Source organism: Mytilus californianus, unplaced genomic scaffold (genome assembly GCF_021869535.1).
Source record: "Mytilus californianus isolate M0D057914Y unplaced genomic scaffold, xbMytCali1.0.p SCAF_8, whole genome shotgun sequence".
Lineage (NCBI taxonomy): Eukaryota > Metazoa > Mollusca > Bivalvia > Mytilida > Mytilidae > Mytilus > Mytilus californianus.
Genome location: NW_026262734.1, coordinates 92,666,989 through 92,811,167, shown reverse-complemented (window position 1 = coordinate 92,811,167; position 144,179 = coordinate 92,666,989). Strand labels below are relative to the sequence as shown.

Sequence of the window (144,179 nt, the reverse complement as noted above, 5' to 3'; positions counted from 1 at the left end):
GGAAGAACAAAAAAATTTTGAAAGCAAATTTACAGATCTATATAACCTTGTTGGGCTGATGTTTAGATGAATTACATATATATATTTGCGGCATATTTACGGATCTAACATTGTTGGGCTGATGTTTAGACGAATTATACAAACTATATACATGTTTGCGAAAGCAAATTTACAGATTTAACATTGTTGGGCTGATGTATAGACGAATTACATTGTTGGGCAGATGTTTAGACGAATTATATATAGATATATATATATATATATATTGCGGTTTTTATCCAACGCAATCATAGGTTTGAACGTTGTTTTCAATTAAGACTTGTTTATATTTATTTCGTTTGGGCTTGTATTATATATTCCCTCCGGTTTATATAATCCGTTCATCCTATTTTGACTCTTTTAAATTCAAGAGTCTATCCTAAATTGAGGTAAATTAAATGGCCTTCCAAATACTTTTCGATCCCTAACATCACTGAAGAGACATTAATTGTCGAAATCCGTATATGGTGTAAAAAATTTAGCACCTCATGTTGTGGTTTACCATCTTTGCCGCAAGTTTATTGTTTTCTACTTGGTATTAAGTTAATATAGAGATCCATTTTGTTACACCTTGTGATCAATTCATTTGACAATCGCCAATGGCAGTCAGCAGGGTTTAAGAACATCAGTTGTTCGACCTGCTAGTCAAGTGCGTTTTGTTAAAATATATTTTTCACTCTTTTGGAAAATGTTGTTTGTGCTGTATTTAGACCCTTCTACAACGAAATTTGTAACATGCTAACGTATAAAAATTGCGATTTTTATCCAACGCAATCATAGGTTTGAACGTTGTTTTCAATTTAGACTTGTTTATATATATATATATATACTAAAACACACCCGCGAAATCGCGCGCATTTAGAGCTTGGTTAAAAGTATGTAAACTGTTGTTGGGATAATTTTTGTAAAACATTTTATGTCTGGAGAATTTAAGAAAAGGTATAAAAATTCATAGGTACTTGGAGACAGGACAATTTTTAAAGCCCTCTCCCTGTTTTCCAAAGTCCGTTATTTTTTTGTTTTCTGTTAAATTCCATTATTTTTTACCGTGATTCGTCAAAATATCCTTATCGTGATTCGTCAGATGTCTCAAATAATTATCGTTACCGTTATTTTTGGAAAAAAAAAAATAGCGTGATTCGTCAAATTCAGCTGATTTTTTTATCGTCTAAAAGAAAGTGTACATTTTATCGTCATGCACTAAACATTACCGTTAACGTCATTTGGCCAGAAATTTTACCGTTATACGTCATGAAGGTACCCCCATTACTACCTTCTTAAAACGGAACACAAATTACTTAACATGTATAAAATTCCACGCCCCAGCAGACGAACACTTCATTTTGATTTTGCACGTCTGTTTGGTAAAACAAAAATAATTTAGACCATGACATAATCAACAATAATGAAATGGCCATACTGATATAAACAATTTAGTTGAATCGTAAATAAGTAGTAAAGAAATGAAAACGAAATAATATTGTTCCCTCCGTTTATGAATCAAAATGATAAATATAAGTTATTAACATCATGTAGTTGCTGTGTGAAAGTGGTTGATATAGCCTACACGTATACGTTAGAAAGATAAGGATTTACGTTCGAATCTCATCTAGACCAATATTTTTTTCATCGTTTCGTTAATTTTTACATTTGTCGTTTTAAATCATATTATCATTTATCAATAATTTAATTTTGGATGTAACGCGTCTTCTGATTGGCTGACGTTGTTTTGTTTATCAGCTCATAGACATAATCTTGTCATGTGACCGTGACGTCATCAACGTTTTTTCATGGTTTACTACGGTTTGAAATGGAATTTAGAATTAAATTATAAGAAATGACTGTAATATTTTTTCTGTCTATTCGAAATAACATAAAAAATGTGGTGCACACTTTAAAATAACCCGCTACGCGGGTTATTCAGTGTGCACCACATTTTTGATGTTATTTCTTCATAGACAGAAAAAATATTAGAGTCATTCCTTAAATTATTTTATAGACACCTTAAACAACAACAAAAAAAAAAAAAAGATAAATAAAAGTATATACCCGAACTTTGTTAATTGTTAATTTTCTCAAGCTACATGTACTATAGTATCATTATCGACAGATGTGTTTTACCCATGAAGAAATGGTATATGTGCTTAAGAGGAAAGTTCCGTCTGTTGACTTTCATGATAGATATAAAAAAGAAACAAAATCAACATGCACCAATATATATAAAGACGTGATTTTTTTTATAATTTTTGACATAAATGGGTTCTGCAGACAGTGAACCTAAATTATTACATGATAATTTCCTTGTAGAATAACAAATGAGTGAGTATCTTTATAGTTTTATGCAATCGATTATTTGATACTGAGTGCAGAAGATTCATAGTTCAATTAAAAACATTGCGAAACCAGATTCAAAATTAGATATTTATGCACAGCATCCAGAAGTAAAAGTACAAAATATGGATTACATTATGTTATAGTCTGAAAATGTATGAAATATTTGCCACTGGATGTCAATACATTCATTTAATATTCATATAACCAAACACATAAATGAATTTGACAACTTAGAATGTTATTTCTAAAATCTTATTAAAATTTCATGTGATACACTGGCTTGCATAATCTACGATATTAAGAAGAGTGGAAGACAGAGTTTCATCTAAAAAGAAATTTGTTATATTTGATCTAAATTTTGTGTTATGTGAACAACAAACAACAAGCATAAAACCTCAACATGACTGTTACTTAAAAAAGCAATTTATGTTGAACAGTCATTATAATGCCGGGCTTGTCTTATGTCGAAAATGTTCTGGTATTCTCTGTAGTTGGTTTGCTGTCTTATTCTTTCGCCTCCCCATTCAATATGGCTATTCTGCACAACACATTGTAAAATATATTCCGCTTATATTCATAAACGGTTATTTCTATTCTCTTCTTTACAATAATAATTATTAAATTTAATCATGTTATTTCACCAATATTCTTTTAGCACAGGCTAATGTTAGATTTTGCAATACAGTTACACATATATATTTCACAAAAACAGATTGCAATGAAATTGTTTAGGAGTTGAATAGATTTTGCAATTGAATGTACCAAATATTAATTGTATCCTCTTATGTTTTTTTTTCAGAATGGACAACATAAGAAAGGGACGAAAAGATTTTAAATGTATATTGTGTGAAAAAGAACAAAACCCGGAAAAAGAAGGTCTTTGTGTGGAGAATTTTCTCACCATGCCACCATCCGCACCTAAAAGAGCAAAATTAAGTTCTCCTTCATCAATATCGCTTCCTATTTCTTCAACAATTAAAGGTCATGCACAATGTTGTCTTTGCAAAGCTTAGTCCAAAACTTATGGTTGTTCCCCAAGAAGCACGATTTAACACATTTTTGGAAAAGAATATAATTATTCCTGCCGGATCACGGTGCTGTCCTCGTCATTTATGTACTGAAGGTTTTATAAAAGAAGCTAACGAAGACATAACAAGTGTGTATACTGTTTCTGACTTCAATCGCAGCGGACTACTTGAATAGATCGATACAATTAGAGAACATGCATTAAAAAATAAAAACGCTCGAATTGACTTTGATAAGTAATCTTCTTTAAATGACACAGATTTTCGAAACTTGACTGGCTTAACAATAACTGATTTTGAAGACTTATGTTCTCACATGCCAAACTCAGCTATAAGAGATACCCAAGTACGAAGCATGAGAACATGCATTGGTATGTTTTTGACCAAACTTCGTTCGGGGATGTCTAATAAGATATTAGCAACTTTGTTTAATATAAGCAAAGATTCTATCAGGAAAGCTATATCATCCGCAAGAGATGCAGTTAAACAGCACTTTACACCAAAATATTTAGGTTTTGATCATGTATCCCGAGAAAGTGTTATACAAAACCACACTCGTCCACTGGCACAAATATTATTTGGCGATATCACAAACACAACTGCCATACTCGTAATTGATGGTCCTTATATTTACATACAAAAGAGTGGATAATTTAAATTTCAACGTAGTACATATAGCATGCACAAATACCGCAACCTGATTAAGCCAATGATGTTTGTAACTGCTACTGGATACATTGTAAGTGTGATTGGACCCTACCTTTGTGACAACAAAAACAATGATGCCAAAATTTTGAACTCAATTTTTTTTAAATAACTTGGTGAAAATTAAGGAATGGTTTGAAACAAATGATGTTGTTGTGGTTGATCGGGGATTTCGGGACAGTATCGACCTCTTAGAAGAATTTGGTATTCAAATTAAAATGCCAAGCTTTCTCAAACGTAACGAAAAGCAACTTTCGGTTGAAGATGGTAACACAACACGTCAAGTAACAAAGGTCCGCTTGGTTGTTGAGTCCGTTAATGTTAGAATCAAGCAGTGTCGATTGCTTGACAAAGTATGACCCGATTCCCTTATACCGCATGCTTGTGAATATACACGTTTTGTCAGTGCCATATGTAATAAGTATAGACCACCACTTAATGCTGGTAATGAAACTGAAGACCTTCTCTTAGGTACAAAAATGCTTCACATGTCAAAAAAGAAAAATGAGCTCATGGAACGGGTATCGAATGAAAACTTGCATTCCAGAAGTGGTAGGTGGCAAAAAATAGACGGCAACGATTCAGTTGAAGATTTTCCGAAGCTATCGGAGGAGGACATCAGGGACATAACGCTCGGTGAATACCAGCTTAAACTAGATAAGAGTTATACTGAGGAACATTTAGAAAATGGCGAATACTATGAAGTCATGCAACAGGGACATCAACTCATTAGGGTTAGAATGGCAAGTAGGCATACAAGCAGCAAATCGCATAATCTATGGATTACATACGATGACTGCTGCGTAAAGGCTTGGCACTGTACTTGCAAGGCCGGAGCTCGAATTGTTGGCACTTGTAGACATATTTCCTCAGTGACATGGTTCACAGTTTTCCTCTGCATCAAAGTTGCAAAGGAAATCAAGCAAAGCAATGGAGGGACTATGTCCATGATGCTAATCAGCCGGAATTCATTGATGATAGTGACTGTGAACCCAAGGAGTAAACATTAAACATTTGTATTCTATACTGAACAATTACTTGGCCATATAAGGCATATAGTATTATGTCAATTTTGTTTTGTATGTCATTGTTGGAAATAAAACTGACGTACGTCAATATAAGGGTGCCATTATGTGGAATATTAGCAACAACTGTCAATTTTATAGAAAAAAAACAGCAGTTAATGTGTTTTTGCCTGATATATACATGTACTTCTTTTAACATTTCTTATGCAAAAAAAAAAAAAAAAAAACAAATGTCAAATATGATGGCTTAACTGAGATTTTTTCTAAAAATTTTAATGGTGATACTTCATTATATTTAATATTCAATCATGCTTAATTTCAGTACGGAAAATCTTAAATACCAATTGAAATGATTTTAATTCAAGTTTCATGAGTATCTGCAGATGGCGAATATAGAAGGGAAGACATTTATTGCAATAGTTAAATTGGTAAATTCGAACACTGAATTGTTACACCAAACTGGCATAATTATTAATGATAACATAATACCTGAATGTGTGATAACTATTGTTTAAAAAATCATGATCATAGTCTTGTAAGACATGTTTCTTAATAAAGAGTTTTGTCGATCTGATGTACTATCTCCTGATGTAGCACTTGTAACCTTGGCAACATTTAAAAAAGGAAGGTTGAAGTAAAATAAATGGGGTGGGGGTGGGGTGGGGGGATGCACATTATATTTTTTAATTTGATATGAAGAACATGTGAAAAGTTTATAAAGATAAACGTGCTAAGAATATTTCAGTTTTAAGAAGGTTGAGAAATTGTTGAAATGTATAGTTTATGAAATTACGAACTGTATTCATATATTATCTCTATACAGGTACTGTACGATTGAAATGTTATACCTTCTTTGTGTTTTTATCAACAAACTACATAAAAGTACACACAATACTCATTTTGGTAATTCAAGGTAAAAGAATACACAAACAATTCTTGTTGATTCTCTCTTGTGAAAAAAATTCTGTAATTTAGTCATACATAGAACAAATGTTAACTTTGTTGTTACCATAGCAACTATATTACTGATATTAAATAGTTAAACTTAATATCAATTTTGTTCTCCATTGTATTAATACAATGTTACACTAGTATTAATGTATTCACGTTGATTATTTAAGGTTAAATCTATTGTAAAAAGTACACAATACATAAAAAAATGGTAAAATATGTAAAAAGCTGATATTTTAGCTTAGTCGGCATACCATTTTTATGACGTCATAACAAGAAAACGGCAAAAGATAACTGTCATAACAAGAAAACGGCAAAAGATAACTATTAAATCCTTGGTGTTTTATAAGCTCCATATCATAGATATCAATTGAAAGAAATATCAATAGATTTAGAAGTGGGGCTAATTTTGCCCCCTAGAGCCCCTTCTCCGTTAGGTCCTTGTAAAAGTAAGAGGTAATTTGAAATGGTACGTGTTAAAATCGTCTTGAGGTGGCAAATAAAAAAAGACCATTTGTTTAAAGATGAAAAAATGATACAGAATCTGGACATTAAAATGCCCCCTAAAAAATTCCTATATTCTAAATTTGGGTCAAGGTCACAATAAGGTCATGGTGATATTAAACAGGCCGATTTTAGGTTATATACGTCCATGTCAAACATTATAAGCAAATGTCGAAAGATGTTAAAGTCATTGGCCTGGCATAGTTTACGAGAACAACCAGAAGAAGAAATAATACTGAATGCATAATAACAATATAACTATTTTTTTATTCAAATGCGCGGGGTTAATAAATGTATGTAATTTATTTTTAAGGGTTTGCCTTTAAAAGCTGCTGTCATGATCAGTGTTAAAAGTGTTATGTTGACTGTAAAAAGTGAGTCCATTTATCATATAGAACTTTAAGAATATTTCTTCAGATACCAGGGGCGGATCGAGGATTTTGGAAAAACATAAAATAAGTGTAAAATGCATTTTATAGTTAAAGTGTAGGGGTTGGACATTTTGGTGCCGTATTCTCTCCATTAATTGTCTATTATAAAATGATTGGATGGATCCAAAGCTATGTACTAATTGATATATTTGATATGGGATTTGTCACTTAAAAAAAATGGACATGGAAAATTCTCGTTTGTTGTATGGTTAGTTAGAATAACCTCACGTATTTCTTGTTGTAAAAGGCAAATTGGATATTTAATTTTTTTATTATTTTAATAACACTTGGATTTTCTTTGATCTATATATAAACTACTTAGGATAAGTCATATTTAAACTATTTGATCAATTATATGAATGATGCAATGTTATTTAATTTTGTATGACAATAATACCGTTACGTGCGACATTGTTTATGATTAATTGATTGATAAGGTAAGTAAACTCTGTCAAATATTCAATTTATGTAAACAAACAATTACATTGAATACTAAATAGTATCATGTTTAGGTTACAGCCTCTGGGGAATTATACGATGTCATATTTTACGTTTGCTGTCCATTGAGAAACAATAGAAAATATCAAAATATTTGAATTGAATGCATATATTATTAAAGAAATGTGGTTTGAGATTGCCAATGAGTAATGAGACAAATATCTACCCGAGACAAAAAGATAAGGATACAAATATCTACTCGTTATAAGGTCACTGAACGACCTTCAATCAATGTTGAATGAAATCGACTCCGCATAGTAAAATATAAAAGATTACGTATACGAGCATCAATTCAAAGCAACATACACGGTGAAGTATTTATTAAAATCTACAACAAATTGAATACATGAATAAATCTAATCTCAGAGGCGAATTAAGAGGGGGGCACAGGGGAACAGACCTTCTCATAATGACGCATAATTCAATATCTATTTTAGTAACTGGTTTTTCCCATTATGATAATAGATATTGTTTATTTAAAGCTCTCTGTATTTTTACTCAGAATGAACTATTTTGATAAGTTAAACAGAATTCTATACAAACACTTATTAAAATGGTAATATAGGTTTTTAAATAGCGATTTCAAGATGCGTCAAAAAATAAATAAAATAATAGAAAACTTTACCGATGAAATTCGCGTTTGTTTCATTCTGAACCATGTAAAGTAAAACTCGATAAATAAAAACAAAATGAGGGGGAAAACAGAACACAATTCGACGAACCCTCTTCTAATTCATATGATAGATATAACTAAATATATTGATCGCCTTTTCTAAATGTTCTCCGTATGACTACATGCAGCTACATGACTGTGTATAAAAGATAAAACATTCCATGGTCTTAAATGAAATATAGTACAAACTGGCAGGTACTTTAAGGGACCCAACCTATAAAGTGCTATAATACTAAATCAACCTGTACCTATTTACCTATTTAAACTAACACTTACTCTTATCCATTCCTTTACCCCTACCCTATCTCAACACGCTCAAACCTTACCCTGACATAATGCAAACCCTAACCTAACCATGCCCTACACTATACCTTTTCTTTAAGACTGCAGGGTCCCTTTAAATAAATACATTTTGAATATCAAAATGATCAAATGTCTTCAAAATAAGAAAGATAATGTTTCATAGTTTGCAAGCATAGAGTAAAAGAATTTTAACATCTTTAATTGCCTCTCGTCGTTTTGTCCCCGCGGAGGAATAGATAACTGGGCGTCTTCCGTCCGTCCGGTCTTGTTTGTGCTCTCACGTGTACAACTTTTTGAAGACTTTTTTAAAACCATTTTATAGGTTTATATTAGAAATGTCATCGACGAGTTCAAAAATCAGTACCGATCAATAACTTTTGAAAGAGTTATGCTCCTTTGAAACGTCAATGATATGGAAAATTGAACCGTTAGCTCTCTCATTTGTTCAACTCTTGCCAGATTTTTATAAAACTTATATCATAGGTTTATATAAGCAATATGTTGGACTAGTCTGAAAATCAGTGCCGATGAATTTTAAAAAAAATTGATGCCCTATGGAAACATTAATTATACGGAACATTGCATTGCTAGCGATCTCTTATATAAATGATCTTTACTACTTTTCGTTACCTTTGGACATTGCGACAGGTGCCGCATTCGTATAAGCCATAGATCTGGAAACTTATAAATCTACCACAGATTTAGTTACTAGAAATATTTTAGGATTTGAAAAACAATTGTCATAAATTTGATTTATAAAAAAAGTGCTATAGATTTGGCATGGCACAACGTCATATTTACCATAGATTAGGCATGGCACAACGTCATATTTACCATAGATTAGGAATTTGCCATTGATCTGGAACTCGCCATGGACGTGAGTCCTACATATATTTAATTGTTCCCCATGCAAAAGAATGATTTGAGTCGAATGAACAGACTCTCAGTACTGGTTTGCCATGTATATATATTTATTATCCAATTTATTAACCTTCAAAGTAAATAATAGCTGGAGTGTTCAGTCAATTTAAATCGAAACAATGCAACAGCCAACAGAATGCACATTTTTGCGGACCGTTATGGACAAACACAGTCGTAATGAAATCAAACAATTATTTATATTATCCAATATAACTACATTTCAGACAACATAAACATCCGACTGTACAGTATGTTTTTCCTCAGTGTAGAAGGCTGTACGGTGGCCCATTATGATACATGCTTGCATTTGTGGTATTTGCGATTTAATTATCTGGTACCGATGAATATTCATTCAAGACAATCATTCGAGTAGATTGGTCCCAGCTGAATACGATAAGTAATCTTGAACATTATTTAATTTCAAAATGACTGGTTTTCATCTTTAACGGCCCCTTTATATTGCATTGTTTGGCTGTAGAAATGCGTTCTTTCGATTTTATTTTTTATCTTAACTTATATGTAACTGTTTCGATTATAGTTGAGACTTGTAATTTGAGTAATACGCTGATTAGTTAGTTAATACATGTCAATAAAATTTAAGTTAACAGTTATATGACTTCTATTATAAATTGAAGAAGACCATATACAATGAGAATATTGATTTCAGTTTTAAAATATCAGAGACGGTTTGTATCTAGACGATGCTTTCAATGATATTGAATTGATTGTTAATCACAGAGGTTTGTTTTGATGAACCATTAGTGTTTGAGCTTTTTAATTTGCCATTTGATAAGGGACTTTCCATTTTGAATTTTCCTCGGAGTTCAGAATTTTTCTGATTTAACTTTTTATTATATTATCCTTATATTTTAGCACCAAAGCATGAAAAGTTAATAATATAACTAGACAGACTTTTCATTCCTGTTGACGCAATCATCAGAGTATACTACAATCAAAGAGGTTACCCTTACTTAGAATCAGAATCAAATAAATGGGTACGTAGGAATGTTAACTATTTCTAAAACTATTTATCAAACTGATTGCCATAGTTTGATAAAGTATCACAACTTATTTATAAACGTTTGAAATAGTTATTGTCCTAGAAACTTGTGTTTACTCAATTTGTCTTGCACTGATCAAGTGATAGAAAAGAAAATGACAAAATAATGTTTCTACTAGAATTCTTACTTTTGGCATTATTTTGATTACTAAGTGTACATGTTCATGTGAAATGTTGTACTAGAAAAGTACTGCTCCTGGGAGCATCAACTCTAGTTTAAAAACCTTCCTTTAAAAGTCGACTGTTTCAGAAACATTCGGAATGAAAACAAATAACAGCAAAAAAATACACAGACTTAATTTGTCTACGGTAAAGGGACATCGGTGGCTAGTGTCCTAAGTAGTCGACCAACTGTATCAATAGCCTGTCACTACTTAGGTTGTCAGTTCGAATCCTGCAAGTTACAGGAGCCATCGACTTTATTCTTAATAGACGTTTTATATTTATATTGTAGTTTTATATTACCGACTTTTGACTCTGGATTATATAATTTTTCAACAGGTTACATAATCTGTGTTTGGACATCATGGTACTTAGTCAAGTAAGAGCAACCAAAAGAAGTATAATTAAACATAAAATCAAACATAGAAAACAAGAAAAGAAAAAATTTCCCCTAAAAAATGTACCGCTTGAAAGCTTGATGTTTCTACTTTACGTTGATATTGCTTGACCGGGGGGTACAGGGATGTTCAACAAACAGAAGGTAACATGTCGGAGTTAAAAGTCGCGAATATGAAAATAATCTATTGACTAAGATTATTAGTTTCCATACCGAAGGTCGATGGTTTCTTTGGGAAATACGCCCATTCCCAAGAACCAATAATGACTGACCGCCACAAAATAGAACAATAGTGTTGAAAATGGCGTTAAACACAAATCAATCAATCTGTGGAACAAATGATCAATGTTGAAAATAGGACAGATTACCGACCGAGTAGACTACAAATCTGTGGAAATCATTTTTATAGCAAATGAAAAAATTAATCCGTTAGTTTAATTTGTATGTGTTATCGACCAAAATTACCATTTAAGGAAATTTTAAATTTATGAAATTTTCACATATGGAAAGTCTACAATTGGACCCATTTTTTTACCGTTTCTTTATTTTAATTTGATTCCTGATATTGAGTTTAAACTAACAAAAACAATTGACAAATATAAATTAATTATAACTGGTGTTCTCATTTTCAATTTCATCATGGTTAGTATTAACTCGGTATATATATATAAAGAGTAAATAATTCGTCAAGCTTTTTAATTATTGAAGATGACCAGGTTCGTATCAATAACTTAAAAAGTCTGCACAATTATAATATGTACAAAATTACTACTTGCATTACATACAAATGCAGATTAGGGACCGTGCAATATTTATCAGGCAGGTGGGACTGGTGCAAAACATAGTAGGACAAACACATTTTTCATCCACTTCAGGCATAAGGTCACCACTTTTCCCCCTTTTGTGACCATAAAACATGAAGATTAATTTTATTCACTATTAACTATTGTTAACAATAAAAAAAAAATATTAACTATAAATATCCAATTTGTATACAACTTTCAAAATACCTAATTAATTCAATATAAAGGGAGTAATTTAAATTAAGGGACGATAACTCTTAGACTAGTAAACATATTATCATATGCTAAATTTTCAATTATTGTCTTAATAACATAGCATGTTTATATTTCAAATATACAATGTCACTTTATCTTTTCTACTTTTCAAGAAAGAAATAATTATGGTCATTTTGAAGCAAAGGCAGACATGTTTATGACTTTGATGCAGCTTTTTTAGCTTCTTATTAAATCATAGAATTTGACAGAAAAAAACCAAACTACCAAATAACCTGTCATTCTGTAAGATCAATATAAATTTTGAGATAATTGTTGAGTTTTATGAAAATCCAAGTTGATTTTAAAACGTTATATCATTTTTTAAAAGATGACTATCTGGATTTATAGTAGGGTGCCCAGTCAACAAATTTGATCGATTTGGGTTAACGGAATAACACACGGCTATATTTTATATCAGTGGAAAGAGGAGAACAAGCCTCGTCGAAATATTGATGTCGTCGTTGTCTATAGTGGTCACGATTTTCTTAAATTTGGGTTAAAGGTCAAATCTAAAATTTCAAGGAATACGAAGAGTCACGTTTAGACAGCTGGCCACCCATAGATATTTGCGTTTATAGCAAAATAAATTCAAATAATTCAAAGGATTATAACTATAGTTTCTATATTTAGGACTAATTGGATAATTTTATTGCCAAATATGGTTCGAGATTGACATCTGTACTTATATGGTGCACATTTACAATTTTCATTCAGCTGTTAAATAACAGTGACCTTGACCTTTTAAAAGTTCCAAAATCGAAATTTTTACATAGGATTCGATACAAGTGATCTTTAGAGATGTTTTTTAGATATTAACATTTAGAAGTTGCCCTCCTAAAATATTATTTTGTCCGTCTTTTGATAGAATGTGTTCATCATGATTTTCTGGTAAATATCCAATTTTCTTTTGGTGAACGTAGAAGCACATCAAATAGTACTTAGTTCCAAAACTGATGAATATTAACACATAATTTATTGCATGAATTAGCAGGTCTGAGTATATATTTGTTTTACAGAAATAAAAAAAAACTGCAAACGGTGAAAAAGGGGGAGGGTTTATGTTACAAGTTATGAAAACAAAATGAGAATTAGAAACAGCAGGCTAATCACTCCATCTTACACACTTATATCAAGTGTAATTTACATGACTTATCGAACATAAATTGGCCTACAATTGACATGACGTTAAAGATTATCTATAAAATGAAAGTTTTGAACAGCATCGATGTATTTCACAAACACTTGTAAACAACATCAATCTGATTAAAATATAGATCTCTGATTTCGTTTTCTTCATTTGAGCTTATATACAAGAGCACGCGAATTTTAATAAGAGCGAAACAACATAGAAAAATTGCCGAAGCTAGTAGTAGCTATTACGTCTCATTGTCTACTGTTAAGTTGAAAGCCCACCGACTAGGTTTAGGTAAGCAAGCTAAATTCAGTTGTTTTTTTTTTTAAATCGCATTCGACGTAAGTAGCAGAATGCAATGCGAAGCATACATAATACAATCTGATGGTGGTGGCGGCAACACCGTAAGCTATTTGTGTAGCTTTATATTGCAGAGGGCAGAGGAACTGGATGATTCATACTTTGTATATAGATTCATTGTGTTACGATGTTTCCGTCATATAATCATTATCCTTGACCTCATATTCATGGTTAAGTGACTGCTAAAAAACTGTATAGCTTTTTTCGTCATGTGAATATCTCAATTATCATGAGTTCTAGGATAACTATATTTGGTTACTAATATATGGTATCCTTGCAAGGCCTACATGACCGTCAGACATAATTCATATGACCTCTACCTAATTTCAAGGATCAGTGAATAAGGTTAAGTTTCAGTGGTCAAGTCCGTATAGTCTCAGATAGTAGTGGGTTAAATATATTTGGTGTATGGAATGTTAACAAAGTGTACATGATTGTGTTGCAGAGTTCATCTGACCTTGCCTCATTTACATGTAATACTTGTTGTATAATATAAAAATTAGGAGATGTTGAAGCAAGCAATTATAGGCAACCGTACGGTCCTCGACAATGTTAAAAACGCATACCGTATGGTCGGCTATAAAAAGGTCAATTATGAAAAAAATGAAAGAATTCATTTGAAAAAAAACCAACGGCCTGATTTATAACAAAAGCTAGTTTTTACGGTAATGATGTTTATGATCATACTTTTCTCAGACCATTGATGATGTCCTTTCATTAGTTTTCAGTAAGGGAACACCCATTTGATTTCGACTCGAAAACAGGGAGGGAATGAGGATTTTGAAAATGAATTACTTGGCCTGGTATGAACTGAAATAATTGACTTTGCACAAGACAGGATGAGAATGAACACTCTTCAACATGAAATGCAGAATAGTTGAGGATATGAATGTTTACAAAAGTAAAAATAAATTTTCGCGCCGCCAGCCCATCCCTTTCTTCAGAATATAAAATGTTCTACCCTAGCGGCGAGTACTATTATATCGGTACTTTCTGTTTTTTGTCTTCATGTTAGTTTGTTTTTGTGCTTCATGCCGATTTGATAAGTCAAGCCATTTCAAACTGTTTTTCAACAGATTTTTCTTATGCTGTGTTGTTATACTATTGTCCAAGTCATGGGAGGGATGAAGGATCACAAACATGTTAACCCCTCCAAATTCTGTATATGTCTGTCCAAAATCAGGAGCCTGCAATGAAGTGGTTGTCGTTTGTTGCTGTCTGTTGTATGTTTTTTTTGTTTTTTGTTGCACGAACGGTGGTATATTTTTGTTGTCGTTCCCATCGAAAGGGATTGAGGTCGAAAACATCATGTAAGACTTTTGATGTGCCATATTCCGGGTGTGAAACAAAACCAACCGATTTGATTCTTATACTACAATTTTAACAAAATATTTATTCAATAAAAAGTTTAAAGTTTTGAAAAACAGACACAAAACAGATTTCTCCGAACCAAGTGATAATCTACAAAGTTAGCTGGCTATTCAAAACAAATAAATCAACCACCCAACAAGCAAAAAAGACAAATGTTTTGAGTGACCTCTGTCCTTGTTGTTGACCTAGTAGTGTAAGCAACAAAATGATTAATGGCACGAGATAATCCGTGTTTAATTAATACAAAAATGCTGACTTAATTTGTGTTTTTAATTGCTAATTTCTTCAAAACGATTTTTATTTCACGCATGCAATTTGGCACACATATGCACTGCTGTGTTTTATTGATTAAATCAGAGTAAAAAATATTGTGATGATACATGTAATAATTTTGCTTTCAATGAAAATAGGGTAAATTTCGGGTAAAATTTTACTTTTACTAAAATGCTGAAATACTTATATCAAAATCACTTAAATACTTTCTGATTTCATTATATGATATATTTAATATATAAACTATATTATAGGTACTGTTTTAGCTACCAACAAAGAACGCAATAATTTTATTTTTCATGTTAAAGATTCCCCGTACAATACGGTATCGGGTGGTACCCTGTAAAATACGAAATTTAGAAAATCGTGACCACGGGAACTTACGACGACAATCATGATTGTAAAATATAATAAATTTCCTATAATGTGCAAAAAAATCAGCCGTGTGTTATCCGTTAACTTAAACTCGTTAACTAGAGGACTTTCTGGACATTTGGCACCCTACTATTAGCCTCAACTGAAAATTAAAGCCTTCTTTACCTATTAATTAAATCCATAATTTTGACAGCAATACATCAAAGCTACCAAATAACCTGGTATTCTGTAAGATCATTATCTAAATTAGATGGCTGTAGAGTTTTATGTAAATCCAAGTTGATTTGAAAAAGTTATAAGAAATTTTAAAGGTGACTATCGGAATTTAGCATACACTGAAAATGTTAGCTTATTTTTACTTAATAATTAAATCCATAAAAATGACAGCAATACACAAAACTGTCAAACAACCTCGCATTCTGTAAGATCAATATATAAATAAGATAGCTGTAGAGTTATATGAACATCCAAGTTGATTTGGAAATTTATAGAAATTTTTAAAAGTGACTATCTGAAATTAGTCGGAACTGAAAATTCGAGCTTTTTTTATCTTTTAAAAATCTTAAAATTGACAGAAATGAACCAAGCTACCAATTTGTTGATACCATATTCAGATCATACCAAGATTACTAAGTCCTAAATCAGACTGTTGAGATTACATTGAGTCATATCAAATCTGTGCTCGACCAGTCAAAATATGGTCTTTTCAGACTTTGAACAGTTTGTAGTGTAATAGGACATATACTTTTTTTCTGCATTCAAGTCATAGGACATTTAGTTTTTACAGACCAAATCAGTATCATATAGAACATTTACTTTTTTTTGTCATAATCAGAGTTTGCACCGGTCCCACCTGCCTAATAAATATTGCACAGTCCCTTAAGGGAATGTACCAACGATATATAGTTATTGTGAATATTATAGGATTAAACGCCTTTTTAAAGGAATTTATTGGAGTATAAACTCGACCAATTCAATCACAAACAAATAAAAGTCCGAAGGACTTTTATGATATGTTTGTGAGTGACCAACAAATTCCTTTTAAAAGGCGTTTAATCCTTATAATTCTTTAAAATCGGAGATAAGGAATTTATTTTTCCACACTCGTAACCTCTAGCACATGTCAATTGTATATTAGTGTCATTGAATAGTCCTGGCGGATGAAAATATTTGTTGGTGAACACAAAAAAATGTATTCCTTGAAATTTGCTATCTGATTAAATATAAACTACAAAAACTGTTATTATCCTTCATACGAATGTTTTATGTTTATTATTTAATTTAACGATTAACGCGAAGTGAAAATAACGTCAATCCAGATTGTTTTATTATCACCGCCATCTTGTTTACATTGGTTACGAGAAGAAGTTCGGTCAACGTCGTCTTTCGAAAAATAAACAACGTCAAGAACAACTACCGGAATTCCTCTCGACCAATCATATTAACGTATTTCCTAATATGCAAATCATATAAGAATTATATATAAATATACATAATTGTAGCATGTCCAACATCCGTGTGATAGTAGGTTTATATTAATAGTGTACTACACATCACTCTTACGTATCAAAAAGAAAACAAACACCAACAAAAACAAAAAGAAAACAAACACCAACAAAAACTGTGAACTTTGTTCGCAATTGATTTCGTTTTAAAATTTAGAATTTCTGAATACATTAGTTCTGCTATATGTACCAGCTTCTTATGTTACTTTTTGACTAAATTACGGTGAGAATACAGGTTGTCAAAAATCCAATGTATTTCTTTCTTTTGCAGTTTTTCCATTATAAAATTTTGAAAAACATTCAAGTGTATATTTTTTATGAGAATGGTAATGTATATGGTTATAGTGCTAGAATACTTGTAAACAGTAGGCTACACTATTATAATTTTGAATCCATGTATAATAACGCCAAAATATAACGTTGGATGTCATAAATGTATAGATACAGTGAGTTATTCTATAATTATGGAGTGTGTATTTTTAGTTATAAGTTGAAGTGCCACTAACATCATTAACTAACACATTACCTCTCATTTCCTATTTAAAGAACCATTTAGAACAGCATCAAATAATATTCTAATTAACGAGTTAATATTTCTGTAGTAATTAGTGATATTTTTATTAGAGATTTGTTTAATGTTGTTTGTTAATATAAAAATGAATAAGAGATTGCTTTTAAATAAACGACATTTCGCACTTTTCGCATGTATATGTGTGTCGTGTCATAACAGAAATCAGAGTGATATATTTATTGTACCCGTTGACTTTTTTAGTCCAGACGGTTTTATATTTCTTATGAAGATATTGCTTTTTTTTTCAGATATCAAAAACTATTCGCACTTCCCAGTCCCAAAAGAAATATTGTTACTCTTAAGGTAAGGACTTTTTGTGAATTTTAACAAATATGACCTGATATTTACTTCATTTCCGTTTCGACACAAGATTATAAGTCCATAAGAAAATTGAGTTTTGTACTACAATTTGATTACCTGGCATAACATTAACGTTGCCAATTGTACTGCAACAGACATACTTACATGCCAATCACTAACGTCTCCTCAGAGATGTTCGAGATCAAAATATGCAGAAATTCTTACAAAGATTGGTTAATGGTCAATGAACTTTGAATGTGTTTCCCCCAATATCAGTGTGATTCAATGCAATTTCATACATACACAAAATGTGTGTGGGGGATTGGCTTGGTTATGGTGATAGGTGTTAAAGCAAATGACGTGAGAAACCCCGTTCGATAACTCACAACTGCTACCGATAGCTATCACAGCTGCTACCGATATCGATCACAACTGAGAAGTTATTGTGAATTTTGGGGATGATGCGTTGTTCCATTCAGCCTTATGGGTCATGTGATAATTGTAACTATTTAAAAACATTATATACTACTGTTCATCCTGCTGTGCCTCGTGTACACCTTTATTCATTCTGAAACTCAAGCATGACGTATTTACTAAGTGGATGCTTGCACCATTTAAATTTTCTGTTGTTGAATAAGATCAGAGATAATAGGCTTGCTTGTAAAAAAATGACATAAAATGTTATTTAGGATCAAAACAACGTCGAAACAGATAATAATGTATGTCTGAAGTGATGCGTCTTTTTTTAATAAAGAGAGATTATATATTAGGTAAATAATCTTAATTACGTTATGTCATTTATTTTGGCCCAATATGCTATTGTATTAAAACCATCATTTGGCGTCCATCATGCATTAATTTTCAATAAGTTCTCTCCTCGGAAACGTCTGGTCTAATTGGGAATATCTGTTATGATTAAAGTAACCAAGTTGTTGATTTTTACAGGATGAAACTGAAAGATATTTAAATTTGTAGTTCAGAGTGTATACGTTATTGTCGCAATATCATATCTACAATGTACCCTTACATGCATCACTTTCGTCTAGTTGATTTAGAAATGCTTTTTGTATGAACATTTGAAAACCTAATCCCCTCTCCTTTTAAACTGTCTTGGTTCTATGACTTCGTAACCATATTCATGCTAGATACTTTTATGCAATATCATAATTATACTGTATATATGTAACAATAAGTAAAAATGATGCTATATAATTTTAATGAATGCACAGGGTTATGCTGTTAATATCTCCCATACGACATACAGAAGAATCACAGTACTTCTATAGTTCAGGTTAGTTTTCAGCTTACTAAAATAAGAATATCGTTTCAGCTTATATATATATTACATTATGACATCAACATTATTATATGGATGCAAAATGGCAAAAGTTATATACAAAGGTATCGAAATTTTAGGAAAATTCAGCGCAACTTGTATTATGTACTTGTGCATCGTTTAGACTGCAAGCATATGCATATGATCTCTCTCTCCCTACAGACACTGAATTAAACACTGAGTTAACTTTCGTTTACCTCGTTTTAAACCACGATGATCAGATGTTTAAACGTATTGTTGATATCTCCACATCTCGGCAAAATACCAAATCCAGCTCTTTTGACGTTCCATTTGGGCAAGGGATAGCTGTTCATATTACCTAAATCCTGAGATCAACCTTTTCTATTATGCACTTAATATTTCTTTGTCTTCAATCATAATGTTAATGAACCTCAATAAAACATTAGAAAGATCAGGCTTGATAATGAATTATAGAGGAATTTATTCCTATTTGGATCATTTATATAACACCGGTACTCATTCAATCGACAAGATAAAGACAAAGCGTGTTCAATCACAGAACAAATAATACTTTTGTATCCTTTTGCATTTGCACACTACGTCTTGACATGCTTAGTATTTATAATTGTCAAACATATTCAAATTACAAAAATGCATTTCCATTTGCTATTTCTTACTTCCAACTGGTCGTTTTTCAAGTTAAAATTTAAACTTTCTTACGTCTAAAGTAATCTCTTTCAATTTTTGGAGATGGAAGACATCAATGTTGACTTGGAAATGAAAATAAGATTAAAGGTTTACCTTTTCAGAATTCAACCTACACATATAATGTATACTTGCACCTCAATATACTACTAAAATGATTCACAACATTTGTGTTCTAGTGTAGGGCTTATTTTCATCAAAGATAAATTTTCAGTTAAGCTTATATCAGTCATGATAACCTAATATACATTTATTGTGTAAATTGAATTTTCAGTTCAATGGAAAGTTGTTAATAGGCCAGTTGTGTTTGGAGGAGACCTGATTTTAAAATGTAGAATGCCAATATCTACGTTCTCCTGTGTTTCAACAAGCAGGTGGACGCGAGGTCATGATAATGCATTGATTGCATTTAACAATGCCACATACAACAAAAAGTACACGAGTGAAAGAAACAATATTTGTTCAGATTATTACCTCTATATACACGATGTTAATGAATCAGATATGACAGACAGTTATACATGCTGGCATGGATACGTTAATTTTACAAAAATGCTGACTTTGGAGTCGGATACATTTGAAAGTGAGTATTTAAAGCAGAGATTAAAACTTATAAAACAAAATACATTAAGAACAATTATTCATATACATTTCTTCTAGTTGACGATAGTCAAATGATAGTATGGCAGTAATAGTCGTTATATTCTGTTTGACAAAAACAACTTTTATAATTTTTATGTAATGTATAAGAATATTATAAAAAAAATCTTTTTCTAATTAAATCATTATTCAATTTGGCATGAAATAAGAGTCATACTTTGTTACTTTTACACATAAAAATACTTTATAACTGTGTAACGATCTGTAAGTATAGTCTTAAATCAAATAAAAAAGTGATTGCATGTAACTCCCTTTAAGAGCGTTGAATAACCTACGTGCAACATGTTATGTGTAGTACAGTAGACAACAAACTTTCAATCAAAAATGGGGTATTCTGGGTAGCTTAAACTACTAAATGTTAAACCTTGTCTATCGGAGATACAACACTGATCTTATTTGTATTAAGCAGCGTACATGTACAAGCCATGTGCAATGATATCCGGACAATACAAAAACCTTAGCGCCTTGTAATTTTCGGACACTGAATAAGTTTACAAATAATGTTACTTTCCTTCCCCTCACCACCCCAAGTAAACCCAAAGTAAACAACTTGAAACTTTTTTCAAACTCAAATGCTTGGAAAGTAATATAAATACACTTGGTGGTACTAATCACTGAATAAGTAAACAGAACAACAGAAGGTGTTTAAAATTTGAATTATTCTATAAATTAGTAATTTTGCAGATGAAGACGGAGATGTTTCAGTTTGTCGTAACCATAACCCCGGCCTCTTTTCCTCAAATTTGACATTCCGATTTCAGTTTATCACCAGGTTTTTGCTGACTTGAGCAACATGATGAGTTCACAAGTATTGGTTACACTTCAGGAGCACCTAAAATAACTTTTTTGTTATTCGTGTTGCTCAGTCTTTAGTTATGTTCTGAGTAGCGTGTTTTTTTTTGCAAAGGTATGATCAATATTAATGTGAGAACATTTGGAAACAGACTCGTTTTTTCACTCGTTGGATCAATACATAATCGGTATACTTATACCTTTATTTAAAAAGTAGCTACGGTTTTTATCCAAAAAATGTGCAAGCTGTTGCAAATATCTGTAAGAATTGCCGCGTCTGCTTACCTTAGGTTAAGTGCACAATCGCACTAATGCTCTTGGATGGCTCTTTGCTGGCTGTTAGCGTCTGCTTTACGTGTCCATTATTCCAAAGAGGGGGATTCTGGGTACTTCCGGTAGATCGTCTTAAGATGGTGTGACTAAATACCTACCGGGGTACTACACTCCCCCCAATTTCATCAATTAAGACCCCCCATATAACAATGGGTCCCCTTGGGTATGAATACACAACTAGATGTCCCCAGGCCCTTCCATAATAAAACAACGTTACAGGATACATAACAATAGGAAACATTAAAAAACCTATTTACATTTATGTACACCCCTATCAGTTCATTTGTGTAGCCAGAACCATTACATTGGCCTGGAGGGGCTAAACCTGTCCGAGGTCCCCAAGCTAAGAGTAGCCAGGGATGATCTGTCAGGCTTCACCCACATTCCTCCAAATGGGAATGGTCAAAATGGCCAAACAAGAAACAGCTTATCTTTTCCATCTTATGAGGTTATATATCTCCCCCACATTATCCCCTTTTAAAAACTAGATCCCTAATCTCCTTCGAAGAGGATCAACCTGCACTGCTGGCATGTCCCCTGCTTGGTTGATCCCCTAGTTACCCTCCCTACAATTGGAAGTCATACTCAAACTGGACGGGCTGGGTTGGAAGTATCCCCACAATGCCCTCCTTTTGAATGACTCCTTTTCCTTCCCTTTGTGGATTGTCTAAAATCCCACACACACACCATTGTTTTTTAACAGTGGATGCACTGTGAGCAACTGCTGATTGTGTTCTAAGAAAGCAATGCCAGGGTCCCATTGCTGTGACTGTTCTCCATTCATCTGAGCTTCTTCTGCCTCGGCCTGCTCCACTCTTTCTGCCCAGTTTCCAACCTCCCTCAACATCTCTGCTGTCCCTTCGGGCATCAAACCAAGGGCACCCTCTCCAATTTTCATCTTTGAACACTCATCTTCTTTCAAAGCTTCAAACGTGCTAAAAGGGGCCTCCCATGCAAGACCAGACATTGTTGAGACCAAGAGGTTCGGGGCACCCCCTCTCTCTGACAAAGGATTGGGTCCTTGATGTTGTACAACCCCTGCCTTGAACACAGTTGTACCCCTGGCCCTTCTTGACCATGAACTGGGCTCAGAGAACGGTCTCCTAATTTTTGAGACTCACGTTCACATGACTGTATAGTTTCGGGTAACTCTGCAGGTAGTTGGTTTAAAGGAGACTCCCGTTTGGAACATGCATTCCAGGGCTGGTGTTATTTATTGGGCCCCCTCTTCAGTCCCCGGAATTTGTTTTCAATATGTAACTCCCCTAATGGTATCTTTGAACTCATATCCATCCCCTCTGGCATGTGACCTGCTGTTTGAAATGGATTGAGAATGAAGGACTCACCAACAGAAACTTCCTCTTGTAATAGCCTTTGCCCTTGACCTATGCCCCAGTGCTGACTTATCTCTTCCAGTAGGGTGTCTGTATGGGGTTGAGTGATGTCCTCAGAACAACCTTGATTGACTGCATTAACCCTGGAAGTAAGGGGCTATCAAACATGAGGCCCTGTACTGGTTTTTTTTGTGAGTTAATCTTCTGTTTAAAGGATAGCCCTCCTGGGAGGTCCAATTGGTCCCCCTGGGTAGCACTTATTTGACTTATTGTACCTGTCCTAATCCTATTTGCATAGGTGGGGTGCTGGTTTATTTTGAGGTCCTTAATACTTCTGTGTATGGGGGCCAGACTCAGACCTCTGGAGTCGACATTTTGGAGTTTAACGGACCCTTGGTGTCCTCAAAAGTAAGTTTCTTGCCCCCTGGTTTAGAACTTACTCGCAAGAAATTAGGGCATTCCGTTTTAAAATGGCCTACCTCAATGCAGTGGAAACAGCCTCCCCCTGGGGACCTTTGGAAAGGACTCCCAGATGCTTGGCGGGCATTGTTTCTGACAGCAAAGGTTAACCTCTGAATCTCTGATAATAAATTCTCCAGACTTCCCTGTACCTCCCCTTTCAAAGTGCTAAACTGGGTTTGCAACTCCCTTACATCCCTCGGGATGGAAAGCCCAATGACTTCCGACTTGGTAGTGGAACAGACCAGGTAATTGTTAAGCCCCCTTCCTCGGGTGTCCGGGCTGACACTTTTTACCTCCTTCCTGGAAGACCGGCCATAGATAGCTTGGTGATTATGCTGATTCCACCGTGTTTTATCCACCGCGTCCTCAATGCTTTGGGCTTAACATTGGAGGCCAACATTCCTGCCTCCTTGTCTGCGGCCCCCTGACATAACCTCATGACTGCCTGTTGATACATATGGTCCTCGGGCAGGTGGCAAAATGCTTTGGTGGCAAGGGACAAGACTCTGTCGGCCCAGTCCTCCAGGGTTTCGTCCCTACCTTGCGGGGCAACGTTAAACTGAACCTGGGCTGTTTCAGGCAACTCATAAAACCCAAAACGTTTGGCCAATTTATGAACCAGGTCTTCATAGGTCAGGTCATGCCTTCTTTCTACCAGTAAGGCATAAAACTCGCATGGTTTTCCGTCCAAGGACCAACACAACTGGTCCTTGCACTGACTGGGGGGACCACCCGCTTACCTGAGCCAGTCGGGAAAATTTGGCATAAAAGGCCTGCCAATTTGTTTTTCCATCATACCTTCTTTGTATGATTGGAGGTCTACCCCCTGGGGGACCCATTGGTGGGTCTTGGACTCTCTGGGTGTATGCCCCCACAACTCCCTTCTGCCGCCCAAAAGCATCTCGTTGTGAGCTTGTGTGTTTCCCTGTTACCCGTCTTGTTGCCCCTTGGTACCCGCTGCTACTGACATGCCTTGATGCTGGGATTTCACTTTCCCCATTAAAGTCCCGAAACCTTGGTGTCTCCTTTTCGGTATACCTGTTGGCTAGGCCCCCCCGTTTCCTTGTATGTATCCCCAGGGTTACTGTCCCAAGGTGTTTCGCCCTCGTACCTATAATCTCGGGGTTGACTATACAGGGGACTTTGCCTATCCCCCTGTCTATTTTCTTCAGTGGGGTTAGCCCCCCTGTCCTGATATCCCCCACTTTCTTCCCCGAAACTTCGGTGAATTTCCCCACATTCCTGAAAGTCCTGGCTCCTCCCGAAAGGCTGGAAAGATGACCGAACTGACATCTCCATCCTTGGTGTTATTTGCACTGGGGTCCTTAGCTCCGGACTAGACAAAGCCTCTCCAACATAACCAATTGCTTCCCCTGGGGTAACATACGCTGGTTCCCCGGGACCCCTAGCCCTAGTCTGTATTAAGCTCTTCATTCGCTGCACTTTTTCTCTGGGCCTCCTTTCCTCTTTTGCCCTAGGATCTCCCTTTCCACAAATCCCCCTATTATCAGACAAATAACTAAAATGCATGACCTCCTGGGAAGCTGGTGTCAACCTTAAATTCTGTATCCGACTCAGGTCCTCAATGTTAAGGACCCCTAGATCATCCCTTAATTCCCATATTTTGCCTGCAATTTTAGGGCCCACCCCAGGAATGGATAACAACTCGTCAAAGGTGGCCGAATTAATGTCCACCCTTGCCATGTGATTTTTGAGACTCACGTTCACATGACTGTATAGTTTCGGGTAACTCTGCAGGTAGTTGGTTTAAAGGAGACATCGATTTCAAATGTTTTCGAGTGTGATGTTGTGCAAGTAATTTTCAAGGATGCCAGATTTTTACACTGGTGCCTTGGAACTGTTCAATTTTACCTACCAGGTGTTGACAGTATATAATACACGGAAACTTTTCGATTGCAATTTCCCCTAGAGAACCCCTCATACAATGTGGGATCCCCAAACACAGCAGCGTCGCCACTGTAACAATCCGGGGATCCCACCGAGGATACCGAGAGTTCCCTGAAAGTTGAAAGTGACGAGAACAAGTTACTACAAAATAAATCCAACTTACTCTTTCTCCCCTTCTACAATAATAAAGTAACAGCACAAAAAAAAATGAAAGATATATTCTGCTGATGAACTGTCAGGAGCACCAAGAGGGGCAATATTGCTAATATTAAAGTAATATCGGCTGCTAAATTCCAAACCCAGGAATTTATCAATCAATCACATGGGGTTCACATCTTTCCCTACAAGGGTCCCGCGAACGGCTAAGTGGAATACCTCGATATAATAACTACTTCGTGACTGAAACACAGTCACAAAGTACAAACCCAACCCTTTTGTCCCCACAAAACTCGTTAATTGCTACCTCAGAACAACTGAGAGTAGCAAACACTGGAAATTAGTGACCTGTCAGGGTTCACCAATGCCAAATGTCGACTGCTGTTCTGGCCCCTTCCCTTATTAATTTGGTAAAAAAAAAACGACCTTCCCGCTTAAAAATTCGACCAAACACTGCTCGCAGCGCCAATGAAAGAATTGCCGCGTCTGCTTACCTTAGGTTAAGTGCATAATCGCACTGATGCTCTTGGATGGCTCTTTGCTGGCTGTTAGCGTCTGCTTTATGTGTCCATTATTCCAAAGAGGGGGATTCTGGGTACTTCCGGTAGATCGTCTTAAGATGGTGTGACTAAATACCTACCGGGGTACTACACTTCCATGCTTTTATGGCCTAAGTATAAAAACGTTGTAAAAAAAATCCTGAGCACTATGTAGAATTAGCTATCAATGTTTTTTGCGTATGTCAACAGTTTTGTGTTCGTTAGTTGTTTCAAATATGTATAAAAAATGTTTTAACTTTAATTTACGCATGATGATACAGTGTGCAATTTCATAATAAAAGTTTTTTGTAAAAAATCAAATAACATATTGTAGAGCACCCTGATTATATGGATTTGCAATGGACATATGGAGTACAAGACAAAACACTAGAAGCAAACTTTACAATGATAAACGTTTTCCCTGCACCAAAATGCCAGTTTTACTTAGAGGTAGGTGTAATATAAGTCAAAATCTTTAAACACATAAATAAGACGTCAAGAAGCAAGTAGAAAAAAAAAGAAATATTACATTACAAATTGCATTGGGTCACCCAAAGCAATATTTCTGATTTGATCACATGCATTTCAATGAATCTTTTTGACGACTTGATAACATATCTTGACGTTTCGTCCCCAAGGGTATCACCAGCCCAGTAGTCAGCACTTCGGTGTTGACATGCATATCAATTACATGGTCATTTTTATAAATTTACTGTTTGCAAAAGTATGAATTATTCGAAATACTAAGGATTTTTTTATCCCAGGCATAGATAACCTTAGCCGTATTTTGCACATTTTTTTTTGGAATTTTGGGTCGTCAATGCTCTTCAACTTTTTTTTTGTTTGGCTTTCTAACTATTTTGATCTGAGCGTCACTGATGAGTCTTATGTAGACGAAACGCGTGTTTGGCGTATTAAATTATAAGCCTGGTACCTTTGATAACTATTGATCTTTTCCTCGATAATGACACAAATGGAAGAGATCAAACTAAAATCTATGAAAATCGTGATGATATTAATTTTACGATTGTCAAGTTTCCATTTTCAAGCTGTAAAAGATAGGCATGAGATAGCAAAGGTGCATTCAGATTCTTAAGTCGATCGACAATGAACTAATTTAAAAGAGTTGCTAGATAATCCCACTGAAAAAACAACATGGAAACTAAGGCTAAACATAGAACATGAGAGAAGAATGCAAGTAACGATCAATATTTTGAAAACTGCTATCAAGCTACAAAAATATTCTGAATGTCAATATCTATATATAATTGTCTATTTTGACCACAATTATCAATTGACTCCTAACATGAGTTTTAACCAGTACATGATATGTTTATGTCAACGCAACTGAAATCGCTTCATCGGTTATTGTTTGTTCCTTTGATGAATCGTCTTAGTCGATTATGAGATTAAGACATCGGTAATCAACTGTATTTTATTCCGTATGTTTAACATTTATTTCTGTTTCAAAAAGCATAACAGATAAACAAATCAAGATCTAACAAATGGGTCAAATAGCCTAAATTGTCTGAAGATTTCTAATATAAGCTACTGCGCTTTAAGGATGTATTCTTCTGACGTTTCAGTCTCGTTGAAATCTCGTTCTGGAATTATTTCCGAAACATGTGATACAAATTGAAAATATCAATGAATTTAACAAATGTTATAATCAAACTTAACTCTGTGAAAAAATTGTGTATTTACATTATGTAGTTTTTGTGTAATTAATTTTTCAAATTCTATTACCAATCAAGTTAGTCTCTTCAGCCCAAATTTTGAGAAAATGGGTGAGGGGTACAAGAAATGATTTTACCAGAAACGTGCACATCCCATATCACTTTTTTCTTTTCAAATTTCTTAGATATGTATTTTTTCACAATCATTATAACAAAGAAGTTGAAATAATGTGCATTTTGTTCTTAAGACAGAGAAAAATCCCAAATTTACAAAATTGACAGCATAGTAAATTTGACAAGAAAAAGCTTCAAAATATGATAAAACTTTCTTATATAAACACATACCTATAGTTTTTTTAGTTAAATTTATTCAGATTGGTCCACTTCATCTTTATTGAAAGTATGAAAATTGTGGAACTGTGATTTTTTTTCACAATAATAGCCCACAAATGGGTAAAAGTTGATGAAAAATGGGAAAATCATCAAAATTGGGCACTTTCAAGGGGCCGTAGCAAAAAAAGAAGTGCACCACCATATGATTTTTTCTTCACCAAATATTTTTTACAGTCAGATAAACCCAAAAATCAGGTTAAGAAATAAAGTTTAATTCAAGAAATCATTGGCTCTTCAGAGGTGTACATCCTTAAATTTAATTTCATTTTTCGAAAGATTTTTTTTAAATTTCGGTTTTTAATTCCTCTTGTATCTTGTATTTGATCTGACGTAAAAAGAATATAAGCCTAGTATCTTTTTATGAACTACTAATAATTTGCTTTTTTATCAGTCCTTCTGTTATTTTTACCTTACAATGACAAATCTTAGAAAAGTAAAAAGACGTAGTGTGATTGCCAATGAGACAACTCTCGATTAAAGACCACATGTCATAGAATTTAACAACTATCGGACACCGTAGGGCCTTCAGCAATGAGCAAACCCTTAATGTATAGTCAGCTATAAAAGGCTCCGAAATAAAAATTATTCAAACAATTCAAACGAGAAAGCTAACTGACTGATTAATGTACAAGCTAATAAAGGAAAACCGAATATTGTATACAGATATAAACAACAACCATAGAATTACGTCAGCATTATTTTGAAAATTCTGTATGCTCTGCTTGATGATAACACGATACTTCCTGTTTATCTCAGTTCAGCTAAAATACTGGTACACCAGGCTAAAAAAACATTTTATTATTTTGTCACATGTTTGGTCCGTATTTTACACAATGCATGGTCCCCATCATTGCTACGCTATAATTAAGATATATTGACATTAACAATTGGTGCAGTATGTCTTATGGTGAATACATCCTATTGTACGGGAAATTAAACTGGTATCAGATGTAGGAAATACTTCGACTTTATGCATATGAATATGAATACATCTGTTAACCATTCATCTTTTGCTGTCGTATTTCAATGTCCCAAAATCAACCAAAAATCGTATACATGTACATGCATAGGTGCACTTGTATAAGGTCAGTCTAATTAAAATCTGCTGTACACGATTGCTGAATCATTTTTGATCAAATGAGAACAAATTTGTTCGACAAACAATACTTCTATACGTGTGAAAACGTGTGTATAGAATATATTATCCTAGCAGTAGCCTACCAAGTTACGTTGTATGTATTTTCATTTCTTTTCAGAATAACTTGATTTTGTTCAATTCCGTAATGCATTAATACCTGCATAGCTTAATATAAAAACATTTAATACTGATATAACAAGGGGGATCAATAAAGAATCCTCTTGTTCCTTTTCACACTTGTCTGTACATTTAATTTATATTTATATAGGAAGCTGATGTTTTCCCAGAAAATAAGCAGACAAAAGGTGTATTCTACACTACAGAATGGAAAATAGTTCACACTGTTTACGCAAGACGTTGCAATTTTGTTATGACTCTAGATTGTTACGTAGGTAACAAGAAAATATACCTTAGGAAGAAAATTCAGAAATGCAAAAGTTAGTTTTTTTTTTTATTAAAAACAAAAAATGGTGAAAAAAGAAAAAAAAACTTACTCATAACATGCAATTATGGTATTTTCAATGTTGACAAAAGACTTTATTTAGTAAATACGATGTGTTAAAATAAAGCAAGTAAATCCAGAAAAACACCCCGGTCGCACAAACTAATGAAGTATTATTTTCATTGTATACCAAATTTGCTGCGTACCATTGTCCCTTCCGGATTTCTATTCACATTCATATGATCAGTATTAGTAAATAACTACAATGAATGAACATGTAAAGAAATTTATTAAATTTTACTTGCAAGAAAATAGATAGATTAAGTAATACGGAGAGAACAAACTATATGCATACAATTTTATTGGTTTTGTCGTTGGGATGCTTTTGCGTAGATTTGTATCAAAAAGCTGGTTTCATAAATATTCATATACTGTTACATTATCAGATATGCTTCAAAGGACGATACTGTTCCCAATAAAAAACACGAACTAAAATATACTAAACTAATTGTTTTAGATTGAGCCTCCTTTTATATTTAAATAAAAAGCTATTAAAGCCTCCAACAATGACAAATGCAAAACAATTCATCAATGAAAACTAACGGCCTGATTTGTTCACAAAGGAATAAACGAAAAACAAATATGATATACCGCAACATACGACAACCACTGAAGTACAAGCTTCTGATTTAATTGTGACAGGAACATACAGCATGTGGAAAAGTTGTACATTATTGCTGGCGCCAAGCCCCTTCCCTATCCTGATACGGTGGCGTAACAGTACAGCATAATAACAAACCATGGATATTAGTTGAAAAGGCTTCAAATCATCGGATCTAAACGAAGCACACAACAAATTACAATAACACACGAGACACAAAGTACCGATCGTAGAGTACTCGCAACTACTGAATATTTTTCTTGCTTTTAATAAAAACATTTTATCTGTTTTAGACGAATATTACCAACTTATTTTTCCTGGTTTGTTTGATGCTGTATTTATAATAGCGGTGTATGGAGCTATGTTTTACTTTTGCATATTTAGTAAGTTCTTGTTATTCCAATTTATAACTATCTTAAACAGACTTACTTTGCTTTCGAAATAAAAACAATTTAACACAACCAAGCAAGAAGTTTGACTAGCCGTAAAGCATTGTACCTTAACCAGTGAAAGAAGGTCAATCATCCTGATTCATGGATTGCATGTACCATAGTTCGACCGCCCGTCCATGAACACGTCGTACAATACGTAAATATGTGTTACCGAATCTCATGAAATTTGAACATAACCTTAGATTGAAGAAAGAAAGCTCCCTATCAATTTTGATAAGTTTAATTACGTGTCATTCAAGAGCTACAGGGCGTTAAGCCTTGTATGGAAGGCAATTTTTTGCATATCACTCACGTATTCCAGTATTCTATAATTGATATCATCAAAATGTAATTGATGGGATTGACAAAAAGAACCATGAATCATGAATCCTATTATGCGCTCTTTGTGCAGTTGTTTATTTCTAATAATGAGATATTTGTCTATTTGTGAACACTCTACGGAATATATATGAACAGAAAGAAGATGACGAAGAAGTTTTAAAAAGATTTCAGTGATGTGTATTGGGTCCACATTTATGCCATTTTAGCTTATTAAACATGTTAAACGTACTTTAATTGTGATGATCACGTGTAACAAAATTGCACGAAATGCTTGTTTAAGTTATTGAAATGCTTTTCATAATCTTCATCTACATTTTATATTTTGATTTGAACTAGAGCAATTGTTTTTTCTTAAAGTTGTTTTGATGTTTTACCCTTTCCATGTATTTCCACTGAAAATTCTCAATTAGGTTTACATGTTAAAATTATACTTAGTAAAGACAAATTATTCAACGATAGTATGTTGAATTTTCAAGATTAAAATTGAAAAAGTTACTCTTTGGGTATTTTCTTTTACAAAATGTTTTACGATGTACATGTATTCCTTGCAGACAATGATAAATCATGGACCCTCCGTAAATAGGACGATACATGATACATGTATGTCCCAAGTGACCGTATGTATCTGAAATAAAATTAAAACCGATGAAACAATTTCAATGATTTTAGTTTATATGTAAATAATAACGCCCATATTTCAAAAACTTGTAACTTTTATATGTACTGATTTATCTTATAGCCGGGGGATCCCCCACTTTTGGGGTAAAATATTAGACTATAGAAAAGCTTTTTTTATTTGGTTTTTCACTTTCAAAATGTTGCCCCCTCCCCATTAGTCAGTTTTCTCCTACGTCATTGCAAGTAAAATTAGTTGATGTGTAAAGGATTTGCTTATATTGATATAGTAATCATCTCACAAAAGATCAAGCCTTTTTTACATTAACAAAGAAAATATTCCACTGAATCATATACTTGTCCTATTTTGACTAAAATACATGTTAAACAGAACTACGGTCAATTCAGAAGAAAATTTAATGAAATACACCCCGACTATCTTTGACGATTGTTTTTCCCTTACACAATCTCTAAGTTTACATCAGTACGTGATCATTTCCGTTGGGTTTTAAACAAATAATACAGGAAGGTTGTATGATGTGTATAATTTTTTGAAGATATATGTGTATTTGTGATTCGGGTGTTACAGATGAATAATTAATTACAAGCCTTTGACGCGTGTTTTCGTCAACTGGCATGCTACAAACATTACTTTTAAAGTAGTTCTTTAAATTGAGAAAGTGTTATATAACAAAGGTATCATCAGTTATCAACGATCGACTGTCACATATATCTAAGATTTTATCTATTTCAGAAAACAAGTAAACAGAAGAGAACAGACTGCAGCTGCAGACACTTTCGTAACGCAATATATCTATTGTTATATTTGGAATTACTGACATTTATTTTTAACGAACTGAAAATAATTCTCAAACTTCAGAAATGAAATAACAACAACAACCTGGATATAAACTTTAATTAGAAAATTAACAATTATTTGGATAATTGATGTTTATATAAAGGATAATTTAAGTTTTAGTCATAAGATAGGGTTCACCCTTTTTGATTCTGAAACACATTTGTGTGTTGGTGATTTAGAAATTTTTGAAGATCACATTTGGTTACATTTGAAAATATCTAAAACAGATAATTTCAGACAGGGTGTTACTATACCCTTATACAAAAGTGGTCATATTATTTGTCCTTGCATTGCTGTTAAAAACTATTTGTCTTTTCGGAAAAATATGCCAAGTATAACATCTTATGCTCTGTTTGTCTCTGATGATGACAATCCTTTAAGTAGACACTTTTTCATCAAACATGTCAAAATTATTTTAGACAATTTAGGTCTTCAAAGCAAAAATTATAATGGTCATTCGTTCAGAATTGGAGCAGCCACAACCGCACAAAAATTAAGATTAGAAGACCACTTGATTAAAACATTAGGCAGGTGGTCATCAGATTGTTATACTAGGTATATTCATACCAGCCCATGAGTAATTAAACAAGCTCGAAATCAGCTAGTTTCATCAGTTTCTTCGTCATAACTATTGTACTGGCGATAAAAGGAGAAATCAACTTGGGGCTACAGCTGCTATGAATCTGTATTTGGACTTTTCGATAAAATTGTATACTTTTATCATCAATTTTTATCTTATTCCCCAAGTTTTTTGTATATTAATTTTCATTTATATGTTAAAAGGGGAACAACTCTTAATGTTTATTATGTGTATGCAGCTGTTAGTCCCCAGTTTTTCCAATGTAATATATATATTTTTTTTATATTAAATATTAGTTTTTAATAAATAGTTTTATTAGCATTGGATCTTTATTTAGTCTGAGGATACAATTAGTCCACATTGAAAAACAACACATATATACTTGGTCTCTTATCACAATACTGGATAATCAAAGGAGATGCAAGGTATACATCAGTGAGATAGTTTTGTCTTGGAAACATACGACATTATTAAGGTCAAATACTGTCTTCAACAATAAAGTTATTTCGCTCTTACGTTTATGTTGGAAGGATAATCATTGTCACCTGTCAACATCAAGGATGAATATAAATTAACAGTTATTTGGATAATGTATGTTTATATAAAGGATTATTTAAGTTTTAGTCATAAGATAGGGTTCACCCTTATGTACCTCTTTATCATGTTAGCCTCATTTTCAACTTAGTTTGGGATATACGTCATTTATTTTGCTGCTTCCAGATCAATAGCAGTGCACTTTTTGTCAGATATTTTCATTACGTTATTGATTGGATTTTCACACTTTTAAATTACCGACACCATCCCCACCTCTCTCCTTTTGTTGCCAGTGCCTCTGGGGATTATATAGTTATTCATTATTAATTTGTTGTATATACATGAACTTATAGCTGTAATTTGATGATTCTTAATTTATACATTGTATTCACTTTTTACTTTTAATTTAGATATTTGTTTCATTTGAATCATGATCTTCTAAATGTACTTTGATATTTTGTACTACTCATGCTGACATATGAGTTTCTTTTACATCTTCTCATGATAACGTAAGAACTCTTTTATTCTCTACTCATGCTAACGTATGAGTTTCTTTATACTCCTCATGCTGACGTATGATGTCTTATTTTCTACTCATCCTGACGTATGGGTTTCTTATATACTTCTCATACTGACGTATGAGTTTCTTTATATCTTGTCATGCTGACGTATGAGCTTTTTATTCTCTACTCATAATGACGTATGAGTTTCTTTATACCTCCTTATGCTGACGTATGAGGTCTTCTTTTCTACTCATACTAACGTATGTGTTTCTTTATATCTTCTCATGCTGACGTATGAGCACTTTTATTCTCTACTCATACTTACGTATGAGTTTTTTATACCTCCTCATGCTGACGTATGAGATCTTTTCTCTACTCATTGTGACGTATGGGTTTCTTTCATATCTTCTCATGCAGACGTATGAGCTCCTTATTCTCGACTCATGCTGACGTATGAGTTCTTTTATATCTTTTCGTGCTGACGTATGACATTTTTACTCTCTACTCATGCTGACGTGTGGGTGTTTAATTTTTATTTCTGATGCTACATGTACATAAGAGCTCTGAATATTTTCTCATGTTTAAGTTTGAGCTCTTTTACTCTGTACTCACGCTGACGTATGATTTTATGTTTATTTTATTTTCATACTGATGTATGAACTTGTTAAAATTTTACTCTTGCTTGAATTTTCGATAAAATGGTATACTTTTTATCATCAAATTTTATCTTATCCCCCAAGTTTTCTGTATATTAATGTTCATTTATATGTTAAAAGGGGAGTAACTCTTAATGTTTATTATGTGTATGCAGCTGTTAGGCCCCAGTTTTTCCAATGTACTATATATTTTTTTTATATTAAATATTAGTTTTTAATAAATAATTTTATTAGCATTGAATCTTTATTTGGTCTGAGGACACAATTAGTCCACATTGAAAAACAACACATAGATACTTGGTCTCTTATCACAATACATGCTTGTATCATGATTTGCATGATTTTTGTGGTAAGCTGCTCAACTAATTTAGGTCTTTGAAGATAAATGTAGCATGAGTGCACATAAAGTCATTCGTTTGTTTTATTCTAGTGTGTATCAACGAACTTATTTTGTTACCCGAGGATATTATTCTTGAAACTTTTGATTTTCAAACTGTTTTTTTTTCTATTTCATTCGAGATTCTTCCATATGATCAGATGTGATCAATACAATGGCATTGTTTTAATTTCTTTAGTAAAAACTCCTGTGTACATCTGTATATTTTTGTATATATTTTGTTGCCCGAAAAAGAAATTTGAAAAGTGCATTGTAAATAAAATAGTTCTATCTAAAACAGGTTTGTCATTTTCGGACATCGAGATGAATTCGAGACCATTAACATGAACATGCTCAATTTCTTCTTGTATTCATATTTCGTTTCAAAATAAGGTCAGTAAATAAAAAATTTCCCTTTGATAATTCGTTGGATGTTCAAATTATTGTGAATGAATATTAATTGTTTATTAACACCTAAAATTTCATTTTACATAAATAGGATAAACTCTCATACTTTAAACGAGGAAAATATTAATTTTGTATTCAGCACTCGGAAAACGTTTATCAAAGCAGGAAGAACTTAAAAACAATCAAATTAAACGAAAAGAGTTTCGTTATTGTCAACTAATTTTATATAAACCTCAATTGTAATACTGATTTATCTATAGTGAAGGACTTTAACATTCAAATGGGGATGTGCGTTTAATTAGAACATAATGATACAAAAAAAAAATGAGCGGAAGAGAATATAATATTTTGATATGCACGTTCTATTTATATTCAAAACAATTATTAAACAAAGAAAAACACATTTTCACCGACAGGGTATACACATGCTCATAATTGTTCATGTAATTTTCACCGACAGGATTAATATTGCTACACCTGCTTGGAATTGTACATGCTGTAGAAATGAAAGCATCTAATTCAATGTTAAAACAGACGGCTTGCTATCTTTTACTTATATTTATCATAGGTAAGTGGCTTTGTCGACAATAGCAAAAGGTAACTTTTGTATTTCAATATTTTAAATTACTTTTACCAAAGACATATGTCTTCAATTTTTAGTTACTTTTCTCTGCCAATTAAAAAGATTATAGTAAGCTATATATGTGGCATCCGTCGTGGTGCTCATATAAGAACAAACCCGGTGATAAGTCTTATTCGGTAGGTCACATTGATGGCGTCCGTGAAATGTTCGAACGGATGATTTCGATCACACTCCTTGGAACTCTTTGATTAAAAGCTTCCTTGTAAGCAGCAATCCCCTATCAAGTATATCATGATAGGTAATGCAAACTCTGGAATATCGAATCAATTGGGAGATATATATTCCATATGCAGGCCCTGCTAAAATGTTGCTACATAGACATATAAAGTTCACAATAGGGAAGCTGAAATCATCTCTTCTTTCGTAACATTTTGTTCGATCCTCTTTGTCAATTTCTAAATGTAAGTCAAAATATGAGTCGGACTTAACTGTTGTTTAGTGAAAATGCATCATCTCTATAACGGAATGTGGAGCTAAAGGATAATGCTAGGATAATGCTAGCGTCTTTTCATTCTCCCAATGAAGCCCCTGTATGATGGCTGCTCATATGAATATAGGAAAAAAACACAGTTTGTTCCCATAGGAAAGCAAATTGTTTGTAGAAAATCACATTCTCCAAACGACTGTAACTGTGAGATATAATATACTCAAACTATCTTCGGAAGAAGTGTTTGGTATTTACCAATGAAACAGCAACCAAACAACACAAAAACTAAACGATATATAGATCCTAAATTTGTCCAAAGGATTCCCATCACCTTCAATGATATTTGTTAAGTATTATTCTTCTATCGAATATAAATAAAAATCAGCAAAACAATTAAAACATAACTTAAAGTTCAATATTGTGATGATAATCAGTATTTTGAACGAAACACAATGTGTTACTCCTTTCATCAACAAACACAACTCAAAATATAGATGACAAAAAACTGAGGGAGATAGATGATATGTATGGAGGAACATTGGTTACAATAAGTCTGTTTTTTTTAGGGTGTCAGAATGAAAGATGTTTCCCTTACATTATCTTATTCTATATTCTGTAATGACTTTAGTATTACTTTAATCCAGGAAAACATGGATATAAATCTGAGATACTAGTGCAGAAATATTCAGATCTAATATTAAGTTGTGAATCTAACTTGTCCAATCCAGTGGTATGGTTTGGTCCTCCAGATCTTACTATATATTCCGATGGATTATTCATCAACAAAAAGATTTCGAAGTTCCCAAGACTTTCATTAGTAGATAGCAATTTTTCAAGGAATGTAAAGCTTGTTGTTAAAAACTTTACTGAAACAGACCAAGGAATATATCAGTGTCATTCAATGAGGAACACAAGAATTGTTGATGTTAAATTTGTTGTCAGAATGAAAAGTAAGTGAATTATTCAAACAGTATAAATGGATAGATTTAGATTGGTCAAAAATTGTTCATGTATAGTAAAAATATATTTCATGTATTTCAAAATCAATACTAAAAGGTAAGATATACAAAATGGGAAGAGGTGTTATGTTTGAAAAATGAGACACCTATCTACCAGTGACCATAGAATGTGAATGCAAACAACTATATATCACCGTATATATATATGGCATTCAACAATGAGCAAAATCTTAACCGCATAATAAACTTTTTAAGGCCCAGGCATGCCAAAAAAGAAAGAAGATGAAAACAACACGTTATAAATTTCATGCGTCCAAAGCGCTTTCCTGGGTTTACCTTCATCAGCCTAAATATTTGAAAGTCCATATAAGAACAGAAACAGTCGAAGAGCTATATCATCAAAAACGACCTAAAATACAACCAAATCAATCTAAGGTCAACTTTGCCTTTGGGAGTTTAAACCCTAGTTTCTTTATAATTTTAAGATTTATAAACGGACAATTTTAGAACGGTTTGTTATAAATCATGTCAGTACCGAAATACTGACTACTGAGCTGATGATACCCTCGGGGACTGGTATCAACCCAGTGCTGTAAAAAATGAAAACAATATGTTATAATTCTCATGCATTCGAAGCGCTTTTCAAGATTTATCTTCATCAGGAACGCTCAAAGCTGAATAATTGAAAGCCTAGATAAGAACCGAAACAGTCGAAGAGCTATATGACCAAAAACGGACCTGAAAAACAGCCAAATCCATCCAACGTTAACTGTGCCCGAGGGAGTTGAAACCCTAGTTTCTTTATAATTTAAAAACTTATTAACGGACACTTTTAGAAAGGTTTGATATAAATCATGCCAGTACCGAATTATACTTACTACTGAGCTGACAACATGTGCCAAAATTCAGAAATTAAAACACAAAAAACAAACTCCTTGATTTATGCTTAAGCAATAATAAAATGCACATTGAAGACAACAGCCAACGACAAACACTAAATGACATGGTAAGGCAAGTTCAATATCTAAATATTTACCAAGGAGACATACCAATTTGTAGGTTTTGTACTATAACATAAGTTTTTAAGTTAAAAACATATATTAAAAAGAAAGATAAACGGTATGATAGGGCACTTTTCCAATAATGTATCGTTCAAAAAACAGAAAGAAAGAGGGTAAACAAGCATTTTTATTTTATCTTGTTTTTAATTTTTAGATATGAGCATATTTGAGTATATATGAGATATTACCGAAAAAAGTGTGTTACGACATATCATATGATTTTGATTTAATTAAAACTGTCTGTTTGAGTCATATATTGGCTAATATTTTACTTTTGCCAAATGTTATAAGTGGAATGTCCACTTTGTGTTAAATAATCAATTAAAACATGTTTGTGAAGTCGAATTGACACCAACACTAACATTTCTTAACTCATGTGTCCGGATATTATCTTTCTTATCCAAAATATTCATCAATAAACTTTTTTAGTGAATCGAAGAATTGCACTATTTTAGTAATTTCAGGGGCCAGTTTTGACTATAATCACTCCTTCTCATTTGATTAATATTTGATTGAATTAACTGTTGTTTGGTGTACTAAATGATATGCTCATCTATCTGCTGGACGAAATGGCAAATGTGTTGCAAACTATTTTTTTGAAGACCTTATAGAACCACGAGTTTTTATTCTTACAGTCAATAATGTTTGTTGTTATGATACATTTTGAAAAATATCACTTCCTTTCTGAAATAAGTTTTTTTTGCAAGACTTGCAATCTGACTAAGGTACTGATCCTGTGTCCAAGCTTTGCTTACAAGGATATCAAAAAGTTCCCTTCTACCTTTTGTTTTAAAAACTTTCGGGATCCTCTGGTTTTGTCGGATTAGTACACACCTTAACAAATTTGATTGGTGAAATTTCATTGGCTGATGTAATTATTACTAGAACAGAAAGTAAAACGGAGTGTTGTCAGATCCTTGTAAGCAAAGATTGGACACAGGATCTGTAATTTAATCGGATTGCAAGACTAGTTTTATTGATATTAACAAAACTTCTTGGTATTCCTAAACGGAAGATTTTATACACACAGAAGAAGTATACTTAACAACAAAATTATTTTCATTTACCTGTGTATAATTTGACGCAGGTTTTTTTCAAAAGTGGTGATTTTCTAAATATTGTTTAACATTTCACAGTGGTATCATACTTTAACTTTGTTTAAACCTGTCAATTACTTTTGACTTTGATTATTTATCCCTTATAATTTTATTAACTATGTATTTGCATTCAGGTATCACAGATCAAATTTATTCGTTCATTGTGTGTTAATTTGCGTTTTTTGATTGAGTTAAGCCTTCCAATTGATATTTTATAGTATGTCTTTCTATGTTGTGATGTTATACTATTGTTTCAGAAAAGGGAGAAGGTTTGGTACCATTAAAACGTTTAATCCCGCTGCAAATGTTTGCACCTGTCATAAGTCAGGAATCTGATGTACAGTAGTTGTCGTCTGTTTATGTGGTTCATACGAGTTTCTCGTTATATAGATTAGACCGCCGGTTTTCCCGTTTGAATGGTTTTACACAAGTAATGTTTTGGGGCCCTTTATAGCTTGCTGTTCGGTGTGAGCCAAGGCTCCGTGTTAAAGGCCGTACCTTGACCTATAATGGTTTACTTTTATAAATTGTTACTTAGATGGAGAGTTGTCTCATTGGCACTCATACCACATCTTCCTATATCTATGTGGATTGCAAAAAAAAATTGAAAGCAAGTAGTATACCTTTAAACTAGAGGTCCCACATAGCCTGATTCGCTCACTTTGATCTTTGTGCATCTAATACAGCAGCCACATTCAAACATTGTATACGAGAATATAAACCATGATTAAAATTTCTTTTTTAAGTTTATGGTCTATTTTCAGCCATTGCGGTTATATTGCAAATGATTGGCCGCCTGATTAATAAGAAACATGTTTGAACAACATTCCCAAAGGATAATTGTGGCCTATTTTGGTTTAATTGAGTTTTATGAGTTTCAGACGACTGACGATGACAGGCGAATGGCGCCATGTAATGGTAAAGCTCACATTTGCCCTTTGGGCTAGGTGAGCTAAACAGATATTAAAAACATTCAGATGAGAGAATATATATATATATATATATATATATATATAGTTACATGTAAAACCATAATTTCTACGACTTTTTGATCATATATGTTGATCTAGAATTAACGGCTAAAGTCTGACAATTCCGAAAATTTGGCACGAATGAATTTCTTTTTACATGACATGTACTATTTTTTTTTTCACAGACAAGTGACTTACACTTCCAAATGTAAAATAACGGGTTAAGAACCCGAAAAAAAATGTCAAAGACAACTAAAAAAGGATAAATTTCACAATAAAAGACTCAAATCCTTTCGAGATTCGAAGAGAGATTTTCTATCACACCATTTGAGATTTTCGATGTATATATATTGATATATTTCAAGTTTTATGTTTATCTATTTTCAAAGTATTAATCGAGATAATCACGATAAATTAAACAAGACAGTATGTTCGAACTTCAACAATGAAATCATCTTTGTCCAATCAAATAACAGATCGGCTACAAAACCCAAGCTGGTACCATGGTTTAGTAAAATTAAGGGTCAACAGTTTCCAAATCGATACTATACCGATTGCTTCGAAAACAACATGCATCTCACATATTCATTTTAATGAATGGTGGGTGCCTAACATATTTAATAAGAAGTTCAGATAATAGCATAATAGATTTTGAACATATATGGAAAACGGTTATGACAACTGATATCAAACATCCTACTTATAGGTAATAGAATGATTCCCATACCTTCGGATATGATTCAATTGAAGGTATGGCAAAATAATACAGCTTTTTTGCAGTTTACCTTATAATATTTCGAAAATATTTATTTTAGAACCACCAAGTAATATTACAATTCTTACGGAAACTGATCGCCGTATATATTGCTTAGAAAACCAACCTATCATTCTAAGTTGTGTTGTCAACTCAGGGATTCCAAAAGAAACTATGTTCTGGTCACACAGAGAAGAATTGCTAGTGTCAGGAGGACCAAAATTTTTAAACTACACTTTAATTGCAACAAAATTAATTCATAACGAGATTTTTAAATGTAGTGCACAAAATGAAGTTACTTCATTTCCATTGCAACGCTCAGTGCAATTATTTGTTCATTGTAAGTATGTAAAGAATTCTCTAATTAAGCTTTGGAAAAACTTATTCAAACTTTAATGATTATTCTTTTCTAGAGTTTTTTGTTCCTATAGTTCCTTTGATCTTACATACAGTGTATTACTTATGTTTTGTTTGGTGTAAATTTTCGCGGATTTTGTGGGTAAATATTAACTACAGATTTGATTTTTTCATAACATAGGAATTTCCTGTACATCACGAAAACAAATGTAAATCCAAGTACCTTTTTTTTTACAATCCACGGACATTGCATTATTAGAAACGAATATAAATGAATCCACAGTATATTTACAATCCATTCGTTATGTTGGCTTCTTTATTGACATTTGAAATTTCAATGAACGTAATCTATCTTTACTGGGTAAACAATAAGCAAGATATTTCGCTTCATAGAATTACCTAATACATGTTATCAACTCTTTCATATAAATGAATATTCGATTTTGATGTATGTCCGTTACAATAGAAACCTAATCACAAACGGGAAAAGATATACTTATATAATATCTACAAGAACAGTCTTCAAGTAAGAACGATTCACTATGATAAATGACTACATATGAATAATCGTAAATAACAAAAATACCGATATATATTTATTCTAACTAGAGTATAACGATGGGTGTTACAAATTAAACAGGATCTGCCGACCCTTCTAATGCACCTGAGATCGCCTCTAGCTTTTTGTGTGGCTTGCATTTCTATTTTATTTTTTTTCTAAGCATTTTTTTTAAGCTTGTTTGCCTTTTTGTTTTTATTCGATTGTTGACAAGACGTTGTTTTTTTCTCTCAATTTTTGAGTTTTGAATGTCCCTTTAAAATCTTTCGCCTCTTTTTCTAAATAAAGATTATTTGTGAATCAATTTTCTCCTTTTCTCCTCGTGTTGTACCGCAATCAATGTTCATATATATTCTTTTTTTTTCCGTAAAGAAATATAAAGATTTATTATCCATATAGACACTTAATAATACATGAATTAAACGTGATTATTTTTTGATCAAAATATTATATATTTACACTAATGGTCCATTTTAGTTTTTCCAAAAGTAAAAATTGTAGCAAAACCATAATCAACAGTAGCGGAAGGTATGTTTTTGCATCTGCTTTGCAAATTCAATTCAAACCATCCAGAGACAACGATAAGCTTAGAGCAAATTCTAGCTAACGAACAAAGAACCGTTTATGTGGCTCATTTTTCTTTTGTGAAGACAAATGTAACAAGACATGATGCGGGGTTTTATACTTGTGAAGTAACAAATCATGTTGGAACTGCAACAGACACAGTTCGAGTGATTGTAAAAATGCAAGTTTTATACTATTTGTTTTTAAGAATACTAGCATGCTTTATTTCAATTTGATTTAATTTATATCTATATGTTAAAACACTCAGGAAAAATATTGTATCTGTTAACATTAAAGGTTTTTGGGTAGTAATATCAACTAAAAGATCTCACATAGATTATTAATAACAGCACATATGACATTAACTGGAAATACAACTATTGTTGCGCTTTTGATTGATAGATTCAACTTCACAGTATAAAAAAATCAAGATGATCTAAAATTTAAAAACAAATATTGGTTGGCCTTTTGGAATTTATAATTAATGTTTTCAAACATTACAATTAACGTCTAGATGGATTGCATAAAGCGACGCATTATACGACTAAAATCCCTTTTTTGTACTTTCAAAGTCAAGTTAATACTTATCTTTACAGACAAGCCAATAGTGAAAAAATGGTTTCCAGAACCTTTCAAATATTTCACAGAAACAGAAATCCCAGTCGAAATAAGAATTGACGTGGAAAGTTTTGAAACACCGACTGTTTCGTGGATATCGCTGAACAAAAATGGAAAACAAGGAATGTGGGAAGTGAAAACTGGCAAACATTAAATGCATATACTTTATCATTCACAGTTATGCCAACAAAAGCTGAGCATTTTGGAAATTATCTTGGTAGAATTCGAAATAGTGGAGGTAAAGAAGATATCGCCATACAGATGTTAGAAGATGGTTAGTTTTTTTTTGTATTTTGCCACTCCCCAAAACAGTTCAGCCAACAAAAGCTGAGCATTTTGGAAATTATCTTGCTAGAATTCGAAATAGTGGAGGTAAAGAAGATATCGCCATACAGATATTAGAAGATGGTTAGTTTTTTTTGTATTTTGCCCCTCCCCAAAATACGACGAAAAAAAATAGATTAGGCAAATACTACACAAAAAACTAAGGTTGATCAACACGTTTTATTTTTATGGCAACACGTGTTCAATTATTAAAGTTTAAATGCTTAGTATTTTTTTTTATAACACATAATCTAGTTATCAGATGACTTTGATTTTAATCTAATATAATACACATAAATGCAAATTCATATTTATATGGTATGCTCTTCAATTCTTTATTTACGTGAATTTTTTTTAGTGTCGACGTAGAGGGTTATCATATGATTTTCGTTTATATTAAACAAACTGTGGGTTTATTCAATTGGTACCAGAACAAGTCGTATCAATAAATCTGTCATAATACCAGGATTAAAATTGTGTTTGCCAAAACCACGCTTCGTCTACAATAGTCATCAGTGATACTCGAATAAAACATGTAAAAAATGCTAAATAAAGTACGAAGCTGTAAAAGATTGAGGACCCAAAATTCCAAATGGTTTGTACCATATACATCTAAGGTTAAAAAAATGGTGCCTGCTACCTGCAACTTTCGTTGTAGGCGACTAAAAAAACACAACATTGCCTTGATTCTACAATTCGCTCACCTGTATAAATACTATTAGATGACGTTCAGTATTCAAAGAGAGATAACTCTCAAACAGAAAATCTGACAATTTAGTATTTAGATTTTAACGAGTTTAACAATTTCCAATTATAATTTTGGCTCTAAAAGTGTACAAAATATATGCAAAAGAATGTGAAAATCATCAAATTTATGTATATAAAGGGAAATAACTCTGAAACATAAAATCTGACACTTTAGCCATTGCAGATATTTTTGTAGATCTTTATGAGCTGAACATTTTTTCAATTTTAATTTTGAGTCTAGTAATTATGGTCCCAAAATATTCCCAAGATAATTAGCCTACTGAACCCATCAATTCCACCCAGTATAATGAATCTTCATCTTACTAATTTATGGTTACTGTCTGTGTGCCATAAGTGGTTCGGTGAAATCACGTTGTATACACTCCTGTGCAGTCGACCGGTCTTTCTCTCTTGGGTACCAGCATAGTCTATTCTATGAATGGCATCTCTTAACATCTTTGTACTTTAATTCCTTTTCCTTTTTATATTGTCAACGACAATGCCGGAAAGTATATTGTCAAGGTTGTGATCATCAATGTCAGAAAACAATCTCTGTTTTGTAGTCCAAAATAAGCCATCCGTCGATAGATTGTTCTCTCTGAGAGTTGTAAGAGATTTCCAATGTCCGATATCTTGAAGTCACAATCCAACAACGATTCCAGTACATTTTTGTTGACATGGTATTTTGGGTGACTATCCAAACCATCAGTTTTCACAGGTTTCATGTTTCCATACTTGATGCATTCTATTCTCAGCGTCATCATATGCGCTTGAATGGTAACTCCTAGACATTCCAGTTCATGTTTTGAAAGCATGCTGACAATATTTGGTGTGATTTTTTCTTTCTCAAACATTTCCCGCACATGGAGCAAGCCAACCTTCCTAAGAATTTTTAACATTTCTGATTCACTCATTTTCTTTTCTTTTCTCTTAATTTCCCATGATTCCCTTCTAATAGATAATCATAATAAAAGAAATGCTCATAAAGAAAAAAACCTCATCATAATAGAGAAAAACCTCATCATAATAGAGAAAAACCTTATCATAATAAAGAAAACCCTCATCATAATAAAGAAAAACCTCATCATAATAGAGAAAAACCTCATCATAATAGAGAAAAACCTCATCATAATAAAGAAAAACCTCATCATAATAGAGAAAAAGCTCATCATAATAGAGAAAAAGCTCATCATAATAGAGAAAAAGCTCATCATAATAGAGAAAAAGCTCATCTAAATAGAGAAAAAGCTCATCATAATAGAGAAAAAGCTCATCTAAATAGAGAAAAAGCTCATCATAATAGAGAAAAAGCTCATCTAAATAGAGAAAAAGCTCATCATAATAGAGAAAAAGCTCATCTAAATAGAGAAAAAGCTCATCATAATAGAGAAAAAGCTCATCTAAATAGAGAAAAAGCTCATCATAATAGAGAAAAACCTTATCATAATAATGAAAAACCTCATCATAAAAGAGAAAAACCTCATCATAATAAGGAAAAACCTCATCATGATAAAGACAACCTCATCATGATAAAGAAGGAAGTACCATAAGGCAGTTACGGCGTTCCATATTTATTGCTTATTCTAAATTTTTAATTCGGAACATTATGTTTATGTATTTGTTAGTTTTGATTGTAAAGTTAGATTGTTGTTCTTATAGATCGTACTGATCCTCAGGATTTTAAACTACGGAAAATGAAAACCGTTTGAGTCTGTCTGTTATTGTTTTTCTTACTTATCTATTTCTTTGAGAGATTTTCTTGAGAATAATGTTATTAATAGATATAAGAAGATGTGGTATGAGTGCCAATGAGACAACTCTCCATCCAAGTCAAAATTTATAAAAGTAAACCATTATAGGTCACAGTACGGTCGTCAACGCGGAGCATTGGCTCACATTGAACAGTAAGCTATAAAGGGCCCTAAAAGTTACTAGTGTAAAACCATTCAAACGGGAAAACCAACGGTCTAATCTATATAAAAAACGAAAAACGAGAAACACTTGATGAACCACATCAACAAACGACCACTACTGAATATCAGATTCCTGACTTGGGACAGGTGCAAACAAATGCAGCGGGTTTAAACGTAATGTTTACAAAACTAGACGTTAATTTATTTTAGACCATGTTGTCAAAGTACATCCGATTACTCTATCATGTAACGCGTCAACATCAGCTGAGATATCATGCTGTATTGCAACGACAAATCATCTATTGTGGAATTGTTCTTGGGATCATTACCCATATAATACTTTTATTCGACGGATGATGGACAACACAACGAATAACAAAAGTAAACTTGAAATTTCATTTTGTGATTACCAAGATACTGGAGTATATGTTTGCAAATGATATGAGAAGGTTAAATGCATCTGCAACTTTAAATGTGAACAGTAAGTACTAAACTTGATTTGCTCATTGTTGTAAGAGGTATATGAAAAATCTTTTAAAAATATATAATCAAAACGATTTCTTTTAGACATTTTACCTTTTGAAAGTCGGTTTATACATTTTGCCCTGGTAAGAACTGTTTATTCATTTTTCAAACAATTAGGTTCATAAGAGTTATGACTAACAACTACAAAACATGGTACAAGAAAACTACATAAACGCAAACTGAATGTATCATAATTTTGTAAACTCGCATTATAGCCTGAACACCACTTTATATTGTCTTGTTCTAGTAAATGAGACCAAAATTATTGTTTCGGTTTGATTTCTTTTTTAGTTAATAATTTATAAATCATATACATTTGGAGCATGATCTGCTTACCCTTCCGGAGCACATGAGATCACCTCCAGGTTTTGGTGAGGTTCGTGTTGCTTAGTCTTAAGTTTTCTATGTTGTGTCTTTTTGTCTTTTTATTTTTGGCCATGGCGTTGTCAGTTTGTGTTCGATCTGTGAGTTTGACTGTCCCTCTGGTATCTTTCGTTCCTCTTTTAAGATAGTATTTTCATCTCAAACGATACATGTGTTTGGTTATATTGTCATCACCTACGCTTTAAATAATAACTAAGGTAGCCGAATAAAACAAAACTCATCAAAGATACCAGCCTTATAATTTTGTACGCTAGATGCTCGTTTTCGTCTACAAAAGAACAAGATTCACCAGTGACGCTCTAATCACAAAGGTTAAAAGGTCAAATAAATTACAAAGATGAAAAGCATTGAGAATTTTGAAAGTCTTACAGATACAGATAAGGTAATGTATATCAAGGTCGAAAATCGTTCATATTTCAAACAGTGCAAAGTTATATTAAACATCTTTAAGAAAAATTCAATAACAAAGATATACATATCTTGAGATGAAATTAATAACGTGTTGTTATAATTTTTTACAGCACTGGGCCGATACCTTTGCTGGTGGACTATCAGCCCCGAGGGTATCATCAGCTCAGTAGTCAGTACTTTGGTGCTGACATGATCTATAAGCAAACTTTCTAAAATTGTCCTTTTATAAATTTTGAAATTACAAAGAAAGTTAGGTTTCAACTTCCAAGAGCAAAGTTGACCTTAGATGAATTTGGCTTTTTTTGGGGGGTACTTTTTGGTCATATTGCTTTGCCACTGTGTCGGTTCTTATACATCCTCGGCTTTCAAAAATTCGGCTTTGAGCATTCCTGACAAAAGTAAATACAGAAAAATGCTTCGGACGCATGAAATTAATAAAGTGTTGTTTTTATTATTTTATCATATACAAAACAAGAAGTGTGTTGTTTTCAAATTAAGCTTAGAAAGATGTATCTTTTCAACATTTTGATCATTACCAAAATAATGAATGTAGTTACGTAATTTGAAATCATTCTCTGTTCATTTGCTAAACAATCTTTTTGTAACAGCTTATCAAATCATGATAATCCTTTAAAGTGTTTAAAGAGATAACGTTCAGTTAATAAATGTATATACTGCTTATAAACGGAAAACAATCAATATCAGCACTTCTGTATTGACATGCATCATCACTGATATCGTCATAATTATAAAGTAACTGTTTTCAAAACTTTGAATTTTCAAAATACTAAGGCTTTTCTTCATCAAGAATATATTACAATGTACCTTAGCTGTATTTGGCAAAACTTTTGGGAATTGTTGGTCCTCAATGCTCTTCAACTACATACTTTAATTCCTAGTTGTAGATGATATATTTATGGAATCCAATCAGAAAAGTTTGAATTGTTAATGGACAGAACATTATCAATATATCTGAATGTGAAATTAAATGATCTGGCTTCTTTGATCTTGATTGACAAGAGTCTGAAGGAACTCCGACTCATATGAAAATAAGAAGAGGTCGGCATAGTTCATTTCCATAGGAATGCCGACAATTTGTTGAAAAGACTACATCAAAATTCAACACATATGCTGTAAATAAAAAAAAACTCCAGCATACCAATTACTTGTTCCTCTGTGTCGCATGTTTACCTTTTAGTTCACTATGAACAAAATATGCCGTATGGTATCCCAAAGCAATACATTTATCGCGTATGCTACCATTTTTATGTTTAAAAGCATTGTGGATTCTTTCTTTTAGAAGATTGTGATAATGAATAATATATTTATTTAAGAAAGCATCACCATTTAAGTTGAGATCGCATATAATTATTAAAACATTTGCAAATTTGAATAATAATAGAATCGTTGCTTGGAAAAAGGTACCGTTAGTTGTTATTTAACAGATCGTTTATGTTAAGTTAGTATTCAAAAGAATGAAGGACGACCCAGTTTTGTTATCGTTGCTTGAAAGTCCGAAATAGCATACCATTGACATCATTTGCTATTCTAGTATTATTAATCATTTCAATAGTAATCGTTCTTGTAGATTATGTTGGCATTCCAAGTCAACAATCAATATCTAATTTGCCATCTCACCCTGTTTATATACTGTTGATTCAGAAATTATTAATTCGAATAATGCGTGTAGGTGATTTTTACAATAATAAGACCTCGCACTCTGATATATAATACATATATCTGTAGCAGCTTTCTTTGAAATCGTAAAAAATGATCTTGCATTTTTGTCCATTCTTCACATATTGCAAACATAAATGCATGCAATAATTCCTGATAATATAGCAGTTTCGTTTATCATTTATATTATTTCAGTAGACAAAATAAACTTGTGAGACATATTGATTCAATACTACCATGATTGATTATTAAATTTTCGGCATTGAATTTGTTTTTAAATCTTAAAATATATTTCTTTCGAGGTTCGTCAACAACTTTTTTTTTTAATATGAGCATATACCTATTTAATTTGGTTATACATTTTGTATCTATTTCAACAAAATGATTTCAAAAATGAAGTAATATGAGATTCAAGGAGCAGCTTTATCTTGTCAATCAAAATTTCAGAATTCAATATTAATTTGAATATAATCAAAATGTAATAACTACCCGTTATATGTCATTTATTTGTCATTTCCATGTTTTCGAACACACACACACATCCTCACACACACACACACTTACCAATTGAAAGCAGTTTTTGATTTGGGACAATACAATACAATATAATTGGTTACAGAGGAATACAGGTGTCCAGCCACACTTTGGTATATACAAATAGTCGTGGCACCAGTGATCGTAGATACGTGTTTAGCATTCATTGTTAAGATTGGAATGTAGATAAAAAAAGAGAGACTCCAGACTCGCATTTTGAATATAAAGGTAGGACTCGGAGATGCGATTGGTACGGTGAAGTGCGATGGTCATGCTGCAGATATGCGATGGTCCATATTAATCGAGATGCTAGCTTAAAATCTACAAATATTAAATTATTAGGCCTAAATGAAGAGGATATGTTTAATAGTTAGTATATTAATTTGCATTCGTTATTGTCTATGAATGTCCATAGTTACAGTTGCATACCAAATGAGAGATCATCCCCTCTTTGAGTTTCAGCATGTGAACATAATTATATGTTACCATTTAATCTTTACTTGGTTCCTATTGTGAGTTCCTCGTTTACTGTAATAGCTAAATACGCATAGTCTGTCTGCCGACTCGTATGTATTTAGAGAATGCCATGCTCCCCTGTATGTAGAAAAAAAATACCGAACTCCAAGGAAAATTTAAAACGGAAAGTCTCTTATCAAATGTCAATATCAAAAGGTCAAACACATCGAACGATTGAAAAACAACTGTCGTATTCCTGACTTGGAACAGGCATTTCATTATGTCAAAATGGTAGATTAAACCTGGTTTTAATATTTTGAAGATTTCGAAAAAAAAAGCTACAGAAGATTAACTTTCCAATCTCTAACAATCACACCCAATTTCTTGTAGTATTAAAACATTATAAGCCCCTGTTAAATTTAAACCTTAACAACCAAACCTAAAAAACAAATTGACTTCTACATCATCATGATAAGAATTGAAAATATAGTGTATGCATCACACTTCAGGTTTACAAACATCGCACATCGGCATAGCAGAGTCCTACATATATAAACCAGAAGTGTCACTTTCAGGAAACCTTTTGGAAACCCAAATTAATTACGAAATAACAGAGCAACGAAAAGGGTAAGAAGATGTTAAACCGATCAGAATAACATCATTTCAATATTATTTTTACTGCAACATTTTTAGAAAACAACACATAAAAAAGCAAGATTTATCTTCCTTTTGCTAGAAATATATACCATATTTACATGACAAATCTGAACATATGACATGTGGGCTGGAGAAATTCTGAAAAACAGCTTCTTAGGTTTAATTTGATACTTTGTATGCTTACAATATGCTTTATTCTGATAAATTATCAATCATCATGTAAAAACTATCCAGGATACTATTTTATCTTAAAACGTAAAATAAAATTTCAATGATGCAGCATTGAAAGCAAATATCCAAATCGCTGTACTGAATAAGGCCTTAATACTTGGGGGTAGAAAAATTACAATGACCAAAAGTTCAATATTTCATTATCAGTATATAAGCAAAGCTTACCACTGCTCTTTTAATTTAAAGTTGCATGTAAAAAATCGTTAGTACATACGATATCAATTAAGTTTTCAAATGTTTGTGTTCACTGCCAACTGCGTAATGAATTGGATTGGTAGGTCGAAAAAAATGTTTCAATTTTTTTTTATTTCATCTTCCTACAAGGAAATTTCCTAATCGGCTTCGATATAACATTGAACTACATTTCCTTTTAGCAGGGATTTGCCAGAGTTGCTACTGTGATTCAGATATAGTTAACTTGGTTTTACACATCACTTGCGATTTTTGTTTTTATGCTAGCGGTTGACTAAACAAAACATCGCAACTACATTCATTTTACAGTCATATGATTTCGTGCTATTCCCTCAGTTTTTCTTCGTGAAGTATAGTTATCTATCCTGTATATATTTACGAGATTTTAACATCGGTAAACGACTTTCACCTTAATAAAAATAACAAAGGTGGAAAAATAGTTTACCTAAATTTCAATGAAAAAAAAAGGGTCGTCTCCAAAACATCATAGAAGGTCAGGGTACCATAAACACACATATTTGTTTTGGCTTATACAACTGCATAACAAATATATATATAGACTAAAGGCCTTTTTCTTATCGATACTGAATTTATCAAGGCGAATATCAGGTCAGCCCGAAAATTTTATCGGTATTTTTTTCGAAAATTAATTGGTAATTAAAATTTAATCAAAATCATAGTTATAAAAAAAAGATTAAACGAAAACCTGTTAAAATAAGTAAATAACTTTCAAGACTATTATATGGCGCATTTGTATTAGTAGTGTGTCACTCATTCATTTGGCGCGTGACGTCATTCAAGTTTAAACTGTAATGCTGACAAGATGGCAGAAGCGCTGTTGGAGAATTTTGTATCTAGAAAACCAAGATTTTATCCAATAAATGGAAATGTCATGCAACGCAAGACGAATTAAAAGGAAGAAGAGTAAGTTAACATAACATTGTGTATTCAGTAAATATCACATTTAAAGCACACAAATGTTAAATATTTACACTGAGCTGACCTACTTTCACACTGGAATGTACACATGTGACATGTAGATAAATATAATTTTTTGAAGAATTTGAAAAATTGGATTAAAAATCCAACGAGAGACAGACAACCCCTTGCCGATTGAATTAATACTTACGTTATCAAGTAAGTTTTTTAAATGTTTGTGTTCACTGCCAACTGCGTAATGCATTGGATTGGTAGGTCGAAAAAAATGTTTTAATTTTTGTTTATTTCATCTTCCTACAAGGAAATTTCCTAATCGGCTTCGATATAACATTGACCTACATTTCCTTTTAGCAGGGATTTGCCAGAGTTGCTAATGTGATTCAGATATAGTTAACTTGGTTTTACACATCACTTGCGATTTTTGTTTTTATGCTAGCGGTTGACTAAACAAAACATCGCAACTACATTCATTTTACAGTCATTTGATTTCGTGCTATTCCCTCAGTTTTTCTTCGTGAAGTATAGTTATCTATTCTGTATATATTTACGAGATTTTAACATCGGTAAACGACTTTCGCCTTAATAAAAATAACAAAGGTGGAAAAATAGTTTGCCTAAATTTCAATGAAAAAAAAAGGGTCGTCTCCAAAAAATCATAGAAGGTCAGGGTACCATAAACACACATATTTGTTTTGGCTTATACAACTGCATAACAAATATATATAGACTAAAGGCCTTTTTGTTATCGATACTGACTTTATCAAGGCGAATATCAGGTCAGCCCGAAAATGTTATCGGTAATTTTTTCGAAAATTAATTGGTAATTAAAATTTAATCAAAATCATAGTTATAAAAAAAAGATTAAACGAAGACCTGTTAAAATAAGTAAATAACTTTCAGGACTATTCTATGGCGCATTTGTATTAGTAGTGTGTCACTCATTCATTTGGCTCGTGACGTCATTCAAGTTTAAACTGTAATGCTGACAAGATGGCAGAAGCGCTGTCGGAGAATTTTGTATCTAGAAAACCAAGATTTTATTCATTAAATGGAAATGTCATGCAACGCAAGACGAATTAAAAGGAAGAAGAGTAAGTTAACATAACATTGTTTAGTCAGTAAATATCACATTTAAAGCACACAAATGTTAAATATTCACACTGAGCTGACCTACTTTTACACTGGAATGTACACATGTGACATGTAGATAAATATAATTTTTTGAAGAATTTGAAAAATTGGATTAAAAATCCAACGAGAGACAGACAACCCCTTGCCGATTGAATTAATACTTTCAATTATTCCCTTCCCTTTTTATTGTTTGTTTGTATAGTTAAAATTAGCATATTCAATCATGACTGTGGTGCTATAAATTCCATTGAAAATCCAATAGGGATATGTTTATTTTTATTTTTTCTATTTTTTTTTATCAAAAATGATTTTTTTTGTTATAACCCCCGGAAAATATAATTTATAAAATAGCAGCCACTACACCACACCTTTAAATAGATGTAAATAATATTTAAAAAAACAACAGTTATTTAACTTTGAGTTTTGAAATCGGTATTTTCATTTTAAGCAATTATATTCGTAACAGAGATATGGGTCTCATAATACAATTCGATAATCATCACTGTGAGATTCGATAACGAATTTTTTCTTGCGTTTAATAGGTTTGGAATAGGAAGAGTCCTTTTCTTTTTCAGCATACGGGTTATGTCCAAAATACAAGTTAAAAGTTCAGCCTTGAATAACAGTGCCAGCAGGAAAAAGTTGGGTATATAAAAATAAGGAGATGTGGTATGATTGCCAATGGGACAACTATCCATCAAAGTTCAAATGAAGTGGATGTAAAGCAATTATGGTAACCGTACGGCCTTCAACAATGAGAAAAACCCATACCGTGTGGTCGGCTATAAAAGGCCCCGACATGAAAAATATGTAACAATTCAACTGAGAAAACTAATTGGGTGAAATAATAATATAGTTCATTTGGTTAGTATTTTTCATATTTGAGGTAGCCCGTTGAAAATTTTTGTCCTTTGAGCTGTCCAAAGTATCAGCAACATTTTGTCCAGTTTGTTGTACATTTGTAGTAGTTTGATTTTCAATTGGAATAAACACAGCGGTTTTATGTCAATTGGTTGCAGTACATGGATTATTACGACTCAAGATTTTTTCCTTTGTGTTTTTAAACTGTTCTTTGCATAATTATTAAACCTTTGCACAGAATAATGACCAGTATGTTGTTCATCCAAAAGTCTTGTAATTGCAGTTTTTCTGCCAGAGTTATTTGTCAGTTTCTTATTTTTTCCACATTTGATGTTTTGCTTCATAAGATTTGTTAGGGAATATTCACCCAAGGGTTGATTCTTGTACCAATATTTTGCATTTTCGTATCTGTTGACTCCTAAATAGAAAGGCGAATCAGGTTGGAAGGTTTCTGCTGGTGTATTGCTACGATACTGAAAAAGAGACAAAGATTTATAAATGAACATGCATTAATGCATGAACATAGTTGTACCCTATCTTAATTACTTGAAGATTTCAGAAAAATTTCATGTATATTTGGTATATAATTAATATAATAAATAGTATTACTGGCATATTTCAGATTTTTGGTACGTGTCATAATTGTTATAATAACATTTTTAGATTAACTGTAATGAATAACACAGATCTGTCAATAATGGAAATACAACAATGAATAGCAGTGTCAAATTCAATCATTGTGTTTGTTTTCTAAATATCTTGTGGGTACATAAAGTATTATACAATTAATATTAGTATTCATAAGTTTGCGGTGAATTTATACAATTGTCAATTCTTCCCGGTTACTGTTTACGTGCTGCATTATTTTTGATTGTAGTACTTCTCAGTTACTGGATAGATTGCAATTTTTCATCGGAGCGTTTATGTTGGTAGTTAATGCCTCATTTCTATTGTTTTGTTTCAAATAATAGCATGTGGCGACTGGTCTTTTTCGTGTGATTTGTTTTTGATAGATTGTTGTCTAATAGATATTCATATTTCTTTCTCAATTTTATTCATATTATTTTGCTTAAGTTTAAAAAATTTATATTTTGGTGGGTAGTTGTCTCATTCGCAATCAAATAAAATATCTTTTTTATATTGATATTTTATAACAGATGACATATGACTTTGTTCTTGTACAAATACCCTGGCAAATAAAATTTATACCGAAAGATAATGATCATGACCTTTACATATGTTGCTTTATGAAATTTCCTCTCATCTTGAAGATTGCTGCATGATTTAAGAGCATATGCTTTAGTATTTTTCGTCCTTGACCCGTCTCTGGTTTTTGATAGTCTCTCATTATATGATAAATACTGAATTTCGTTTCTGTCAGTTTCAAGTTTGATATCTCCCCACTTTAGTTGTCTATGTACATGCGACCCACGGAGTCCAAAATGAATGGTGTGCATGTACCAAATACCGTATAGCGGGTTATTTTCGCGGGGTGTTTATTTTGGCTTATTTTGGCGGATAAACGAAAATCGCGGAAAAAAATATCGCGAAAATTTTTGCATACGTTGGGTACTTTCTAATAGCTAAAGCGTTTTGTGAACGATCTTTTTTTCCCGGTCGGCAAGTCAATAGCGGTATATGTTAGTTTTAACAATATAAATGCCAAAGGGCAGTGTACATACATGTTTTTTATAAAATTACTGTCAGGTGTGTATACCCTTATTAATAAGTGTCAATTGGAATAAGAGTGTTAGGTACTCTCATCAGATAATAACCCTTATTAATAAGTGTCAAACTATACAAGAGTTGTTAACACTCATGATAACTTGTAACCTAATTGATAAGTACATCAAATGTCCGGTGGTCAATTTTGTAACTTATCAACCGTAAAATTTACAAGACGTTTGAATACCTGTAACAAATATCTAAGTCATCGGTATTCTATTGATTAACTGTATCAGAATATAATCAATAAATAAGACGTCATTTAGGTAAAAACAAATCATTTTACCATAACAATAGACACTTGTTTGACAAGTTTTAAAACATTTTAACTGCAACAATTTCAGTATCCGCCAAAATATTTAATTGGGATTTGAGATTCCACCAAAATAAAACCCGCCAAAATTGTTCGTATACTCTGTTGCCCCTAAATCGCGAAATTTTACACCCGCGAAAATAACCCGCTATACGGTAGTACTTAACAAGCAATATGTTGTTAAATTTTTCATTATGTTCAGCTAGTTGGTTTAAATTTTCTACTGATATAGTGCTCAACACACTTTCAAAATCACAATTTGGTATGGTTGAAATTTGGGTGTCAAAGCTCTCATCAAGGAATTCAAAATCTGGTATTTGTGGTATTTTTTGTTTTTCTTATGTTTGTAGCTGGGTTTCAATTTCACCCCTATCAACCTCATTTTCTGTATTTTAATTTGTTTTATCTGATGAGGGGGATTAAATTGGTTTGAAGGTGTAGTAATTAATCGATGGTGGTGTCATATTGAACATCAAATTGTGGGATTTCATAGTCATCTTCCAAGTATAATGGGTCTAAATACTCATTAAGGAGGGCAGAGTAGGGATCAATGTTTATTAAAGCAGACGATTTTTGTTGGTCGTGACAGAAAAAAACTATTCAGATTTGTTGTTAATTATTTGGGTTTTTGTGTATGATTTTAAATAAAACGTCTTTTTCCAAGTATGAACCATTTTATTTAAATAATTGGAGTCTTTTAATTAGAAATACCACGTTGGACCAAGAGGTAAGCAACTGTTATTCATTGTATGTTGTATTGCTTATTGTTGAAGGCCGTATTATTTATTCCTGTGTTTTATATAACCTTATGTCTGCAATGTAGATCAGTTGGAACAGTGGGGCCTTGAGAAGCTTACAAACATTTCCAATTGAACTTTAAACAGTAAATTGTTGTCAGTCAAATTTGAACTCTTAGCACTGATTAATTGATGGTTGCCCTAAAACACAATTTTGTGAAAATATTTCCAGAAAATTTGTTCTCTTTTTTTGTTTGGCAATGTCAAAGGACGACAATTAAGTTCAGCAATAATTAGTCAATAAAATAAGTTTTTATCTGTGACATTCTTACATCTCCGGTTAATGGTACCATTATACACACTCAAGATTCGAAATATGTACTGAATTTGTATCTGTTTCCTTGGCTTGTGTGTAAGAATTATAAAAGGAAAGGATGACGTTGGAAGAATTTAACAATTGTTACCACTTTCAAACTGTTTTCCATTTTGAGTGACGAGTCATTACAGACCAAAACACTTCAACACTAAATGTTGCAAATAAAATATTGTCAACGATATTGATATCGAACAAGCGATATATTTCGTTGCTGATACTGATAAAAAATAGATTAAGTAGCAAGGGTTCAAAACTAAACCATAAGTCGAAGAAAACAGATAATATTATAACCACAAAACTGACGAAAACAAAACCAATCACAACCGTCTTTCAAAAGAGAGGAGAAAGATCACAAAGTGATACTTGAATTAAAGTCGAAAACAAACTGACACTGCCATGGAAAAAAAAGGTAAAACGTCCAAAGACAAACTAAAGTACACAGAGCACATCAAAGAAAACTAAAGACTTTCCAACTAGAACCACACTATAAAAGACTTCACAGTAAACTTAAAATTAAAAAATGCAACCCCTTCATGAATAGGGGATTACCTCATGTGCTTTGGAAATGTAAATTACTTATATACAGAATTGATCATCATCATATTTAACGAGTTTTAGTTTTTGTTAAATGTATTGTGAAAATAACCTCGGGTGAATAGATGTCTCATTCGCAATTATACTACATCATTTTATTTTTCATCCTGTTCTTCTGTGATAACGTGTTTGTGTATTTTCGAACATTATTGAGGCTGTTGAAAATTTGATTAACGACACTACATGACTACCTAAAGAAAAGGGCATAACACTACAACCAAGGGACAATCTCAAAGGTTCCATTTTAACGCACTACAGTTCAATTCGAAATTATTTTGAAAATATAGAATTGACGGCATATTGCTGAATAGAAATACCTCAAAGTAATTGTTCATACAGATTTATTTCAACATAGTCGTATTCTAATTTTATACGTTTGCCAAGAATGTTGTCTTTTTGTCCCATATAGTACCTCTCATATTTATCGAGTTGGATGTACATATACTATTCGAACTTTTGCGTTTAACATCTATTTGAAATAGACGCAAGTTCTAAATTAAATTTTTGAATATAGGTTTATTCTTTAGATTATGCTCCTATTTTCTGTCGAGGAAGTAAAATTGTTGCCATGAAATTGACACGAGTTAAACATTTCTTAACATTTACAGTTGCCGTTTGAGTCTTTATGAATTTTGATCACCTGATATAATTATAAAGTATCAACTATATGTCATACCAATAAACCTGCTTTGATGCATATCTTAATTGCACCAAGGGTAAGATACATATTTAGCTCTGCTAATAAAATTATCCTCGGTCGTTACATGTTTTTTATTTTGCTGTAAATGCATTATTCATTTTAGGTTAACGTTTTGTTTTTGTTTGAGCCAATCAGATCACGTTGATACTTGATATTCCACCTAAGAATTAAACAGTCGGTTCCTGAGTACAGACGAGGTAAGTTATAATTTTAAATGTCTTAGGTGTAGAAAATATGTTGTATGCAATTTTACACAAAAATAAGAATGTAAAACGTGTTAAAAGATCAAGTATATGTTACCTATACTAATTCTCTGTTCATGAACTTATAAATTAAGAATCCTAAGGCAAAGTTGACCTAAAGTGGCTAAGGGTTTTTTTTAAGGTCCCTCTTAGTGATATTGATGGACTTGGCTTGGGATGTTTTGGGATTGAGCGTTCTCGATAAAAGTTCATCTCATAAATTATTTCAAATGCACGAAAATTACCAACTATAAATAAAGTGTTTAACTTGTGCAATCATCATACTTTACACTTTTTATGACCGAAATTTTTTTTTATGTAGTTTTCGTTTGCTTGTTAAATGTGATTTGTGCAATTAATCAGCTTTAACAATTGGTGTCGTTCAGGAGATTATTTGGAGTATATTCATACATAAACGTTACAAAGACGTATTCAGAATAATTTTATTATATAATAAGTGCACGTTATTTAAGGCAAAGGCTTATACGTTTTGCTGTTAATTTTGTTATAGCTAATTAAGGTGTAATAACCGTAGCTTACAATTTTTTACACGGTTCTAAAACATATGAATGAGCTTAAATCAACAAAAAAGCAATAGCATATATGAACCTCTGCCACTTAAACATGTAAAATACCTCACAAATTCTATATACAATTTTTTCTAAATGACTTAACATCTACTGATGTGGAAAGTCATTGACAAAGGTACATATTGTATGAATCTTTGCAAAACAAGTTTTACGGTCACCAACACAAATTGGTAATTGATACGATTTGTATGTGTTTCAATTCGTACGAGAAATATGATCGAGGTCATAAAAATCTATAGATAGTCGTCAGATCTGTAAATATGTGTAATGTTAGGACATAGATATATTTGTTTCTTGTGGTTTCATTTATCATTTCCGATGACCATTAATATAGTGGCATTATATTTGTCATAACATTATTCGGTATAGCATTACTGGTTTATTTGTGTATACAATACAATTGTTTTTAAAAAAGTCGAAGATATACATTAACTTGATCTGTAAAACGACATCTGACTGATCACTACTCAGTAAGTTAAGATTCATTGCTCATTCCCTAGTAATTGAGAGGTAGCTGTTTTGTTATATTAAAATAAATCAACGCTTTTGCATGTCAAGCAACAAGGAAAAATAGAGATGAATGCCATTTCAAACTGTAGTCATGCTATGACCATTAATTCAATGTAAATGTTGTTGTGCAATAACTTCAACTCACCTAACATTAACGTTAGGAGTATTGTAATTTTGATAAAATTATTGATTTCTTTTTGGGCAAAAACTAAATGCATTTATGAAACGAACGTATTCCTTCATTCGAAAAAGATTGATATAAGGCTCACACGGTGTAAATCTTAAAGTAACTATATTTAGTTTTAATTTTCTCTTATATAACAACGATCAAAGTTATTCAGAAAAATTACGGCAAATTTCAAAATCCATAACGAAGTAGTATGTAAATTTTGTAAAAGGTTAAGATTTGTCATGCTTAATTTATTGTAATAAGACCTATCACGTGAACGGAATGTTTGTTATCTTTGTACCTTTTTATCTACCATTCATTTTGCGAATCATAAGGGGGAACGGGTTTGTAATATATAACCGTTTGCAAATCTATGAATTGATAACGAGCCCCTTATCTATATATCAAAAAAAATAAAACACATTAAAGTACCACTCAACAGATCCAAATGAACAAATAAAATATAAAAAAAATAGTAAATGCACAATGTAGGTCTGACACACTGTAAACACTTTTGGTTCATCAGGATTGTGATTTTTAAAACTGCCTTGAACGAGTGTAGTCGGAGAACTACAATTTTGAAGCTGAAGCAAAAGTCACCGCGATCTTATAATTTTCTCATAACAACCGCCATTTTTAAGTTTTCAAACATTATCTTTACACATAAACATGACAAGTTTCAATTCTGTAAAATGTCATATAGATCGGATCATTTTATTTTTATTTTCATTTGTTTCTTGATTGAAGACTGTCCCGATTAAGTGACGGTCATGAATGTCACATACATTAAGCAAAATTGCACAAACAAGTTTTGGTTGTTTTTGTCGCATCATACTACAATAAGTATCCCTATGTGTATTACAGTCTGCGTTTGAGTGATCAACTGGAAAATATTTGCATAGACTTCATGTAAAACTCGCCTTTAATGTTGACAGATGGCGTTTATACGGTAAACAATTTTGTACGTACATGTGTGTGTGCATTCAATATTCACAACTTATACTTTGAAGAGAAGATTCTGAAATCGAATTGACTGAAAAAAAATTCACAAATCAGTTTCACAATAGTCGAAAACGTTACATTTAATTGAACAGTATAATGTTATATGTTCATGTAAGTGTTTAAACGGTCAAGTTTTTATTTTAGCAACTGATTTCTGATCAGTAATTTAAAAAAATAATACACAATTCTAAAGCAATACAACATTTAACAATACAATTTTTGCATGTTTAAATAAGTTTTTCAAGTTCGATCACAAACTTTCACACAGTGAGAGAGAGAGAGAGAGAGAGAGAGAGAGAGAGAGAGAGAGAGAGAGAGAGAGAGAGAGAGAGAGAGAGAATAGTTTATTTGAATATCTTGGGGTACAGTTTCGTCTAATGGAAAATGAAAATATTTTTTATTGAATATAATTACACAACTATGTTGTTATATTCCTCGTTTTAATATATGAAAATAATCAAATTTTACACTAGAAATTGTGAAAAACTCTCTAAATAATCTTTGATGTTCTATATATTTTTGAGAGTACTACGAGGAGGTATGCCCCTGACACTACAAATGTGGTTCATTCTCCATTAAAATTATTTTCAAACATTTTGCAATTTAAGTGAAAAAGTCCGAGTTATACATGTGTTCTAAATACTATTTGACCAACCGAAATGACAATTTTATATGCATGTTTGTGCATAATTGAATATGGTTTTAAGACTTACAAAACGAATGCTTGCTAAATATTTTTCAATAAATGTTTTGTTTTGCAAAAGTAATGCCACAGAAATGGTGTAAAATGAGGAGTCGTTTTGCAGTTTAACTACAATGTTGCATAACTAAAAAATAAGATCTTCAAGTATTAGGTTCTTGTGTTATTTTTAAAAGAAAGACCATTAACTTAGCAATCATTAGAGTATTAAAAACTACTGATTTAAACGGTAGATGTCAGCCTGATTGTTTACTCGTTTAAAGTTGTATGCGTTACTGCTAAAGGATCATAACAAAAAGGTATCAAAAGTCATCAAAATATTGTTAAATCGTTCTAACTCCAATAAAAGATGTGATTTATGTAATGAAACTCTCAAATAACTCGTCCGTAATATATTAATTTCATTTCTAATTCCTACATAAACACTAGATTGATTTTGTAAAAGTAAGTTTAACCTATATGGAAGCCATGATGAATGCCTAATAAGATTTGATGTACAAATAAATTGTTTTTAACACGTATTAGGTGACATTCGAACACATTGCCGCAACATTTGAATACTTCTCAATTGACAAACGTAAGAATGAGGTTAAGGCAAAAAAAAGCCAATTGTTGTTTTTGAATACCTTATAAAGTTTGTAAATAGTTATAGATTTAAAGATTTTGATTGTTAGATACACCATCATATTGATGTTTAATCTACAATCATAGCTTTTAATATTCGGATTGTGGATGCGAAACATGATATTCAATTACACTTGGTGGTTTCATGGTGAACATTTAAATAGATAAACCAGTAACTCTTTTTTTTTTAAATTTATAACTACAGCGCGTTGGTTATTCTGTTCGCAAAGGATCTCCTTAATGCATGGTATCTATCTATAATACAATATTATTTTGTAAAAAAAAACACATTTTACCATGGTACACCAATTTTAATTGATTTGGAATACTCAATTTCAAATATGGCTCTCATCTTATACGTAAATAAATATCACCATAATGCATCACAAGATTATAAGTGGGATGTTAAAAGCAATATAATGATATTGTATTGTTCGAAAATTGGCAGATCCGTTATAATGTGACATTCTCGTTTGGTTGTGACCTGTTATCTATTTCATGCATGAATAAACGATATATCTTGTATCACACTGCACGAAGTGTGATACGAAAAAAGTGGTATGAAAACTGCGTTAATTTGATTGGCTTATTCAGCATCATAAGACTTCATTACGACATTTCCATTACCAATTCGTCAGGTCATTGGTGACTTTCAAGGGTTAAGACGACATTTCGTCCATGGCAACGGACATATATGATTTCTTCAATGATATACAAAATACTCATTCAATACTTTCAACCTGAAAATCTTCTTTTTGTCACATTTCATTACATTCTAATGCGTACAAAAAGTTTTGAAATGTCTGATGTTAAAGTTTGACTCCAAAAAAAGGCATATGGCGTCATACTGGTATGTGCAAAGACTAGATCAACATTTCGCGGAATTTTTCATTTAACACAATGAAAATGTTGAAAAAATGAGAAAATGAAATTAACAATTCGTGAAAGTTGGATATCGCTCGATATCAACTCTCTTTATTTAATTTGAATAGTAATAATAAACTCGCCGATGGATCGTTTATCATTACTTTAAAATTAAATAACTCGAGTTAATATCAAGCTATATCATTAACTTACATTTGGCGTCTGACGTCTCACTCGCTATGCAACCTTTAATTAACTACTAGCTTCTGTCGATAGGATATAGTTCAAATAGTAAAATCGTAATAAGATTGAATAATTTAACTTTCTGTGAAGATCTTGTATCTCGATCTCATAGATGAAGGAATAGTTGTTGCATTGAATTTTACATTACCACTTTCAGTGGACTAAATGTGCATTTGCAAATTAAAGATTCTTCAGTGATGATAGAGGTTAAGGTATTTGAGATTTGAAAATCTCATTCAAGCGTCAAAGCGGTGATGAACCAAAAGTGATCAAATATTAAGCCAAACCAGGACACGTTGTTAGAGCTTTAAAGAGATACATTACGTAATTTAAAATGATTTTTCACAATTTTACAACTGCAAATTTTGGAATGTGTGTTATTGTAAAGATACATATCTTTAACCTTAATGGTTTAAAAGGGTCTTATATAATTATAATTATTATTTTTCTTCATATACCGAAAATGTATGAATTGAACAACAATGCAAAATCCAATTCTCTGCTATGTATCCTAACATATTTTTTTTTTCAAATGAATGTATAAAATAAGTTTGTATTTTATTGATATAGATTGGATTAAATATTAGTTTTTATTATAAAGTTCACCGAGAAATCGATAGCTTACAAATAATTTGGCTCACAACTCAAATTGTTATGAAAGGGAAACAACTTAATTCAATCTACATGCATCGGTTCGAATTTTTCGAATTGTTTAAATGACTGAAATAATAGATTCTGTTTTAGTATTTATTAATGAATTTTAATCACTTCAACTTTGTCATTTTCATTTTGAAATCCAAACTTGGAATGGAATGGAACATCTCTGAAACCTAAATAACTCTTAATATATATTGCATTTGTAAAACATGTTTGCAAAGTGTCTCTTAAAACTAACAAAGAGAAAAATGTAAAAAACAATCCAATCTTTTAAAACATATTTCCTGATGTTTGAGGTTATAAACATGTATTTACAAATTCAAGAATGCAACATTTAAAGAACCGACAAAGCGTTGCTCATTGATATATATATATGTATATATAACAATTTATTTTACCTACTACCGTATTAATTTTTTAGTTATTGTTTTTAGTCATTTTACGTCTTCACTTTAAAAGAAACAAATGATACCGTGTTGACAAAAATTCTAATCCAGAGTATAATAACATACAAATTATTAAATATAGACGTCCCTCCTTGACTATCAAGATACTTTGATGCATGGTGTTTACCAATTTGTCCATGACATAAACATATTTATATTATCATACATATAACTAAGGTATAACACTTTTAAATACCCACTTTCAAATATGCCTCTTTCCAAAAATCATCTCATATTTATATAAATATTACTTAAGTGCCTCAAAAGGTTTTAAGAGGGAAACGAACAATGTTCAAAACGATAAAATGCTATTATATTGTTTGACAATTTGCAGATCCATTACAATTTGACATTAACTACTAGCTGCTTTAATTCAGATGTATTTCAAATACTAGTAATAACAGAGAAATAAGATTAAATAATTCAACTTTCTTTGAAGACCTCTTTGTCAATTACAAAGATAAAACATCCATTGTTTACAGAGGAAAGAGTTGCAATGAAAATAAAGGTACAAGTTTAAGTTGAATAAATGTTCATTTTGGCAATAAAAGTGTTCCTAATGATGCTCGAGGTCAAAGTATTGGAGATTTGCAAACCTCATCCAAATGTCGAAGAGAAGATGAAACCAAACGTAACCAAAGGGAAAGCAAAAAATCGGACACATAATCAGAACTATGCATGAGGGAGATGCATTCATTGATTTAATGTGATTTTACACAATTTTAAAATTTGTGTTGTTTTAAAGATACCAAACTTCAAATTTATTGCTTTGAAAAGGTCTCATATTTTCAATGTACATTTGTCACCAAATACCAAAAATCTATAACTGATCAATACTGCAAAATCCAATACCCGGTTATTTAGCTTTTCATTATTATTTTAATTACATGTTTCAAGTCATAGTAAGGAATCACACAATATTGTATTTTAGTTATATAGACTGGAGTAACATGATTAAGTTTATATACTAAAAATATAGACAACGATAGCTGCGAAAAAATTGGCTTAAAACTCAAACTGTTATCACAGTAAAACAACTCAATGTTTTTCAATATGTGAGTTTTAATATATCCGTCATATCTTCTGCCTCTCTTTTAAGAACTTTGGTTCCGGGGGAGTTTAAATTATTATAAATTTATTTGAAGTGTTATAAGTATATGTGAGATAATGATAATCCCTTTTTTCATGATTAAGTACGAGCGTTAGCGAGTAATAGATTCTGTTTTAGTATTTATTAATGAATTTTAATCACTTCAACTTTGTCATTTTCATTTTGAAATCCAAACTTGGAATGGAATGGAACATCTCTGAAACCTAAATAACTCTTAATATATATTGCATTTGTAAAACATGTTTGCAAAGTGTCTCTTAAAACTAACAAAGAGAAAAATGTAAAAAACAATCCAATCTTTTAAAACATATTTCCTGATGTTTGAGGTTATAAACATGTATTTACAAATTCAAGAATGCAACATTTAAAGAACCGACAAAGCGTTGCTCATTGATATATATATATATGTATATATAACAATTTATTTTACCTACTACCGTATTAATTTTTTAGTTATTGTTTTTAGTCATTTTACGTCTTCACTTTAAAAGAAACAAATGATACCGTGTTGACAAAAATTCTAATCCAGAGTATAATAACATACAAATTATTAAATATAGACGTCCCTCCTTGACTATCAAGATACTTTAAACGGTTTGTTATGATCACGATATGAATTTTCTACAAACAGGGTCTCTTTGTAGGCCAACACTATTTGTACGTTTGTGCTTTTAATTCTGTTGTATATTTTAATCACAAAGATTTTTTCGATTTTTTTTTTGCGATCTGACAAAAGTTCTACTTCAGTCTTTTTGTTCAATTAAAAAAAAAATACATATATGATCCTGAGACAAGAAATATATAGATGTGTACTTAATCTTAACATCACACAAACAAGAAGTTTATAAAGTTTATAAAGTGCAACAAGTAACGGAACTTGTTTCGGATAAGTAGACACGTAAATTAAATTCAAATTTAGCAGATACAGACCAACCGATAATTCAATTTATAAATATGATATTTGTTAATAGATCAACAGTAAAATATTATTTACGAATGAACACAGTTGAACGTTTTCTATATTTTCTTTACTGTGACTTTAAAAACGGAAGGCAATTTCTTCACGTTTATTTTTTAGGGATAACAATCCTTAGTGTTAGTTTAAAACATAAAACACGTTTTCGTCATCATTAGTACATGTAATACTTGTGTTTTTTTTTATTTGTACAGGCACCAGCAAATTTTTAAGAGCTCACAAAAATTGACATGTCCTAAACATCTTTTGGCAGAATCTGATTTATGGATTAGTGATTTGATAAGCGATTTGTCGCCGATTCCAATTCCAATAATATAATTCACGCTAAAATGTTTTGAGAACCGAACCATAAATAACGATAACTTAAATGTGTGTGTATGTGTATATAGTAATTTCTTGGATGCTTTGTTTCTTTTGGAAACCGGTGTTCATTAGATTTTCATTGGGAAAAGCGTTTATTGGTTGAATATGTACACAGTGGTCATTACAAGTTTGATTAAGAACATGATTCGCTCTTATATTACATTTGAAAGGAATACAACCCCCCCCCCCACCCCCCCCCCCCCCCCCCCCCATCCAAAATATCTCCTTGATGCATGGTGTTTACCAATTTGTCCATGACATAAACATATTTATATTATCATACATATAACTAAGGTATAACACTTTTAAATACCCACTTTCAAATATGCCTCTTTCCAAAAATCATCTCATATTTATATAAATATTACTTAAGTGCCTCAAAAGGTTTTAAGAGGGAAACGAACAATGTTCAAAACGATAAAATGCTATTATATTGTTTGACAATTTGCAGATCCATTACAATTTGACATTAACTACTAGCTGCTTTAATTCAGATGTATTTCAAATACTAGTAATAACAGAGAAATAAGATTAAATAATTCAACTTTCTTTGAAGACCTCTTTGTCAATTACAAAGATAAAACATCCATTGTTTACAGAGGAAAGAGTTGCAATGAAAATAAAGGTACAAGTTTAAGTTGAATAAATGTTCATTTTGGCAATAAAAGTGTTCCTAATGATGCTCGAGGTCAAAGTATTGGAGATTTGCAAACCTCATCCAAATGTCGAAGAGAAGATGAAACCAAACGTAACCAAAGGGAAAGCAAAAAATCGGACACATAATCAGAACTATGCATGAGGGAGATGCATTCATTGATTTAATGTGATTTTACACAATTTTAAAATTTGTGTTGTTTTAAAGATACCAAACTTCAAATTTATTGCTTTGAAAAGGTCTCACATTTTCAATGTACATTTGTCACCAAATACCAAAAATCTATAACTGATCAATACTGCAAAATCCAATACCCGGTTATTTAGCTTTTCATTATTATTTTAATTACATGTTTCAAGTCATAGTAAGGAATCACACAATATTGTATTTTAGTTATATAGACTGGAGTAACATGATTAAGTTTATATACTAAAAATATAGACAACGATAGCTGCGAAAAAATTGGCTTAAAACTCAAACTGTTATCACAGTAAAACAACTCAATGTTTTTCAATATGTGAGTTTTAATATATCCGTCATATCTTCTGCCTCTCTTTTAAGAACTTTGGTTCCGGGGGAGTTTAAATTATTATAAATTTATTTGAAGTGTTATAAGTATATGTGAGATAATGATAATCCCTTTTTTCATGATTAAGTACGAGCGTTAGCGAGTAAGGGATTATAATTCTCTTACAAACTTAGAACATTGTAAAGTGCTCAAGGCTCAATCTCTTGATTGGTTGTATTCAAGAATTAGTTTCATTGTCAGTGTAAATTAAATGTTTATAGTTGATGCATGACTTCATTTTTCAGCATTTCATTTACGGATTAGTTTTAGTGATGTAAGGATTTTCTAATATTTTGGAAATAATCATGTAATATTTTAGTGAGAAATTATCGTTTTTTATTTACAGTTTAAATCAATAAATACATTTGCCTGATCTATGGTCGGGTTGTTGTCTCTTTGACACATTCCCCATTTCCATTCTCAATTTTATTTGAGTTACAACTAATTTTATTTCACAGCCAATATTTTGGTCCGGCTTTTTAAATCAAATACTATTGCATTATGTGATGAAATGGTCTAATACAATGGCTTTAAAAGTTTTAAATACATTCAAAACTTAAATCCTTTTGTTTTTTTATTCATTTCTATTTTATCGGGGTATTAGAAATAACTATTATTCCCAACCGCTGGTTCAGTAATCCAAGTTTTTGAAAGCTAAAGATTAAGGTTATTTTTTTATTTTGAAACTTATTTTTTTGCATTGCTTTGATATCGTTTATTTTTTAGTACATTGTATTTGAAGTTAATTATATCTGTATAATAACATTAAAGGTACAAATTTTACTTCACCAGTAAACTTCAACTTATTTTGATTTTTTTGTTTGTTTCACAATTCAATATTTAGTCAGTTAATCACTGTGATAAATCCTCTTAATTTGATAAATGTGCTTCAGGGTGGTTGTAACTCATTTATAGGAACTCTTTGTTTTGAACATGTAACCAGACCCAAATAATAGAATAATCCTTTACTAAGAACATGATTTACTTCCATTTTTCACAATTAAGAGACTTAAATACTACAATTTCATTGGTCAAGAGCACTTTGCTATATTCTAAATTGCAAAAACATGTCAAAACTTGGTAACCATATTCATTGACGTGATCTTATCACTGAACTTTGTAACGGTTCGGCGTGATATGATCTTTTTAATTATATATAATCCAATAACACGTCTGATTAGTATTTTGAGACCTACAAATACTGAAAGGAACATAAAAACCTTGTAATAAATACCTAATTACATGACAATCTTAACAATATCAATTGTTCTATTACCAATGTTAATGTCTGGTTAATTGATTGAACAACCGTCCTTAAACGATAAACTCTTACACTTTTGATTATTTTTTTTTTTTTTGCATTTGAACATTTATCGACTGACGAGGTGCTGAAAAGGAGATAATTTATAGTGTGACTGCGTTGACATTTCTTTCCGCTGAAAACTAGCAAACATGAATGATATTTCTAAGAAGTATTACCTTTATTATTGCCATACTTAACGGAATGTTTAATTTATCATGTTTAAAATAAGTATATCAATATTTGTAAATTACTCTATATATAATAATTATTGAAAAACATGTTTATGGATCAGATTCTTTAGGAAAAGGTGGTATCGGACAACAGAGGGTCTTAATATAGAATAGGTGAATCGCTTGTATTCCACACTTACAATTACACACAGCACTGCTACTTGTAGTGAAAAATGCAAACAATAATTTGTCTTTTCCTTACAAATAATTATAACACTGATCACGATTTTATTGTCAAAAAATTATTGAACTGATTATCAACAATTTCTGTACTCCATTTTGTAATTATCAGTTGTTTCAGATATTCTAATGTGTGTTTGAGTGTGTTAAGTAAAATTCTTTCACTGTAGTTAATCTAAGATTTTAGTTCCTTTTACAAAAAGGATATTCATTCCACTTATGTTTTCATATCATTGTTGAAGTGAAAATAAAGATGAGTATAATTTCAAAATCACATTTTGCAGAGATTTTACTTTCTTTAGGGTTTTTCGTGAAGATAACCTTATTTCACCAATTGTATCTTTAGGGATACTATAATTTATATGCATATACTAAGAATATATAGTTTTTGCGTTTACCATCATAACAGTTTAATGTTAGACATGTATTAATTGAGTTCCATTATTTTCACCGTCTCTGGAACCTTTATGTATTCATTTAATTATTCTTTTTAACTTAACCTATTACTTTCTCAATTATTAAGTTATCCTTGCCATCATTCTGTGTCTCCACTTAAACATCGTACCGTGCTGATAACAATCACAATCTCTAGTTGATTAATATTCATATAATGAAATATAGTTATCCCTCTATCAACAGCAAGAGACTTAAAGACTATGTTATGATCCCGGTAGAAATTTTTGCAAAAACAGGGTCATATGGTAGGGCAACAATATCAAAATGCATGCAAATTCATGTCTTACATTTCCAATTTTAACAGGAAGCAGGAAATTTGAAAACAGATTTTATAATTTCAAAAAGTCAGAGTTATTTACATGTCCTGAAGGTCATTTGTTAAAATATGGTTCATGAAACAATGACGTGATAACATGGTGATAACAGACACGTGTCGACAATACCAATTTTTAACACAAAAAAGAATTGATTAGCGCAAAAACGTCTTAGAATATGAATTTTAAAATACAATGCTAGTTATCTGGGATATCAATTTCGACATTCGTGCGAGGAGCCCCAATATTTGAACTAACCATCTGATATTAATTAGTTTTCATATTGTAATTGGTAAGCCTATTTGTCTTTGAAAAGAAAGATACATTATATGTAGTAATTTTTCCATCGAATTCCTTAGAAAACGAATGGATATCGATACTTTTGAAACAATTACCCTATCCAAAGCATATTAAAAATGGGGAAATTTCATAAAACTGACAAAATCGAACGTTATCAATTAACGGAACAAGTGAATAACAACTGCCATAATCCTGACTTGGTACAGGCATTTTCCGAGGAAAATGGTGGGTTGAATCTGGATTTATAGTGAATTGACTATCAAAAAGTAATATATCAAAAACACAGAACTCCAAGGAATATTCAAAACGGAAAGTCCCGTATCAAATGGCAAACTCAAACACATCAAACGAATGGAAAACAACCAACGTATTCTTGACTTGGTACAGGCATTTCCTTATGTAGAAAATGGTTGAATAAATCTGGTTTTCTAGCTAGTTAAACCACTCATTTGTATGACATTCGCATAAAATTACATTAAATTGACCACAACGTGTGAACAAAACAAACAGCCAAAATAGGTAAAAATGACAAAAATAGGGCTACAGCAGTCAACATTGTGTTGTAATCTCAAACAATCTGAACTAAACCAATTTCCTCAATAAAAAGTTTAAAACTTTTAAAATTATAAACAAAACTTTTAATGGGTGTCAATGTGTCACGTTTTTAATTTCAAATATTTCCGTTTGAAATAAAGATTTTAAATCTATTCCGTAATTTTGATTAGCAGACAACAATCTCGACACATTTCAAAATGTTGATTGTAATCATATGCATTGCCTTGATCTTATCACTAAACTTTGTAACGGGTCGGATGATATTTGATATTCAGTTCAGAATGTTATTATATATAATTCAATAACACGTCTGATTAGTATTTTGATACCTACAAATATTGAAAGGAACATAAAAACCTTGTAATAAATACCTTATTACATGACAATATTAACGATCTCCTTATTCTTCAGTTTTAAATTTTGGTTAATAGATTAACATCCGTCGATAAACGATGACCTCTTAAACATTTAATTTAGCATTTGAACATTTATCGACGAGGTGGTGAAAAAAGGTATTTAGTATATAGTGCGACTGTGTGGACATTTCATTGCGCTGAAAACTAGCAAACATGAATGTTGTGATTTTTCAAAGAAGTATTATCTTTATTATTGCCATGTGTTACGGTATGTTTTATTAATTCAACACGAGTATACCAAGATTTTTTAATAACTGTATGTACATGTATAATATTTATTGAACAACAATAACTATGGATCAGATTCTTTAGGAAAAGGTGGTATTGGACAAAGGAGGGTCCTAATATAGTACAGGTGAACAGCTTGTACTCGACCCTTATCATTAAAATACAGCATGGCTACTTGTTGTGAAAATGCAAACAAAAATTTGTCTTTTCCGTACAATTAATGATAACACTGATCACAATTTTTTTGTCATTATTTACTGAACTCGATTACACGTATTAACAATTCTGTACTCCTTGTTCTAATCATACTATATACTCTTAATGTTCCTACCGTTTCAATATGATCCAAATCGTAATTAGCTGTTATTTCAGATATTCGAATGTCTGTTTGAATGTGTTAAGTAAAATTCTCTCACTGTTATTTGAGATTTTAGTTCCATGTACAAAAAGGATATTTATTTCACTTTGGTTTTCATATCATTGTTAAAGTGACACTAAAGATGAGTATAGATTCACTCTTTAATCACATTTTGAGGGATTTTACTTTCTTTAAGTTTTTTCATGAAGGTAACCTCATATCAACAATTGTATCTTTAGGGATACTATAATTGATATGTTTATACCAAAAATATATAGATTTTGAATTTAACATCGTAACAATTTGATATTAAACATATATTAATGGAGTTCCATTATCAACTGGGAGATAAATATTACAAATGCAGGCACTGCAGGAATGTAACAACATCATGTCCATAGAAATGTCAAGTTCACAATTCGGAAGCTGAAATCATTTCGTTTGTCTTAAAGTTTAGCCCACCACGAACCTCATTGTCACTTTCTAAATATTAGTCAAGATATGAAGTAGACTTAACTGCATCTGTTGTATCCTTTATTTGACGTTCGATTGCATAGATGCGTTCAACGTAATCACCAAACTTTGAATTATTTGGTGGGAGAAAAACATCTGTATAGCGGAACGTGAAGATAATGAATAATGCTAGCTTCTTTTCGTTTATCCTAAGCAGCTTTTGTATGGAGTCTGTCTAATATGAATAAAGACAAGTCCCATGGTAATGCCGATTGTTGGTTAAATACCCCGACCTCGAAACGTAACAAATCTTTTATCAATCAGGAAATCAATCATCTTGATGTCAGTTTCAGAGATTGCAGGGTATGATTTATCTCTCCTCAAAACACGATATCTTTATCGACGTTGGCCATTCTTTTTATGAAATAAAGTTTTGCTTTTTAACTTAATACATATAATGACGTGATAATTAAACAGGTAAAAATTCATAGTGTAGCTACATTTACATATACTCATCGGACGTTTCCTTTTAACATGCACTGAAAACTATCAATAACGATGTTTTGATTATTCAAATTTTTTTATCCATATTATTGTTATTTTAAAAATACTGATGGCTCAGACTATTAAAGCAAAGGTGGTGTCGGAGAAGGGGGTCTTAATATGATGTTTTTATTATTTAAGAGTGCATTACAATCTTTTCTCTTGTCATTGTTTATACATGTAGCACTGATCACGCCTTGATTGTCAAAACAACTAAACCCTTTTATTAAAAATGTTGTATTTTATAGTCTCAACTGAAAATTTTACAAATACAGATTTTATCAAATCTTTCTGGTATTCCAGGGTCGGGTATACCACGGTGGAAATATTCTAAGAAAACAGAAATACCGCTTCAGACCCTTTTAACATGCATATTTGATTTAATTGTGTCCAGATAACTCCAAAAATGCCAGAAACATAAGTTATTCCATTTAAAGTATAAGAAAAAAATCCACCATTTTATGAAACTATACGGAACTCAGAGTCTAAGTAAATTTGTTAATGATCGAACTTGTATTTTCGGAGAGTATCTAACAACAAAAGTATTATATTCAAATTTACCTGTGTACTTTGTTTCATTTAACGGCATTTTGTCCCAGGTTAGAGATGTCTCTTTGGCAATGTTCCTACATCTCTTTTATCACTACCTGTAACGTCTATTTTATATAGGCACCTACGTTTTAATATAGTATTTATATTGTGTCATAGATCAAACTGATTCGTTCAGTGTATGTTTACTTGTTTTTGTTTAAATATCTTTTTGATCGAGTGAAGCCATTTCAATTGATATTTTATAGCGTGTCTTTTTATGTTGTAATGTTACACTATTGTCTCAGGTTAGGGTGAAGGTTTCCGCCTGTTAAAACGTTTAAACCCGCTGCATTTGTATGCACCTGTCCTAAGTCAGGAGCCTGTTGTTCAGTGGTTGTCGTTTGTTAGTGTGGTTCATAGGTGTTTCTTGTTTCTCTTTTTTATATACATTAGACCTGTTTGAATTGTTTTACACTAGTGATTTTGGGGCCCTTTTTATCTTCCTGTTCGGTGTGAGTCAAGGCACCGTGTTGAAGGCGTACTTTGACCTATAATTGTTAAATGTTTATACATTGTGACTTGGATGGATAGTTGCTAATTGGCACTCATACCACAACTTCTTATTCATATTGAAGTATAGATTCTAGGTACTGACGTTGTTTATCATCTTAATAACGTGTTATAGTGTTCTTTTATTTGTCTTTGTAAATCATTAACTTTACTGTTTAGTCTATATTTGGTAATATACCTTTGACGTGGATCGGTACTTATAAATCCCGTCATTGTGTTATTGTGCTATGGTAATTTTTTGTATTCTTGTATTTCGTTTTTGCTTATGTGCTTTGTCTATATGCCCTTTTTTGTTTTTCTTTGTTGACATATTTGTTTGTTTTTCTATTGATTAAGATAATTACACAATGTTGACTGCCGTACTCCTATTTTTGACATTTTTACCTATTATGTCTGTTTGTTTTTTTCACACGTTATTGTCAATATAATGGAATTCATGCCACTGTCATACAAGTGAGAGGTTTAGCTAACTATAAAACCATGTTTAGTCCACCATTTTCTATACAAGAAAATGCTTGTACCAAGTCAAGAATATGACAGTTGTTATGTTGATGTGTTTGAGCTTTTGATTTTGCCATTTGATAAGGGACTTTTCGTTTTAAATTTTATTAGGAGTTCGATATTTTTGTTACTTTACTTTTTATATAATGTCAATTTCTTCTTAGAAAAGAAACTTAATAAACATTTAAATATAACATTAAATCCGTCAGCTTTTAAACGAAAACTTTTGTTACATTCTTTAGATGAGTGTTTCCTACTTTTTTGCTGTAATGACGAATTGTGAAGCTAAAACTTCATTTTCTTCCTGCCTATACAAGGAAAAAATAAACATACCAAGGGCACAATCAAATACCGAAAGTCAGCTGGTATGATTTTAAAGACTAAAAAACATATTTATTGATATTATCTGATAACAATTTGTGTAATGTTTCGTCACAAATGACCGATTCAGTTACAAATTAGATAGTTTAGTTTATAAGATTGAAAAAGACACGTGCAAAATGTTGGAGGTATTCAATGGATAAAAAACCACACATTAAGCCAGTAATTGTATTCCATTATAACTGTCAAATGAAAGTGGTGCTGAAAAAAGGTAGACTTTATAGTTCTAATGTGCGGACATTTTCTTGTGCTGCGAACTTTCAAACATGAATATTGTGATATATCAAATATTTATTATCAATATCATTGCCATGATTTACGGTACGTCTCATCTATACTGAACACATATTTGTAGATCAGATTCTCTAGGATAAAGTGATTTCCGACAAAGTAGGGTCTTAATGTGGTACGGGTGAATAGCTTGTACTCAACAACTATATTTAAGTTTAAATATACACCGCATTTCAACTTTTAATGCACAATGAACAATAGTTTGTCTTTTCCTTATAATTATTGATTTCAATTTCATTGTCAAAAAATAACTTAACCGATGATCAAAAATATCTTTTAATAGGGTCTTGATTGGGGATAGGGGAATTTTTTATTTCCGTATTTGTAAACTACTCTATTCATGCTAAACAGAGAAAAGACAAATATGAAATTTAAAATTGGTCTTGATAAAGCGTGTTGTGCTCGAGGCACACATGTTACTGCTGAACCATTTTGTTTTAGATAAAATATCCTTGCATCGGGAAAACTCGTGGAATAAAACACGTATATATACGACTGTTACAACAACATTATTTGAATTAAGGAATGCTCTTGACTTTACAATTGTATACTCTCTGTTATCATTTCGATAGATGTTACACTGTATAACAAGTGATATTGGTCGCTGAACGTTAAAAGAGTCACAACAGTCACATTAGATTGACTATGTTGGAAACGTAGCGGATGGCAATTTAAAAATGAAAACAAAATTAGAACAACTTTTAGGGTCATCATTCAGTATTTTCCTATTATCTAAGCGGCCTCGGTGACCGATTAATTTAAGTAGTCGTACTACTGTGTCACTAGCCCTGTCGAATCCTGCACCTGGCAGGAGCCCTCGACTCCAATCTTAATTGATTAGGATTGTCAGTTTTCCAACCGAAGGTCGGTTGTTCTCTCCGAGCACTCCGGCTTCCTCAGCCAATAAAAACTGACCGCCACAAAATAGCACAATAGTGCTGAAAGTGGCGTTAAGCACCAATCATTCACTCAATCAGTATTATCTTACCAATGTATAAAGATTGTTTTGTAACAAAAGAAAAGTTTAAAACCTCTGGGCTTCCACTTGAAATTTACACGGAAATTTATGGTCTTTACTTTAATCTTGTCATTCGTATCCATAAAGTGCAAATTTGAAGTGAGATTCAAAAACGTCATGGATAAGTGAGAGATGTGTCTATGCTAATACAGTAGTATTAATTATACAGTATTGTACACAATTTTGTATTTCTAAAATAATGAAAAGGCTTCATAAGCATATGCGTGCGGTGCTTTATACGATGTTGTTGGAATATATTTCTAGCATGAAATGTGATCTGTGTTTAATCTGGTGATTAATCAGTAATCAAGGATTGTGTCCGTGATTTTCCGTGTGAATTGGATTTGCAAATTTGAAAATAATATATTTGTTAACTCCAGTTCTACAAGATGCCGTATTTTGTAAGTACACAAACCTTTTATTCTTAGTACATTCAATTATCATCTGTCAGATGACATGTTACTATTACAGCTGTTGCAAAGGATGAAAAGATGAATTGCGGACTAGATTTGATTTGGCAATCTTCTTTTTGAGACCTTTATGTTTAATGCGATTTCTTCATGTTAATGTATGGACTACTAGCCAAAATAATTACATGTATATTTTTTTTTATAATATTTAATTTTTTCACACGAAAAGCTTTTTTCAAGGATTTGTTTTTGTTACTTCAAAAATCCTTAAAAACACATGAAAAATGAGAATATTTTATTATACATTCTATACAGATACCGAAATGTGTTCATATCAATGGTGTTCCTTTAATAACAGAACCGCACATTATGATCAAAAAATAAAATTTGATATATTACAGTTATTTAATAATCATTCACGGTTGAATTGACACGTCTACATTCACCTTTAGTCATTATTTGAACGATTCTTATTACTTAAATTTGACACAGGTCTAAGCCTTACAGAACAAGTAGTGATTTACATAGTCGTAAAATTTCATGTCGTTTATTGACGAATTTAATTAGTACTTAATCAGTTAATGACTTTAATTCTTTTATCTCAAATCTTTCACGGCATTGCTGTTGACCTTACCAAGGATTTGTAGAGTAAGATATTACTATACAAGTCGTTGACTTTACTGAGTTTTGTCCATACGTTCAGTTTTTCACCTTTGTAGCTGAAATTAAATAATTCCACACATATATCACATTGGTACCCTGCTGTGACTAGGCTGTATTCATGATACACGTGCGTTAACCTAATTGGGTTGAGTTGAAGTGTACCCATCTTTGCTAGCCTGTGGAGAAGAGGGGCCTGGATCGTAACCCTTGTCTAGTGAAGATGATTGCATCCGTACAATAAATAAATAAATAAATAAATAAAATAAATAAATAAATACATAAATAAATAAATAAATAAATAAATAAATAAACAAATAAATAAATGAATCTTAAGTTATTTAAACAAATTGCTGTATCGAAGGACATAACTGTAACCAAAAGAAATATTGTGTTTCCGAATGACAAGATATAAAAATATAAAGCTTCCTCCGGAATTTTGGGGATTTTACTTGAAACAGCTATTCTCCTATCTTTTTAATGACTACTCAAAATTGCGGTTTAGCAATATCTTCAGGTATTGTTTTAACTTTGTCATTTGTAGTGTTTAGAAAGAAGCCATTACAATATTGTTAGAACCTTAAACTACACATTCTGAGCTATGATACTATGATAGGTGTAATTGTAAAATGTCATGTGATTGCCAATCTTCTTTCATGCGTTATGGGTTATTGATTTTATTACCTGTTGACCCGGTTTATTAGTAGCACGTGCCATTGATCTCAATATTTGAAAAACAGGACATATTAAATTACTCCAAGGATTTATATAGTAAGAAGGATTGGAATCTCGTGGGTTATTCCTCTATATAAATCCTTGCACTTAAACTACTACGGTACTGAAAAATGAAGTAGAATATATTGTTTTAATTAAAAGCTCTTTCCGATGGTATTTTATTCATAATGTTAGTACTGTTTCATCACAGGCTAAGTGCAGTTTCAGAAGATTAATGCGCTTAGGCGGCCTTGGTTGCGTTTAGTGAAGTTAATTATTTTTTAGAAAAATATTGTACAATACGAGCTAAGAAAATAGAAACTTGTCCAATTTTTACAAAGTAACCCGCATGAAAGTAACAAGTTTATGAAATGCTCCAACGTAAATATCTAGTTTACGAGGAAAGTATCGACAGATAACGAATTGAAGCATCTAACATAAAACATTCTTAATATGTTGTAATTGAATTGCTTACATCCATTTCACTTGAAATATGGCGGTTAGTTCTCTTATTGGCAATCATACCACATCTCCTTTTTTAATATTGTTAAGTTTAAAATTTCCAGTTACTTTTTTTTCAAAGACGAAAATCAATTACCATACACATTTCATTTGGGATAACGACTACATTTTTTTACCTCCCGGGTTAACAATATTTTAGGATTAAATGTATAACATACATGTTTTGTAAGTAACGATTGCATAGAAAACCGATTTCTCCAATCCATGCAATTTTCGTTTATTGCAAATCTGTTGTAATACGGTAACTTTTATAATCCTTAGTAAATATACTTGTATAAATTCTTTATCATGAAATACAGGTTTCAGCAAATAATTGTAAATTTATATTCGCCGATATACAATTAATAAATAAATGAATAAATAAATAAACTAACCTTAATTAGAAAAGTAAAACCAGCAACATTTATAGACGAATAATTTATTAATTCCTCAACAAAACAACAACAGAAATAAATATAATCAACAGAAGATTTTCTTTCTTTAATTATTCGAAAGCTACGTTTTTAATTCTAGCATATATTTTTTTAATTTAAAATGTATCATCAAGCAGAAGGGGCGTAACTCGTAGTAGCATACTAGCATACTGAACGCAACTAAACACGGTCTGACAAATTTGAAAGTTATTTTTTAGGTTTGGTCTGAATTCGTCTGAAACCGTCTTAACAGATCTTAATCGCTCGCTAGACCATTACGTCTTGTTTATCTTGACATGCCTTAACGGACTGAATTACCTGATGGTCGATCGATCGGAACAGCGTCTGAAGGTCTGAAAAAGTCTTGATGTTTTTCTCTTGCGGTAAATTCAGTCGATTCAGACTTGATCAGACCACAATTACCGTTTCAGACTGAAATCTTGCTACTAGTGATGCATCAATATGACTCAGATAGTTATTATATGTTATTTCAGATATTCTAATTTTTGTTTGAATGTGTTGAGTAAAATTCTCTCTTTGTGCTCTCTTGCTTTACAAAGAAAATATTTATTTCACTTTAGTTTTCATATCATTGTTTAAGTGACAATGAAGATGAGCATAGATTCATACTTAAATAACGTTTTCGAAGATTTTACTTCCTTTAAAGGTTTTTCAACACGATAACCTTGACGCAATAATTGTATCTTTAGGGATAATGTCATTGACATGTGTATACCAAGAATATATCGTTTTAGCATTTAACATCATCAAAATTTGATCTTACACATATATTAATTGAGTTCCATTAGTTGCACCGTCTCTGGAACCGTTATGCATTCATTTAATTATTCTCTTAATGAACATATTTCTCTGGGGTGATTTTGAAATAAGATAATGTTTTTTATTGTGGTTAAGACATATATAAATTCAGGACATGGTTTTGAAACGTAGTCACACTATCAATTACGTGATGTCATGTTTGGTTTGTAGTTTCCAAATTGTGGTTTAGCGCTATAAGGTAGAATTGCCAGTTGGTGAATCTGATGCTAGACTAACAAAGGTGTGAACATCCTTAACCATTCAACCTGAACTCTGTATTATGATAAAAATGTACCCACCCACAATGTGATCTTTTCTGGGATATCAACAACTTGCAAATGTGAAAGGATTTTTTACTCAAATACTTATACTTTTAAGGTTAATGTCTGACTAACTGCTCGCCACATCTTTACATCGCAATGTTAACAATAACATTTAAATAAAGGCGGTAGATATCAAAGGATTATTGAAACTCATAACTTTAAATTACACTAACACCACCTTGACAAAACAATTGAAAAATGACCAGGAGACAAACTACATTCTACAAAACAAAACATTGAAAAGTATTATTCCGTAACGGTCTACCAACCGGTGAATGTGTCCTTAAAATTTTCGAAAAGATTACTTCAACTTCTTCATTTTGATCCCTTGATTTGACAGTATCCTTTTAAGCTCGTCCTTGTGAGTAGCACACTTCTATCAAGGAAATCATGATAGGAAACGCAAGCTCTAGAATAAAGCATCAAATGGGAGATGAATATAAGAAATGCAGGCACTGTAGGAATATGTTAGTATGTTTCTGACATAATACATAATCGGTAAATTTAAGCCTGATAAAACTTAACAAAAAATGCGTAAACATGCGTAATTGATACATTTAATGAGGAAAACAGGGTCAATTGTTTACAATCTTTCGAAACAACGACCAAACACTCGTTATTTTACCTTTTTTATGATAATTAATTGAATTTGTACTCTTGTATCACCACTGTTTCTCAAAGTTTTAATGAACATATCAAGCATCTTCATGCTGAGAGTTCACAAGTTATCAGATTAATAAATTCATGCAGTAAATTTGTGTTTCTGATATCAAATATGTCACACATACATCTGTATTTGCGCTTATACATACGTTTAAATGTACATTTTGCTAACATTGCCAATTCAGTAGGAATTTTTAAGTAAACATGACTTTCCTATATAATAATATTCATTTACATTCAATAGAATGAGTTACTATTTAAAGGTGTCAATCTGTTTGAATATCTGTAATTACGTAGACAATTCTGTTTTTTTTTAAACATAAAGAAGACATTGATATCCTATTGACCTAAGATTGAAAAGAAGATTACGAAATACAAATAACCTTTTGGTGAATTGTGTATTGTTCAATCTTTTTCAACGTTTTGATAATTAATAGATACAATTATTTAATTGCACTTAAATATACGTGTGTATATGACAAAAAAAAGTAGGAAGACATATTATTGAGTGGACATTTCAAATTCGAACGTCTCCATTAAACCTTCACTGAATATTACCAGACATGCATAATACGGAATATCTTTGTTTCATTGGATATGTCCTGTTTAACGGTAGGTTTTAATGTAATTTATTTCATTTATTCATACCTATTTAACATTGTTTTCATATAATTTTAGAGAAACACTTTTGGTGACTAAAAATTTCCAATGTTAATCGCATCTGTCTGAGACTTTAGTTCCCTAAAGGGTTTTTATGATGATAACTTTATAGAAACAATAAAACCTTGAAGAATAATATGTTTTTATATTGAACATTTTACATTGTCTTGTGCATTCTTTTAAGCTTTTTTTTAAATCAAACTATAGTAAGAAGGGATATTGAAATATAAGAGCCTATATAAATTCGGTCATGACTGAATTTGTATTTTTTTAGTAAAGCTTACTTTCAAGAAAATGACAATCTCTCTCCCATCACACGTTACTTGCAAAAGTCAGATTGCCACTTCATTGTTGTCAATCAGGATATGTAAATTTCTTACGATCCAATAAAGATTTCAAAATTTTCAAAATCTCTATGATTCAAATTGTTCTATTATTTCTCTGTAGTAACTTAATTCCTTATAACTCAATGATATTTAGTACGTTTATGTAGCATTTATTTACCCTATCGAGACTAGCTACTCAGCTTGAACCATATAAATAATTGAGAACATGATTCTTCTCTTTAATTTAACTCCAAATGGTAGAGTAGAGGAACAAATACCAAATATTGGTTTATTGTCTATGTATATCAGATCATACCATTTAAATTACCATAGAAGGTAAACGGCATATTTGCAATGTATTTATCTCAAATTTCTCTGGGAAATATAGCAACACTTTCCATGTTTGATTAAAACTGTATAAACTTATCTTTACGAGGTTACTCTAATTGTTATTGTAGTTTATCACCTAATGAATTATTTTCAATACAAGCATTGACTAAAACATGTAAAAGGGAACGACGATGACAACTTTCGTTAATTGCCCTTCGTTCCTATTCATTTACAGAGAGAAAAATATGTGCTATAGCTTGATTAACTGGAAACGGGTATTTAGCAAAGAGACCAATAGGTCGATTATCAATAAGCTCCTGTTTTTAAAAACCTAAAAACCGTATAAATTAATTTCCGTATATGTAAACATAGCTTTTAAGAATAACTATATTAACACATATTATTATCAATGATTTGTATAGTGAAATATAGACAATTAATATTATAACTATTATCATATTAGTAAAAGTCAGCTAAATATTCTCCCTAGATATATAGTAACCATTGTAACATGGATACTTGAAGACATGATGTTCATCAAGTATATTTTTAAACAGAAAGATGCACGACAAAGGAATTTTGAGAATGTTTAAAAAAAAACTCCTGCTTTACAAACTTGCCAATGATGGTCCAATTTGTTTTGGTTAAAGTATTGGGATTCGCATACAGATAATTGCGTTGATCATGTTAATCAAGTTTTTGTAGTAAACATGACCTTCCTATATAATAATATCCATTTACATACTAAAGAATGAGTTACTATTTAAAGGTGTCAATCTGTTTGAATATCTGTAATTATGTAGACAATTATGGTTTTTTAAATCATAAAGACGTTTATAACCTATTGATAGAAGATTAAAACGAAGATAACGGAATACTTTTAACCTTTTTATGAATTGTTTATTGTTGAGGACACTTTCAACGTCTGATGATTGATAAATATGTTGCATACAATTATTTATTTGCACTTTGAACTTAAATATACGTGTGTATATGACAAAAAAAGGTAGTAGGAAGACATATTATTGCATAGCAATATAATATTTCCCACAAAAAGTAACCAAAAGTTAGCGTGCAATAAATTCTAATATTGCACTAGTGCAATAAATCTTCAAAATTTATGACGTAATCAACGACAAAATCTTAGTTTAAACCAATTTTTACTTTCAAATATTATATTGCTATACAATAAAAGGTTTATTGCATGAATTTTGGGGAATATTGTCCCTCGTAGAACATATATTGCACTTGCAAGCTCGTGCAATATAAAATTCTGCTCGGGACAATATTTCCCAATATTCATGCAATAACCCTATATTATTGAGAGGACATTTCAAAGTCGAACGTCGCAATTAAACCTTCACTGAATATTACCAGACATGCATAATACGGAATATCTTTGTTACATTGGATATGTTCTGTTTAACGGTAGGTTTTAATGTAATTTATTTCATTCATTCATATCTATTTTACATTGATTTCATATAATTTTATAGAAACACTTTTGGTGACTAAACATTTCCTATGTTAATCGCATGTGTCTGAGACATTAATTCCTTAAAGGGTTTTCATGATGAAAACTTTATAGAAACAATAAAATCTTGAAGAATAGTATATTTTTATATTGAACATCTTACATTGTCTTGTGCATTCTTTTAATCTTTCTTTTACATCAAACTATAGTAAGAAGGGATATTGAAACATAAGACTTAATTACTGGGGTATGGATATATCTTAACCTTTTGGCAGTGGATGCCCCAAAACAGAGTTGCATTATTGACCTTGGGTTTGTAGAATCAAAATTGCTGCTTAGAAACGTTAGGTAGAATTGCCGGTATGTAAATCTTATTCTAGATTTGAAATGTGATATCAACGAGTTACACATGTAAAATAATTTGTTAAAAAAAAAACAGATGCGTTTTACATTTAACAATTACATCTCAGACTATTTGAGGTTTTGCCTATGGATGTTATATCTATGCTGACGTATTGAATAAAAAGGTAAAAATTCCTCATCAGGTCTGCATTTAATTTGCAGTTAAAACAATTGATCGTGCATGATTTGATTTATTAAGATATTTTATCAATATTATGTTCAGATATAATTTTTATTGTACTAATCTTTATGAGTAAGATCACATTTTTTTTAGGAAAAGGGGTCTTGATATGTTAAGAGTAAATAGCTTGGATATCGTAGTGCAAAAATTACCTTGATTTTTTTTTCTATTTCTTAACACTGATCCCACCCAAGACTCGTTTATTGAAAATGTGTGTACTCTAGTGTAGCAAAACCACCGTTAGCATTTGGATCAAATCTGTCTGGCTTTTGACATGGAAATTTTCAAATAAAGAAGGCAAAATCTCATAAGTTTCTTGAGACACGTGTCTTTGGAATACTCGTACAAATTGTAAATAACAGAAGTTATTTCACGAATTATGGTAACAGTGTTAGGAAAAGAAATCCATTATTTTACATCACTTCGGAAATCAGAGCTTATATAAATTCGGTCATGACTGAATTTGTATTTTTTTAGTAAAGCTTACTTTCGAGGAAATGACAATCTCCCTTCCATCACACGTTACTTGCAAAAGTCAGTTTGTCACTTCATTGTTGTCATTCAGGATATGTACATTTCTTACGATCCAAAAAAGATTTCAAAATTTTCATAATCTCTATGATTCAAATTGTTCTATTATTTCTCTGTAGTAACTTTCATTCCTTATAACTCAATAATATTTAGTACGTTTATGTAGCATTTATTTACCCTATCGAGACTAGCTACTCAGCTTGAACCATATAAATAATTGATAACATGATTCTTCTCTTTAATTTAACTCAAAATGTTAGAGTAGAGGAACAAATACCAAATATTGGTTTATTATATGTATATCAGATCATACCATTTAAATTACCATAGAAGGTAAACGGCGTATTTGCAATGCATTTATCTCAAATTTCTCTGGGAAATATAGCAACACTTTCCATGTTTGATTAAAACTGTATAAACTTATCTTTACGAGGTTACTCTAATTGTTATTGTAGTTTATCACCTAATGAATTAATTTCAATACAAGCATTGACTTAAACATGTAAAAGGGAACGACGATGACAACTTTCTTTCATTGCCCTTCGTTCCTATTCATTTACAGAGAGAAAAATATGTGCTATAGCTTGATTAACTGGAAACGGGTATTTAGCAAAGAGACCAATAGGTCGATAACCAATAAGCTCCTGTTTTTAAAAACCTAAAAACCGTATAAATTAATTTCCGTATATGTAAACATAGCTTTTAAGAATAGCTATATTAACACATATTATTATCAATGATTTGTATAGTGAAATATAGACATGTAATATTATAACTATTATCATATTAGTAAAAGTCAGCTAAATATTCTCCCTGGATAGATAGTAACCATTGTAACATGGATACTTGAAGACATGATGTTCATCAAGTATATTTTTAAACAGAAAGATGCCCGACAAAGGAATTTTGAGAATGTTTAAAAAAAAGCTCCTGCTTTACAAACTTGCCAATGATGGTCCAATTTGTTTTGGTTAAAGTATTGGGATTCGCATGTGAGAATTAGATACAGATAATTGCGTTGATCATGTTAATCAAGTTTTTGTAGTAAACATGACCTTCCTATATAATAATATCCATTTACATACTATAGAATGAGTTACTATTTAAAGGTGTCAATCTGTTTGAATATCTGTAATTTTGAAGACAATTATGGTTTTTTAAATCATAAAGACGTTTATAACCTATTGATAGAAGATTAAAACGAAGATAACGGAATACTTTTAACCTTTTTATGAATTGTTTATTGTTGAGGACACTTTCAACGTCTGATGATTGATAAATATGTTGCATACAATTATTTATTTGCACTTTGAACTTAAATATACGTGTGTATATGACAAAAAAATGTAGTAAGAAGACATATTGCACTCGCAAGCTCGTGCAATATAAAATTCTACTCGGGACAATATTTCCCAATATTCATGCAATAACCCTATATTATTGAGTGGACATTTCAAAGTCGAACGTCGCAATTAAACCTTCACTGAATATTACCAGACATGCATAATACGGAATATCTTTGTTTCATTGGATATGTCCTGTTTAACGGTAGGTTTTAATGTAATTTATTTATTTCATTCATTCATATCTATTTTACATTGATTTCATATAATTTTATAGAAACACTTTTGGTGACTAAACATTTCCTATGTTAATCGCATGTGTCGGAGACTTTAGTTCCTTAAAGGGTTTTCATGATGAAACTTTATAGAAACAATAAAATCTTGAAGAATAGTATATTTTAATATTGAACATCTTACATTCTCTTGTGCATTCTTTTAATCTTTCTTTTACATCAAACTATAGTAAGAAGGGATATTGAAACATACGACTAAATTACTGGGGTATGGATATATCTTAACTTTTTGGCAGTGGATGCCCCAAAACAGAGTTGCATTATTGACCTTGGGTTTGTAGAATCAAAATTGCTGCTTAGAAACGTTAGGTAGAATTGCCGGTATGTAAATCTTATTCTAGATTTGAAATGTGATATCAACGAGTTACACATGTAAAAGAATTTGTTAAAAAAAAACAGATGCGTTTTACATTTAACAATTACATCTCAGACTATTTGAAGTTTTGCCTATGCATGTTATATCTATGCTGACGTATTGAATAAAAAGGTAAAAATTCCTCATCAGGTCTGCATTTAATTTGCAGTTAAAACAATTGATCATGCATGATTTGACTTATTAAAGTATTTTATCAATATTTTGTTCAGATATAATTTTTATTGTACTAATCTTTATGAGTAAGATCACATTTTTTTAGGAAAAGGGGTCTTAATATGTTAAGAGTAAATAGCTTGGATATCGTAGTGCAAAAATTACCTTGATTTTTTTTTCTATTTCTTAACACTGATCCCACCCAAGACTCGTTTATTGAAAATGTGTGTACTCTATTGTAGCAAAACCACCGTTAGCATTTGGATCAAATCTGTCTGGCTTTTGACATGGAAATTTTCAAATAAAGAAGGCAAAATCTCATAAGTTTCTTGAGACACGTGTCTTTGGAATACTCGTACAAATTGTCAGTAACAAAAGTTATTTCATGAATTATGGTAACAGTGTTAGGAAAAGAAATCCATTATTTTACATCACTTCGGAAATCAGAGCCTATATAAATTCGGTCATGACTGAATTTGTATTTTTTTAGTAAAGCTTACTTTCAAGAAAATGACAATCTCTCTCCCATCACACGTTACTTGCAAAAGTCAGTTTGCCACTTCATTTTTGTCATTCAGGATATGTAAATTTCTTACGATCCAATAAAGATTTCAAAATTTTCAAAATCTCTATGATTCAAATTGTTCTATTATTTCTCTGTAGTAACTTTTATTACTTATAACTCCATGATATTTTGTACTTTTATGTAGCATATATTTACCCTATCGAGACTAGCTACTCAGCTTGAACCTTTGAATAATTGATAACATGATTCTTCTCTTTACTTTAACTCAAAATGTTAGAGTAGAGGAACACATACCAAATATTGGTTTATTGTCTATGTATATCAGATCACACCATTTAAATTACTATAGAAGGTAAACAGCGTATTTGCAATGTATTTATCTCAAATTTTTCTGGAAAATATAGCAACACTTTCCATGTTTGATTAACACTGTATAAACTGATCTTCACGAGGTTACTCTAATTGTTATTGTAGTTTATCACCTAATAAATTATTTTCAATACAAGCATTGACTGAAAGGGAACAACCATGACAACTGTTTTCACGTGCCCTTCGTTCCTATTCCTGTACAGAGAGAAAAATATATGCTTTAGCTTGATTAACTTGAAACGGGTATTTAGAAAAGAGACCAGTAGATCGATTACCAATAAGCTCCTGTTTTTAAAAACCTAAAAACAGTATAAAATAATTTCCGTATATGTGAACATAGCTTTTAACAATGTTTAAGAATAACTATATTAACACATATTATTATCAATGATTTGTACAGTGAAATATAGACATATAGTATTATAACTATTATCATATTAGTAAAAGTTAGCTAAATATTCCCCCTGGATATTTAGTAATCATTGTAACAGGGATACTTGAAGACATGATGTTCATCAAGTTTATTTTTAAACAGAAAGATGCACGACAAAGGAATTTTAAGAATGTTTAAAAAAAAAAGCTCCTGCTTTACAAACTTGCCAATTTTGGTCCCATTTCTTTTGGTTAAAGTAATTGCGTTGATCATGTTAATCAAATAGGCCAATAAATCTCAAAATGGAAATTGGAAAAGATATAATGGAGGAAAGATCTTTTCTAAAATTTTCCTTTGCAAACAAAAGTCTTGATGCCATCAATTTGGACAATATCCTTCATCCTGAATCACTACAAAATGTTACCCTATTTTAGAGATCAATCTAGATCTGTAACATTTCTACTACAAATACCAAACTAATTGAAACTATTTTTTAAATATAAACACGTGTTGTAGAGTTCAAATTTAACGATTTCAAGTCTCAACCTCCTGATTGCACCTGTGTCAGTTCCTTATTCATATATAATCAGACTAGCCACGTTATTACTGGTGACCTAACATTTTCAGTAACACTTATCTGCGAAATGTGTTATCCAAAGGCCCGAAATATCGTTAGCCTAAATCCTCTTAAAATATGATGGATTCAGTGGGGAATTATTCCAGGCGATGGTTTAAACTCCAGAAATAAGACGTAGATATTCTTTCTGAATGGATTAAAGGTGTGATGTTGTTGATACAAATCAGAATTTAAAAACTGAATGGGTATATAAATACATATGCTACATCAATCTTTAAAGACCGAAATGTTGCAAAGCATCTGTCCGACCTCCATGACAAATATGTTGTTGTCACCGCAGATAAAGCCTTTCACAAAATCGTTTTTGTGTGTAAATCCCATTGCATAAACTACTTAAAAAATAAATAAGGTATTTACTTTTCACTTGGGATACCTAAATTAAATAATTGTTATTACAAACAATGTTATATATTGCTGGGTTTTCTTAGTTCCCCAAAAAACTTCTTTTTAAATTATTAACATTGATTTTATCAGCAATCAAAGCCGGGCTTAAAACAAAATGTGAAAATACCTATTCTAGAGGCGGTGTGATTTAAATATGGATACTAAAAAACTCCAAACACCTGTTAAAGTACATACAATCTAAGACTATTTCATTTTGCAGTAGTATTAAAACTTTTAATTTTTCTAGCATTACACAGGTATTCCACATTCCAAACTAAAAGACAAATTAAAAGAGTTATTCCTGCGTTGTTCCATAGACAAATATGGCCAACGTAGATACAAGTATCTTGTCTCATGGGCATACGATAAAGTTTTGATCCCACGGTGATATTTTTTTATGACAATGTACCTATAAGCAATTTTACACATAATCAATTCAAATATGTAATAACAAATATATCTTTATGCGCTAAATTTAGAGTTAAATGGGGTCGAAATTTTAGATATTTACTTAAAAGTTTGATTTCTATGCCATTTCTATCCTTTGGATATGAGTACTTAACTGTTTGTTCCCAAAAGAAAAACGCATGCGGAATTTTGTAAAAAGACTATGAATGTCTTCTCTATAGAAGTATGCTCTTAATTTGTGTAAGAATTCTTTGTAAATTATACATTTTTATTAAATTTGCATGATTTTAGAAAACAAAACCAGCCTTTATTGTCAAAACAACATAACTCTTTTATTCAAAAAATGCTGTATTTTATAGTCTCAATGCAATGTGTACTGCAAATTTTGCAAATACACCAATATTATTTTATCGAATCTTTCTAGTATATCACGGTGAAAGTATTGAAAGAAAACAGAAATACTGCTTCCTAGACCCTTGCAACACGCATCTTTGACAATGTGGTGTCCAGGTTACTCCAAAAAGTCAGAAATATAAGTTATTTCATTTAAAGTATCAGCAAAAGAAATCCACCGTGTTTAATGTAACTATACAGAACTCAGAGTCTATGTTAATTCGTCAATGATCAGATGTATTTTCGGAGTGTAGCTAACTTTCGAGAAATGGAAAATCTCACATATTCAGCAGCAAAAGTCAATTTGCCAATTAAAAAAGTGTGTAGCATTCCTTTGCCTTATCGGGACTAGCCATTCCAGTTAAATCATCTAAATATATATAGTTTATAAAATACTAGACTTATACATGTAATGTAATTGTCGGAATAGATGCATATACAAATATTTGTCTCTTGGCTTTGTAAATCAAAATCACATCATTTAAAACATTGTATACATTATTCCCTACAGTAAACAACACAATCATACCGAGAGTACACTAGTTTCAATTTTTCATGACCTAAATGGTAACCTTTTTCATTACAAGCATATACTTAAACAGTACTACCATGGCATCTGTCTTCAATTACTCTTCGGTGCCATAATGGTTAAGAACGTAATGCATTAACTGGCTTAGCTCGAATCTCGTTTTCAACAAAGGGACCAATGTTTCGGTTTCTTATAAGTTTCTGCTGTACATACTTGTCAATTGCTGATCCAACTATCTTTGCAAAAGTATTGGTACGCATTCGAAGGTCCGATAAAGATTAGAGTGTAAATTTAATTGGCCAAACAAACTCTAAAATTATCAAAAACCCTTGATCATGATAACTGAGAATTTCGCTAGTTGGAGATATTCATGTCAGTAATAACTGGCAGTTGACAGCTTGATAGTTGTTTTATCCTGTAAGATAACGTTTAAATTATATCTTTAGTGGCTTAACAAAATTCAGCAAAGAATATTTACTTAAATCTGGATAACACGAGAAGTCCGACTTGCTTTGAAAACCATAAATACATAATGTTACAGTTAGAAGTGTAAATCTGCATGTCATATACTCATTACCTGCAGCAAGATCTAACAAACACGGGTACACATCCAAATAGTTGACGGCTCATATTGTAGCAAACTACTACTAACAACATGAACAATAGGTTTATCTAAATTGTCGCCTGATACACTAGTTTTTTTATGTACAAAAGAAGAAAAATCCATTACATCGATCTTACAGTTGGAAAATAGCACACATGAATTAACTAACAAAAATGCATAAAACATGAACCATCTAAATGACTGATTGTCTTGTATAAATCCGACTTTCAATTCTAAGGGTCACTTGTGTATTTGTAAAGCACGGTGTGTGGTTTTGCAGAAGGTTTTCATATTGAGTCATATGTGGTTTTCCTTCAGGAACATGTTTTCTGCAGAGGGAAATAACTTCTCATCCTCAAAATTTTCAAATTGATCATCAGATGTTGGCGGAAGATAACAAACTGAAAACAAAAACTCCCCAGTAGAGACCGACAAAATTATGGCACAACTAAAATCGGCAAAAAAAAATAATTGCATAATGATTGTAATGCCTAAAGGTAGTAAAAGCTGTTTCTTAAAGTTTTGCAATTTTAGACTGCTAAATAGTTTTAAAACCAGCTGTTATTGCCATTTATTTTTTTGTTTGATAATGGTTCATACAAATAAATTTCTTTCTTTCTCTCAGAATCAGTTGAAGAACCGGAGTCTGTGTCACTTAGCTTCACTTAGGATTAGCATTACGATATTTAACTAGTGGTTATTTGTGTGTATCAAATCAAAATAAGGTGACATGGTATGATTGCCAATGAGTCAACTATTCACCCGAGTCAAATGAGGTTCACGTTCTTCGATTGTTATCAATCGTAAAAAACACAAAAGAATTAATTTTATTGACCGATATTTCTATGAATAGTGAGGAGACTTTCACTCTTCTTACCAAAAAGTATTTATTTTGTCTGATTTCGATGATTACAATGACAATCGCTACGTACGTACATGTATCTGTCTTAAAATATTTCGTCATTGTTGGTTTAAATTCATGTGAAAGTATTGAACTTAATCATGTACGCAATCGTGGATAAACTTCAAACTTCATCAAACGAGTAAAAACTGAGAGTTTAAAGTTCACATTAAATACTCTGTTCGATCCACAAATGGGGATGTACTTTCCCCTGACAAAATCTCTTATACGGTGTCATCACTAAAGCTAATAAAATGTGCCTTTACAACCCGGGAACATGTAAAACTGACGCTGACATTAATTATAATTTAGAAGACATTAATTATGAAATATAAAAGGCAGCACTAGTTTACCGACATTTAAAATATTCATGAAGAAGACACAAATCAAGTTGCAGCTTAAAATCTGATGGTATCGCATGAGCTTAAGAATGAGCTAGACCGGGTAAGCATGCATAATGTTATAAATATTTTCATCATAAACGGTCTACAAAATAAGATAGTTAGCGATAAAAAAGAAGGCTGTAAATTGGAATTGAGAAAACAAGCATTTATTTACACGCATCAAATGTAATCAAAAACAGAATTATGCAAAACATTTTTTCTTTAAGTGGTCCAAAAAGGTTGTATACACTTTCCTGTGAATTTAAAAATTATAAACTATATACTTTCAGTTCAATATTCTTTCAAGAAATCATAAGAGTGTTATACTTGTAAGTTTATCACAATGAATGAGACATTTTGGGAGCATGTATATAAATAGATAATATCACGTTATGTATTGGTATATAACATAGATTATGTTATGCTTATGCTGCTTATATTGTACAAAGAGAGCAAAGAGCATTCGCATTTTTACTATGTATTTGACCACGAAAATTGTAAACCTTGACTTTTAAATCATAGCTACGTGTATTTATTTCCTTCAACATCCCATTTTCCTTTGTATGACAAGAGAAGACCAGGCATGACCATAATAAACTGAAGACAAAAAATAGTGCAAAAAGTTTGGTTCGACATCTGGTTTGCATATCATTGTCGATTAACAATAGGTCAAAAAAGTGAAAATTAAGTTGTTCATATACTAGAATTATATACCTATATGGATTCATGTCCTTTAAGAACAATAGGTCTTTCATTTAAGGAAACAACCCGGGCCATTTCTCAATGAAATATACTTCATTACTTACCTTGATTATAATGCATACTAGAGTCCGTTAAAACATTTAATTCTTGTGAAAGTAGTACTATGTTGATGCCAACGGAGGTTTTCTGTGTAATTTTCAATATGTAATGCTTTATTTAGGATTAAGGCAGAAACTTTATTAGAAATATCAGAAAACGTCGTTATCGCACAGATTACCCTTTCGAAAAGAACAATTTTACTTTTTGATAATGCATCGCTACAATAAAGTGACATTGCGTATAAGAAAGGTAAAACGGGATACAATTTCCTGCAAAATAATCATTTCATTAGCTGATATATTTCGCTCAATGTAGGACCAGCTAAACAACAATGCGGTTTCCGTTTTAAACAGTTGCATCAAAACATCGTGCAGTACAATTTACAACCACTGGAGGGCATCAAACGTGTTTACATTTCACTTACATTTATACGGAACTATGTGCTTCTGTTGATACATTGTATTGCAATAATTGCAACTCTTTAAAATGTGCAAATTTTTTTTTTCAATTTTCATAAACAGAATGACAGTTATGTTATTACTGGCGATAATTCATCCTCTTAGAAAGTTCGAATGGAGACAGTTTTACTGATCTTAGAGATATCAAAAACTTTCACATTTGTCATTTAAATATATAAACAATTTGCAGTAAGAATTTGTTGCTCGTACTTTATAAAATTGTCGACTAATCAATACATTCTCTCTTAAGGTAGACTCTTCTTTTGAAGGTATCTTAGTTACTGGCTTAAAGATACAGCACAGAGGCCGTACTGACCATGGAGGACATAACTATGATGGTATGATTGTGAAATTTAACAAGTATTGGGGGATAAATGTGATATTTTTTATCTGACAAATATAGTGAATAACCTTAATGTTAAATGTAGATGTTTTTTCTACCAATAGAACAAAGTTATGGTTTGAAACACTGACTTTTAATGCTGGTTTAAGTGATTGTTATCATTAAGATCTACTTTTACAACGCTATACACCATAGTGTGTTAACATCAAGACACAATATACATTTTTTTAAATGTTTGTGTCTGAAAATACTTTAGGGATCTTGACAATATTAATGTTTTACACGATTCAAGTTAACGTATAAAAGAGATTAACTTAGTTTACATTTATTTTGAAACTCGATATACTGAGATAATAACTTCTCATGTACCATGAACTATACATCTAAAACTTGAGAAAAGCTTTTTTAACAACTGAGCGCATTTGTTGCTATCTTACACATTTTTTTTTCTTTTTACATTTTAATCTACTGTATGCGCTGTTATTAGCTGAAAAGGATTAACGAGTCTTGTAATTGAAATAGTTAGATCAGTTATTTCATTTCCGATAAACATGCAGATATAATTGAATTACTTTTTTATTTACTTATATTTAAATATTAAAAATGTGTAAGTATAGCATACATATATCTTGTGTTAGATATTATCCCAAATAACTAATTAACTGGGAAACTTAGCCCAATGTTGTAAGCTCGGTAAATTGTTACACAGTATGTGCATTAAATTATATAATTGTGTTAACAAAATAGGCTAGAACTCGTTTATATATCAAATTATCAAAACACTAGACGAAAAACTGTTTTCCTCTAAAGTAAACCTTGCCTGTAAGTATACTATTGGTCGTTGATACTAGTCAACATTACAAATATGAAAATGCAATTTATTTTATTACATTTTCCAGTTGTCCTTACTCTAAAGACAAAACATGTGGAATTTGAAACAAATCTTTCCGTTACATGTATAGTAGAGCATGAATGTACGGTGAACTCGTGGTCGGTAAAGGAACAAAACGGAACATACGAAACTATAGTCAGAGAGTCAACACCATTCAACAGAACAAAGTATGGAGCACAACTGAGTAAAATGGAAAGAAGGACCATTTATATATTGATTATTTATCGTTTGGAAAAAAATGATGTACATAATGACTACCGCTGCGATTGCGATACTCACTCCGGATACATAACTGACATGCATGACAAACTTATATGTAAGTTCTTAAACATAGCATAATTTAGTTAAGTACGATAAGCACGTTTTCCAGTTCATGTTTAAATCTTAATGAAAAAAATAGTGATGGGCTAAAGTAAAAACGAAACAATCATTCTGTACATTATATCATTTATGAAATATTCCATACTGCATTTTGCAAAAACTGAAAAAGGTTTGTTTGTGAAATATTGAAACCTTAACGATTTGCTTATTTTAGTCTTTTTAGTTCTATTCAGGGTTTCTTTTTAAATGTTGGCTAAATGTAAAACTGCACACTCACTTTTTCGAAAACTATTAGTGCACGTTCTCTCTTTCTTTCTCTTGAGTAGTGACGTTGTCGGAAAATTGTTAATCTAATTCAATGGTCCTCCCACTTATATAGTTCATATTTCATATTAATGCATACAGGTTTTAATTACCGCTTGGATCAAAAATCAAATATGATTTCTTGAATACTTGAATAAGTTGAGGAGTTATATGACCAAACAGGACATAAAAAAGCGACGATCTAAGGTCTAGAATGCCGGAAGGAGTTGAAACCTTAATTTCTTGAATTTAGAATTGTTAACAACGGATGATTCAAGAAAAGTATGAAAAATTCATTTAAGTACCGATGCACTTAACACTTAGCTAAGTTCACCCTTGGGGATTAGCAGTCAAATAGAAGGCCTTTGAATAATGTAAACTTCTCACTTACACCATACAACATTACACCATGCATCATTACACAAAACACAGAACAAGGGAACAGTTTGTGTTACTCTCAATGTTCTTTCTATGTTAAAGAGAGGCAAAAGATACCAGAGGGAGGTTCAAACTCATAAGTTGAAAATAAACTGACAACGCCATGGCTAAATTATTTCACTAAACAGCTAAGCAACATCATGATATCTTAACCAGTCGATATTTGGAAAAAAATAATTTTCTTAGTCGTAGGAATGGAGAACTGTTGATGAAGTGTGTTGTACAATTAACAAGGTCACATTACACACTATGTTATAAATTGTGTCAGTTTCTCCCGCCACATTTCTGTACTATATGTACAATGTAGTAACCATTTTTGGGGGTGTTTTTTTCGGCCAGTTACGTCCAAAGCAAAATACTTTCGAATTATACGAAGAAAAAGCACCTCTCCAGATCTGAAAAAGAGAGGCAAAAGATACCAAAGGAACATTCATACTCATTTAAATTTAAAAAAGAGAAAGACCAACAGACAAACAATAGTACACAAAACACAACATAGAAAACTAAAGACTGAACAACACGAACATCACCAAAACTGGGGGTGATCTCAGTTGATCCAAAAGGGTAAGCAGATCCTGCTCTACATGTTGCACCCGTCGTGTTGCTCATGTTAGTACAAACCCGGTTATAAGTCTAATTCGATAGGTTACAGGGAAAAGGGGACGGGATTGTAGTCACGACATTAGGAACATATGCGCTATTATATGTGAAACGGATATTCCATAACAGTCACCCAACTTGTGATGGCGTCCATAAAACTCACGAAGGAATGCTTTCAACTTCACCACTTAGAACTCTTGGTTTAATAGCTTCATTGTAAGCAGCAACCCTCTATCAAGGAAATCGTGTTAGGAAATAAAAGCCCTGGAATATCGTAAAAATGGGAGACATATACTCCGTATGCAGGCGCTGCTGGAATGTTATTACATAGAAATGGAAAGTTCACAATTGGGAAGCTGAAATCAACTCTTTTCTCGTAAAGTTTTGTTTTCAACTGACCATAAGGCTAGTGCAAATAAAGAAGTTAACCAATTTCTTCTTAATTAATTTTACGCTAGGGCACTTTTTGTCTGTTCGATTTGCTCACCCAATTTTGTCAATCTAACGGAACTATAAACAACTGGCATACCAATTGGAAGTTTAGCTAGCTATAAAATCAGATTTTTTCACTTGTTCTGTTGATTGACAGCGTTTAATTTTGACAGTTTTTATGAACTTCTCCTTTTAGAATTTTCCTTGGAGCTCGGTATTTTTCTGATACCTTTTTTTCTAAAGCTCTTACAATCCTTTTCAAAGTACGGCATATCTGGTTGTTGTGTGTACTTTGTGGATGTAATAATGCTGAATTACAAATTATGTTACCGCATAATGACTGCCTGTGTAAGGATGTTAATTATGACGAAACGTCAACTTGTATGGTTTGGGAAGGTTTTGATCATATTTAAACTGTCCAAACAATTTGTGAAAGCTAGCAATATTTATTCAAATATTCAAATATTTTTTTCCTCATTTTTATGACATCACTGTGACACCACATATGACATATCTGCATTTAATGTCCAGATTGTTTCAATTTGTTAATAAAAGTAACTAAACTTTGAACGGCTAGAGTATAATAGTAGTTTCGTATTATTAAATCCCTAAGATTCTGTTCATTTTCGACCAAAAAATGTTAAAGACTAACAAATTTAATAAGAAGATACAAAGCAAGGTAAAATAATCCTATGTCATCGGGAAAAATTTGTGTGCTCTTTTAGTGAAGTTCAGACAACAAATAATATTTAATTTCCCCTAATTGCTAAAATGTGTGCACAAAAAAAAAGGAGTATGGAGATAAGTGACCAACGTTCTACTTGAATCAGTTTTTGTTTTAATTACCGCCATAAACAACAGCAGCTGACATATTTTGGTGATATACATGAAACCATTTTATGATATATGTTCAAAGAACAATTCGTAAACACTCAAAGGGAAATAAGTAAACCACAGAAAAAAAACCTACTTCAATATATCAGTCAAAATTTAAACTATATGGAATGGTGTGTTAATCTCGCATACCGAAACTATCATGATTCAGTCTGATATAATACATATATCACGCCCAATGATTAAAACCAGTCCGGTTTAAATCAAACATAGTATCCAATTTTTTGTAATATACTAGTACTGGTACTAACTCCAGAAACAATTCTGTACACAGTATTTTAAACATGATATCAGTATCCATGTGCATTGTTTTTCTATTTTTTTCTAGTTTGGGGTAAACAATTGACCATTCGGGTTCTTTAAAAAGTAAATCATGATTCTCTGCGTATATTTCGTCGAATAAATATTGTACAACTAATGATTTTAGATAATTTCATAAATATTCAGATGCAGGTGGTTTATAATGTTTCAAATTTTGTAAAATGACACTTGCTTTATTGAATGATATCTTACCTTTGTAATTTATCTGTCTATCTGAAATCATTTTTTTCTAATTTAAATTTTTTAAGTCAATTTTATCAGCTTTTTGGTTTTGTCAAGTGCGTGTAGGCTTTGTGTTATAAATTAATATACCATAATCGTCCTTTTCTAATTTAAATCGCTCACTTTTCTCTTATTTCATCTCCTATTCTAATTTCATTTTTTAAGAAGGCAGACTTTTAAAAAATGACAATACTGGATGGCGTTAAACGGAATACATATCAACACTTATATTGTTTTGAGAAATCATTGATAATATTTGTTTAAAAGTGTTTTTTAATGAATAATAATGAGCTTTGTTAATTGTCCTAGATCCGGGACAATATACAATTGCACATGTCAGGGGTCTGGTACGCAGTGACCTATTTGTTATGAAGTGTTTAAAATTTGGAACTGTATACAAAGTTTTGTTCTGAACTTTTTAACAATAATGAATATGCTGGGGAATATATTATTTGTCAACAGGTAAAAAAAAAAACCAGAACCTTCTGGGGAAAAACAATTGAAGTATATAAGGAAAGAGGACTGTGTTTACATAGTTTCAATATAAAAGATTAATAAAATAAACCGTTTTAGAATCTAATGCATTCTGGTGAATATTTCAAACCGTGTTAATCAAAACGTTGTGATAGTTTTTAAACATCCTAAACAATTGAAATTCAACCAATGACATTGCGTTATTTTCATTTTATGGGTGTGAAAAATGAAATTACCCATAGTCGTTTAAATACTGAAATGGCAAATTGGCGAAAGGTTATCAATAATATCCAATATAGACCATTTGAATAAATTTCAATATAGGATTATCAAGTATAGTGGAAGCTTCCGGACATACTTTATAAATTACAATTTTAGATCTTATAAATAAATATATATAAACAGGTCATCATTTTATGCCTTGAAGCAAATTTCATTGAAAGTTGGTATCGTCCGAGTTGATTCTTCAAATGAACATAGTCTGACGTTGATCCATTCATGTGACGCGCAGTTTATATTTTGTTTGTGGTGTCCTGGTGTGCTGTCGTAAATCCGTTGTAATGTATTATTATAATATTTTTTATGTATTTCTCTGTGTTGAGTGTTCTTGCGTTTTTTTGTACTGTATTCCAGTCACGTAGTATTGTGATTTTGGCGATATTTTAAACATTTTCATATAAGCAGGAGGTTTGGCTAGCCAAAAAAACCAGGTTCAACCTACCATTTTTTCTTAAAATGTCCTGTACCAATTCAGGAATATGGCAGTTGTCATCTAAAGTCCGTTTCTATGAATGTTGGCGTTTGCTTTTGTTGTAGTTTAGTGTTTCTGTTGTTCCCTTGTTTTCCTCTTATAGTTGATGTGTTTCCCTCGGTTTTAGTTTGTTACCCGGATTGGTTTTTGCTTAATCGAATTTTGACTATTGAACAGCGGTATACTACTGTTGCCTTTATTGAGAAATATTTACTTGCCTGTTATATCCGGACTAACTTATATACCTATATTGAGTTATTTTCCTTCAGAACTACAGGTCTTTCATTTGAAGAATCAACTCGGACGATACCAACTTTCAATGAAATTAGCTTCAAGGCATAAAATGATGACCTGTTTAATGTCATTATTTTCTCTGATTAGAATACATACATTAATTTACTTGAACATTTGATTCGTTTGATAGTTATCGTGTGTTGTTGCAAATGGGGGTTTTACTCTTTCATAGGTTTAAGGCAGAAACAATCCTTTCCTCCGTTTATGGGACTGAAATACCAAAAATCGTCGTTGACTGGACGCAACAAACAATGTGAAGTTTTATTAATTTATCACTACAATAAAGGGATATTATATGAGATGAATTCAACAATGCAAACCTTTTAATAACACTTTAAAAGCAAGCCAGATTTAACACATTCGTGTGTAGGATTTTATTGATTCACACTGTATTTGAAATCATACTTTGACCTATGGATGTCCGTTTTTCATCTTTTTACATCTATATATACCTTTTACTCTATCAAGTGACCAAATATTCTTATTTTCTATAGAATAACAGACACGTACTTCATAATGGGTGTGGGGGAAGTATAATATTTAATCCTGATTCTCAGTTTTAAAAAAAATGTGTTGCCAGACAAAAGAGAGAACATTATTCTGAATAGTTCGTTAAAAATTGTTGAAAAGATAATTTGCTCTTTCGCGATAAAAATAACATGAAAAAAACACACACAAAAAACATAGCACCCCCTTCTATAAACAAAGTTGATACAATAAATTACTTACAAATTGACTTGTTTTTTCATACACCGTAACAATTCATTTGTATCTTGCTTCATGCATTAACAATATTATTTTTATTGTAACTGGATAGTAATTTCTAAAGTTTATATCTAGAATAATTAGTGAGTTTTATTTCATATTATAAATGAGCCGTAGGGCGTATTTAAACCCGAACGCATCAGAAAAGAATATCCCACTATCTTTGCAGAAAATAATATTTTTGACGGTATATAAGTCAGATAATGCATATTTTAAGGTTATACGACAAGAAAAACCTTAAAATATGCATTATCTATAACATATTTCTAAGGAATTATATTTGTGGACATTCAGGCCATTTATTTTAAATTTGTGATTATAATTTGTAATAATGGTGAAATATTTAAAAGTACTAAGCTTGCAGTTATTTTCTTTACTGTTTAAATTCCCTTTTCATCTCTTTGTTATCTAAAAGCACAGTATAAGAGCTTCCGTCTCATATTTTATCTTACAATAATATATTTAGTTATTTTGTATCGAGCCAAGTTTGTTTTTCAATGTACAATCTATACGAAATATGATCATTTGGCACACACTGAAGCTTAAGAAAAGCTCCCTGACTCATACATTTTATTATATATTTTAAATTTAAAAAATATCAACTGCATTTTGGCAAATTATCTAAAATGTCAATCGATTTTAATTTAGAATCCCTATCTGCTTTGAAACAAAACTCTTTCCAAAAACATAAGGTGACTTCGATATCGACTCGCATGTGACATTCGTCGATCAAAGCCCATAAAGAGTCAATTACTTTGATTTGTTAAAAAAAGTAAGTTCAAGGTTGCAAAGAATCGGAGAAGTTATTTTTACTACCTTTAAGAGTAAATTCATCTGAAATCATTGGACCAATTGCAGGACAGAAAAACATACTGATGGTGTCATTTTAGTTTTGAAATGGCCCTGATTGATGTGGAACAAATTGTACGCGCTCTATCTGGGACGCCATTATAACAGACACATAATTAAGAACATCTTTGTCACAAAGGCTGACATTATTTGTTGACTTGACTAGTATATCTTTTTTAATCCCTTATATGAATTCTGCTTTATGCTAGTAAACCACACAGTTGAGCTGGGTAAATGTACGTAGGAACTCCATACCTGTGTGGTTAATTCTGTGGACATAATCCAGCCATTTATAAATTATTAATTCGACCATTTTAAAATTGTTTAAGTTTTGGGTTTTTTATGAAGCAATGTGATTCTGAACAACGTCATTCCTAATCTTCCTCAAAACAAAAAGGTATGCCATCTATCTGCATTCTTTTCCTAAATTTGGTGTATCAAAACTTTGATAAGATCTTGGATAGAAGTCATGAGGGAACAATTAGCTAACGATTGGAATTTATATCTCCTTGTGTAAATGTTAAAAATGAAACGGTATTTCTTTTTTATTCACTTCTATTATTTTTTTTCAGTTAAAAAGGATACAAAGGGAACCAAAGGTAAGAAATTAAACACAGGTCTGACAACAACATGTATGACAATTTAAAGTTGCATGCATGAATAGATATTAAAGTAAATTAGGCGCTGAGTGTGTTTCTTTCCAATTGCAGACAGGAAATCAGGTAATAGAAAATGTGTAATATATTTTATTGATAAAGTACTTAAACATATGATGGATATGATTAATAAAATGGTTTCACATATTCTGGGAAGTGTGTGGTACTATAAAGAAAACTTTATGCATTATTACCTTTTTTATCGCTTTTCAATATTAGATGTTAACAGAATGTGCCAGCAGCATACATGTGTTTGATATTTGTATTAATGATCTATAATGAACTCGATAGAATTCCATATATTATTTTTTAATACAAAACAACGTCTAACATTAAAATTAAAGTAAAATTAGTCCGGCAGATTGGTGAAAAAATTGTGGGTTTGATGATAAAAGCACCAAGTTTGGCATGGTAGTAGTTCTGGGTGTTTCAAAAACTATTAGTTATGGACCCACCTTGCAATTTCAAGATGGCAGCTTTTCCAAGATTGCCGCCATAAAATATCAAAATCAGCATATATCACTTATATAAGGTCAGCTTTAAGACCAAATTTGGCATGACCGTAGTGCGGGGTGTTTCAAAAAATATAAGCTATGGACCCACCTTGCAATTTCAATATGGCGGCTTTTCCAAGATGGCCACCAATTATATATCAAAGTCAACAAATATCACTTATACAAGTTCAAATTTGGAATGTTAGTAGTGCTGGATGCTTCGAACAATATTACCTATGGACCAAAGTTGAAATTTCAAAATGGCGGCTTTTTTTCAAGATGGCCGCCATAAGATATCGAAATCAAAACATATACCTTATGTAAGGTTGCAAAGTGTTATGTTTTGACGTACCATCAGTAACACTAAGTGCCTTATGATACCAAGTGTGTACCACATTTTTTTTCTTAAGCCAAACAACATCAAACATTTCTGAAGAAAGTACAGAAAATCGTAACTACGGTACCATTCTTGCAGAAATATAGTCTACAACGAGGGATCACGTGTAGATACTGGCGTTATTCCAATATTTAAGCTAGACTTAACTAGAATGAAAACTTCTAGACTCAAACAGTTTTCATTAAGATTAGGTGGAGAGGACATAGTAATAATCTTAACAAAATTACAGTAATCTGAGGCTTGGCATGCCATTAGCAAGGCAGTTTCTTACTTCTTCTGTTAAATGATTATTATGGTGGTGTAATTTAACAGAAAACCGCAAAATTCGGCTTGTATGACAACGATATGTGAATACACTGCGCATACAGATAGTTCAGAAAGACAATGATGTACGCAAAAGTCTTTCCCACAGTCATCTAAAACATTACTTGATTAACGTTTGGGCAAATATCTAAATGCACTCGAATTATTCCATTGAGACAAATACGACGCTATCCATTTCGAAGTTACTTCTGTTTTATTCTTCTATAATACTACATTCAACTCAACTAGAACCATCTCTTAATATATATGACCCTTCTACCTGATGCTAGGACAAGTAAAGGAGGTAATAATTGACACAATGTACAGTTTACATTGGTCGTTTATGTATGATCCAATTATCCATTTATCTAACTGTACTAGAAACATTCAGAATTAAATATGTGGATCCTTTCGCGAATACTGTTGGTTCTACAACATACTTAATGTTTTGCAACAGCAGCGATGGACAATATTGACAACAACAGGAGTTCAACTACGGCTAAAGAATCGTCACATAGTAAAACATATTTCCATATTTCAGCTTTTTTCAGTCTAACTTGAATAATTCGTCATAACCAAATGCTTTGAAATAATATATTATATGCATTTCTCTTATATTCTCTGATACTTTGACCAATATATTAGGCGCCAGCACAACTGTTCGTATTATTGCTATAACTTAGTAACTAATAACATTAGTATAGACTAAGATTATCCTAACACTAACCAAATATAACAATGCGTTTCATTCTTACATCTTGTAAAAACCGTTTTTGGACATGCATTCTGTAAAATTGTCTAACCAGAAATATATGTATGCCAACCTGGTATAACTAGTTAATTGTGCAACTCTATCCTTAAATGGTATACATAAGTAAACAAAATGATAACATAGATAGGTTGAAACAGATGATAAAGAAAACATTAAGTATGTCTGGACATCATTCCACGCATTAAAGCCAAGACAAATGGCCACCCGCCTTTATATATCAGTCCGCATTGAACAATGTTTCTGAGGAACGAGACCCTGGTGAAAACTATGTAACAATCAAATAATGGAGTAATAAGGATAATTTGAGTCTACTTAACCATAACCACAATTGATCTGTAACATCAATGATTGAACTGGATGTGAGATAGTTAAGAGAATGTTCCTTCTGGTTTATATATGTGTAATAATACTGCTTATTCAGTGGTTCTTATCATTTTCTCATCATAATTATCCTAGTACCCGTGTGCAATATTATGCGATGTAACTATACAGTTCAAGTGTTGTAAACGTGATTTGAAAATGGTAAATGTAGATCAAGCCATGAGTTAAATAAAGAAAAAAAGAAAAATAACAAAAAGACCGAACTCCGACGAAAATTCAAAACGGAATTACTCACTTCTAAAAAGAAAAGGTTGGGCAATCGGATTGAATGTTATGAATAATAGTGCACAAATACAGCATATAAATATGGAGTCTTGTTCAGAAATGGATATAGTAATTAGCAAGTTTCAATCCACCTTATAAGCATATGAAAGCTTTAAGTTAAGGAATGTTTCGGCCTTTTATCTGTAGTGCTACTTCAAGTGAATGCGGATGGCATATACCCTATTGGATATTTATCACAAAGGTATCAGCATTTTTGAATGAGCTAATAAAATGTGGTTGAAAGATATTGAAACGGTAAATAAAAATGTGTGAGGACAATGATGCTATGTAAAGTGCTTTGTCAAATGTGGAGGGGAGTCGTGCAAAAACTAAATGGACTGTCCTTGATAAAAAGTTTGAAAACTGCTGTGAAAATATGTTGTTGTTTATATGATAAAGAGGATGAGAAAGACACCATGACACTCAAAAATCATTAAAAAAAACAAAGCGAGACAATAGTATGGATAACCAAAAAAAACGCGAAACGACTATCATCAGTCAAGACATCTAAACACAAATATCAGAAAATTGAACAACACCATACCCTCATAAAACAGGGAATGATCTCAGGTGCTCAAGAAGGGTCAGCTGCCTAAGTGCTATTGTTTAAAAAGCTTGATGAGTCACATCCATTATCACCAAATTTGTTGGTATTTGTAAAGTATCTAAAACTTAACCAAATGTGAAAGTTTGAAATGAAATAAAGTTTTCCATGTCTGTACGATGGATAAACACGACTTTCATTGGTTGACAACACAGATATGAAAAATAAAGAACAAAAAACACAACATCGGCAGCACAAACAACATGAGTCCCTTTTAATCAAAACTAAGGGTCAACGCAGGTGTTCCAGAAGGTGTTGTAGTTTCTGGCCATATGTTAGCACGAGTGATGTTACTCATTGCAAGTAGAAAATCGGTAAATGAGTCGTATTTATTGATCATGTTGATTCCAGTCGAGGCAAAATATACTAGAAATGTGACAAGGAGAAGTGGAAAATATAAATTATCATTTGTGACTCAGATGGTACACAGTAAAACAAATCCTAAAGGCGTCCTAAAAACGTTCGAGTGTTTCCATTTATGGGATCTTTGATTATATTGTCTTGCAAGTAGTATTGATATATCATTGAAAAACAATTCCTAGAACATAGTATGAACTGCAAATAGCAATTCGAAGAAAGAAATGAATACCAGCAGAGCCTTGTCTTAGTTTAGTTCGTTTTCACATTTTGGCGGCCATTTTGAAATTTTCCGTCATTTAAAAAAAAGTTTTAAAGTTTAGCATACCGCCATAACTTACGATAAACGTTGGATTACATTTTATATGCTTTTAAAAGATTTCTTTTGCACATTATTTGCTGTAATTTATACATGGTGGTGAATTTTTGACTGATTGGCAGCCGTCTTGAAAATGGCCGCCATATTGGATTTTTCAGAGTGAGTTCCTAGCTTAAATTGACAACCATATATAGATCTACAATTGTGCAACGTTTCAAGCTTTTATCATCAAACCCACAATTCTTTCGTTAAAGACACATAACAGCCTGAGTAGGATAGTTGCATTTTTTCAAATGTTTTTAATGTTTAGATACGTCAATAACATGCAACCCGAAAAACTTGAATTTTTTTTTCAAGAAAAATAAACACAGGAACTTGATTTTATTTTTGCATTTACATTAAGCACCCGTCTTATTTTTATTGATAGTTTTATCATGTGCAGCTTCAATCCCAGATTTTATTCCCTTCACATGTTCTAACTCATACATAAAACTATCATACCAGAAAAATAAGTTAATACTACAGCATGTTTTATTCGTAGATTCATCTCGTAATAATGTAGGACATATCTTGTTGGTTATTGGTGGAATAGTGATTTTGTCAATAATAGTTTTTTTCTTATACAAGCTGCTTAAGAAACGGAACAAGCATTGAAGAAAGGTAATTATCATTTATCATCTACTTATTACATCACAATCATTGTTTGTTAGCAGCTGTCGTTGATATTTTTGGCATTAATCCGTAATTACATGGCATCTTAATTTTGTTTCAAATGAAAAGATAGGATTGGGAGATATATTACAAGTATACGAATGAAAAGAGGGAAAACCCTAACGCAAACGATACACAACAGAACCCTTACAAAGAAAACTAAGGTTGACAACTACAAACCAACAAATATCCAAATTGTACTCGAGTAATGTTTAATATGACATTTTAGATAGATGCAATAGTAGTTTATCGATTTTCAAACCATGTGAATGCATTTTTATTACACAAATTAAGATTAATGAACTGATGAAAATGCTCTAATTCTAAGCAGAACGTGATCAGAAAAATTCGACAGAGAAAGTGTCTCTGCCAATGTATTAGTTCCGGGTAAACTTATCGATCCTTTGAATAAATTTATTCTAAAAGGTTACCAATTCAACATTGTAATTATACCTTTGAATATTGTTTTATTGGTATTAATATTGATTCTGTTATCAGTAAATTTAATATCAAACTTTATACTATTTGTAAATACATATGCAAATTCATGGCTCTACAATCTGTCGATACCTGGCATTGCACAAGGTCGTGTTTTTTTCTCTGACTCCTAATAACGTCTTTACACTAAATCCATTGGATGTTGGATGTGTACTGATTAATATTTAAGTCTTAGATACATGATTTTTTTATTAGTTGTTATTCGCTTTGAACTAACTGTCAGTAACTGCGAGAACTCTCAGATCTGTACTTAGTGTCTTATTTATTGTGGGGATGTATAAATACCCGGCCACGTGCGGTCTGTTTATTTGTCAGATGTCTTTCTGCTTTGTATCGATGTGTTTCGAAACTACATCCCGTCATTGTGTTATAGTGCTATGGTACATTTTTGTATTCTTGTCTTTCGTTTTTTGCTAATGTGCTTTGTCTATATATATTTTGTTTTTTTTCTTTGTTGACATATTTGTTTGTTGTGATAGTGATTAAGATTATAACACAACGTTGACCGCTGTACCCCTATCTTGACATGTTTACCTATAATGTCTTTGATTTGTTCACACATTGTTGTCAATATAATGGAATTGTATGCGCCTGTCATACAAGTGAGAGGATATGCTAGATATAAACCAGGTTTAATCCACCTTTTTCGACATATGAAAATGCCTGTACCAAGTCAGGAATATGAAAGTTGTTATCTATTAGTTTGATGTGTTTGAGCTTTTGATTTTGCCATTTGATTAGGGACTTTCCGTTTTGAATTTTCCTTGGAGTTCGGTATTTTTGTAATTTTACTTTTTGATGAGTTAAGTCCTTTTCAACTGATTTTTATAGTTTATTCTCATGTTGTACTGTTAAACAACTGTCCCAGGTAAGGAGAGGGTTGGCGCCTTCAAAATAATTATAACCCCAACACTTTCTGTATGTGCATGTCCCAGGGCAGTAGCCTGTTATTCAATGGTTGTCGTTTGTTGCTGTATATCATATTTGTTTTTCGTTCATTATTTTGTACATAAATCAGGCCGTTAGTTTTCTCGTTTGAATTGTTCTACATTCGTCATTTGGAGGCCTTTTTTAACTGATATGCGGTATGGAATTTGCTCATTGTTGAAGGCCGTTCGGTAACCTATAGTTGTAAACTTTTATGGCATTTAGTCTCTAATGAGGAGTTGTCTAATTGGTAATCACACCACATCTTCTCATTTTTATACATAGCATATGCCGATAAAAAACTCTTTATTACATATTTCCTTCAGGGATTTGAAAAGTGACATTGTTTAACGGTGACTAGATACATATAAGATGTTTCGGTACATTCAACATTGAAGTGTTCTTTCTTGTTTTCATAATATGCTGTTGTTTCATAAGAACATTTAATTGTTTATGAAACTATTGCTGCAGATTACAAATTTTATAACTTAGTACTTACTTATATGTTTCATGTATGTATGTTAAAGACTTTTTGGGGCATTTTTTGTTTTGCCCTGTTTGTCTTTTTTTCATAAATTTTGGCTCTGCTGTAAATATTCATTTAAGATACTACGCTATGCAAGTTCTGTCTTCATACGAACCATCAGTTGTCGAGTCAAGACAGTTTGAAGGCCATATCATATACGGTTAACATTAAAAACAGAACATTCATAAGAGTTTTGCAGAAAACGGCTTAGGCATTTTATGTCTGGAAGAAGAAAACCTTACCGTTTCTAATATTTCAACTTTTCATAAAAAGTTCCTCTACAGCAAATGTAGATATGCATTATATTTCATATCAACACAAAAGTACTGACTACTGGGATGGTATTGTGATCGACCAAGGGATTGTTAAAACTTATCAAATATACCAGGCTTACGATTTGGTACGCCAGACGCGCGTTGCGTTTACATAAAACCCATTAGCTGCGCTCGAAGTAGGTCATAAAAGATAGCAACAAAATCTTAAGAAAATGGTAATTTTTCTAAAACGTATTTTGTAAAGTTGTTTGACAAACTTGTAAAGTCGGAATTCATTTGCCGATACTATCAGTTGGTTTGGTTCTTAGGATACAATTCTGATGACTTTACAGAAATGATTGTTGGTCATATCTAATGTCAAGCTGTAACAGTTAATTGTAGTTTTGAAACTAGAACATTTATTTTATTTATTCGTACATACACAAACAATGACAATGTGAATGTTTACAGAGTAGTTGACATTTGTTTAGTGTTTGTAATTGTTGATGACTATAACATATCATTATATACTATTTACCTTTATGTGTTACAGTTTAAAATCTGATGATGTAGCTACAGGAATGGAATAATGACATTAAAAAGAAACAAATTGAAGAGTTTAGTGACTAATCAACAGATACATTTACATTTTAAAGTGTGTGTGTTAAAATTCATTATGTCAATGTTTTTGGGCTGTTGCGATTTTTTGTTACCTTTATAGACATATGTTGGTGATGATTGTATAAAAAAATATCCTTTTTTTTTCTCTGAGAAAAATCGAACATCTGTTTGAGGTGTGAAAAGATTTTTTTTCATTGGAATGTCTAGAATGGTAGTTGATAAAATCATCATAGACACCAAGATTAAAATGTTGTACGCCAGACGCGCGATTCGTCTTCGAAGCCACACAGGTGTATTTGCATAATAGCTATATAACACCAACTGATCATATAAAAAAAGTATAAAAAAACGAACTCAAAAGTAAATTCAAGAAGGGAAAGTCAATCAAAACTGACATAATGTTTCGCTTGTGTCAAATTTTTATGGATTTTATATTGTATTTTAATGCATTTTCAAACACATTAAACATTACTAGTATTCAAAATGTTCAATAGTGTTTAACATCATTTATTTACTTAGTTCTCCCTTCTTGTGAATTCTACAATCTTTATGATTTTATAGTTCAGCCAGCCCAGCAGTGATTATTTCTTCAAATTTTTACAAGATATCCAGATTTTGATATTGACACTTCACATAAGGTCATAGAGTTGTTTTTCTCATATATTTTTATCTTCATGTATATATTGAACGGTCAAGTATAACACCTTTCTATTAACACAATATTTAATGGGTTTCAAATAATGTGGTGTTAAGAATAAAAAGCACTATCAATCTTTCAGCCATCCTGATAATATCTCAAATTAAAAAAAGGGAGAAAATACCAATTTGTCAATAGAAAATTGTTTCAGGCATATAAAAAAAGACACTATTCAACATGCTAAATATGTAATTAAATCTTTGAATATTGTTTTTATTGGTATAAATATTGATTTTGTTATTAGTAAATTAAAACCGTAATATGTACTTTCACGGTACTACAATCTGTCGATACCTATAGTTTGGCATTGCACAAGGTCATGTTTTACTTTGAATGTTAATGACGTCTTTTACACTAAATCCATTGGATGTTGGATGTGTACTGGTTGATATTTCAGTCTTAGATACATGATTTTTTTATTAGTTGTTATTGTCTTTGAACTAGCTGATAGTAACTGCGAGTACTCTCAGATCTGTCCTTAGTATCTTTTTTGTTGTGGAGGGGATGTATAAGTACTCGTCCACGTCCACTCTGTGTTTTGTTAGATGTTTTTTCTATTTGTATCCATCTGATGAGTTAAGCCTTTTTCAACTGATTTTTATAGTTTGTTCATATGTTGTACTGTTACACCACTGACTCCCAGGTTAGGGGGAGGGTTGAGGGCTCACAAACATGTTTAACCCCGCCACATTATTTATATGCCTGTCCCAAGTCAGGAGCCTGTAGTTCAATGGTTGTCGTTGATTCATGTCTGCCATATATGTTTTTCGTAAATTGTTGTTATAAATCAGATGGTGTTTTTTTCTCAATTGAATTATTCCATGTTTTTCATGTCGGGGCCTTTTATAGTCGACTACACGGTATGGGTTTTCTCATTGTTGAAGGTCATACAATTGCCTATAATTGCTTACATCCATTTGAACTTTCATGGATAATTGTCTCATTGGCAATCATACCACATCTCCTTATTTTCATACTATAGCAACACGAACCCAACCAAACAACTGTTAAGTGTATGCTATTTATGAATTAAGTACTTTAAAGACCTTTTACATGTTTTATGATACATCTGGATAACTTTTCGTTGTAAGTCTCATTGGATTGCTATTGTTTTCCTTTACTTACACATATGCTTCGAGTGATCCAAGGCTGTTAGGCCGTTAAAACAATTAAAATATTCATGTTACTACACTTCCTTAACAATACGAACATTGGGAGATGTCGTATATGATTGAAAACTATCCATTAAGATCAAAAAACAAATTTATGAATAAAATACAAAAACCAAATAAAGGAAAGTCTCGCTGAAAACAACATTTAAAGATTTTACTACATATATTGATTATGGAACGCGTACATGGTGTACATTCACGAAGGGTGTAGATCTGTCAGTCGTTAATAGAGTAAATACATGAATTTTCCCGCATTTCGGCTAATAATAGCGGGAAAATGTCTGTATTAACGGTTTGTAAACATGGTATTGTCCAATCAGGATTGTTTTTTAAATCAAAATTGATTACAGGTAAAAGGTATACATTTAAATGTATCTCACTTTCTAGCCGTCTTTTGAAGTTTACACATTAAAATTACATGTTTGATAATGGATTTAATATGGCAAAGCTGAAGGCGTAGAATATTTTTTTATTTCAGAATTTCAATTTTAAAATGAATATTTAATAATAAATTCCGGCGTTCAGCGTACTTGAGGGCTAAAATATGTTGATTGAGAATGAATGTTCATTATCCTCGCAAGTTCTCGTGTTTTCCCTATGAGATGGTCTGTCGAGAGGTATTTTTGCCCAAGCGCACAGGTTTCCAGAGCTTTTATGATCATCATACATGTCATATATTATATGGTTTTATCTCTGAGGTTTTTTTTTTTCTGGGCGTGCCTTGACCGTTGGTATGGAGTGGAGCATTCTTTAGTTGTTTGTATATGATCAGTGAATGAAATGTATGGAAGTTTACTCAAACAATGTATGAAATTTTATCATATGTTGAATATTCAATACGGGATAGAAGAGCTCGTAAAGTAAGATATCACAAATTTAAATGTATTGACCATTTGCATATCGTTATTTTTAAGGCTATAAATTTAAAACTGTAGTAAAAAATATAGACGATATAAAGGGGGTTTAATATACAACTTAATCAATTTCACAGTTTTGCATGACATGCCAATTGTTAAGAAGTTTTCTTTCGGTTTCCTTAAAAAATGATATTACAAAAAAAAAGGTAGAGTGGTTTTAATTCGTGATATGAAATCATTGTTGACAATTGAAGTTAATCGAGTAGGCCATTCACGTCTAGGGCTGTTTCAATCTAAGCAGACTCCAAAATCCCATGTAGCAAAGGTTTAATATAAAATAGTTAATTTATTAACTGTTCTACTTGTGAACAGTAATGTCACATAACGTGTTCTAATAATATTACTTTTAACTTAAATACGGAATGGCAAAATAAAAACACGTTCCATTCTTTTGTTTGTGATCAGGGCTAGTTCAACCACTTCCTTTTGTATTAAGATAAACAATATTAGTGAAGAGACAAATATCAATTAAGGTAAAACATTGTTTTGAATCTTGTCATTTCATTGTTTATACAGATCCTTTTCTTTTCTTTTTTTTATTTTAAACAAACAGGCTTTCATTCCATCCATGTAAATGTAAGATCATTGCTCCCCAACATATCAGAACTAAACTGTATTCAGTCTGTGTTCATTGGTGTTAATATGTCTTTTGATTGAGTTAAGCCATTTCAATTGATATTTTATAGTGTGTCTTTCTATGTTGTGATGTTACACTATTGTTTCAGATAAGGGTGAAGGTTTGGTACCATTAAAACGTTTAAACCCGCTGCAATTGTTTGCACATGTCCTAAGTCAGGAATCTGATGGTCAGAGGTTGTCGTTTGTTGATGTGGTTCATAAGTGTTTCTCGTTTCTCGTTTTTTATATAGATTAGACCGTTGGTTTTCCCGTTTGAATGGTTTTACACTAGTAATTTTTTGGGCCCTTTATAGCTTGCTGTTCGGTGTGAGCCAAGGCTCCGTGTTGAAGACCGTATTTTGACCTATAATGGTTTACTTTTATAAATTTTGACTTGGATGGAGAGTTGTCTCATTAGCACTCATACCACATCTTCTTATATCTATAAAGGTCTATTGCTGCTGTACAAGTGTGTTTGTATTGAGAAAAAAACACGTCCATCGAAATTTTTGGCGACACCACATTTTTTTTGTGCAATACAAATCAACCGAGCATTCATTATGTTAAGGAGTCGACCACTTTACGTGGATACATATGTAAATTTAGCAACATCGAGATTGTTTACACTGAAGTCCTAAACAAAATATTATTCCTGCATAAACTGTGATTAATAACAGTAAAGACAGAAATAATCTTCAATAGGACACAGTTCATTCCCAAAGAAATTCTAAATCCTCGACCGATTGCGTGCGGATTAAGAAAAACAACCAAGAGAAAGAACGGATTTAGTGTCAAGACGTCATCAACAGTCATTGAAAAACATAATAAATGCTTATTTATAATGCAAATATTTTTATATTTGTCTAAAGAAGCTTTTTCTGTGTCGTTTTGCCCTTATATATCTTATGTCATGTGTCGTAAATATTTGAATCGTGTAAAATGCAAGTTAATCTTTATTTACGTATGCTAAACGGACATTGTTCATGTGAGAATTATGCGATTAAAGTAAATCAGATGTATCCGCCATATTGGATTGTAAAGCATATCTTTAATAAAATATACAAATGTTATTGAGGATTTGTAATTGTCTAAATAAAGAAAATTATCTTATCGTATTGAGACGATAGTTTTTTTTTTAATTACAGAACCATTTTTTGTATGCTTAATTGTTTTTTTTCCAATTTTGCCCTTGAAGGGTAGACAGCTAAGATAACCTTTCTTTTGTAAAAGAAAGTGTAGGGATCTTACCTTTTAGTTTTGCAGCAAGAACAATACACTCGTGATCTCAATTTGTATTGAAAGCACCTTATATGAACGTTTTTCTCATATTTTATCTTAACATGCGATCCTCAAGATTTCTTTCTATCACACGTATTTGTTTTCCGTGTATAATCTAAACAAAATCTGACAATTTTGCACAATGTGTAGCTAAAACAAACTGAAACAAATACTTTTTTTAATAATTTTTGTCATGATTTAAACTATACTTCGGTAAATAATCAAAAAAAGCCCTTACGGTTTTAATTACAAATATTGATCTACCTTAATACTTAAGTTACACTCCAACGCAAGAATAATTGCAAAATGTTTGGATTTTCAAATATTTTGACCTCGAGCATCACTGAAGAGACATTAATTGTCAAAATGCGCTTCTGGTGTAGTAAAATTGGTACTGTTAATGTTATTCATAAAATTTTAATTAATATTATTTGATCTGTCATAAAGTACTTGAAAATTACAAGGTTTTATTTCAGGAAACAAATATCAAATGAGTTTTAGGTATCTGAACATTTCAATTACGACATAACTACAAATATTGATATTCTGCATCATATATCCAATATGCTTGTAGCTCCCTATTTGTATTTAGACCAACATATTCATTAGATGCCTCATTGTAATATTCGTGTGAACTATCATTCATTATTTCATTAAAGTACGAAGTGTCGACTAGGATGTTTTGTTGGTTATCTGCATTTGAAATTACACTATCAATATCCTCATATTCCCGATTGGAATTGATACTGTCATATGATGTTCTTCGATGCTCAAGACTTCTGAAGAGAAAGGAAAAGCAGATGTTAAGACACGTCTTATATATCAAAAAACACTTGCGTAGAAATAGATAGGTCTCTTTGTTATTTCTTCGACGTGCAAAAGCACCAACAAGTAAAAGTGTTATTTTTACTACTTGTACATTTAAATAAAAACAATTTTCCTACGCGCTGTTTGACGAGGCAAAAAGGTTTTTTCTTACAATGTGTACATTCAGAAACAGTTATATGCCTACGCTCAGTTCCCTTAAAATAAAAAAGTCGTTTTTCTTTTTAAAACATATGACGACGAATATATTCCAATCGTAATAACCTAAATCATTTCATCATTTTCCTCGAATGTCCTATCGCATTAGACGTATCACCAGGTTTGTACTTACATAAACAACACGACGAGTGCCACATGTTGAGCAGGATCTGTTAACCCCTGTGGAGCACCAGCGATCACCCCGGTTTTTTGGTGGGGTTTGTGTTGCTCGGTCTCTAGTTATCTATATTGTGTTTTGTATACTGTTGATTGCCTTTTGGTCTTTTTCTTCTTTTTTGACACGGCTTTCTCAGTTCATTTTCGCATAATGAGTTTGAATGTTTTGCCTCTCTTTTTACTTCCTCGCTCGGGCTTTGTAGTTTAGAGTTGTCTGTTATGAATGATAATGGATTTGATTTTCTCAAACTTGCTTCAGGTCCAATTCGAAATAAAATTTGTGGAGAAATGTGTCGTTTAGAATTTAACATTAAAATGGTATCCGAAATATTCAGAAAAATCGAACATCAAGTTTTAAATGTAATTTTTTGGGGAAGTTCACAGTTTGGGTATTGTCAAAAGTGCAACAGGTAAAAACACTTATGGCATTTGCTAAAAAAAAACAGATATTCCAAACATTATTTTCTGTCGCAAATAATAGACTGTGCAATTATTTAATATATTTATAAAAACGTCGCAGAACAGATTCTACTTTTTGGATTTCATCCGCCGGCCTACAAGTGCTTAAACAGGTTTATTTTGCATAATGATCAAAAGATAAAGATTAATATGTATCTTTGATTAAATGATTTTGAATATGTATCTTTCTAATGTTAAGCTCTAATTCCTTTTCCGGGTTTGGCTTTTTGGAATTTTAAGGCTCTTTCCTATCTGTATTAGGTTTTGGACCTTCAAATGTTTGGCCTCGAGTATCATTGAAGAGACATTAATTGTGTAAATGCGTATCTGGTGCGGTAATTTTGGTACCGCTAAAGTATTAACTTACATTACCGATTTAATGTTTAAAATTCCATTGAAAAAGAAATAATTAAAAAAAAAAATTGTATAGTTTACCATGTTTACGTTACTTAATAAAATAGCCCTTTGGTGTTTCATTGATATATAACGAAAGATTATCGTTCAAGATTTGGCTATTTTATTCATAAAGAAGAGCAATCTTGAAGCTTTCGCAGGTTCCGCATCCGAATAGGAAAAATCTCAACACGACTGAATACGATCTAATACCCCATTTCCTTTGTTTTTCTATTATAATACGATCTAACTAGTACATTTGATCTTTGGTATGATTTATTCTGAGAGTGTCTTGTTTTCGTCGAACCCTACCAACATGATCCATATATACATATATGGATATATATTTTTACACTGAAACATTGAAATTATGCAGACATAATACGTCAAGTTGATAAAATGAGCTGTATGGTATACGTGAATGACGCAGCAACCAAACAACAAAATGACCAAAAGTTATCTAAAGGTCTACAAAAATAGCCTAGTGTCTTAAAGCACTATACCGCTACTAGTCTAGAAATAAATGTGATGGTGGTTATCAAAGACCGTCTTCCAACAGCATACTCCTGATATCAAATAAAATTTAAACATAACTGAATTCAACTACTAATAAGGAGCCAGACGTATTGTGTTGTTTCACTACTAGCACTACCATATCAGAGGAAGAGTTCTTGAAAATGCATCAATGTACGTTATACTTAACGTTAAACTTAAATTGTTATATTTTTTATTTGCCATTTTAAATGTAATACTTGTTTTGATAAGGCTTTATTTCGAAAACGTTTCTGACAGGAAAAGATGTTGTTGTCATTCTAATTTCATGTGTAGACTGTAAGACAGGGTTACTATTAATCATAGAAAACATTGTGCATACACTAAGTATAACTACTTACATGTCTGCACTGGCCTGTTGCATTCTGATATCATTTACCATTACTACATTTAAACAAAGATAATGTTATTTGTCAATTTGTTTTGTTTATTTCATATGAAATTCAATTATTGTATAGTTTTACTAGAAACGCAACAACAATATTTGGCAGAATATAATGCTTTCATCATGAAATTAAACATTCATTTTGTGGTAAAAAAAACGCATGTTGTTAAAATCAAATGTATGATTCCTGTTCTCCTTAACATCAGCAAAGTGTCATCATGCAAACGGTTGGAATACATAAAACAGATAAACATTTACCATATGAATCTTATTAAAAAAAAAAAATTAAACATTAAGCAAAGCTACACAAATGCCGATCCCTTACTTCACCAACAGAAAGTTTTCAACATTCAGTTGTGACACTACCGAACGCGATTCATTACCAGATTTTTACTTGCTTCTGCATTCAGCAACACAACGACTTACATTTTAGTTGCACCTGAGTTTACCCGCCCCCGGGTTTGCTTTGTCTTTAGTTTTTCATGTGATGTTCGTTATTGTTCTTTGTCCTTTTCTTGTTTTTATTTTTGTCCATGATGTTGTCTGTTATTATTGGAATTATGATTTCAAAATACGCCCTGGTATCCTCTTAATCTTTGTTTTAGCAAAGGTCATTAATACATTACCTGTCTGGTTTATCTTTTCTGTTTGTCCTCCTCGAACAAACATGACTGTAATTAATGCTAAAAGAGCTACGGCACTACTGATAGCAGTATAAACAACTGTCCAAATAATTACGTTTAGCTCTCAAAAAATAAATTTACATTAAACATTCTATTCATGTTGTTGATTGAATAATATTAATTCAAGTTTTTTTTTTTTTTTTTTACATTTCCAAATTTGAAAATGAAGAAGTCAACAACAACTGACTAAATGTTTGAAAATTTGTTTTTGTTTCATTCGTTTTTTGTCACAGACCTGACATATCCACAATTGCGATCTGACTTTAGTATTCTAGTATTGACACGATCCTGGTATAGACACTTGCTACTGAAAGTGACATTGAAATTGTACAAGATGCCTTCTTTGTTGACGCACTGGGTATCCCAACATTTGGAATTCCACTTGCATACCAGTATATATAAGTTGTGGTCATAAAGTGGAACAGAAAGGATATTGAATGGATTTCAATAGTATAAAAGTTAGCAATAACCAATACTTTCTAAGTTTTTTTACAATGCCGGAAGTATTAACTGTGTCCTACATTTCTCGTCTTATGTTTTATATCCACTTTTAGAAGGAAATACATCATCTGGAATGCGAATTGTTGCCTTATAACATTCCATTATTTTTGTATATTGATATTTTTTTTATTACGAAAAACATCAACTGAATGATTAAACTTACCTGTCATCGCGTGTGTAGCGTTCCCATTTTTTCCCGGCAAGACTTCGACTACTGCATTCTTATCAAAGTGAACATCAATGACGTCTATGGCGTTTTTGACGCAACATCTATACACAGCTATATCAGATGTTGTGAAGTTTTTTATAATTAATATGGCAACAAACCCATTTGTCGTTATATTTTGTTTCTTAATAGTGAGCTTTTTAGTGGCAGATTTAACAAGTCTTTCATATTTATCTACAGAAGTTATGTTGTTGTCATTGTAATACCAACAAACAAAATCAGGTTTTGGTTAGAATAAAACTTTACTTTCAATAATATGTTGTTCCCGTACTTTCTTTTCTGTGAAAACAGGTCGGCCTTAGTGATAAATACAAATGCATATCAAATCTATAATAAAGAAATACAATTCTAGTAGTAAACTTGAAGTAGTCATGACAACATCAATCAAAACTGGACACATTATGTGAAAAAAAGACATACAAAAGAGTATAATGGTTTCTAAGCCTTTCAGGATGACCGAAATTGTTGGTGTTCTATCCGTTTTTAGCGGTTAGTGTGTTGTTATTTCCAGTAGACAAAGCCTCTAACAAAAAGTAAAATAACAAAAATACGGGACTCCAAGGAAAACTAAAAACGGGAAGTCCCTTATCAAATAGCAAACTCAAAAGTTCAATGACATCATACGAATGGAAAACAACTATCATATTCTTGACAATATTGTTTTATTTGCAAAATTCATTAAGTTTTGAATGTCAACTAAAGATCTCGGATTTCGTAGCAAACTGAGATTCATAATATATCCCTTCTCTCCCCATGGTTATAACATAAAAAGGGAGAATTGATATCTGAATACCTTAACTCACAAAAATCAACATAAAGAACAATATATATCTGGGTCGTCATGATGTTCGACTAAACATATTTCCCAAGTTCGTACCACCATTATTTCTACTGTATAAGGTGACCTACAGATGTACTGTGAGGAGTTGTCTTCAATCAACGATGTCAATAAGATGTTGATTCTTTAAGAAATTTAGTTTTTTTTCTGGAAGATTGAATGTATCGTCTCATCAAACAGACCTTTTTTCTACAAAAATGGAAATTGTAGATCCAGTTTTGTTGTTGGAGGTTATAAAATCTTACTTTGTATCGAACTGCCTTGATATAAGCTAGAGGTTTTAAAGAGCATTTAGTGCTCACCTAGGTCTATATGCATTCCAACAACAGACACTCTTTAACTTTGTAGAAGAACTATATAACTGAAAAATTAAAAACTTAAGCTATAAAATACATGTCATTTATTAAAAAAACACTGGCTTCCGAAGCTACACAAATCACCTTACAAATATATATAATATAAGTCATTGTTCCACTACTAAATTGTCTATTTTACTTACTAGTACACTTGGTACAATCAAAAACCTGATAATAAATTGTTCAAATAAGGCCTTTAAAAAAAGTGGAATTAACTACTTTTGGAGTGTCAAAAACTCGTTGGAAGTACTTGATAAATTGCATGCATATATTGGTGATTTTGAATCTGTTCAAAGTTTTGATTTTTCTACCCTATATACCACTTTGCCTCATATTCTTATTAAGAAAAAATTCACACACCTGATTAAATGGGCATTTAAAAAGTCGGAATGCGAATACATATGTTCAAACTCTTTAAGGTCATTTTTTAGTAGCAACAAACAAAAGAGCTATGTCAATTGGACATGTTTTGATACTATATCTGCCCTTGAATTTTTACTTGATAACATTTTTGTTCGCTTTGGCGATTCCGTATATCGTCAAGTTATCGGAATTCCAATGGGGACTTACTGTGCACCACTTATTGCGGACCTGTTTTTGTATTGTTATGAGTTACAATTTATGACTAAAATCAGCAAAGACCCATCGAAACAACATCTGATACAAACATTTAACAATACTTTTATATATTTGGATGATATATTGGCTCTCAATAACGACGACTTCAGTATGTATACTAAAGAAATTTATCCTGTTGAACTTACTTTAAATAAAGCTAATACTAACAATGTCCTTTCCTCGATCGTGATATCTATATCATTAACGGGAAGCTTAATACAAAAATTTATGATAAAAGAGATGATTTTTCATTTCCTATCGTTAATTATCCATTTTTAGATGGTGACGTTCCCTCGTCACCATCTTATGGTGTTTATATATCTCAACTTCTACGATTCGCACGTGTATGTAACAACGTATTAGATTTTAGCGAGAGAAATTCATGTATTACTGAAAAAGTATTACACCAGGGTTTTCGATATCATAAACTAGTCAAAACATTTACTAAATTTTATCATCGGTATAAGGACATCATTCGTAAATATAACTCAACATGCAGACATCTTATACGTTCGGGTATTTCACATCCAATCTTTGATGGTAATATTCTTTACAAAGCACAAAAATGTCAGTATTTACCTCAAACGCTAACAAAACCTTTAAACAGACTTATTAAGAAGGGATATAGTTACGATACTGTTGTCAGGTCATTAAAGATTGCATATTTTGGCTTTAATATTGATTCACTTATAGGGTCTTTGCATCGGAATTAAACATATTTATTCTAAAACCTGTTGTTGGCATGACACGGGTTATGTTCTTCTCATATATTTAATGGTGGTATAATACTAAACCCCTAACAGGAGGGATTGTGCCTGATATTCATATGATGAAGACATAATCTTTCAATCAGTTTAATTGAGGTCTGGAGCTGGCATGTCAGTAACTGCTAGTAGTCTGTTGTTATTTATGTATTATTGTCATTTTGTTTATTTTCTTTTGTTTCCTATTCTGACATCGGACTCGGACTTCTTTTAAACTGAGTTTTACTGTGCGTACTGTAGTACGTTTGTTTTTTCTACATTGGCAAGAGGTATAGGGGGAGGGTTGAGATCTCAAACCCCGTTTAACCCCGCCGCATTTTTGCGCCTGTCCCAAGTCAGGAGCCTCTGGCCTTTGTTAGTCTTGTATCATTTTTAATTTTAGTTTCTTGTGTATAATTTGGAGTTTGGTATGACGTCCATTATCACTGAACTAGTATACATATTTGTTTAGGGGCCAGCTGAAGGACGCCTCCGGGTGCAGGAGTTTCTCGCTGCATTGAAGACCCATTGGTGGCCTTCGGCTGTTGTCTGCTCTATGGTTGGGTTGTTGTCTCTTTGACACATTCCCCATTTCCATTCTCAATTTTACTTATTCGATAAGATGGAAGAAGATATTTAGTTTCTTTAAAACACATACTAATCACCAATTTAAAAATTAAATATGTTGTATATCATATTTAGTTTCTTTAAAACACAGACTAATCACCAATTTAAAAATTAAATATGTTGTATATCATATTACTAGTATACATAACTAAATAATTAAATAAAAAGATATAGGATTTTTTGCTTGTTATTGGAGAGTTTATGATATCTTGTCTGAAGAAAAAAATATGTTTACTGGACTTTGCGTCGTTCAGCTTTTTTATATGAATAATTAATACACACTTGATTCGTGGATTCAATAAAGTTGTTACTGGTCAGAAATTGATCAATAATAAGATAGTGAAAAATAAACCGACTAAGACGTATAACATGCATTAGACGCATAAATAAAGGCAACAGTAGTATATCGCTGTTCAAAAGTCATAAATCGATTGAGAGAAAATAAATCCGGGTAACAAACTAAAACTGAGGGAAACACATCAACTATAAGAGGAAAACAACGAAAAAACAGAACACAGAAGTGCAACAAAAAACAAACAACAATGCAACATTCATAGAAACGAACTATTAAATAACAACTGCCATATTCCTGACTTAGTACAGGACATTTTAAGAAAAAAATGGTGGGTTGAGCCTGGTTTTGTTGCTAGACAAACCTCAGCGCTTTATGGCAATGTTAAATATACCGCTAAAATGACAACATTACATAACGGCAACAGAGTACAAATGAATGCAAAAACACCAAAGAAAGAGAAATACATAAATAAATAATATAATAGTACATTTCGACATGTTAACCACAGAATATCACCGAATAACTAAAATAATTTAGGACAGTACACGAAAACAGCTTAAAAGAAATACGAAGTGTGTGTCTGTAACACGAAAGGATCAACGCCATAAAAAGTAACGTCACAGGTAAATTTCTATAAATTGGATATTAATCAAGATTAGGTTTCTAATTATGTTATTTGATGTATTTTATAACAATTACTATAAGAATATTAATATAGAATTGTGTTAGTAATAGTGCAACTAACTATGTCGGCCTTTCTTCCAAATCAAACTGTGTAAAACAAATAAATCCTGTGTAAAACAAATAAATCCTGTGCACATCGTTGTTTTAAACTAATACCATACAAATGAACTGAGTGATTAATCATCTTTACTTTTACAAACGAATAGAAAATAAAAGATAGAATCACAACTACAAACTATAAGACACAAAACAATATCCGATCAGAATTACAAATAAAACTTAGTAACTAAAGATTCAGACAGATTTATATGAATCTATACGGTAACGTCTTATATGATATATCAATAACGTGATGTCGTTAATTGATACGACGTGAATCTCGTGAATGGATATGACAATTTGTTAATCAGGTTATCAAGCATATTAACGAAAGATACAATCTTGATGAATCGAATACGTCACTTGAAGTTACCTTTATTTTCTATCTAGTTGCGAAAATCATAAAATGTGTATTTCTTATTGACAACAATTGTTTACCGATGTGTGGTCAAAACGAACAAGTCTAAACTGAATATAATTAAATGTTCATAAAATTAATTTACATACTGACTATATTTAATTTTCGATGAAATAATTTCATTGAAATCAACTATCAGTTTTTCGGATATGGAACGGATTCCGGAAATCCTTCGTCGTCATTGAATGATTATTTTGCTATTACGAATAAAGGTAGTATCGCTGGGATTTTTGTTTCAGTCTAGTAGTAAGTTTAGCTTTACTCCTATCATGAGACGTTTAAACCATAGACTGCATAATACCTTTAATGTGCAGTGTGAGTTTGCACTGTATGAGGGATTATTGGTCATACAAATGCTTTATAGATGTATTGATAACTCAGTGTCATTATCACATCAATCAAATTTTAATTTGAATGGTGGTGGTTAGATTAGAAGTAGAAAGACATTCTTGTTGAGGAGTTGTAATATAAGGATACATATAAAACATGAGAAATGTTGATTGCAGTAAAATAACTGCATTTTATATCATTGATATTTTCTATTTAAAGATAAGCATTGCATTAAAAGTTGAATTTTGATGACGACATATCCAGTCACATTGATAATCTTTACGCCATATAACCCAAATTGGTGAGCATTTTTCGGTGTTAATGTAAATGACGCTTTAAACAAGCAATGTCAACTCGGTGAACAATTACTCATTGAGTGCTTGTTGGTTCATCGAGCGGTACTCGAGTACTCGCTAGGGAATATATCTATCACACGGAAACATAAAAATACGTAGTTTACATTCTGTGGTGTGTTGTTAAACTGATGAAAAACCATCTACATAAGTATCTGGAACAAAGAATTAATAGTTCATTACCTACAAGTACTAATTTAGTTATAAAAAAAACAATAATCTAATCAATATAGTTTAATGAACATTTTAAAAACTAATACCGGGGAAACCCATATTAAACAACTGTATTTGGTAATCGTGACGAAAACACGTTTAAGGTTTACAAAGGCGTAAGGATAAGAAGTTCAACTATTTATTGAGGGTTACCATAGAACGCAACGAATTAATGTTATTTGAAAACATTTCCTTGCCAACTATTATTGGGGAAAGTCGTTTTTGAAACTTTGTAAATTACAGTCTTGCAGACGAAAAAATATTTGTTCTGACGATACGAATGTGACAGATTGGCTTAGACTGTTAAGTTTAAAGTGTTAGCCTAGGTAAGAGCCTACGTATTTTGGAGGCATTTTAAATGGCAATTAAGCACATGCATTCGAAACAAAATGTATTTTATATACTAGTATGGTTAATAAGTGGTGCCTATTAAATTTTCCGAAAGAGGCACCCAAGAAGATCAATTTTATACAAAGACAGCAATATTCTAACAGGAAACCGACTAGTCGAGGATCGTTTTGGTAATATATACGCCGTACGCGAGTAATCGTTGACATCCCTTTTTTAAACTGTTGCTTTTTTTCTAAATTATATGAATTGCCTAACCAAAACAAGGACAATCATAATATTTTTAGGGATTACAAACTTAAAAATAAACTGCATTTAATACGATTGTTTAAAAGCTTACAAATACAATCCAATAATATTTCATAAGATTTAATATATTGATCACAATAGCATATGATATATAATCAAAATTGCTATCATCAACAATTCAACGTATTTAGATTAAGAGCGATTGACTTCAGAAAGTTAAAAAATTGCCATTTAAACCAAGGTTTAATACACCACATTTGTCTTTCGAAAAATGCCTGCACCAAGTTAGGAATATGACAGTTGTTTTCCATACGTTTAGTTGATTGATAAATTTGTTAATTTGTTCATTACCAATTTGTCAGTATTAAATTATTATGATTAGGAAAGCTCAAATCCAAATATTTGAAAGCCAATGATGTATAAGAACCGAAACAGTTAAAGAGCTATATGACTACAAAGGACCTAAAAATTATAGACAAATTCCAAATGGCTCCATTTTGCCTGACAGATTTTGAGCCTTAGTTTCTTTAAATTTCTAAATAGATAATCGGACACTTTTACATCTGTAAATACCACAAAGGTCATCTGATTTTTAAATACCGATAAAGTCGTATTCCAGACATTTTGACTGGGTATATATTCGCATAGTGGACGATGTATGCATACCACGAGTTGCTTAAATTGTCGATGCATATGATCTCGCTCTTTTTAGAGTTCATGTGAAACTTCTGGTTTTTTTACTTAATTTGTTTATAATGAATTTATGAGATTTAAACATCGGTCATCTATGCACTGTTCTTGTCGTCGTTGAAAATTAATAGGCTGACGGAACATTCAAACGAATTATAATACAATATTTTTTAATGAATAAGCTTAAGCATTCTTCAATGTAACAAACAAATATAGTTATAATTACTCTCAATGTCCAATGACCTGAAATTATGCTTAGCTAATTTTTAAAGCACTATACCTGCTATTTTCATCACAATCTTGAACTTCACTGCCTTCTCGTTGTTAATGGTATCACATTGATATGTTCCTTCGTCATCTTTCGTGAAGTTATTTAGCTTTAAAATGTATTCACCAGCTGTAAAATTGCCAGATATCTTTATTCTTCTTGAATGAGGGATGTCAATGTTAACTTTGTTGTTAATGGCATAGGTAGAGAGTTGTTGCGGCCCTCGCCATATTATAGCATCCGTGGTTTTCTTGAATGGACAGTTTAATTCCGCTGTTGAGCCTAGTGTCATACATAGCTCAATAGAAACTCCTACACCTTAAATGTAGAACACTTACTTCTTTCATAATTCAAAACTGCATTGATATTTTTGAGGCAACACTTGTATGCGAAATCCTGTAGGGATTTACGTTTCTACCTGTGTTGGTACTTTATGACACTTGGTTTTGTCCTGACTCCAACAGGTGTCATGAAGTACCAATGTAGTAACTTATAATTGGAAAAGTATCCCAATATATTTTTACATCCCTTCACTTACAAACTGTGATTTCTTTTATTATGATTGGAAGATATTTAAAAAAAAACAAAAAAACATGAAACAAATTGAGAAATGTATGAAGTATATTTTTTCATTGTTTATACATATCAGGGTTTTGTATACGTTGGTGCGCGAAAACTTTTTAAATTAAAACACGTCTTAAATATAACATAATAATAGGATCCTAAGGGCAATTTAAGAGCATACATTCTGCGATCGCTTGGCAATTACTACGTTCATTGTAGTTACATATTTTGTTGATAGAAAAGTAAAGCAAATTTAAGAGAAAAGAAAAGTATTGAATAATTGATATTGATATAATCTTGAAAATTATCATCCTGTTACTACACATTTCACTTTATAGATGATGTTCTCTCACTAAATAATTCAAAATTTAGTGACTATGTTGAACGTATGTATCTCATCAAAATTAAAATAAAGGTTACCAAATATATCGTTTAGTCGGTCGCATACCTTGCCTTGCGTCTCGAAATTGATAATGAGTTCAAAACTGTCCAACATAGGGGTTTATGTCAGCTTTACAATTGTGAACTTTCCTTTTTTATATAGCAAAATTTAAGCAACGCCTTCTAATATGGAGCATATTTCTCTCAGTTGATACGATATTTTAGAGCTTGTTATTCCTATTATGATTTCCTTGATAGAGGGTTGCAGGGAACAATGAAGGTATTGAACACAATGTTTCAAAGTTGTTAAGTTTAGGACATCCCTTCAAACGTTTTACGAACGCCATCGCGAGTTGCTTGACCGTCATACGATATTTGAGGCCGAAATTACATAAGTTATGTTCTAACAGACCTTTCCACAAACCTGTTCTTCTTTCGCCGATTGTGACATCACTGAATGAAATGTGTCAACCATGAGCAACACGATGGTAGCCACTAGTGGAGCAGGATGTGCTAACCTGAAATCAAACACGGTGTTGGTGGTTTGGTTCGTGTTTCGTAGTATTTGTACCTCTATGAAGCGTTTTGGGGACTTTTTGTGATGCCGTTGTCAGCTTATCTCGAGTTTACAATGTTTCCTTTGGATTCTTCTGACTCAATTTTAATATGTAGCTGCTACATGTATTAACGTGTTATCTTACTTCAAATGTGAAAGATACAAGGACAATGCTTCAATTGTATATGTAAACATTGGTGCGTAAATTATAAACAGGAAAATCCGAAAGAAGGAAACAATAATAAGTATAAAACTTTCATCTCAGTTTTTCCTTTAAATGGGTATACAAGCTGTTGTTTTAATTACAGCCCTTGGATGGTGTAAACTTCCAAAAACACGTGTCTGGTGTTATGGTGTATGGCATATGGTGCAATGGTAGAAGGTGTACATGTATGGTGTTATGGTGTATGGTGTAAGGGGAATGGTGTAATGGTGTAACGTGCGATCGGGAATGGTGTGACTGAATGGTGTACGACATTTAAAACTATGCAAAATATTGATAAGAACTGATTTTTAATTTTATACTTTAATTTACAATATTGTGATCAAAATTCGTTTTTTAAAATAAATAAATAATTTTGTAGTCGCACGCTTTCTTTGAAATTTAATTGCATTGTGGTGTAATATGTTAGGTGTATCGTGCAAAGGTGTAACGTGCATGGTGTTATGGCACAGGGTGTGTGGTGTAATGGTGTATGGTGAATGGTGTAATGATGTATGGTGAATGGTGTAATGGTGTATGGTGTTAATGGGAAGCTTACACCATCCAAGGACTGTATTATTTTGTTTTAAGTGTAAATTAATACATATAATCCTCCACTCACCAGCAAGAAAGGCAGAATAAATGTACAATATAATTTCTTGATTCCAGATGTTGCACATATCTGAAAATACGGATATCATATCTTTATTGGTTATGATATACAGTTTATTGTATAAAAATTTTCAATTAATTATGATCATTATCTTTTATATTAATTTATGTGTTTACTTTATGTGAAAGCTTCCGAATGTTCCTTCGTAAACCACTGCTAATGGTTTTAGGTGAAAGGACCATATGATAATGATAATGTAAGAATTACCAATGAAAAAAAAAATCGACAAAAATCGCATTTGAAAGACGCCACATTTACATTTTAAGATCCTTTTTTTTAATGTTAAAAAAATGATAACTTTACCAATCATTTTTTCTGAATCGGAAGGTAATCTCTTCATGTAAAAATCTGTTATTCACTTTATTTGACTAATATTCAAGTATGTAGATATAATTATTGACAACAATGCAGTTTACATAATGTCTCCTTTTCGGAAATTTTACGATCGTCGTCATGATTTGCCCGTCTGTTTCATATATTGCTCTTGATATAATGCACTAGTCTCTGCCACACTCAAGTTTTCCTTTCTGTAAGTGACACAGAGTCACCAAGTTCAACTAATCGTCGACATTTTACTTACAACGAAATTCAAGACGATTCAAACAATGGAACAGCAATAGGTGACTTTTTTGGAGCACTTGAGTTCACCACAGGTTTTAAGGGTTTTTTGTCAGTAGTCTTTTCTGAACTTAAAAATTTGTTTGTTACTTTCGTCCGTTTTAAAGTTTCATGTTTTTTCTCCAAGTGGTAAATTAAAATTGAAAATGGAGATGGGGAATGTGTAAAAGGACAACAACCCGACCAAAAAGCAGAAAACAGCCGAAAGCCACCAATGGGTCTTCAATACATCGAGAAAATCCCGCACCCGGAGGCTTGCATCAGCTGGCCCCTAAACAAAATATGTACTAGTTCAATGATAATGGACGTCATACTAAACTTCGAAATAAACTAATTAAACTTAAACATCATACAAGACTAACAAAGACCAGAGGTTCCTGACTTTGGACAGGCGCATACATGCGGCTGGGTTAAACATGTTTTTTTTTAGATCTCAGCCCTCCCCCTATACATCTAGCCAATGTAGAAAAAACAAACACACATCAATACGCACAGTAAAACTCATTTCAAAAGAAGTTAAACACTTCTGTCTTTTTTTATTACTTTTTGTTGGCTTAGTGTACCTTTTCCTTCATATTTTCCACCTGCACATTTCTTTTGTAATATTGCTTGGACACTATTTTAAAATCAAGAGAGTTTTGTTCCCATACCGTTATTTGCTATAGATATTTTGAGAACAATCGGTCTGGTCATGTTCAAACAACACACAAAAAATAGATATAATAGACGGCAACATAGAGACTATTACATTTTATGCATACTATAAAACCAACTTTAATGCGAATTTGTCTAACTTTTGTGTCTTGTCATATATAAATACATCAACAATAGCCCTCCCCCTATACATCTAGCCAATGTAGAAAAAACAAACACACATCAATATGCACAGTAAAACTCATTTCAAAAGAAGTTAAACACTTCTGTCTTTTTTTATTACTTTTTGTTGGCTTAGTGTACCTTTTCCTTCATATTTTCCACCTGCACATTTCTTTTGTAATATTGCTTGGACACTATTTTAAAATCAAGAGAGTTTTGTTCCCATACCGTTATTTGCTATAGATATTTTGAGAACAATCGGTCTGGTCATGTTCAAACAACACACAAAAAATAGATATAATAGACGGCAACATAGAGACTATTACATTTTATGCATACTATAAAACCAACTTTAATGCGAATTTGTCTAACTTTTGTGTCTTGTCATATATAAATACATCAACAATTTTCGATTTTTATTAACAAGATGGCTAGAAATGGGCATTCTGAAACAAAACAGTAAAAATCGGTTCACAGCGCAGTATTTTTAATTACAGCAAACGTATAATTTCAACTATACAAATGTGCATGAATAATTACAGATAGCATATATTATGAGTAACATCATGCAAAATCACAACATGATTGGTTGCAAGGTCATGTCATTCAATTTCTCGTAAAGAGTTCAAAATTAGCAAAACTGTCCTATGAAAATATGAAATATGCATTCTCACCGATTTGATATGATGTCTATAAAGTCCTTCTATTGCGAAAATATATCAGAAATTATTTTTTACTTTTGAATAAAATACAAATACCTAGTTCATGACAGATGTATTTCCTTATTGAATTGTGCACAATATAAAATATTGTCGTTGGAGATTTTCCGAAAATTAAAAAACAAAAACAAAAACACAAATAAATCACTTGAATTCTTGATAACAGGATACAATTTAACAAATTAGATATTTAAGTACAAAACTTAATTTCCTAATAAGCGATTCATAATAATATTAGTCCATCTAGGATTAAAAGAATAGAGTAAACTCTTTAGCACAAAAGGTATCGTGCTTCTCTAGAGTGAACAAAGAAAATATTTTTTTTCGATTTTGTGCTTTTCGAACAAAATGCAAACCATTTGTGAGAGAAGAAACCCTTCTGAAAATAACTTATCGGAAAAAAATACATGACATGACATATTAAATAGCTTGAAGTCATTATAGGAGTGGGTTTTTGATAATGAACAGAAGGCAATAGATCTCACTGCTAAAAGTTTCAAATAGTTTAAAAGTGTATTAAGATTTTTGCATAAAAAGTGGTTGCCATTTAAGGCTACAAATTAAAAATTACTGCCTTTTCAACAGTGTTTTGGACACATTTTGATTCTGGGTTTGTGAATAGATGTTTTCCTGTATACCGGTTTTAATATGCAACAATTATAAATAACAAATTGTGTGGCGCCAAGATTTTCAATTATTCTATATATGTGTCCGTCCTTACTATTAGTTATAATTATACGCAGGTCCATATTCTGAATTAAGTATCATAATGAATAATCAGAAGAAAATAAATGAATATTTTGATAATGTTGTTGAATAAGTACAGACTTGGAAATGTCCGATCAAAAGACAGTGTAATTCATTTGAATATTCTACGTAACTTTTGATCCGGTTTCTTCAAGAAAAGACCTCCAATGTATTCCAGAATAAAATATTTTTCCTGGTTTTCAACGTTTGTTTATTTCCTATTCTTCTTTAGGTATACATTTATCCATCAGATTTTGATAACTAAAAACTACTAACTATTTTAACTTGTGTCATCGTTGAATTCAGGGCATCTGATAAGTTGAGTAGTATTACACCTCTATGGCACCTGATATACCTTTAGTTCGTATTGACAAATGTTTTATCTTTAATAGTTTACTGTTCACAAGTCTTCACCTGTGTTCCATGTGCCCACCATTTGTGTTTACATTAATGACACATGTATAGTGTTGATGATGATAATGGTGACCTCTAGATGTATGTTGATTATTTATGTCGTTGACATACATACCAAATTTCTTTTTCTCGTCACCACTCGACCAATTTTTGCATCAGAGATTAAGAGCAACTTTAGATATATACTATTTCGTCAAGATATTGACTAATGTAAAACAAATTGTAGCAAGCATCATAATAAAGAATAACCAATAAAGGTTTTGATGGCAATCAGGCAATCGGGCCAACATTACAAAATGATTTTATAAATACTGTTCTATTGCTTTTAGTGTGTTTTTTTTTTTATTTTATTTTTTTTTTTTTTTGTGTCACGGGTAGATATCCTACGTCTTTTCTTTTCTATTTACATAAAGTGTAATGTTGTTTTTGTCATAGCCAGAATCGGAGTTTGAGAACAAACAAATGCGAGACGATCCAGGCAAAAGGATGAAAACAACCAAAAGAAACTTGTAAATTTTGTCTAATTGTAGACCCATTGGATTTTGTATGCAATAGCTTCTTTTGAATCATCAGGACCAAAGTCAAACGCGATAACTGTTTAGAGTTACCATTGAAGTCACTGATAAAGGATGATTATACTAATAGACTCGCTTAGTTTTATTACACTAGGAATTATCTGTTGTTGACAACTGTGATTGTCTTCTGTATATTTTTCGTTAGGTGCTTATCTCATATCCGAATTCCCACATCTCCTTTTACCCTGATCATGCCTGACAACAATTTCCTGGAAGTATTGTCAGTTTTAAGCAATTTGAAAGTATCCAGTTATCATCAAACGCGTAATAACATTAATGGTTCCAATTTTTCTGATGCAGGAGATACGCCTTCCGACGATGAATGTCTCTTCACTGATGCTCGAGTAAAAAAACGGATCTGTGTGTAATAACTTTTTTCATGACAACGAAGGAAAACTTTAACAACTCATGATTACTTATACATCACTTACATTGCAACTGATATTTTCAACATCCGTCTTGAAGATTTAGATTGTCGGTTGCTTATGGTACATAGTCAACTCACCCTGAAAATTGTGACATATGAAAAATATTCATTGCGTTTGTAAGATGATAGAGACTTAAGTAAGTTCGTTTCTAGTTATTGCTCTGATTTTACTAGTCATAACTCTTTAAAAGCAAATACTGGTGTATCTAAATATGTGCCATAGCACATGTTGACGATTATAAAGATGCGGAAATAAAAACAGACGAGCAAACTTTACTTTATGTGCAATAGAACGACATTTGCCAACATTAAGTTGTTGTCTTTATACTATAAAAGTATAATATTATATTCATAAAGTAAAACGAAATACATGTTGGCTTCGGCTCTTTGGTCGGTATGTTGTCTCTTTGACACATTCCCCATTTCCATTTTAAATTTCATCAATAAAACAATATATAAGTGTGACTATTACTTATATTACCCGAGATGTCATGTCTACAGGTCAGATGTATAGCTAGTTTTAGTCTACCTACATATCTACCTACATACGCTTTGTAAAGTTTATGTTTCTGGTTTTACGCCCAAAGCCGGATATTTGAAGGCCAAAGATGTTAAAACACCGAAACATGTGAAAGGCTTTATGAAAAAAATAGGATCATAAAAGGTGTACCCATACTATCCAATATGGGAACACAATGTTGTTTATTGTTTATAAATGCACGTACACGATAACGGCCTATCAATCTGACCTGTAGACAATTAAGTCTCTATATATGATATCAAAGTGTATCGTCCATTATCATCATTGACAGAACATTTGAAGTATCCGGTGGGTCTTAACATACGGTTTTAGGTACAGACGTGCAGCTGGGGTTTAACTCCCACCCCATTCATATATTAGAGTTGTGTGAAAAATTTGAAACCCGTAATACTATGGGGGAAATTATAACACATAATTATATTTCACAGTTATCATACATATATCATGTATATGCAAGCAGTGACCAATAGAATAGACTTAAAAGGATTTTTTCACTTGTGTTCATAAATTTTTTTATTGGTGACATGCAATCATTCATATCAATAAGATTTTACTAGAACATAATGCAGAAATTTATTCGGTAGATGAAAATCAATGACCTATTACTGTATTATCTTCGTGAAAATAGCTCCCGATTAATATATTTGACAGCACGTCTGTGTATACCTTAATATAGAAAGGGGCTCCATGTTCCCCATGCCCACCCTCTCCTCCACTTTCCTTTCAAATGGTTGTTATACGTGCAAAATAATTTTCACGACACATAGGGGGAAGTACCCGGTATGAACATCTAAAATTCAAAAGTTCACAAGAGTTATCTTTTGTTGGATGATATTTCTATTGTAAACTAAAATATCATTTTTACTGAGTACTAATTTTTCTTGTAAAATTTAATTCTTCAAACATTTAATTTCCGAATGATCATACTTTCATCACCCTAGACCAAATTAGTTCGGATGTGAAATATATATCCAGTTGAAGTAGTGTATGATCTCTGCATTAAAACAAAAAGGCAGGTTCTTTTATTTTTATTACAGTCTGAAGGTTAATTTACAGAGTACACTGAGTTGTTCGGCTTAAACATAATATATTTTGTTTGTGCTTGTATATGATTGCTATTTGTTACAGACTATAATTATAATAATTCATATTGATAATTAACTAATTAGTTTGTGGAAGTATGCTTCGACATACCTCCTAAAAATGATTGCAAAGAATAACAAAAGAAACGTTAAAAGATAGAGCAAGTCACACTTCGTGCTGTAAATAGACACTACTTTGTGGAAGTATGCTTCGACATACCTCTTAAAAATGATTGCAAAGAATAACAAAAGAAACGTTAAAAGATAGAGCAAGTCACACTTCGTGCTGTAAATAGACACTACCAATACTAATGCACAACATATTTTCCTTAAATCTTCCTATTAGAGAGATGTATGTTTACAAATTAAATAAAATATAATTCACCTTTCTTTTCAAATTCAAATTTAAAATTTCATACAGATTTTCAAGGGAAATCATTTGGGTATACCCATTCATGTTTACGAGCTATTTAATAAAATAGTGTAAATCTAAGTTGATAAAGAAGGTGTCGTAGTTTTATCCATGGTCATAAAATGTTTGATTGCAAGTTGAAACAAACCATTTCGAGTACCACTGGCCTGGTGAATCTTCATGGGAACTGTGAAGACCAGATTCTACGATGGGTACTGGTATGATAGTGTTAAAACATTATGTACTATCATCTTGCTATCAGTAAAGCGTTTTTTTTTCCACTCAGTATATTTGTGTCCACTAGTCAGATTCGATATTCGAAAAGAGGAGTCATTGCAGCCGTTTAGTTCTTTTTAAATATAGATTTGTTTATTTTTAGTTTGACTGTTAACTATACGTTTTTGACTTTTTGTATTGAAATTCCGTGTGTGTAAATTTTGGCCATTTAACGTGTTAATAGTGTTCTCAATTGCACATGAAGTTGGTGTAATAAATCTGCTATAAAGTACAGCAAACGATATATATGTGGGACTCTGAACCGCGATGGTACTCCGAACAAAATTCCGTGTAAGTGACTATAACTTGGAAATTGAAATAGGTCATATAAATAAAATCAAAGAGAACACAGAGTGTGTAAAGTTTGTAAACTTTTAGATGATGAGGAACACCTTTTTCTTCATTGCCAAATATACAGTAATATTAGAAATCCCCTTATGAATGTAATTAAAACGCATTATTCTAATTTTAACCAGCTTGACTCAAACTCTAAACTTAAAACTATTTTGAAGATATTTTGTCTAGTGTTGAAGGTTATATAAAGCAATCCTTTCAATTGCGAAAATAAGTTACACATTGGTCAATTATCTATATACTTATGTATATATTTCTTATATAAACTTGACTTGTTTATGACTCTTTTCAAGTATTGAATGATTCTTGTGTGTACTATGTTTGCATTTTATTCAGTCAGGGTTTTAAATTTATGTAATAAAGATATGGACTATAAATAAAAAAAACACATGGAGAGCTATATTAACAAAAGGAACATAAAACGTGTACCCAAACTATCCAACACAAATCACTTTTTTTAATTTTAACGCAAAGGATAACGGCCTATACATCTGACCTGTAGACAAGTCACTTTGAAATAAAAATCTGTTCGTCCTGTTATACATGCCACATTGAACACCATCATCATTATTATGACAACTGAAAGTTCGGGTTGGTCTCAACATAATGTTTAAGGTACGGACGTTCAGCTTCGAATTAACTCCCACCCCATTCATATGCTGGTACTACTATTACATTTTTATGAAAATCCTGGCCCCTATATATATATTTACATAGAACTCGTAACCTATTCGTATATTTCGCATTTATCACATATTTTCAAGTTTGCAGTGACCACTTAAATGTCTTGAAAAGGAGTTGATAAATGTTTTATTGATCACATGCATTCGTTCATATCAATACGATTTCGAAAGCATAAAGCAGACATATATTCGGTAGATAAAAATTAATGACCTATTACTGTATTATCTTGGTGAAAATAGCACCCGATTAATATATTTGACAGATAAAAAAGGGACGAATTTAAGAGCACGTCTGTTTCTACCTTCATATAGAAACGGTTGACCTGTGCCCCGTGAGCCCTTCCCTCCTTCCTAATGGTAATTGGACTTACAAATGTATTTGGAAACAGGGGGAAATACCCGGTATGTCAAACTCTAAAATTTGAAATTTCACAAGAGTTATCGTTCGTTGGATAATATTTCTATCGTAAACTAAATATTTTTGCTGTGTTTTAATTTTTTTGTTAAATCTAATTCTTTAATCTTTTTATTTCTTAATAATTATACTCTCATCATCCTAGACCAAATTAGTTCGGAATTGAAATATATATTTATTTGAAGTAGTGAAGGATCACTGTGTTAAAAAAAGGCAGATTCTCTTATCTTTTATTACAGTCTATGGTTAAGGGTAGAGTACACTGAGTTGTTCGGCGTAAACATAATAGAATCTTTATAGTATTTATAATTTATAAAATCGTCTCGTTTATCATAGAATATGGTACTAAGATGACCGTTTATGTCAAATTCGAGGTACAAGTCTAAAGATGATGCAGAGGAAGCCGTGTCGGTTGTTTCTAGAATTTCTACTTCTACCTCTGGAGGATATATTTATGAATCAGAAAGTTGGATTTTGTACGGAAAGAACATCATCAATATATCTAGATGTGAAGTTATAAGATCTAGCTTTTATAACAAATATATGATAAAATGATGCTCTACCGATAGATTTGTACAATATCTAAATGACTCTTGATCTAAATAATGATCTGTCAAATTTCAGAAAACTCAATGTGTGTCCAAAAGCATCTTTTGCTTTGGTTTTTTTTTTTTTTTTTTTGGTTAATTAATATGATTTGTGTTCCGAGTTCGTGTCCAATCATAGGTGATTGTGAAAGGACGTGTATTTCGTGTGTAAGCAGTTTTGAATGTGGGACAATAACATTTTTGGTTTTAGAAGAATACAGGTGTCCAGCAATATTTTGGTTAAGACAAATAGATGTGGCAAAAATGTTTGTAGATGTCTCGCATTTGTTAGTAGGCTTAATTTTTTTGAAATTGAAATGTAGAATGAAAGAGAGAGAGACACCATAATCGGATTTTGAATATGTAGGTAGGTCCGTTTGCAGATATGTGGTTGTACATTTTAATCGAAACAGCTAGCTTAACATCTACAAATATTAAATTATCAGGCATATGAGATTAAGATATGTTAAATAGTTAGTATATTGATTTGCATTTGTTATTGTCTACGAATGTCCATAGTTACAAAAGCATACTAAATGAGAGATCATCCTCTTTGAGTTTCTGCATGTGAACATAATTATGTGCTAACATTTTATCTTTACTTGGTTCCTATTGTGAGTTCATGGTTTACTGTAATAGTAAAATACGCATAGTATGTCTGTTGACCCGTATGTATTTATAGAATGACATGCTCCACTGTATGTAGACAAAAAAACTAAAATAACAAAAATACCGAACTCCAAAGAAATTCAAAAAGGACAGTCTCTTTAAAAGTTAACCATTATTGATCAAAGTACGGTCTTCAACACGGAGCCTTGGCTCACACTGAACAGCAAGCTATAAAGGGCCCCAAAACATTACTAGTGTAAAACCATTAAAACGGGAAAACCAACGGCCTAATCTATATAAAAAACACGAGAAACGAAAAACATTGATGAACCTCTATTGAATCTAAAACTTAACAACTGCTTCTGACAAAAAAAAAAATGACTTCTACATCAACATGAGAAAAGTTGAAAATATAGTGTATGCATCGCACCTCAGGTTTACCAACATCGCACATCGGCGTGGCTATCAAGACGATAGTGTAACAATAACACCATCGCACTTCGGTGTGATCAAAAACGCTCTTCAGCGTGACCATCGCGGTTCAAATCCTACATCATATAAACCACAAGTTATTCTTTCAGGAAACCCTTTCGAAACCCAAATTAATTTCGAAATAACAGAGCATTTACAACGAAAAGGTAATAAGATGTTGGACCGATCGGAATAGTATCATTTCAATATTATGTTTACCAAAACATTTTTAGAAAACAACACATAGAAAATTAAGAGTTATCTTCCTTTCACTAGACATATATACCATATTTACATGGCAAATCTAAAAATATGACATGTGGTTTGATGAAAGTCTGAAAAAAAACAGCTTTTTAAGTTTAATTTGATACTTTGTACAGTATGCTTTCTTCTAATAAATTATGAAATATCATGCAAAAGCTATCAAGGTGACTACCTTATCTTAAATGATCAAATAAAATTTCAATGATTGAGTATTGAAAGCAAATATCCAACACGTTGTGCTGAATAAGGCCTTAATATATAGAGGTAGAAAAATAACAATGTCCAAAAGTTCAATATTTTATGATCAGTATATACGCAAAGCTTACCACTGCTATTTTGTAATTCAAAATTACAAAAAAGAATAATCCACTTTTTGCATCTGTTGAGTAGCTCATCGTAGTACATAAGTTATCAATAAAATTTTCAAATATTTGTGTATACTGCCAACTGCGTAATGAGTAAGGTTGGTAGGTCGCACAAAAATGTTTTAATTTTTGTTTATTTCATCTTCCTGCCCGGAAATTTCATAATCGCCTTCTGTATTACATTGATCTGCCTTTTAACAGGGTGTTTGTGAGAGTTGCTACTGTTATTCACTTATGCTTTACTAGGTTTTTACACAACACTTGTTGGCGATTTTTGTTTTTAGGCTTGTGGTTGACGACTAAAAAACATTGCACTACATTCATTTTAAAGTCCTTTGATTTCCTGCTATTCCCTCAGGTTTGCCTAATACAACTGCATACCAAATATATTTATAGACTAAAGGCCCTTTTGTAATTGATACTGACTTTATAACGGCAAATATCAGGTGAGCCCGAAAATTTTATCGGTTATTCTAACGAACATCTAATCGGTAATTTTCAAAATAGTTAAAAAAAAAATTAACGAAAACCTGTTCAAACTAGAAAATATTTTTTTGGACTATTTTATGGGATATTTTTATTAGTAGTGTGTCATTCATTCATTTGGCGTCATTCAACATGTAACTGTAATGCTGACAAGATTGAAGAAGCGCTGTCAGAAAATTTTGTATCCAAAAAAACCAAGAATGTATCCATTGAATGGAAATATCATGCAACGCAAGATGAATTAAAAGGAAAAGAGCATAAATGAACGTCAGCTTACTTAACATCGTTTATTCAGTAAATATCACATTTAAAGAACATAAATGTTAAATATCGACACTGAACTGACCTACTTTTACATCGGTTTATTTTTTACCACTGAAATGTACACATGTAGATAAATTATATAATAGTTTTGAAGAATTTGAAAAATCGGACTAAAAATCCAACGGGAGACAGACAGTCAGTTAATGTTTGTTTGTTTATTCAAAATAAGCATATTTAATCATGGCTGTAATGCTATAGATTCAATTATAAATCTAACAGGGATATGATTTTATTTTTTTCAAAAAAATGTTGGAACCCCAAGAAAATATTATAAATAAAATAGCAGCCCCCTACACACAAGTTTAAATAGGTGTAAATAATATTAAAAACAAACTTATTTTACTTTCAGTTTTTGAAATCTGTGGGTTTTTTTAGCAATCATATTCGTAACAGAGATATGGGTCTCATAATACAATTTTTTAATCATCATCAGTGTCAGATTAAATAACGAGTTTTTTCTTACGTTTAATTGTTTTGAAATAGGAGGAGTCATTTTCTTTTTCAGCTTGCGGGTTATGTTCAATATACAAGTTGAAAGTTCCACCTTGAATACCAATACCAGCAGGAAAAAGTATGATATATTGAAATAAGGAGATGTGGTATAATTGCCAACATGGCCAATGATACAACTATCTACCAAAGTTCAAATGACGGGGATGTAAGCAATTATAGTAACCATACGGCCTTCAACAATAAGAAAAACCGATATCATGTGGTCGGCTATAAAAGGCTCCCACATGAAAAATATGAAACAATGGAATTGAGAAAACTAATTGTTTGACAATATTCATAAGTGGACATTCAATATGCATGAACATAGTTGTACCCTATTTCATTACTTGCAGATTTCAGAAATGTTGACTGTAAATTTGGTAAATAATATAATAAATAGTATTACGGGCAGATATTAGATTGTTGGTACCTGACAAAATTGTTATAGTAACAATTTTTAAATTAAGCATTTCGAATATCAAAAATCGACCAGTAATGGAGATACAATAATGAATAAAAGTGTCAAACTCAATCTTCGTGTTTGTTTTCTGAATATCTTGTGGTTGCATACGTTATTATACATGTAATATTAGTATTCATACGTTTGCGGTGAATTTATACAGTTGTCAATTCTTCCTGGTTACTGTTTACGTGCTGCGTCATATTTGAGTGTAGTACTTCTCAGTTACTTGATACACTGCAATGTTTCATCCGAGCGTTTATGTTGGTAATTCATGCCTCATTTCCATCGTTTCGTTTCAAATAATACCGTGTGGCGAGGTATTTTTTCATGTGATTTGTTTTTGATAATTTGCTGTCTAATAGATATTCATATTTCATTCTCAAAGTTATTCATATAATTTTGCTTTAGTTAACAATATTTATACGTTGGTGGGTAGGTGTCTTATTTGCAATCATATCAATATCCTTTTTATATTGATATTTTTAAACAGACAACACATGACTATGCTTTTAGTACAAATACCCTGGCAAACAAAATTTAGACTGAAAGATAATGATAATGACCTTTAGATATGTTGTTATATTATATTCCCTCTCATGTTGTGGATTGATCCATGATTTAAGAGCATATGCACTAGTGTATTTCGTGTTTGAACCATCTTTGGTTTTAGTAAGTCTCTCATTATATGATAAACACTGAATTTCGTTTGTCAGATTTTTAGTTTTATGTCTCCCCACTTTAGTTGTCTATGCTCATGTAACCCGCGCAGTCCAAAATGAATGGTGTTTATGTACCAAATAGGACTTAACAAGCTATCGGGATCATTTGTACCGAAACCACCAGAAATGTATAATTCTTCATTATCATCCGACTCTTATGCTTCTGCAGCATTTCTATGGTTGCCGAGGCTGAGCTATTTTAAATGCTTTTTTGGCTATTAAGCAATCTTGAGATTTATTAAATTCATTATCTTTCACGATGTAAAATGTGTATTCTTTTAGCCTTACATGTTTATTTATTATAGCCTGAAATCCATCAAGTCTTCCAGGTTGAAACTCACGGTCTCTATCGGGAATGTCATTTTTGTTTTTCTATTTCATTTCTTTCCGTATCCCAACAAAACAATCCTGATAATACTGATCTAACTCGTGTGGTTAGATTGTGTGGATTTCCCTGAACTCTGTATTAACATTGAGCATGTTGAGTAAATACTCATTAGAGAGGGCAGAGTAGGGATCAATGTTTATAAAAGCAGCAATGTGTGTTGGTCGCGACAGAACAAACTTTTTAGATTTGTTGTTATTTATCTGGGTTTTAGTGTATGATTTAAATAAAACGTCTTTTTTCAAGTATGAATAATTTTATTTAAATGATTTGGAGTCTTTTAATGAGAAATATCACGTTTTACTATTTGTTTACATTAGCTTCGAGAACGACAGAACCTAAGATTGTACGTCATAGCAGTTCTTGATATGCATGATGTACACGTTTTCGTTGGGTAACAAACAAATCATAAACTTCCGCAATAATTAAGCGCATGTCAGTTATCAACCGACCCAATAATAATTTTCATATAAAGGGCAATTCACAAGTACTGACATAATGAGCCGATACACATCAAAAGAACAGAGTACAAATTACCGATAACATTGACTTATCATAATTGATTCCAAATATACTGACTTAATACACTCTTTAACATGAAAGGTATAAACAATGTCAAAAGGGACAGGGACATATAAACCCCATAGGAATATGACTTGCAAAAGCAAATACAGCTGCATATCCTAATACAAAAAAGAAGTTTTGACTTCAAGTTTCAGAACTTTTCAATATTAATGGCATTTTTGTCTCATTAAATAACAGTACTGAATCACACGATTACTATATAATGACAACAATTGAGTATGTGGTATTTTATCTCAAGGTCAGTGGTTCTGCATGTACGGGGCTGATCACAAGACTTTAACCTCTTCACCACCCATAATCAAGTGTGTATTTTATAAATGTGAAGTGCAGTGCTTTAATTGGACTATTTCCTTCAATAAGTTATTAGAACAAACATTGAAGCTATAAGAAAAAAATGTAACAAGTCAACTTATATTTAAGTTGACAGATGGTCTTATATTTGGTGTTGTTGGGATTTTGAAGACATGTTCATGGAATATTTGCCTTCATAACCTGAAGACCGTGTACTTAAAATATAGTTCTACCACATGCCATCATCATTACCATAACGTTAAGTTTAATTCTTTAAACAATTCAACATTCAGTTAAAGAAAATTGAGAATGGGAATAGGTAATATGTCAAAGAGACAACAATCCGACCAAAGAGCAGAAAAAAAGGCGAAGTCCACCAATTGGTCTTCAACGCAGCAAGAAAATCAAGCACCCGGAGGCGGTCTTTTGCTGACCCCTAAATAAAAATATGTACTAGTTCAGTGAAAATGAACGTAATACTTAATTCCAAAAGATATATATGAATTAAAATTAAAAAACACAACTAACAAAGCCCGGATGCTCCTGACTTTGGACAGTCGCTAAAATGCTGTT

General features: G+C 31.8%; 2 protein-coding genes and 2 long non-coding RNA genes across 7 annotated transcripts; 2 read left to right on the top strand and 2 right to left on the bottom strand.

Annotated features, from left to right (window-relative positions):
- Window positions 1-7,377: 7,377 nt before the first annotated feature.
- On the top strand, window positions 7,378-35,223 carry LOC127711502 (uncharacterized). Of its 3 annotated transcripts, XR_007986771.1 has the most exons (10): window positions 7,378-7,451; window positions 10,283-10,404; window positions 17,374-17,428; window positions 17,922-17,976; window positions 19,203-19,264; window positions 20,250-20,558; window positions 26,494-26,609; window positions 29,635-29,803; window positions 30,763-30,852; window positions 32,612-35,223. XR_007986771.1 is itself a non-coding variant. In XM_052217575.1 (9 exons), exons 2-9 carry the CDS (start codon window positions 10,401-10,403, stop codon window positions 32,620-32,622), a joined length of 816 nt encoding a protein of 271 aa, XP_052073535.1. In that variant the 5' UTR covers window positions 7,378-7,451; window positions 10,283-10,400; the 3' UTR covers window positions 32,623-35,223. The 3 variants fall into 3 exon arrangements, 2 of the variants coding, with proteins under 2 accessions (XP_052073535.1, XP_052073534.1); XM_052217575.1 differs by lacking the exon at window positions 17,374-17,428; XM_052217574.1 differs by lacking the exons at window positions 7,378-7,451; window positions 10,283-10,404 and having other exon boundaries at window positions 17,255-17,428.
- Window positions 35,224-59,321: 24,098 nt separating this feature from the next.
- Window positions 59,322-111,675, top strand: LOC127711393 (uncharacterized). Its single transcript, XR_007986670.1, has 6 exons — window positions 59,322-59,407; window positions 95,187-95,255; window positions 96,160-96,468; window positions 103,389-103,415; window positions 107,905-108,023; window positions 110,833-111,675. It is a non-coding gene; the product is annotated as an uncharacterized LOC127711393 (long non-coding RNA).
- Window positions 111,676-115,743: 4,068 nt separating this feature from the next.
- On the bottom strand, window positions 115,744-119,763 carry LOC127710689 (uncharacterized). Its single transcript, XR_007986281.1, has 2 exons — window positions 118,528-119,763; window positions 115,744-116,361 (listed from the first exon to the last, which is right to left on the bottom strand). It is a non-coding gene; the product is annotated as an uncharacterized LOC127710689 (long non-coding RNA).
- A 5,204-nt stretch (window positions 119,764-124,967) lies between these two features.
- LOC127710687 (uncharacterized) lies at window positions 124,968-133,081 on the bottom strand. Of its 2 annotated transcripts, none has more exons than XR_007986276.1 (4): window positions 129,436-129,576; window positions 128,468-128,573; window positions 127,123-127,428; window positions 124,968-125,497 (listed from the first exon to the last, which is right to left on the bottom strand). XR_007986276.1 is itself a non-coding variant. In XM_052216631.1 (4 exons), exons 1-4 carry the CDS (start codon window positions 132,820-132,822, stop codon window positions 125,466-125,468), a joined length of 420 nt encoding a protein of 139 aa, XP_052072591.1. In that variant the 5' UTR covers window positions 132,823-133,081; the 3' UTR covers window positions 124,968-125,465. The 2 variants fall into 2 exon arrangements, 1 of the variants encoding a protein (XP_052072591.1); XM_052216631.1 differs by lacking the exon at window positions 128,468-128,573 and adding an exon at window positions 132,801-133,081 and having other exon boundaries at window positions 129,436-129,495.
- Between the last annotated feature and the right edge of the window lie 11,098 nt (window positions 133,082-144,179).

Bases quoted from the DNA above. Each gene is read 5' to 3' on its own strand.
- LOC127711502 (XM_052217574.1), top strand. From the start codon at position 17,353: ATGTATTTCTTTCTTTTGCAGTTTTTCCATTATAAAATTTTGAAAAAC. The intron at 19,265-20,249 runs GTTAGTTTTCAG...TTGAATTTTCAG, and splicing joins ACAGTACTTCTATAGTTCAG to TTCAATGGAAAGTTGTTAAT. The intron at 20,559-26,493 runs GTGAGTATTTAA...AACATATTGTAG, and splicing joins GGAGTCGGATACATTTGAAA to AGCACCCTGATTATATGGAT.
- LOC127710687 (XM_052216631.1), bottom strand. From the start codon at position 132,822: ATGGTGGGCACATGGAACACAG. The intron at 129,496-132,800 runs GTGAAGACTTGT...CCGTATTTTCAG, and splicing joins GGTGGGCACATGGAACACAG to ATATGTGCAACATCTGGAAT. The intron at 125,498-127,122 runs GTATAGTGCTTT...TCTTTGTTCCAG, and splicing joins GATTGTGATGAAAATAGCAG to ATACTTATGTAGATGGTTTT.